Source organism: Arachis stenosperma, chromosome 9, assembly GCF_014773155.1.
Source record: "Arachis stenosperma cultivar V10309 chromosome 9, arast.V10309.gnm1.PFL2, whole genome shotgun sequence".
NCBI lineage: Eukaryota > Viridiplantae > Streptophyta > Magnoliopsida > Fabales > Fabaceae > Arachis > Arachis stenosperma.
In genome coordinates this window covers 134,030,896-134,175,074 of record NC_080385.1, presented here as the reverse complement: position 1 = coordinate 134,175,074, position 144,179 = coordinate 134,030,896, and the positions used below count along the sequence as shown (strand labels likewise).

Genomic DNA, 144,179 nt, shown 5'->3' with positions numbered 1-144,179 from the left:
ATGCTGAGAGCTCATCAATCTAATGAAAAGAAGAATACACAGAACAGTTAAAAAATGTCAAGAAAGAAAACAATCATCATGACAATCCAAAGAGGTAGTGAGTTTTGAGTTCGAGGACCTGGTTCTGGAGACCCTGAGCATCAACTAAGAGTGAAGAGAGGGAAGAGTGAGGCTCATGGATTGCATAACCGGAGAATTGCTCCATGGTTGATGTGATTGAAGGGTCTTTCACATGCTGTTGAGCTGAAATGGAAGAGAAGGGTGTGATGATGGTGCACAGAAGTAGCAGCAAGACAACAGTGACATCATTAGAGCGACTCAGTTGAAGGGCTGCCATGATTGTCCTCCGAGGTAGTATTATGGTATTATCAATCATCAATGATCAACCACTCCGAATTGATCAGTATCACAGTCATCAACTCACCGCTCTGAGAATGAGATAGAGGGCATTTGCACGTTAATCCGTCAGATTATCGAGTCATTAATTCATTGATTTAATCGTTAAATTACTAGTTGAATCAATTAATTCGTCTCACTTAAATAAAAATATAAAATAAACAATCAATAAATATTAAATTTTTATTAATAAAAAATAAATATCTTTTCTAATGTTTTATAATTTTTAATTAAATTTTAATTTCTAAAAATAACTAATTAATTTTTTCAGATTCAGCAATATTCAATTTATTGGTAATCAGAACAAGAATCAAAATACCAAAATACCATTACTAATTAATTTTTTGCAGAAAAAAAGAAACTATCATTACTGGTAATCAGAAATCAAAATAATAATCAAAATACTAATTAGAACAATAATCAACACCCCCAATAGAAGTTCCAATAATCAAAATCCCTAATCAGATAACAGAGGTCAGAGAATACAAGAAGACGACAGGAAAAGGGAGCAGAGCAGAGGTGGCGAGGCTAACAGAACAGAGGTGGTGACTTCTAGTGGCTAACTGATGGTGGCAGAGAAGTAAAAGACGACCGGGGGCAGTAGAGAAACGCCATCGCACTTCGCTGAGGATCGTCGTCAGTTGTCGCCGAGAAACAGTCGAACAGAGGAGCTTCTCTGCGGGCCAAGGTGACTCTGATGCTGGTGAGAGACAGAGAGAGGGCTGAGAGGGAAAGGGTGGTGCCGTCACCGGCTGTGTGCTGAGAAGAGAAGGCGGGGTTCAGGCTTCAGGGTGGTTTTGCCTCAGCCTTACTAGTTGCCTTCAATCTTCATTGTGTGTGCGTGAATACATGTCCTAATTTTGAGAAGTGTATGTTCACCGGATCGGGTCCGAGCCGGACCAACATGTTTCAAAATATTTCGGGTCCAGCACCTTGTAACCGGGTCGGGTTAGCAAGGAAAAAAGGGTTTTTTTTTTTGGGGGAGCGTCATAGTGATACAGTGATACTGCACCAATGTGAAGAGAAGTGGAGATTATTGAAACATAAAATGGAGGAAACAAAGAAGCACACATGCTTGAAGCTCTTGATTCCAGTTAACAGCACAGAAGGAGAACCCATCTTTGTCAAGGGAACTTGGTTCCCCACCCGCTTCGACCTTGCCATCACCGATGGCTTCAACGCCTGGTTCTGCAACGGTACCCTTCAAACCCTTCGTCTTTTCTCTCGTTTTCCGTTACCCATTTCTAATTTAATGCCAAAACCATAATCAAGTTCTGATCTTTTGAAGCTTCGGAGGAGGAGGTGAACCAGCGTGCTTCTCAGTGGGACCAACCAGTTTCGGAGTATGTGGAGTTGGCTGAACGATACTTAGGGTTTCAGCAACCTGGTTCCGTTTATGACTTTGCTGATGCTGGTGATGGCCATAAAAGGGTAAACTCTTGTGTTTTTATTGCTACTGTAGTGTGTTTTGGGTTAGTAGTTTACTCTGCGATTGAAATTTACGGAATGCATATTTGTGCTGAATTTGAAGGAAGAAACAGAACTTGTGAGAGTGAGACAGAGTATTCATTTATTGCTGGGTTGATACCTTGAAGATTTCAGTGTGTCTTGATTATTTGGTTGCTTAAGGTACTGCTATTACTGTTGTTTATGTAATTCTTATGAACATTGCAGTTGTCATGGACATTTGAGAAGGAAGGTATGACTCTTCAATGGAGATGGAAATGCAAGCAGTCTCCTAACTGTAAAAAAACTACTGCAGAAATCTTGGACTTTCTCATGGATGCAAATATAACACTTAGTGTAAGATTATTTCGCCCGACGAATTTCACTTGCCTCTTTATGTTTCTCTGTTTCTTTGTTCGTAATCGGCACCGTGTTGGAGATGTCATTCTTAAGAAAATTTGTTAGTTCCTGATAAACCAGAAGTTAATGACCTTGAAATTGTCCTATCATGGCATTCCTTTAATCTAAACCTTTCTCGTGTAGGTAGTGCTTTTCTGTCGAGTTAATTAGGTTTCTATCTAGTATCTACTCATGGACTTTATAAGTAGTAATTAGTATTAAAGATAAATACATGGGATGATTATTGGTAATGACTATGCAACGTTGTTCAGTTGGGTGAAATGGGAGATTAAAGGTCTCCATTATCAATTTATCATGTCTAATAAAACCTGTATTCTTTTTATATTATGACAAACGGAGTTAGTGAAGTGGTTAAGACCTTCATAGTATTGTTCCATCATTGTTTTATTTACTCATTCATTTATATTTTCTATTAATGGGTTGGCACAGGTAATTAGACTTGATAGTTTGACATTTATAAATATCTAAAAGTATTATAAATTGATAATCTCATCTAGAAATATATGGAATTTTCTGATGATTTTTCAAGTTCGGTGTATTCGGGTCCTGTATGTCTGTCAGGAACACAACACGAAATGAGTTGGCTAATTTGGGGTTAGAAGTGTTAACTCAACTATAAAAAGCAATTCTTATTAAGTATGGTTTGACATGTTTATATGCATCAATGCATTTACAGGAGGAAGTTATTCGGAAAAATGAATTGTATGAGAACATGAAAGTGGAAGCTGAAAAATGTTTAGCCCAAAGTGAGAAAGTCGCCAATGAGAAGGCTGAATTTGAAGCGCAAATCTATACGAAGGTAACTTCTTACCTCTTTGCATTTGTTTTATGGTAATCTCTGTGGTCTGTTGGAAGTTGTCTTTGATTGCATAGCATGATGAGCCCTGTTTCACTCAAGAACGACTGTTGATCATTGTAGTTAATTAATCGTACTTACAATCACAAAGATCTTGAATCTGCTTGTATTTATTTTAGTTTCTGGGGGTCTTAAATTCCAAGAAATCAAAATTGAGAGATCTTCGAGATCAGTTGTCAAAACAAGACACTGCTAAGAGATCTCCTCAAGTGGAAGAAGACACAGACAAAACCGAAAGTTTTGATGAAGAGAGCTTCGACAATAGCGATGAAGATCCACAGCAGGATGTTACTGCCTCCTCAAAGGATGTTTCAAAAAATAAGCCTTCTCGTCGAAAGAGAACTAGACTCACATGAATTAATATTATCTGCAAAATCGAGAGTATGTTTCCCAATTAGTTCTAGATCATCATGCATCCCTTTTAATCTGTGCCTCTTAATCCATATGGAACATTGTAAATCTTTTTGCTTTCTCTTGTGTACAGGTTTATGTATGCTGAAGTCCTTGCTAAATGCTTCAAGAGACTTGATTTTTTCCTGTAAAAAATTACAAGTTATTCTAAAATAGTTTAAGGGCTTACTTATTCTATATTCTAAAAACTGTTTGAAGAGAGACGGAAAGAAAAGGTTTGAGGAGGAAATTCGGTACCCAAAACCTTAACTCAAAAATACGCCCTATGCAACATTATCCTTTGTCTAATAGCATGATGCATGTTACTTAAGGAAGCTTTTGGTTAGTGGATGTGTCTACTCACGACATAGAGTATAACTCTATTGTTTGGTTAGTTAAGACAAGAAATAAGACACGAGTGGATTTGTGTACCACTTTAGAGTTGAGACAGAGACATAAGATGCGAGGCACAAATTATTTACTTTTACTCCTGTTATTTTTCAAAATTTCAAGTTTGTCTTCTCCCACAGTCCTCTTCCCACTTTCTCTTCTCCCTTTGCACTCTTTTTTCCTCCCTCCTTTCTCCTCTCTCTTTTTCGCCCTCTTCCCATGATGAAGGAAGCTCTCAGATCTGGTTTGTTGTCTCTACCGCTGGTCTCAGTCGCGCCACCATTGTTGCTGATCTGGCAATGCAACTGTGGGTGTTGGGTCTTGTTGCTATCGTTTCTTACTCCGACTATCACCTCTAGCTTCTCCTCAACTTCTTCTAGCTCATGATTGTGACTAATTTGCTTTGCCTTTGCCTCCACCTCCGTCGCTTTTCGGCTATGTCGTTTTTCTCCTCTGTCGCCTTCAACTTCTCCTTTCTCCGATCTGTGCTATGTTGTTGAGATTTGCTCCCCCATCTTGATTTCTCAATGTTGATGTACCCCCGTTATGTTCTCTTTTTTTTCTTGTTGAAAAATAAATGGTGATTGATTTCTGATCAACTGTAGATGATGATGAATTTATGGTGGTGGATGGTAGTGGTGGTGGATGATATATATATATATATATATATTCATTGATTTATGGGAAAGTTTATTGTAGGGGATAATATAGACACTACAATTTTGTTGTTTTATGTTCATTGTTTTACTAAGGACAATATGGAGAGTTCGATGTTGAAAAGTTAATTGGATGAAGAGTGAAAATTTTTATTAAATTTACAATTAGTATCATAGTATGTGCAATGTACATGATAATTTTTTTTCCTGAGGTTTTTTTACTAAAAAAAGGGTAATGTTTACTCTTCGCTATAGTATTGGGCGGACTATATATATACACACACTAATAATTTGTATAGTAAAATGGCAATTAGGTTCTTAAGTATTTTAATTTTAGATTAATTAATTTTTGAAAAAAATATCAGTTTAATTTTCTATGATAGTAAACGAGGGATATGTGATGTCTTTTTATCAATTTATCACATAAAATTTAACGATAGTAACATATTTATTCATAAAAGATTGTCATGTATATAATAATTTTTGAAGCAAAATTTTACCAATTTTAGTAATATTTGTTATAAATAAAGAGCAATTGGTAAAGGTTATATGAATATTTAAGATAATAAATATTTTACGGTCTAAAATTATATCATTTCTATATTTAGCAATGGAACATGTACTACTATAAATAATAAAATATGGGGTAAAGTATTAAATTGGTCCCTACGTTTGGGCATAATTCTGTTTTGGTCTTTAAAGTTTAAAGTGTCTTATTTGAATCCAAAAAAGTTTCATTTAACTTCAATTTAGTTCTACGGTGAGATCAAAATTAAATAATTAACGGAATATTCTACATTATAGCGGTATAAGAACAATGTCAATAATTTGGAGAACAAGTACAAGCTCTAGAGGCACAAAATCAACTGTAGATGCATCAATATATTTATTTATCATTCTTTTTATAATTTAAATGAAATATTTTCTATAGAATTAAGGAGAATAATAAATAAATGTATTGATGCATCTACGGTTGATTTTGTGCCTTTGGAACATGTACTTGTTCTCTAAATTATCGATCTTGTTCTTATACTACTATAATGTAGGACATTCTGTTAATTATTTAACTTTGACCTCACGGTGGGACTAAATTGAAGATAAATAATTTTTTTGTATTTAAATAAAACACTTTAAACTTTAAAGATCAAAACAAACGTAGGAGACCAATTTAATACTTTACCCTAAAATATATAAACAACTCTATTTGATATGTCTATTATTTATTGAGGCCTTGAGGCCTGCTACACGTACAAGCCTTTTTGGCTTACATGCTATACAAGTTGCTCCAAGTCTAAGAAAAAAACACGCGCTCCTTCAACAACACGTTCACTCTTCGTCTTCTTCCTCAATCAAAACGTAAACTATCAAGAAAAAAATACGTGTCCTTTCCACAACACGTTCACTCTTCCTCTTCTTCCTCAATCAAAACGCAAACCATCAAGATTCAAGGGGCATTCAAAACAAACTACTACGATTCTGCAGAAAAGTTCCAACTCATCGCGAAGAGTAGAAGAAATCAAGAAAAAAAGATACAAATTTCCATAAAAAATCACCAAAAAAAAGGAAGAAAGATTATTCAAGGTACTGTTTTACTGTTCTTCTAGGTTTTTCTTCTAGATTGTCTCTGCCATGTGCTTCATCCTTAACCAGCAAAACATTAAAAGATTTCAAGAAGAAATATACTGTCTCCCCCTGTTTTGTGTGTATTTCTTAAATCCTTTGGATGTATTTTTGTAATCCTTTGGGTGTATTTCTGTAACCGTTTGGGTGTATTTCTGTAATCCTTTCTGTAACTGTTTGGGTGTATTTCTGTTATTGTTTGGGTGTATTTCTGAAGTTCCATTATCTTCAAAACGATTTCAAAGCTTGATTTCAGAAACCATGAAAATCGAAAAAAACGAAGCAAAGAGAGAACACATGAAGGAGATCCAACAAATTTGGCAAGAAACTCGAAAAAGGAAACGAAATCTTTTGAAAAATAGAAGTTATATATTTGTGCGTTAATTAATTTGAATTAATTTAAAATTCTATTAAAAAGGCATGTAACAAACAACGTATTTTTTTTTGGTGACTAACAACGTATTTAATGGGTGGGTTTCGTTCAGACTTGTAAAACTTGTAAATTCAAATCACTTGTACGTAGAGATTAATCCTTATTTATTATCTTGAAGGACCTATTTAATATTTCTTCAATACGAAATCAAAATCTTTAAAGATCTTATTATTATTTTCCTCTACTTTGTATCTATATCTCCACGTCTCTTTCATAACGTATACATAAACCAAAGCTTCCTATAACTTTCTCGGTTGTCTCATGTTTGCAATAATACGACTTTACCGGGATGATTTTACGTACCGAACATGTATTAATGGAGATTTAGATTTGGATTGACTTATTCTTAAGAGAAGGATACGATATATTTATTTGACTTTATTATATGTATAAGCACAATTTAATAAAATAAATAAACTTACATGCATGTATATATAATAAAAATATAAAATATTGAGCAATGTTATATAATCAATAAAATTTGTTTTTTTATTAATATTTAGTCAATAAAATTATTTTTATATTAAATTTTAAAAATTAAATCTTAAATTTTTATAATATAAAAATAAAATATTGACTAATAAAACATGTTATTTCTCTAATATTTTTTTTAAAATATTAAAAAAAATTGAAATATTAGTTTATGGGTTAAATATAATTTTAGTCCTTATGGTTAAAATTATATTAAAATTTAAAGACAATTCTGTATACAAAAAAAGTTAAAAATTAAAAAAGTTTTTTACTAAAATCATATTTTTTTTAAACAAAAAAAGTTTAACACACTAAAATAGAGCAACAAACAAACAGACGCAGCAAAAACAAACCTAAACACAAAGATTATCAATCTCCTGTCATCTCCTGTAATATCATCAACAACCAACAGGATCGATACTAGTTCACTCTTTATAGTTCAAAAACGTTCTTCTTTGTATGATCTCAACACCTGCTTCTTTATTGTTGAAAATTCTGTCATTGCGTTCCAACCAGATGTTCCAAATCACTGCAAAGAATTTAGTCAGCCACATCTTCTGCTCCGATCCTCTTTTCTATTAGGCATGCCAGTCCAACTCTCAAACAGGCCTTTGATAGTTCCTAGTACAACCCAAACTCTATGAAAACACCTCAACCAAGCACACTACATCTGCTACGTAAATTCACATAAAAGAAATAAATGATAACAAATTTCATATTCTTTTTACACAGGACACATATATTGTCACTCTAATGAATAACGCCTAATCTACTCAACCTCTCTTTATTCACCCTACTGACTAGAACAAACCACCCAAAAAGTTCAACTCTCGGAGGTACCAACCCTTTTCAAATTGGACTTATGAAACTATAGCTCGTAATCTCTTTTGAAAGGGTCTCCGATTGCAACATCTGCACAAAAGAGTTAGTAGAAAAAACACCTTTATTATCAAATTTCTAAACAAGATTATCCTCTCTACCAGTTGATAGCTTCACTGGCCTTAACCTATCATGAAGTTGATGAACAAGTTCCAACTCCTATTGGAACAACTCTCTCCTCCAATGAAAATTTCAAATCCAGTCTAACCAATTCCAAATCCATAGTCCTCTATCACAGATCCTTGTTGGTTTGAAATAGATAAGAGCCTTGGAAACTTGCTTTCGAAGGATCACCTTGAACCCAATTATCTTTCCAAAATAGAATTTTTCTTCCATTTTCTACTTCCATCGCCAGCCCACTAATAATTTTATCTTTCACCTGTTGTTCTTTTATATTCAACTGATAGATGTCTTTTTACGTGTCACCTTTTACTAGTAAAGTCTGATTTGATAGCATTACATTAGGGTTTAAATTGTTACAAGAACAAACAATCTTCTTCCACAACAGATAATCCTCTTTTAAAAATTGTCACTACCACTTAAAGAGAAGCGTTGTATTATTCAACACTGCATCTTCAACTCCCTATTTTTCAACTTTTTTTTATGTTTGAACCACTTTCCACTTTATTAGAGATATACCATAGTTATCATTCTCTTTACACCACATAAATTTCTTCTATAATGTAGTCAACTTGTCAGCAATCACCTTCAACATCTTATACAAATTAAGATAATAGATCAATAACAACAAAATCGTACTTAACCTTTAGTTTAATTTAAACTATATTAGTTTTTAATTTGAACCGATGCGCAGCACAACAAATAAGGGGAAGTAGTTTCCACTTTGAATAATGAAGCTAAGTTCCACTCTATTGTACTTATCCATAATATTCAGTTGCCAAACTTGTACTAAGCCGTACCTGCATGCATACGCGTAAATCTTTGAATACAATGAGGCATCAAACAAGAACACCGATTGCGTAATATTGAAAACGTTGACAACATACTTATTGGTATACAAATCCGGATCCGACATGCGATCAAGATTATACGCATTCGATCCGCATGTATTATTAGATTCGATTTGATTCAATTTGTAGTTAAATAAGATATTGAATCGCAGATTTCACATTTGTAATTATGGATCCGTATATCCACAAAATAAATAAATAAATAAAAATATATACCTTTTCAATTTGTGTGTGCCTCTAGTTTTAGATTTTAGCTAATAAACTCTTCTGTTTCACTGGCAATTGAAACAATAATCTAATTAATTACTGGACACAATAGTAATAACAATTTATTTATTTATTTATTTGGGGTATAAGTATCAATATATAGTTTGTTATCGTTCTCTCTAGCTTATCACTACTAAGCGGTGTGGCAAGATTTGTTTAATTTGACAAGATTGGCTTGATTCGTTTATTTTTTTTTTTTATCAGATATATTTGATATCTGATTTGTCATTTGTGTTTGTAATTTGTAGATGGGATCGTATCTGAATATAAAAAATGTAAATACTTAATTTAATTTGAACTGATAATTTTAATTTGGATCAGATCGATATTTTGTCTATATTCAAATTGATTTCATTTGAATGTCTTATTTGATATATGTACATTACAGGTATGACAACTCCATTGGTAATACGTTTATCTTGAAACTATTCGTCCCAGGATCACATAGAAAAAAGTCAAGTCAATATACATTTTATTAAAATTAAAATATAAGAAAGAAAAACATATTGTTGAGCTCGCCAACTATAAATACCCCTGCTATAGATTGAAATTCATTCATGTCGAAAAATAATAGTTGCAATTAGCCAAAAAGAAAGAAACTATAAAGTCACACAAATCTAGCTTAGGGATTTAGAAGAGGCAAACATGAGTACTGGTTGCGAAGGTAAATAATATGTTTATATTAATTAATATGCATACTCTATAATAAGTCATGATTTTTTTGGTGTCTCTATAATAAGTCATGATTAATACATACTATATGTTTATATTGAATTGGATTGTGTGCAGGAAAGAGTTCATGGCCCGAATTGGTTGGATTTGAAGGAACAGTGGCAGAGGCAAGAATTGAGAGGGAAAATCCGTTGGTGAATGCTATAATTGTGCCTGAAGGAAGCATAGTAACCACTGATTATCGATGTGATAGGGTTTGGGTTTGGATCAACAAAGCTGGAATTGTTAAAAGGGTTCCAATTATTGGATAGAACACTCTGATCTTCTTTTCCTATATAATATATATAAAATAAGGAATTTAATTTCTTTCCAAATTCCAGTATGTATTGCATGTTGTTTCATATGGAAAATAAGTTAGAGATGAGGAAGGTCGTCAATAACCTCCTTTCTAAATTTTGATTGTTTTTATTTCAATAAAGATAAATGGTATCAAAATAATGTCATTAATTAAAAAGCCTTCTCTTATGAACTACTTTTAATTTGCAAGCATGTATTCATCATCAACTAGTGTTGATTTGAAAATAATAACGTTGACTTTCCATTCTTGTTCATGGTTTGTGCTAAGTACACACACACACACACGCACAAACATATATATAGGACTTTTTTGTTCTATGAATTTAATTAGTGGTGGAAATCCTCCCAGTAGGTTAATTTTCATTATATTGAGCATTTATTGCGGCTTTCATATTTTAATTAACCTTACAAAGAATGTTAGATGATCAATATTTTTTCTTATATTTGATTTGTATTTGAACTAATATATTTTTTAACTCAAAGTGTTGGTATCTACTATTTTTCGAATTACCATACTCTACTGGTATTATTTTTCTCATTTTATTAATTAACGATGATGTTATGATAGTGACTATTGCATATTAATTTTTTTATTTGCGCTTTGACTGCTACATATATATGCATGGAAGAAGACAAAAGATCTATTTTTCATTTTCTGGTTTTTTTTAAGCTGTCTTGTTCAATGTTTCCCTTTAATTTTCTTTTCTCTATCTATATGTTATAATTTGGTATGTCTAAAATGAGCACAACAATTATGTATTTATTCGATGCGCCACGTTTATATAAACCATTAGATTTAATTAGATAAAAATCAAAGGCTAATATGAAAGAAAAGCATTGATAGACTCTAGTAAATACAGAATATCTTAATACATAAATAAATATTTTAAATGACAATACTTTAATACCTAATACTTTAAATGGCAACAAAATTTTTTATTTTTAAATAATTAAATATAAAATATATAAATACAAAAATATTAGTATTTTTTATTCAATAAAATTAATTATTATACAATAAATTTTTATAATATTAAAAAATTATATTAAAATAAAATTTTAAACTGTAACATAAAAATATAAAATAATTAAAATTTTATTTTATATTACTTGACAAATAATTAGATTATTATTAAAAAATTTATTAATTAACTAATTTTGTTAAAGATATTATTATATAAAATAATTTTTCATCAAAATATTTTAAAAATATAATTTATTTAAATATTATATATAATACATGAAAATATTAATTTTTTATTTTTTTAATTTTTTTTAGAAAAATAAAATAAAAATAATATAATTCTAAATACATACCTATCACATTATATATTAAATTATATTAGTAAGATTTAAACTAATGAAATTTACATAATTAAAAATATAAAATATATAAATACAAAAAATAAATATTTTTTATTTATTAAAATTAACATTTAAAGTTTCATATATATAATATTTAAAATTATATATTTATAATAAGATATATATATATATATATATATATATATATATATATATATATATATATATGAAACATTAGTGTAAATGTCATAATATTTCCAAAATATTTTTATTTTTTTGTATTTATATGTTTTATATTTTTAATTACCTAAGTTTGATAAGTTTAGGTATTACTAATATAAGTAAATATGTAATATGATAGGCATGTTTTAAGAATTATATTATTTATTCTGTTTTTAAAGAAGATTAAAAAATAAAAAGTTAATATTTTCATATACTATATATAATATTTTAAATAAATTATATTTTTAAAATATTTTGATGAAAAATTATATTATATAATAATATCTTTAATAAAATTAGTTAGTTAATAAATTTTAAATATAATAATCTAATTATTTGTCAAGTAATATAAAATAAAATTTTAATTATTTTATATTTTTATATATTATAGTTTAAAATTTTATTTAATATAATTTTTTAATATCATAATAAAATTTTTTTACATAATAATTAATTTTATTGAATAAAAATACTTATATTTTTGTATTTATATATTTTATATTTAATTATTTATGAATAAAAGATTATGTTATCCATTAAAGTATTGTGTATTAAATTATTGTTATTTAAAGCATTTATTTATGTATTAGGATATTCTATATTTATTAGAGTTCATCAATACTTTTTTTTCATATTAGTATTTAATTTTTATCTAATCAAATTTAATGATCTATATAAATATAACGCATCCAATAAACACATAATTATTGTACTTATTTTAGGCATACCCTTTCTAATCTTTCTTGTTATGAGAATAATTTTTCTTTCAATTACAACTTCTATTCAACCTCGTTAATCTTTTATGTTTATCGTTGATCCTCTTTATAATGCTTTTTGTTTTACTTTACTTTCTCAATTAGAGTGATAAGAATGAACACATGATTTTTCCTTTGTCACAACCCACTACACACTCACTTTCTTTCTTTTTATTTGGGCCATGTTTTTGGTAAACATTTGGGATTTTAGTGTATGGATAACTCTCTCTCATATTTAATGACCCCCCCAAAAAAAAAAACACCTCTCTCGTATTTGAGCCTTATTTATTACTCGTTCAGCTCAAGGGTCTTTTCATCCTCACAAAATATAACGGAATTCCAACCAAATATTGTAGAAGAAAAAGTATATGAAATTAACTTCTAACCAGTTAAGAATTGAACAACTTAATTATTTATAATTATCTTAATTAATTTTATTCATTTATAATTCAAAATATTTGTTATTAATAGTTTTTAATGCCAAAATCAAATTTAAAGGGATATGTTGAGAACCTCCCGACAGAAATCACGGTAAAAGTCCACAACGCTTCCGAGTCTTCACTCTCTCTCCCTCTCCATGGTTGCGGTGCATCTGAGCTCTCATCCAAACAGTAAAGGCACCAACCTCCTCCATCCAAGACATACTCACGGCGCTCCCTTATCGGTTATCTTCGGTCCTTAAGGCTATTAGCGGTGCTGCGATTGATCGTGGTGCAAGTTCTTCCCGAAAACGGTGCAATAATTCACTCTTCTTCTCATCAATTGCCTCCATCCTCTCCATCGAATCATTCAACCCGTGGCTCCCTCGTCGCTTCTCCCCGGTTTGTGCCACCATTAGCCGTGATGTTCGTGAGCATGGTTCTCCCGCAAAGACCATCAAGCATAGCGTTTCCTGCACAAAGAAGCTGTCGTCACAGTTCAAAGCTTCCGGAAAAGAGTAACGTCCATGGAGTTCTCAACCCCGGAAGATGGATCGAATAGCACATTGATCAATTCAAACGAAGGGAATGAAGAATTGAGTGTGGGTGAAGTTGTTATTCAAGAGAGGTCTAAGGTATCTTGGATAGGCTGGTCCTGCATTGCATGAAATTTAATGACAATATGTTATGTGAATGTTTCTTATTCATGTTAATTAGATGTTTTTTACAATAAAGTATGCTTGACTCCCATATGTGTTTGTACTTTTTTTATGTTTTTTATTGGAGTGATTCATTATATAGTAAGGATCTCAAGTTGATAAAAGTTTTTTCCGGTGTCTTTAATTGAAGGTCGACGAAATTACCGACGTCATTGTGATGAGAAAGGATGAGTTGGACTTAAGACACGAGATTTGAATTATTCCCTATTGTTTGTCATCGCGTTATAGTTTGTGTTAATGGCTTAATGCTAGTTTTAATTCGTATTTGGTTTTGTGAATTGACACTACAGTTGTCGGATCATAGTGGGATCAGTGAAGAGAAAATTCCAGTCATAGAAATGTGTTTTGATTCATTGCCTCTGGCACAGGAATTTTATGCAAATTATGCAAAGAAAGTTGGATTCGTTACTAAAATAAGGAACACGAACTTCGACAAGATCCAGAAGAAATCAAAGATACACATTAGTCAGTCTATTCACTGCACGCGAGAAGGTTATCGGGAGTCTCGGGTAAAGGCAGCAACTCGGGCAAACTGAATTACAGCCATGAGATGCAGAGTGGTGGACGAAATTGTGATCACATGTTCTTTATACTTTGATGAGTTTACTCTTAGGGCACTGTTTATTTTCACAACTCCGTTCAACTAACCAGCAAGTGTACTGGGTCGTCCAAGTAATAAACCTTACGTGAGTAAGGGTCGAATCCACAGAGATTGTTGGTATGAAGCAAGCTATGGTCACCTTGCAAATCTCAGTTAGGGAGATTAAACATTATTTATGGGTTCGAGGATAGGAATAATAAAATAGAAAATAAATAATAAAAAGGATAGAAATACTTATGTAGATTCATTGGTGAGAATTTCAGATAAGTGTATGGAGGTGCTGTATGCCTCACGGACGTCTGCCTTCCCACTGCTTCTACTCAATCCTTCCTACTCCTTTCCATGGCAAGCTTTGTATAGGGGTTCACCATCAGCTGTGGCTACTTTCAATCCTCTCGGGGAAATATCCTATGCGGCTGTCACTCGCACAGCTAACCAGTCTGGAGGCATCACCCATGGTTGATGGCTACATCCCATCCTCGCAGTGAAAGCTAATGCTCACGCACTCTGTCACAGTACGGCCAATCACCGGTTGGTTCTCGCTCCTACTGGAATAGAATCCATTGATTCTTTTGCGTCTGTCACTAACGCCCAGCAGGTTACAGGTTTGAAGCACGTCACAGTCATTCATTACCGGAATCCTACTCGGAACACCACAGACAAGGTTGGACTTTCCGGATTCCCAGGATCCTACTCGGAACACCACAGACAAGGTTGGACTTTTCGGATCCTCATAAATGCCGCCATCTATCTAGCTTATACCACGAAGATTCTGTTGGGGTATCTCTTTAATCTAAGAGATACACATTCAAGCCTTGTTGCATGTAGAACGGAAGTGGTTGTCAATCACGCGCGTTCATAAGTGAGAATAATAATGAGGGTTATCTAACTCATCACATTCATCATGTTCTTGGGTACGAATGAATATCTTGGAATAAGAATAAGATAGAGACCGAATAAAAGAAGATAGAATTGCATTGATACTTGAGGTACAGCAGAGCTCCACACCCTTAATCTATGGTGTGCAGAAACTCCACCGTTGAAAATACATAAGCAAAGGGTTCAGGCATGGCCGAATGGCCAGCCCTCTCCATGATCAAGTGACCGAATGAATAATGAGTTTAAAGTGGTCAAAAGATGTCTAATACAATAGATAAATGTCCTATATATACTAGACTAGCTTCTAGGGTTTACATGAGTAAGTAATTGATGCATAAATTCACTTCCGGGGCCCACTTGGTGTGTGCTTGGGCTGAGCTTGATCAATCCACGAGCTAAGGCATTTCTTGGCGTTGAACTTTGAGTTATGACATGTTTTGGGCGTTCAACTCCGGATCATGACGTTTTTCTGGCGTTTAACTCCAGACAGCAGCATGAACTTGGCGTTTAACGCCAAGTTACGTCGTCATTCTTCGAATAAAGCATGGACTATTATATATTGCTGGAAAGCCCTGGATGTCTACTTTCCAATGCCGTTGAGAGCGCGCCATTTGGAGTTCTGTAGCTCCAGAAAATCCATTTCGAGTGCAGGGAGGTCAGAATCCAACAGCATCAGCAGTCCTTTTGTCAGCCTTTATCAGAGTTTTGCTCGAATCCCTCAATTTCAGTCAGAATTTACCTGAAATCACAGAAAAACACACAAACTCATAGTAAAGTCCAGAAATGTGAATTTAACATAAAAACTAATGAAAACATCCCTAAAAGTAGCTTAAACTTACTAAAAACTATGTAAAAACTATGCCAAAAAGCGTATAAATTATCCGCTCATCACAACACCAAACTTAAATTGTTGCTTGTCCCCAAGCAACTGAAAATCAAATAGGATAAAAAGAAGAGAATATACTATAAATTCCAGAATGTCAATGAATATTAATTTAATTAGATGAGCGGGACTTGTAGCTTTTTGCTTCTGAACAGGTTTGGCATCTCACTTTTTCCTTTGAAGTTCAGAATGATTGGCTTCTCTAGGAACTTAGAATTTTGGATAGTGTTATTGACTTTCCTAGTTAAGCATGTTGATTCTTGAACACAGCTACTTATGAGTCTTGGCTGTGGCCCTAAGCATTTTGTTTTCTAGTATTACCACCAGATACATAAATGCCACAGACGCATAACTGGGTGAACCTTTTCAGATTGTGACTTAGCTTTGCTAAAGTCTCCAGTTAGTGGTGTCCAGAGCTCTTAAGCACACTCTTTTGCTTTGGATCACGACTTTAACCATTCAGTCCCAAGCTTTTCACTTGGACCTTCATGACACAAGCACATGGTTAGGGACAGCTTGATTTAGCCGCTTAGGCCTGGATTTAATTTCCTTGGGCCCTCCTATCCATTAATGCTCAAAGCCTTGGATCCTTGCTTTTTGAAATTTTCGCCCCCCCCCCTTTTTTTTTCACTGCTTTTTCTTGCTTCAAGAATCAATTTCATGATGTTTTTTTTCAGATCATCAATAACATTTCTCTTTGTTCATCATTCTTTCAAGAGCCAACAATTTTAACATTCATAAACAACAATATCAAAAGACATATGCACTGTTCAAGCATTCATTCAGAAAATAAAAAGTATTGTCACCACATCAATATAATTAATTTAAATTCAAGAGCTATTTTCGAAATCTATGTACTTCTTGTTCTTTTGAATTAAAACATTTTTCTTTTAAGAGAGGTGAAGGACCAATGGATTTTATTCATAGCTTTAAGGCATGGTTACATACTAATGATCATGAAATAAAGACACAAAACATAGATAAACACAATAAATTAAAAACCGAAAACAGAAAGAAATAAAGAACAAGGAATGAATCCACCTCTAGTGGCGTCTTCTTCTTGAAGGACCAATGATGTTCTTCAACTCTTCTATGTCCCTTCCTTGCCTTTGTTGCTCCTCCCTCATTGCTCTTTGATCTTCTCTTATTTCTTGGAGAATGATGGAGTGCTCATGATGTTCCATCCTTAATTGTTCAACATTATGGCTCAAATCTTCTAAAGAGGTATTGAGTTGCTCCCAATAGTTGTTGGGAGGAAAGTGCATTCCTTGAGGCATTTGTTGATGATGAACTTCCTCATGTTCTTCTTGATGGCCGTGAGGAACTTCTCTTGATTGCTCCATCCTTTTCTTGGTGATGGGCTTGTCTTCTTCAATGGAGACATCTCCTTCTATGATAACTCCACTGAGTAACATAGATGGCATATAAGGTGGGGGAAGGCTAGCCGTGCCATGTATGAAGGCTTGTCAGCTATTTTGTAGAGTTCATTGGAGATGACTTCATGAACTTCCACCTCCTCTCCAATCATGATGCTATGAACCATGATGGCCCGATCCACAGTAACTTCAGATCGGTTGCTTGTAGGGATGATGGATCTTTGAATGAACTCCAACCATCCTCTAGCTACAGGCTTGAGGTCCAGTCTTCTTAGTTGGACTGGCTTGCCTTTGGAGTCTACTCTCCATTGGGCGCCTTCCACACATATGTCCATAAGGACTTGGTCCAACCTTTGGTTAAAGTTGACCCTTCTTGTGTAGGGGCGTTCATCACCTTGCATCATGGGTAAGTGAAACGCCAACCTCACATTTTCCGGACTAAAATCCAAGTATTTCCCCCTAACCATTGTGAGATAATTCTTTGGGCTTGGGTTCATACTTTGGTCATGGTTCCTAGTGATCCATGCATTGGCATAGAACTCTTGAACCATTAGAATTCCAACTTGTTGCATGGGGTTGGCTAAGACTTCCCAACCTCTTCTTTGAATTTCATGTCGGATCTCCGGATACTCATTTTTCTTGAGCTTGAAAGGGACCTCAGGGATCACTTTCTTCTTTGCCACAACATCATAGAAGTGGTCTTGATGGCTTTTGGAGATAAATCTCTCCTTCTCCCAAGACTCGAATGTGGAAGCTTTTGCTTTCCCTTTCCCTTTTCTTGAGGAAACTCCGGCCTTAGGTGCCATTGGTAATGGAAAAACAAAAAAAGCTTATGCTTTTACCACACCAAACTTAAAATTTTGCTCGTCCTCGAGCAAGAAAGAAAAGAAAAGTAGAAGGAGAAGAAGAGAATATGGAGGAGAGGGAGAGAGTAGGTTCGGCTATATGGGAGAAGAAGGTATTTGTGTTGTGTGAAAATGATGAAGAAGGGAAGGGTATTTATAGGGAGAGGGGAGGGTATAGGTTCGGCCAATTTGGGTGGGAATGGGTGGGAAAGTGAATTTGAATTTTATGGAGGTAGGTGGGGTTTATGGGGAAGAGGGGGTTGATGTGAATGGTGAATGGGGTAATTGGGAAGAGGAATTGAGGTGATTGATGAAGAAGATGTTGGGAAGTATGACATGGGGAAGAGTAATCACATTCACAAAAACTAGGATTAGAAGGTAAGGTGTGAATATGTTAGGTGGGGATCCTGTGGGGTCCACAGATCCTGAGGTGAGGATCCTGTGGGGTCCACAGATCCTGAGGTGAAAACAAATACCATTCCTTCACCATATAGGCATGTAACATGCCTCCATGCATCATCCTGGCGTTCAAACGCCCATTTGTGCATGTTCTGGGCGTTCAACGCCCATGTAATGCATGTTTCTGGCGTTCAGCGCCAGATTGTCCTCTTCGTGCACCATCCTGGTGTTTAACGCCAGGTTGTTGCTTGTATTGGGCGTTCAGCGCCAGAATGGTGCTCTGTTCTGGCGTTGAACGCCAGACAGATGCATCTTACTGGCGTTGAACGCCAGTCTGCGCTACCTCCAGGGTGAAAATTTTTTTCTTCTGTTTTTGACTCTGTTTTTAATTTTTTTTTGAATTTTTCGTGACTCCTCATGATCATGTACCTAATAAAACACAAAAATAACAAAGAAACAAAATAAAATAAAATTAGATAAATAAAATTGGGTTGCCTCCCAACAAGCGCTTCTTTAATGTCAATAGCTTGACAGTGGCTCTCATGGAGCCACAAGGTGATCAGGTCAACTTAAGTGTGGTATTCCCAACACCAACTTAGAGTTGGATATGGGGTTTGAACACCAAACTTAGAGTTTGGTTGTGGCTTCACAACACCAAACTTAGAGTTTGACTGTGTGGGCTCTTCTTGACTCTGAACTGAGAGAAGCTCTTCATGCTTACTCTCTTTTGTCACAGAGGGATGGCCATGTGCCTGAAACACAAGGTAGTCCCCATTCAATTGAAGGACTAACTCACTCTGTTGACATCTATCACAGCTCCTGCTGTGGCTAGGAAGGTCTTCCTAGGATGATGCATTCATCATCTTCCTTCCTAGTGTCTAGGATTATGAAATCAGTAGGGATGTAAAGGCCTTCAACCCTTACTAGCACGTCCTCCACTATTCCATAAGCTTGTCTTATGGACTTATCTGCCAATTGTAATGAGAACAAGGCAGGTTGTACCTCAATGATCCCCAGCTTCTCCATTACAGAGAGTGGCATAAGATTTATCCCTGACCCCAGATCACATAGAGCTTTTTCAAAGCTCATGGTGCCAATGATACAAGGTATTAGAAACTTGCCAGGATCTTGTTTCTTTTGAGGTAGAGTTTTCTGAATCCAAGTATCTAGTTCACTAATGAGCAAGGGAGGTTCACTTTCCCAAGTCTCATTACCAAACAGCTTGGCATTCAGCTTCATGATAGCTCCTAAGTATTGAGCAACTTGCTCTCCAGTCACATCTTCATTCTCTTCAGAGGATGAATATTCTTCAGAGCTCATGAATGGCAGAAGGAGATTTAAAGGAATCTCTATGGTCTCTAGATGAGCCTCAGATTCCTCAGGATCCTTAATAGGAAACTCCTTCTTGCTTGAGGACGTCCCAGGAGGTCTTCCTCACTAGATTTTCGTCCTCCTCCTCCCTTGTGCATTCGGCCACTTTGATTAAATCAATGGCCTTGCATTCTCCTTTTGGATTCTCTTCTGTATTGCTTGGGAGAACACTGGGAGGAGTTTCAATAACTTCTTACTCAGCTGCCCACTTGTGCCTCCAGATTTCTAATGGAGGATCTTGTTTCATTCATGAAACTGAAAGTGGCCTTTGACAGATCAGAGACTATATTGGCTAAATTAGAATTGTTTTGTTCAGAATTCTCTGTCTGTTGCTGAGAAGATGATGGATATGGCTTACTATTATTCAGCCTGTTGCGTCCACCATTGTTAAAAACCTTGTTGAGGTTTTTGTTGATCCTTCCATGAGAATTTGGATGATTTCTCCATGATGAGTTATAGGTGTTTCCATAAGGTTCACCTAAGTAATTAACCTCTGCCATGGCAGGGTTTCAGGATCATAAGCTTCTTCAGAAGCTACCTCTCTAGGACTGTTGGATGCATGTTGCAATCCATTCAGATTCTGAGAGATCATGTTGACCTGTTGAGTCAACATTTGTTCTGAGTCAATATGGCATTCAGAGCATCAATTTCAAGAACTCCTTTCTTCTGAGGTACCCCATTATTCACGGAATTCCTCTCAGGTGTACATAAACTGGTTGTTTGCAACCATGTCAATGATTCTTGAGCCTCTTCAGGCGTTTTCTTCAGGTGAATAGATCCACCTGCAGAATGGTCTAGTGACATTTTCGAAAACTCAGAGAGACCATAATAGAATATATCTAATATGGTCCATTCTGAAAACATGTCAGATGGACATCTCTTGGTCAGCTGCTTGTATCTTTCCCAAGCTTCATAGAGGGATTCACCATCTTTTTGTTTGAAGGTTTGAACATCCACTCTCAGCTTGCTCAGCTTTTGAGGAGGAAAGAATTTATCTAAGAATGCAGTGACAAGCTTATCCCATGAGTCCAGGCTATCTTTGGGTTGTGAATCCAACCATACTCTAGCTCTGTCTCTTACAGCAAAAGGGAAAAGCAAGAGTCTGTAGACTTCAGGATTAACTCCATTCGTCTTTACAGTGTCACAGATCTGCAAGAACTCAGTTAAAAACTGATAGGGATCTTCAGATGGAAGTCCATAAAACTTGCAGTTTTGTTGCATTAAAGCAACTAGTTGAGGCTTAAGCTCAAAGTTATTGGCTCCAATGGCAGGAATGGATATGCTTCTTCCATCAAACTTGGACGTTGGCTTAGTGAAGTCACCAAGCATTCTCCTTGCATTATTATTATTATTTTCAGCTGCCATTTCTTTCTCTTGTTCGAAAATTTCTAGAAGGTTTCTTCTGGATTGTTGCAATTTAGCTTCTCTTAGAGTCCTTTCAGATCTGTTTCAACAAGAGTGCAAGAAAAGAAAGAGGAATCCTCTATGTCACAGTATAGAGATTCCTTTATGTTAGTAGAAAAAGAAGGGGTAGAAGAATGGAGAAGAGGGTTCGGATTTTTGGATGAAGAGAGGTGGAGAGAAGTGTTAGTAATTAAATAATTAAATAGAAGAAGAGAAGAGGAGGGAGAATTCGAAAATAATTTTGAAAAGGAGTTAGTAATTTTCGAAAATTAAAGATAAATGTAATTAAAATTAAAATTTGAAACAATTAATTAATTAAAAAGAATTTTTGAAAAAGAGAGAGATATTTTCGAAAATAGAAGAGAGAGAAGTAGTTAGGTGGTTTTGAAAAAGATAAGTAACAAACAAAAAGTTAGTTAGTTGATTGAAAAAGATTTGAAATCAAATTTGAAAAAGATAAGAAGATAAGAAGTTAGATAAGATATTTTGAAATCAAATTTTGAAAAATATAAAATTTTGAAAAAGATAAGATAAAAAAGATAAGATTTTTAAGAAAAAGATATTTTGAAAAAGATTTAATTTTTAAAATGACTTAACTAACAAGAAACTACAAGATAAGATTCTAGAATTTAAAGATTGAACCTTTCTTAACAAGAAAGTAACAAACTTCAAATTTTTGAACCAATCACATTAATTATTAGCTAATTTCGAAAGAAAAATAAATTTGAAAATATTTGAAAAAGAAAATTTCGAAATTTATAAAAAGAAAAGATATTTTTGATTTTTAAATTTTAAAGAAAACACAAAAACAAAAATGAAAATTTGACAAGTCACAAATGATGGAGAATGGAAAAGATATGAATTTTAAAGAACACCAACATGAAAATTTGGATCAAGACACAAGATAACATGAATGTCAAGATGAACACCAACACTTGAAGATCATGATGAACATCAAGAACAAAAAAAATGCAAAGAAAACATTAGAAATCTTTAATGCATGGATTCTAACAAACAAAACTGCACATGAAAACAACAAACACCAAAAACATGAAATCATCAAGATCAAACAAGAAGACTTGTCAAGAACAACTTGAAGATCATGAAGAACCACTATGAATGCATGGGATTTTCGAAAATTGCAAGAAAATTTTTAAAAGCATGCAATTGACACCAAACTTAAAAATTAACACAAGACTCAAACAAGAAACACAAAATATTTTTTATTTTTATGATTTTCTAATTTTTTTGTATTTTTTTATTTTAAATATTTTTTTCGAAAATATTTTTGAAGAAAACGAAAAAAGAAAAGAAAAATTTTGAAAAAGATTTTTGAAAAGAAAATTACCTAATCTGAGCAACAAGATGAACCGTCAGTTGTCCATACTCGAACAATCCCCGGCAACGGCGCCAAAAACTTGGTGGACGAAATTGTGATCACATGTTCTTTATACTTTGATGAGTTTACTCTTAGGGCACTGTTTATTTTCACAACTCCGTTCAACTAACCAGCAAGTGTACTGGGTCGTCCAAGTAATAAACCTTACGTGAGTAAGGGTCGAATCCACAGAGATTGTTGGTATGAAGCAAGCTATGGTCACCTTGCAAATCTCAGTTAGGGAGATTAAACATTATTTATGGGTTCGAGGATAGGAATAATAAAATAGAAAATAAATAATAAAAAGGATAGAAATACTTATGTAGATTCATTGGTGAGAATTTCAGATAAGTGTATGGAGGTGCTGTATGCCTCACGGACGTCTGCCTTCCCACTGCTTCTACTCAATCCTTCCTACTCCTTTCCATGGCAAGCTTTGTATAGGGGTTCACACATCAGCTGTGGCTACTTCAATCCTCTCGGGGAAATATCCTATGCGGCTGTCACTCGCACAGCTAACCAGTCTGGAGGCATCACCCATGGTGATGGCTACATCCCATCCTCGCAGTGAAAGCTAATGCTCACGCACTCTGTCACAGTACGGCCAATCACCGGTTGGTTCTCGCTCCTACTGGAGACCATTGATTCTTTTGCGTCTGTCACTAACGCCCAGCAGGTTACAGGTTTGAAGCACGTCACAGTCATTCATTACCGGAACCTACTCGGAACACCACAGACAAGGTTGGACTTTCCGGATTCCCAGGATCCTACTCGGAACACCACAGACAAGGTTGGACTTTCCGGATCCTCATAAATGCCGCCATCTATCTAGCTTATACCACGAAGATTCTGTTGGGGAATCTAAGAGATACACATTCAAGCCTTGTTGCATGTAGAACGGAAGTGGTTGTCAATCACGCGCGTTCATAAGTGAGAATAATAATGAGGGTTATCTAACTCATCACATTCATCATGTTCTTGGGTACGAATGAATATCTTGGAATAAGAATAAGATAGAGACCGAATAAAAGAAGATAGAATTGCATTGATACTTGAGGTACAGCAGAGCTCCACACCCTTAATCTATGGTGTGCAGAAACTCCACCGTTGAAAATACATAAGCAAAGGGTTCAGGCATGGCCGAATGGCCAGCCCTCTCCATGATCAAGTGACCGAATGAATAATGAGTTTAAAGTGGTCAAAAGATGTCTAATACAATAGATAAATGTCCTATATATACTAGACTAGCTTCTAGGGTTTACATGAGTAAGTAATTGATGCATAAATTCACTTCCGGGGCCCACTTGGTGTGTGCTTGGGCTGAGCTTGATCAATCCACGAGCTAAGGCATTTCTTGGCGTTGAACTTTGAGTTATGACATGTTTTGGGCGTTCAACTCCGGATCATGACGTTTTTCTGGCGTTTAACTCCAGACAGCAGCATGAACTTGGCGTTTAACGCCAAGTTACGTCGTCATTCTTCGAATAAAGCATGGACTATTATATTGCTGGAAAGCCCTGGATGTCTACTTTCCAATGCCGTTGAGAGCGCGCCATTTGGAGTTCTGTAGCTCCAGAAAATCCATTTCGAGTGCAGGGAGGTCAGAATCCAACAGCATCAGCAGTCCTTTTGTCAGCCTTTATCAGAGTTTTGCTCGAATCCCTCAATTTCAGTCAGAATTTACCTGAAATCACAGAAAAACACACAAACTCATAGTAAAGTCCAGAAATGTGAATTTAACATAAAAACTAATGAAAACATCCCTAAAAGTAGCTTAAACTTACTAAAAACTATGTAAAAACTATGCCAAAAAGCGTATAAATTATCCGCTCATCACAGAGCAAGAACGTATGTCATGCTGGACGGGGAGAAGGAAAGTTGGATTGTATCTAGATTAGAATTGAGGCATTCCCACCCCTGTTTCGCTAAGAAAGCGGTCCCCTATCAAGGCGATGACTTGGTAACTGATATCTGGGTATTGCATCGAGTCTTATGGAGTTACTACCCCTACATTAGAGCATTCAGATATTGTAAGCCAGTTGTCCAGGTAGATGGGACTCACTTGTACAGAAAGTATAAGGGTTGTCTGTAAGTGGCAGTTTCAAAGGATGGTAACAACAATATCGTCCCAATTGCATTTGCTATTGTGGAGGGAGAGACTTCTGATGCGTGGCACTTTTTTCTTAGTAACCTGTGACAACATGTTGTGACTCGGGATGGTGTGGGATTGTTATCTGATCGACATGAATCCATCAATGCAGTTGTGTTGTGGCTCACAATAACGGAGCTTGGTCACCTCCTAGAGCTTTTCACATGTTTTGCATCAGGCATATAGAGTCGAATTTTCTGAGAAAATTCAAGGCATCGTACCTGCAAAAACTTATCATCCTTTTTTCTGTTTGTTTTTTGTTATTGTGTATGATACTCGAGGATGGTTCGCGAGTACGAAGTGCGTTACCAGCGTTTACAAGAACGGTGCGAGGCTTACACTAACTGGTTAAACCAAATTCTCCGCGAACAGTATGCATTGGCATTTGATGGTGGTTACGACGAACCTAGTGGAATGCATCAACTCAGTCTTGAAGGGTGCACGCAATCTCCCTATCACTGCACTTGTCAAAGCAACATTCTACGGACTTAACGAGTTGTTCACCAGAAAAAGAGCCAAGGCGGAGGCTCGGATTAATGCTGGCCATGTTTTTTCTGAGCTTGTGACCTCAAAATTGCATGCAAATCAACTTGCATTAGGAAACATCCAGGTTAATTGTTTCGACAGGAAGAATGAGGTATTTGAAATGCGTGAGATGCCAAGTGGACTGGAATATGCTGTCGACCTCCGTCGTCAACAATGCGACTGTGGTGAGTTCCAGGTGGACCGAATTCCTTGTCGACATGTGTTTGCATGTTGTGCAAATCAACGACTGGATTGGCAAGTGTATGTTCATGATGTTTATAAGATGGACCAAGTTTGAAGGGTTTACTGAGCTAGGTTTAGGCCACTGAGGAATCCTACTACATGGCCTGCTTACAACGGGCCTCGATTCGTACCGAATCTGTACCCGAGATGCGTTACCAAAGGTCGCCCAAGGATGACGCGCTTCTTGAACGAGATGGCCACGTGAATGTTACGTCGTCCTAGGTGATGTACGCAATGTGGGGCTGAGGAACATAGCCATAGTAGATGCCGTCAGTCAGTTGGTGCAAGTGCCGACAATAATCAGGAGTAGAATCATAAATTACATGGTTCTAAAAACCGAACCGGATTGGCTGGTTCAACCGGGTTAACCGGAAACCGGTCACCTAACTGGTTCGAGTAAGGCTAGAAACCACTTGGCAAAAAATCGATGGAAAAATCGGTCAAACCGGCATTAACCGGTGAACCGACAAAACCGTCTGATTTTTTAGCGGGTTTTTAGTTTGAAAATAAAGCCTCTGAACGACGTTGTTTTATCCTTAAAAAAATGAAAAAAAAGAAAGGCTAAACGAAGCTGAACCCTAATCACCCACCTTCGTACTCAGCAGCAACAGCAACTCATCTCTCCTTTCTTCGTAGTCGCATAGCCACCACCACCAATCGAGCAGCCCACCGCCATCGCCACCACATCCCGCAGCCATAGCAGCGACGGGTTTGACCACTGCAGCCACCACCGCATCCTTGTCATCACCGAGCTTGCCTCCTCTGTCGTCATCGTTACTCGCCGCCGGTAAGTAATACTCTGTTATTCCTCCTCACCGCCTTCTAATTTTCTATTCATGATTTTCTGATTTATTTGTTTGCTGGATTCATGATTTTGATTTATTTGTTATCTGTTCATGATTTATTTATTTGCTGGATTCATGATTTTGATTTTTGATTTTCTGAGGTTATTTGTTCATGATTTATTTGTTTGCTGGACTTCATGATTTTGGTTGCTGTTTTCATAGTTTTTGAGGTTATTTTGGATTTATGATTTTTTATTTTCTGAGGTTATTTATTTGCTCATGGTTTTCTGGTTGTTACGAATAATAATCACAAAGTAACCCACAGCCACAAGATAATGCTGTTCAAGATTCTCAAACTGGTTCTTCTAGAAGTAAATCTGATCCAGCTTGGCAATATTTTACAGTGAAGTATGACAAAAATAACAAGGCTTAATATACATGTATTTTCTGCTTGAATACTTACAATGGAGGGGGGATATATAGAATGAAATATCATCTTGCAAAAATTCCTGGACAAATTAAAGTTTGTAACAAAGTAACTGAAGATGTTGAACTTCAATTCAAAAGGCTTTTGGAGAAAAACAAAATAAATAAGGCAGAAAAAAGAAAATTTACAAGTGATTGTTATGATGTGGAAACACAAGCGGAAGAAGAGTGTGAAGCGCCTAATCCTGCATAACCTTTGGCTCCTGCAACAATTGGAGACAAAGGAAAAAGAAGAGCTATTGCTGCTACTCCAATTGGAAGTTATTTTAAGGGAAGGACTATGCCAGGCTCTCAACCAACTTTGAAAAGTGTCTTGGCCAGTAAACAAGTTGTACACAAGGTTAAGTTGGTGCTTGAAAAATGGATCATTGATGTACGTATTCTATTCAATGCAATTCAATCACCTTACTTTCAACCTGCCTTGGACGGCATTGGTGCAATTGGACCTGGTTTCAAGGGACAATCATATGATGAAATGAGAGTTTATTTGTTGGCCGATCTTAAGAAGGAGTGCTAGTTGCTTGTTGAAGGCTATAAGAGCTCATGGAAAAGCACTGGTTGTACACTGATGGCAGATGGCTGGACTGATCAAAGGCAAAGTATGTTAATTAATTTTCTAGTTTATTGTCCTGCTGGTATGTCATTTGTTAAGTCTGTTGATGCTTCTGATATGATAAAAACTGTCGATACCTTGTTTAAATTGTTTGCTGAGGTTATTGAGTGGGTTGGGTCTAGTAACATTGTGCATGTGGTTACTGATAATGTTGCGAATTATGTATCTGCTGGAAAACTCATTCATGAAAAGTATCCAAACATTTTTTAGTCTCCTTGTGCCGCTCACTGCATCAATCTTATTTTGAAAAACATAGCAAGTATTCCTCACATAGCTGACCTTGCCTCTCGTGCTTAAAAAGTGACTAGGTTTGTTTACAATCATATGATTTTCTTGTCATGGCTTAGAAAAATACCAAATTGGAAAGAAATTGTTCAACCAGGAGTTACACGTTTTGCTACTATTTTTATTACTTTGAAAAGTATATATGACCATAAAAAAGACTTGCAAACATTGATGGTGTAGAAATATTTCACTTCTCATAAATTATCCAAGAGTGTCAATGGGAAGATGGTTAGCTCAATTATCTTGAATAGTAAGTTTTGGGAGGATTGTGTTACTATTGTGATGATTATTGGTCCTCTTATTAAGTTATTGAGGTTTATTGATGCTGATGAGAAACCTTCTCTGGGATGAGGTTTATTGTATGAGGGCATGCAAAGAGCTAAAATTGCTATCAAGATAATGTTTAGAAATAGAAAAGTATCTTGAAAATGCGGTGGGATAAGCATTTAAAGCGTGACCTACATGCAACAGCATACTTTTTGAATCCAGGTTTCTTCTATAGTGAGGGGTTTGTTGAGAAGGCAAATATCTTGAGGTCTTTACTCGATTTATTTGATATTGAAACCCTTTGCGATGACTCAGTTGCCGCAATGCAAGAGATACAGTTGTATCGAGATCGAAAAGAAAGTTTTGGAAGGGAAAGTATTTTGAAAGCAATTAAGAGACTCGAACTTGGTAAGTTATTATATTTCTATGTTCAATTTACTTTGAAGGTTTTTTAAATATTAAATGAGAATTGGTGTTTGACTTTCGTATCCTGGTAGGTGAATGGTGGAGGCTACACGGTGGGAGTGCTTCTAATTTGCAAAAAATTGCGATTCGTCTTCTTCATCAAACACCTTCATCATCCGGATGTGAGAGGAACTGGAGCCTCTTTGAATAAATCCATTCAAAGAGGAGGAACCGATTAGAGCATCAAAGGCTAAGTGACATTGTTTATATGACTTATAATCTACGCCTTCAATCTAGATTGCATCACAAGAAGAAGAATTATGATCCAATTGACATTCAAAGTATTGACACAGTAGATTTTTGGGTAATGGTGGATGAAGATGATCCTGAATTTACTAATGGAGACATCGAAGGCATTGAAAATTTAATTTACACGGATAATGCTATGCCTTCATATCCTAAAGGTGATTGAAATAGCAAAACTTGTTTCATTTACTAAAGATATATGTTGTAAAGTTATAACTTTAATTTTTTTTCTTGGTTTTTTATTTTATTTTATTAGATGGAGGAGATGTGGAAGTTGATGTGGATTTACCTAATGTCGCTGATTCTTTAAATACAACTTTTTTTTGTGATACTTCTAAAGATGGTGGCTTTGGATTACCTATTTATGATGGAGATATTGGAACACTTAATGATGATTATGATTTTTGATGAGTTGCACTGACGAACGGATTTTCTATCGGTAATGAAATTCACAAATATAATCGCATTGTAAGTATAGTTTCTAAACCAACAAAGAATCATTTCGTGCAAAAGTTTTGGTTGTCATAAGTAACAAATCCAGTAAAATTTATAAACCGAAGTATTCAAACCTCGGGTCGTCTTCTCAAGGAACTGCAGGGAGGTGTTCTTATTATTGGTTATGGAAAAAGTATCTTTTTTTGGGGTTTTTAAATAGGTTGAACAAGAAAAGTATATTGTAAGAAATTAAATTAATAACTAATAAAGCTCTTGGCAAGGTATGAGAACTGGAAGTCCTATCCTAGTTATCCTTATCAATTGTGATGAGAATTGGCTTTTGCTCCCACTTGGTCAACCTCTAACTATGAATGTATGTTAAGTGGATAAATCAATTTGATTCCTCAAGTCCTAGTCAATTCCTAAGAAAAGACTAGAGTTAGGGGAATTCAAATCAATCAGTAAAGAATTCCAATTTTTAATCATCAGCTGAGTTTGATAACTCAAGTGTCACCAATTACTCAACCAAAGCTAAGAGTGTAAAAAGCTAAATTAAAATCATAAATATGAAATACCTCAAATTGCAATAAATAGAAAATCAAATTAAACATGAGAATTCATAAACCAAAGAGCAACATAAAGTAATCAACAAGGGAAAGTAAATAAACTAAAGTACTAGAAGAATTAAAAGTAGAAGAGAAAACTAAATAAGAAAAGCTAATCCTAAAATCCTAAAACCTAAGAGAGAAGAGAGAGCCTCTCTCTCTCTCTAGAAACTACATATAATCCTAAAATTGTGAATAATGAATGTTGTGTATGTTGTTAATTGAGTCTCTGCATGTTCTCTGGTTTTATTATGTGTTTCTGGGCCGAAAACTGAGTCAAAACGTGGCCCAAAATCGCCCCCAACATTTTCTGAATTTTCTGCAGATCGCGCATGTCACGCATACACATCGGTCACGCGTACGCGTCGTTTGACGATTTTCCTCTCCACGCGTGCGCGTCAGGCACGCGCATGTGTCATTTGCGCGAACTCCAATCCACGCATACGCGTCAAGCACGCGTATGCGTCGCTTTGATTTTGTCTAAATCACGCGCACGCGTCAGCTATGCGTGCGCGTCGCTGTTCTCTGGTTGTCTCATTTATTTCTTGTGTTCCTTCCTTTTTTGCAAGCTTCCTCTCCATTCTCTAAGTCATTCCTGCCCTATGAAGTCTGAAACACTTAACACACGTGATCACGGCATCGAATGGTATAAAGGAGAATTAAAATACACAATAAAAAGATCTCTAGGAAGTAGGTTTTTAACCATGGAACAATTTTGGGAAGGAATTGTAAATACATGCTAATTATATGAATACGTGGGTAAAGATTTGATAAAACCACTCAATTAAACACAATATAAATTATAAAATAATGGTTTATCAACCTCCCCACACTTAAACATTAGCATGTCCTCATGCTTAGCTTAAGGAGATAAAATAAATGAGTAGGGAAATGCAAGACTCATGAAATGCAACCTATCTATGTGAATGCAACTACATGCAAACTGTTTCTACCTACTTGGTTAAAAGTAAACAAATCCTTCAAGAACAAATATGAACTGGATTTCACTAATTCAAATCACAAAATAAAGTACAAATAACTTGCAAGAAGAAAATGGCTCATGAAAGCAGGGAACAAGGAATCGAGCATCGAACCCTCACTAGAAGTGTATAGACTCTAATCGCTCAGGTGTTTGAGGTTTGATTCTTTTAATTCTCTACTAATCTTGCTTTCTAAGGCTTGCTCTTCTTCTACCAATCAACAAAAGTTTAATGCACAAATAAACATATCAAGAGGTCTTTCAAGTGGACTAAAATCTGAATCCTTAATTAACTTAAATTTTTTCCACCTAACTTAAGACAATCCATGTAATTACAATGCAAGATCTAACTGCCCATTAACTATGTTTACCACACATTCATGCATCCCAAATTTAAGTACAACTCATATGCATACATTAAACAATGGAAATATAGAATCAAGCAAGACAAAGATCACAATTTTAGAGAGAACAACACACACCAAAAATAAAATATTGGTTGATAAAATGCAACCAATCAAATAGGCTTAAAATCTCACTGGTTTTGTGTGTTCGAGCTCTAAACCATGTTCCAGAATATTATTTCTTCAAACAAGTTCAATAAAAATTTTAATTCAAATTAGTGAAATGCTATAAAAAGTTTCTTGAAAAAGAAAATATTACTTCAACCAAGGAGTAAAATATGCACAAAATCAAACAAACATGCAAATGCAACAACTATTTTAATAAAAGAAAATTTAAACATTGGTGTTGAGACAGGAAGATACTAACCCACGGAGATCGGTATCGACCTCCCCACACTTAAAGATTGCACCGTCCTCGGTGCATGCCAAGATGGACAAGTGGACGGGTTGCTTCAACTGATACTTTTCTCCAAAGATTGTGCAGGTGAACTTGTCTGTCTTCCCATTTAGAGCTTCCTGTTTTCCTTTCTCGGTGGCCATCCTGAAAAAAGAGGAAAAAGAAGAAAAGTAACCCAACAATAAGGATAGGAAACAAATAAAATATGGTTGGGTTAATGCCAAATAATGAGAGTCTCAATTACATGGTGGCTACAACATGCAGTGAGAAAATAGTAGAAGCATACGGCATATCAATAGTGCAAGAATTGCAACAATGGAGAAGAGAGTGTGGGTAATGCAAGATAGTATAAGTGCATATCAATGCAAAAGGAATACCAGTATTATAAAAATTAGCATTGACTTATGAATAATAATACCCAATCAGAATAGAACAAGTCATGGAGCACCAGAATAATTTAAGAAAAGATGCAACAGTTGAATAAGAAAATTTTAACACCAATGAAAAAAGAAAGTAATAAATTTAGAAAAGAAAATAAAAATATGCACAAAATTAAAATGCAATGAATGAAAGTATGCAAATAAATTAAGTAAAATAGAAAGAGAGTGAAGAAGGATGAGAAGTTAAAAAGATAAAGAAGTAGAAAGTAAGAAAGGATAAGGAAGAAAGAAGGAATAAGAGAATTAAAAAGGGAGAAGAGAGAAATAGGATTGGGGAAAAGATAAGATATATGGCGCTGATGTAGTAAAACCGTGCGTCGCATGTGACGCGGACGCGTAGAGCACGCGTTCGCGTGATTTCCAAAATCTTCAAGTGACGCGGACGCGTCAGTCACGCATTCGCGTGATTGGCGATATTTTCAAGTGAGGCAGACGTGTGGGTCACGCCTTCGCGTGACTTGATTTGTGCTAGTGGCGCGAGAGCAGCCTCGCGTTCGCACAACTCTCTGTCTCCAACGCATATTGCCAAAATTCATGGTGACGCGTACACGTGGGTGACGCGCACGCGTGAATGGCCTTTCTTTTAAAATGACGCGGACGCGTGGGGCACGCGTTTGCATGGTAGGGCTTGTGCTTCTAGCATGGTTCCAGCCCCACTCCATCACAACTTGCTGCCATACACCTTTTTACGTCAATTTTTTTGGGGCACGCATTCGTGTGGGTGACGCAAACGCGTGGGAGGCCATTTTTCCACATGACATGGACGCGTCAGTGACACGGTCGCGTGGGCGTATTTGTGCCAAAGGCACGCCTCCAGCCACGCTTTTGCGTGACTTTCTGTAAAATTCTCTTCTCTTCCCAAGGCACATATGACGCGGACGCGTTGGCGACGCTGTCGCGTCACGTGCCATTTTTTTTAAATTTTTTTATGCAGAATGCAGATGCTAATGCAAACATTATGAATGACACTAATGAAAATAAAATAACATAAAACTAAGAACAAAAAGGAAAGAATATACCATGGTGGGTTGTCTCCCATCTAGCACTTTTAGTTATAGTCCTTAAGTTGGACATTTGGTGAGCTCCTTGTCATGGTTGCTTGTGCTTGAACTCATCCAGGAATCTCCACCAATGTTTGGAATTCCAGTAGCCTTCGGGATCCCAAACTAGGCGCAGAAAGCCTTCAAGCAAGTTAAAGCAAGTGACAAGGCCCCAAGAGTATTTATTGCTAGACTGAATTCCGGGGTCCCAAATCTTGCTTTTGCACCCGTCTTCTTGTTGAGCAATATTGTTCCATCCGGGTGGCAAGCAGTCTGAATTCTCACTGAAGCGGCCAAACAACATTCTAAACCCATTCAATTGAGCTCTACACCAACCTTTGTGTTTAAACTTTGAGCACACAATCATGTTGAACCTTGCTTGACAACTCCAACCACTAACCATCTTCTTCTTACTCTTAATGCCACAAAGAGCTTTAAGCTAACCATTTGTCTCAAGTAAAGCATATTCAAGTGAGCTAATTAAGCTTAGAGATGAGAGATTTACCCACTTGAATGAAGGAATGGACGGTGATGGCTTTGGAGGAGAGGTCTCCAACAACTTTGGCAAGGTGATTTCCAGCTCCATTCCCTTGAGCTCTTCTTTGATAACTTCCACCTCTTTGCAAGCTTCTTCAATATCAACCTCTTCCTCTTGGTAGATTTCTTCAAATTTAATCTCTTCTTCATTGTTCACCAAGGGCATGGGAGGTTGTGCTTCTTCTTCTTCCATCTCCATGTCAAGTCCAATGGGAGAGGATTTAAATGTAGATAAGAATTCATCAATGATTGAATCCATCTCTTGATCATCCCCTTCAAAGTCTTCAACCATGATATGCCTTAGAGGTTGTACACCCTCCTCAACATCAAATTCAAACTCCTTAGAAGGGGGCTCTGTGACTTGAGTTTCCTATGGAGGTTCCGCATCTCCTTAGTCTTCGACTACTTCTTCCTCTTCAACGATTACGAATTCCTCCAATTGTTCTAATACAAAGTCATGTTGCTCACTGTCCACCGGAGTTTCTAGCTTCTCCTTCATGCTGCGTTCTTCAGTAGATTCTCCACATGAAGCCATGGGGGTTCCTTGAGTGTCCGAACGTCGGGAAGCTAATTGATTTACTACCTCAGTTAAGGCAGTCGCGAATTCTAGTACATCCCTTTTCATCTTTGCTTGCCCTTAAAGAAGACCACGAAGGATGTCATCCATTGGAGATTAGGGTGGATATGAGGGTTCATTACTTGGGAGGAAGGGTTCATGATAAGAGGGTGGTTCCTCACTCTCCATCTTTTCCACTTGTTGCACCACACACTTCAGTTCCTTATTCTCAAATTGAAATTCTTTAGCCATGAGAGTTTTGGGTGCCATTCGGCTTACCGCTCGGTCCAATTGACGAAGGGTTGCTTGAAATTGATCCACTGTTTCTTTGAGACGACCCATTGACTCTTGTGCTGCTTGGATATCATAAGTAGGACTATAAAGCTCTTGGATTGATGGATATGGATGTGGTGTATATGGAGGTGGTGGTTCTTTGGAGTAATTAGGTTGGAATTGGGATGGATATATGTATGGCTCATATGACTCATAGGGTGGTTGATATGGTAGATAAGGGTTAGGATCATATGAGGGTGTTTGGTAGTAGTGGGCTTGTGAGTATGGTGGTTCAAAGTTATGTTGAGGAGGGGGTTCATAGGCATATGGTGGTGGTTGTTGATAATCAAAAGAGTGCTCACCATAGCCATTGCCTTGATATGCATCACAGAATAGTTGTTGATAGTCCATTGGAGGTGGTTGTTGCCAAGAGGGTTGATCAAATCCTTGTGGCTCCTCCCATCTTTGATTGTTCCATCCTTGATGCATGTTCTCCTTATAGCGTCCATTTCCTACAACAACATTGGAACCAAACTCATAGCGACAGGGGTGAGAATTCATAGTAGCTAATAAAAATTAAAAACAAAACAAATAAACAAGCAAAAGAAAAAAATATTTACAATAACAAATAATAAGGCACACGTTTGCAATTCCCCGGTAACGGCGCCATTTTGACGAACAGATTTTCTATCGATAATGAAATTCAAAAATATAATCGCATTGTAAGTATAGTTTCTAAACCAACAGAGAATCCTTTCGTGCAAAAGTTTTGGTTGTCACAAGTAACAAACCCAGTAAAATTTATAAACCAAAGTATTCAAACCTCGGGTCGTCTTCTCAAGGGATTGCAGGGAGGTGTTCTTATTATTGGTTATGGAAAAAGTATCCTTTTTGGGTTTTTTAAATAGGTTGAACAAGAAAAGTAAATTGCAAGAAATTAAATTAATAACTAATAAAGTTCTTGGCAAGGTATGAGAACTGGAAGTCCTATCCTAGTTATCCTTATCAATTGTGATGGGAATTGGCTTTTGCTCCCACTTGGTCAACCTCTAACTATGAAGGTATGTTAAGTGGATAAATCAATTTGATTCCTCAAATCCTAGTGAATTCCTAAGAAAATACTAGAGTTAGGGGAATTCAAATCAATCAGCAAAGAATTCAAATTTTCAATCATCAGCTGAGTTTGATAACTCAAGTGTCACCAATTACTCAACCAAAGCTAAGAGTGTAAAAAGCTAAATTAAAATCATAAATATGAAATACCTCAAATTGCAATAAATAGAAAATCAAATTAAACATGAGAATTCATAAACCAAATAGCAACATAAAGTAATCAACAAGGAAAAGTAAATAAACTAAAGTACTAGAAGAATTAAAAGTAGAAGAGAAAACTAAATAAGAAAAGCTCATCCTAAAATCCTAAAACCTAAGAGAGAGGAGAGAGCATCTCTCTCTCTCTAGAAACTATATCTAATCCAAAAATTGTGAATAATGAATGTTGTGTATGTTGTTAATTGAGTCTCTACATGTTCCCTGGTTTTATTCTGTGTTTCTGGGCCAAAAATTGGGTCAAAACATGGCCCGAAATCGCCCCCAGCATTTTCTGAATTTTCTGCAGATCGCGCATGTCACGCGTACGCGTCGATCACGCTGACGTTAGGATTTTTACCAGTTAAGAATTTTATAAAGTCGCGTTGTAGATATAGTTTCTGAACCAACAGAAATCCCTTCGTGCAAACGTTTTGGTTGTCACAAGTAACAAACCCCTAAATAAATTGATAACCAAAGTATTTAAACCTCGGGTCGTCTTCTCAAGGAATTGCAGGGAGGTATGTTCTTATTATTGGTTATGAAGATTGTAAATTGGGGTTTGAGAATGAGGAATGAATATGGCAAATAATTTAAATGGCAATTAAAATAAATAAATACTGTAAAGCAAATCTTTTGGCAAGGTGTGAGAAATTGGAAGTCCAGACTTAGTTATTCTTATCAATAATAATGAAAGTTGAATCTTAATTCCGCTTAGTTAACCTTTGCTAAAACAAAGGAAAATCAAGAGACTAATTAGTTTTACCTTCGAATCCTATTTATTTCCTAAGAAAAGGTTGGGATTATTGAAGTTCAGTTCAATTAGCAAAGATAACAGTTATCAATTATGTTGAGCTAAGATAACTCCTGAGTTACTGATTTCTTAACCAAGACCAAAAGGAAGGAAATTAAATCTACTGGAATAAGAATGTCTTCAGATTGGGAATAATCAATGACAATAATAAAGAAAGCAATATTAAACTGAAATACCTCAAATAACATTAATTCAAAAGAGTAATCTGTAACATAGAAGAATTCATAAACTAATTTGAGAAAGCAAGTAATGAAAAAGGAATATTGAACCTGGTAAAAAGATAATCCTTGAAGCAAATAAAATCCTGAATCTAAATCCTAATCCTAAAGAGAGAGAGGAGAGAACCTCTCTCAAAACTAGATCTAAATCATGGAAAATAACTAAAATGTGAGCTCTCCCTGAATGGATGCATTTCCCCACTTCATAACCTCTGGTCTATGCCTTCTGGACTTGGATTTGGACCAAAAAGGGCTTCAGAATTCGCCATGAGCGTTTTCTGCAATTTCTGGTGCGTGGCCTCTGTCACGCGTCCGCGTGGATCACGCGGTCGCGTCGATTGGAGTTTTCCTTATCGCGCGGTCGCGTCAGTCATGTGGCCGCGTCATAGGTGTTCTTCTTTAGGTGCGCGGTCGCGTCAGTCATGCTGCCGCGTCGCTGCTTCTTCGCGCTTTGCATGCGGCCGCGTCGACCATGTGGCCGCGTCGACCATGTGGTCGCGTCGCTGCCAGTTTCTTCAGAAATTCCGTTTTGTGCTTTTCCTTCCATTTTTGTATGTTTCCTTTCCATCCTTTAAGTCATTCCTGCCTTAGAAGATCTGAAACTACTCAACACACTAATCACGGCATCGAATGGAAATAAAGGTAATTAAAATAATTAATTTTAAAGCATAGGAAACATGTTTTTCACATACATCACATAATAAGGAAGGGAAAGTAAAACCATGCAATTAATATGAATAAGTGGGTGAAGGATTAAATAAATCACTCAAACTAAGCACAAAATATATCATAAAATATGGGTTTATCAACCTCCCCACACTTAAACAATAGCATGTCCTCATGCTAAATCCAAGGTAAATAGTAAGGTAAGGTTAAAGTGGTGGAAATTTATGCAATGCAATCTTATCCTAAATGAGTCATGCAACTCTAGTTTTATTCACTCATATATACATCTTACATGTAGTTAAATCAATTCACATTCTCAAGGAATCATATATACATAGCCAACCTTAGATAATGTTAAAGCACTTTTACACTTGAGATGGGAAGAAAAATATTTTATAGACTTGCAAGACAATTAATAAATTAAGCAGAGATATATGTTGATGAGCTATTGAACCCTCACTGGATTTTGTGTTTACTCTCTAATCACTCAGTCTTTATTGGGTTAATCACTCTACTCTTCTTTTTATCCTTACTTTCTATAACTTTGTTCCTTATCTAACCAATCAACAATTATAGAATACAGACATACAAAAATCATGAGGTCTTTTAGTAAGGTTGTAATGGGGCCAAGGTAAAGGTAAGGATATATGTATAAGGCCAAGTGAGCTAATTAAGTGAATCCTTGATTAGTCTAAGATCTCACCTAACATACATATTTTATAAAGCAAAGCTTCTTTACCTATTTTCCAATATTTCCCACTTTTTATGTTACATGCTCATGCATTAGTTTTAATTTTTGCTTCATGTGCACTTGCTTTAATTTGCATTTTTGGGAAATTCTTTTGTATCCCCTTTATTGAAAATAATTTTTTTTTAAAATGCACATGGTGATTAATTATTTTAATTTCACATGAGCATGCTTCCTAAAACATCTTTATTCTTTTCAACTTTTCTACCTTTGTTTCTGTTCCGAGGATTACCTGAAACGTGTAGCTCGGTCGTCTGGAGAGGCCCGAGGTGGGGGTTCAGGGACCCGAGCTTGATATGCAGAGTGGTTGGTGGTTGTACCTGCAATGACACTCCGATGCTTAAGTTAGCATGGGTCCAAGCAGATATGTGTAGATGGGGAATGAATGCCATACCTGGGTGCTCCAGTGTATTTATAGTAGTTTGGCCGTGATCTTCCCTGGATAAGATATTCTTATCTTATCTTATCTTTCGGGAGTTTTATCCCTATCTTTGTGGAACCGCCTTTGCTAGGCCTTTTCGGCCTTTAGGTTTGGGCTGCGTTCCTTTTGATGGGCCTTCCCTTGCTTTATTCGTCCGAGGTCCGACCTTTAGGCGTGAGCCTTAGAAGAGGTCGGACCTTTTATGAACTGACCGAGTTTGGAGGAGCCCGGTCAGGGTATGAACAGTGCCCCTGCCCGAGTTCGTCCTTTTTGGGAGGTCGAGCTCGGGCATAGTAGTTTTTCAAATTTCAAAAATGGCCGTTTCCTGCATTTATTGTATTTTACCGTTTTTCCTCGATTTCCGTTCGGGCCCTGTGAAGGCTTTATTTATTTGCCCCTTCTCCTCTTTCTCTGCGTTTTTGTTTCTCTTTATCCTTTTCGAGCACTGCTTCTTCTCTCTTTTTACTCTGCTTCCCCGAATCTCTCCGTGTGTCTTTCTGGGGTTTCTTCTGTGCCGTCGTTTCGTTCTTCTTGCTCCGGAGCTCGTTGTCTTCGTTTCTTTCCAGGTTTGTTCCCATGTTTCTCTTTTCTTGTGCACATATGCTTCTGTTTCTTTGTGTGGCTCTTGTTTGCTTCTTTTTCTTTATGCCTGGGTTGCCCCGAAAAGAGGCGTCGCCATTTGCTTTGTTGTTTGTATATGGGGGGGGGCTCTTTTTGTTCTCTGGTATCTTTAGTTCCGGGTTGCCTTTTCTTCGTGGGGTTTTGTTTCTTGCTTTGCTGAATGGGTTTTCGCTGTCTTCTTTATGTGATTTTTGCTTGCTGTTGCATTTCTTCTTTGTAGGTAAGAATTTTATGTCTCGAAAGGTTCTTCAAGCGATGTCGACTAAGATTCCACGTGGTCTTGGTTGGGTAGACCCTCTTCCTCTAAGAGTCCCTTCTGTGGTAGATTCTGAGTATTTAGCTAGGTTCCGTAGGCACTGTAGCATATGTGAAAATAGAGAGTCTGAGAGGGATTATGAACTAGTAGCCCCGGATTCCGAGGAGAGAGTGTGCTTCCCGCCCTTGGATAGTTCCGAGAAGCTCTTCTTTTATGCTTATGATTGTTTTTTCTCTAAGCTGAGTGTCCGACTTCCCTTTACCGATCTGGAGTCCGAGGTGTTATGGTCTTGTAACCTTGCCCCTACGCAGCTCCATCCAAATTCTTGGGCATTTTTAAAGCTGTTTCAACTTTTGTGTCAGTTTTTGGGCGTTGCTCCCTCTATTTCTCTTTTTTCTTATTTGTTTGTGTTGACGAAGCCGGGGTCGGGTGGAGGGAAGGTATCTTGGGTCTCTTTTAGGGCTAACCAGGGAAGGAAGTTTTGTACCCTGTATGATGAGTCCTTTCATGATTTTAAGAACTTTTATTTCAAGGTCCGGGCTACTGGAGACGTCCGACCTTTCTTTCTAGATGAGAGTGGGGAGCCTTCTTTTCCTCTTTGTTGGCAGGAGAATGTAGTGTCTACTAAGTATACCTTTGAGAGTCTAGATGAGGTGGAGCAGGCTTTTGTGGGTGTGGTAAGCAGTTTATGGGGTCGGGCACCTCACTTGGACACGAAGAAAATGTTGGGAGATCCAAGCCTTCTCCGTTCCGAGTTAGGTAGTTCCCGACCTCTCCGAGATTCATCTTTTTTAGTATTTTTGGCTTTGCTTGTTTTGGTGGAATTTCTGTTGTGGTAATCCTTTTTCTTTTATTTCTGCAGAGATGTCTTCTCAGGCGGATTCCATGAAGTACCTTCATCGGACGAAGAAGTCTGTGGCCGCTCGGAATATTGAGGCTGGGGGGGCTTCTGCCCGATCTTCTCCGGAGAAGACTACTGTGGGTGTCACTACTCGGTCAAAGACTATTCCGACTCCTCAGTTCCGAGCTGTAAATCAAGATCCTCTGACCTCTGGACCTGCTACCTCTTCTCCTCCTTCGTCCTCGGGTCCTCCTCCCAAGAAACAGAAGACCTCTCAAGAGCCTGCGGGTTTTAATGACAAGGATTTCGATGCTCTTGGTTGGGTTGAACAGCATATTCTCCCTCAGACTTTTATTTCTACTGATGATGTGTCTATGGAGCACCATTTTCAGTATATGGCGCGGAGCTGTGTCCGGATGGCTAGTCTTCATGCCGCTATTGCCCGGGAGTTCAAGAAATCCCCTATTGGTGCGACCAGTTCCCGACTTGAGAAAGCTCAGTCTGAGTTTGAGAGAATTAGTAAACTGAAGGCTGCTAGGATTGCTGAGCTGGAGGAGTCTTTGGAGAAGGAGAAAGCTAAAGCTACCGCGGCTGTGGCGGCGGCGAGTTCGTCCGAGGAGATGGCGAAGGCGGCGAAGGAGAATTATACTCGGGCACTTGCCGAGCTTGTGGAGACAAAGGAGAAGTTGCAATCTGCTCAGGATGATTTTTACGAGCTAGAAGGGCATGTGGCTAAGGGTATGGATGCTATGTATGAAAATTTGAAGGCTCAGGTCCGGGTTCTTGCTCCTGATCTGGATCTGAGTTTATTCAGTACGGATAACGTTGTTGTGGAGGGAAAGATTGTTCCTGCTCCCAACGAGGATGAGGTTCCGGTGTCCGACCCCAAAGTTCCGGTGTCCGACCCCAGAGTTCCGGTTGTGAACCCGACTTCACCTTTGGCCGGGGATGGATCTGGTGTGGAGGTTTTAAATCGAGATGACGGTGCCGTCGATGCTGTCCCGATTTCTATGTTTCTTCCGCAGCCTTCTGTTGATGTGGCGTCCGGAAAGGATCTTTGATTCTCTGCAATCCTTTTTATCTTTTGGTTTTTTGCCCGGCCTGTGGGCTCTTTTGTTTTTGGATGGTTTCTGTGAACGCTTTGGACACCCTTTTTGCTTTTAGTTACTTGTAGTAACTTTTTAGCTTATTATGCGGTGTTTTTGTTCGCGTTTTGACTTTTTGCTCCGCTTTTATGCTTTTTAGTTGTTTTTGGATAACAACCTTTTAGCTAGCGCTTTTTCCTTGAAAACTTTTGTTTTTTCCTTTTGATTTCATTTTTTCGCTTGTACTTTTTAGTTGTTTTCTGTATAGCAACTTTTTAGTAAGCGTTTTCGAAATCTTTGTTTTCGCCGTTTTAAGGCTTCCTTCTTGGGTCCGGGCTTTTTCTCGGACCTCGGGTTGGGCGGTCGAGTACACCCTTTGTTGGGTCCGACCTTGTCATTGGTCGGCCTTTTAAGTTATTTTTGTAATCTCTTTTTATTTGGCTTTTTGAGCCTTTTTCAGAGTTACTTTATAACTTTTCACATTAATTTGAACCTCGTCGCTTTTATCTTTGCCGACCTTGTGTGGTCTCTCGGCAATGATTTTTTGCGTTTTGTCGAGCATAAATTAATGCGCCTTGGCGGGGTACTTTTTCAGGATTTGTTTCATCACGAGGAAGAACAAAAGAAAATAGAAAAATTTGATTAGTATTAAAAAAGAAAGAATATTTACAGAGTGTTTACCCTTGACTAGGTCGGGTGCCTTACTTGACCGGGTGTCTCATTAAAAAACCCTTGTAGGGAAAAAGAGTACACCTCGGGTCAAATTTTTCTAGCTGTAGTACCGTCTTAGATTACAGGCGTGCCAGGCCCTGGGCAGCTCATTGCCTTCTAGGTCGGATATCTTGTAATAGCCTGTTCCTAAGACTTCTGTTACTTTGTAGGGTCCTTTCCAATTTGCAGCTAGCTTTCCTTCTCCCGACTTTTGTGTTCCGATGTCATTTCGGATTAGAATTAGGTCGTGAGTGGAGAAGCTTCGTTTTATTATTTTCTGATTGTATCTGAGGGCCGTTCGCCGTTTTAAGACTTCTTCTCGGATCCGGGCTCTTTCTCGGACCTCGGGGAGGAGGTCGAGTTCTTCCTTTTGTGCCTGCGGGTTACCTTCTTCGTTGTAGAAGATGACTCTGGGTGACCCTTCATCTATTTCGATAGGAATCATTGCCTCCATCCCGTAAGCTAGTCGGAATGGCGATTCTCCCGTTGTAGAGTGTGGAGTTGTCCGATATGCCCATAATACCTGGGGGAGCTCCTCGGCCCATGCTCCTTTGGCCTCTTGGAGTCTTCGTTTTAACCCGGCCAAGATGACTTTATTTGCGGCCTCTGCTTGTCCGTTGGCTTGTGGGTGCTCGACTGAGGTGAATTGCTGTTTGATTTTTAGTTCGGCCACCAAGTTCTGAAAACTTGTGTCCGTGAACTGTGTTCCATTGTCTGTTGTAATGGAGTAGGGGACTCCGAACCTTGTGACAATGTTTTTGTATAGGAATTTGCGGCTTTTCTGAGCCGTAATGGTGGCTAAGGGTTCAGCTTCGATCCACTTTGTGAAGTAGTCGACCCCTACTATGAGGTATTTGACTTGCCCCGGTCCTTGGGGGAACGGGCCGAGTAGGTCAAGTCCCCATTTTGCGAAGGGCCATGGTGCGGTGATGCTGATAAGGTCTTCGGGTGGTGCTTTGTGGAAATTGGCGTGTTTTTGGCAGGGGGGCATATTTTCACAAACTCCGTTGCGTCTCTTTGCAAAGTTGGCCAGTAGAACCCGGCTCGGACTACTTTTTTGGATAATGCCCGAGCTCCGAGGTGGTTCCCACACATGCCTCCGTGGACTTCTTCGAGGACGCTCTTTGTTTCTGAGGTCGGGACGCACCTAAGGAGGGGGTTTGCGAATCCTCTTCTGTATAATACGTCGTGAATTAGTGTATAATTCTGGGCGTCTTTCGTGAGTCTTTTAGCTTCTTTTCTTCCGGCGGGGAGAGTTCCCGACTTCAGGTAGCTGAGTATGGGGGTCATCCATCCTTGCTGTTGGTCGGATATATTTAGCGTTTCTTCCTCTCTTAGCACGGAGGGAGACTGTAAGGTTTCCTGGAGGAGACTTCTGTTGTTGCCTCCGGGCTTGGTGCTGGCAAGCTTTGAGAGGGCGTCTGCCCGGGCGTTTTGTTCCCGAGGTATGTGCTGGATCTGTATCTCTGGAAAGTGGCGTAATTGTGCCTGTGTTTGGTCCAGGTATTTTTTCATAGTTGGGTCTTTGGCCTGGTAGCTTCCATTTACTTGTGATGTGATGACCTGGGAGTCGCTGAAGATCGTGATTTTCTGGGCTCCGACCTCTTCGGCTAGCTTTAGACCTGCTAGTAGGGCCTCGTATTCGGCTTGGTTGTTCGAGGCCTGGAACTCGAATTTTAGGGATAGTTCTATCTGCGTTCCTTGGTCGCTTTCGAGTATAACCCCGGCTCCGCTTCCAGTTTTGTTTGAGGACCCGTCGACATACAGGTTCCATGAGAGTGGGGTTCCAGGGGTCTCAGTGTATTCTGCGATGAAGTCGGCTAGATACTGAGATTTTATGGCAGTCCGGGTTTCATAGTGGAGGTCGAACTCGGACAGTTCCACCGCCCATTGCAGTATTCGTCCTGCCAGGTCTGTTTTTTGGAGGATGTGTCTCATGGGTTGGTTTGTCCGGACTTTGATGGTGTGGGCTTGAAAGTAGGGACGGAGCCTCCGAGCTGTAAATACTAGGGCGTAGGCGAATTTTTCTATCTTCTGATAGTTTAATTCGGCCCCTTGTAGTGCCTTGCTTACAAAGTATATGGGGTGTTGTCCTTGGTCATTTTCTCGTATTAATGCTGAAGCGAATGCTCGATGTCCAACCGAGAGGTATAATACGAGTTCTTCTCCTTTTAAAGGTCGGGTTAGGATTGGTGGCTGCCCGAGGAATTCCTTGAATTCTTGAAAGGCTTTTTCGCACTCCGGGGTCCATGAGAAGGGTTTCCCTTTCTTTAGGAGTGAGTAGAGAGGTAGTGACTTTATTGCTGATCCTGCCAAGAATCTTGATAGGGCGGCTAGCCTTCCATTCAGTTGTTGTACTTCTTTGACACACGTCGGGCTCTTCATATTGAGTATCGCTTGGCATTTGTCCGGGTTCGCTTCGATGCCCCTTTGAGTCAGCATGAAGCCTAAGAACTTTCCGGCTTCTGCGGCGAAGGTGCACTTTGTCGGGTTAAGTCTCATGTTGTGTTTTCTGAGGGTGCCGAAGACGCTGGTGAGGTCGGTCAGCAAGTTTCTGTCTTCTTGTGTCTTTACCAGCATGTCGTCGACGTACACCTCTAGCTGTAGTCCGATGTGCTCTGAGAACACTTTGTTCATTAGCCTCTGGTAGGTTGCCCCTGCGTTCTTCAGCCCGAAGGGCATTACTACGTAGCAGTAATTTGCCCTTGGGGTTATGAACGAGGTCTTTTCTTGGTCGGGTCCGTACATCGGGATTTGATTGTATCCCGAGTATGCGTCCATGAAGGAGAGATATCTGTAGCCTGAGGCTGCGTCTACTAAGGCGTCGATGTTTGGTAGTGGATATGGGTCTTTGGGGCAGGCTTTGTTGAGGTCTGTGTAGTCGACGCACATCCTCCATTTTCCGTTGGGCTTTTTTACCAGGACCACGTTTGCGAGCCATAGGGGGTATTTTACTTCCTTAATGAACCCTGCATCTAGTAGTGCTTGTACTTGTTCTTCTATTGCTTGCATGCGCTCGGGTCCGAGCTTCCGGCGTCTTTGTTGGACAGGTCGGGATCCCTGGTAAACTGATAGCTTATGGCACATCAGGTCGGGGCTTATGCCTGGCATGTCGGAGGCTTTCCAGGCGAAGAGGTCGGAATTCTCCTTTAAGAGGGTTATGAGTTCCTCTTTTAGGCCCGTTTTGAGGTTCGCTCCTATATTTGTTATTTTTTCAGGTGTGTTCCCAATCTGGACTTTTTCGGTCTCTCCCTCTGGTTGTGGTCGAAGATCTTCTCGGGACTGCATTCGTCTGAGTTCTATCGTGTTGACCTCCTTCCCTTTTAGGCTCAGGCTTTCGTTGTAGCATCGCCGCGCTAGTTTTTGGTCGCCTTTTAGGGTAGCGATTCCTTTTGCGGTAGGGAACTTCATACAGAGGTGTGGGGTCGAGACTATAGCTGCCAGTCTGTTTAGGGTTGGTCGCCCAATGAGGGCATTGTATGCCGAAGTGACGTCGACTATAATGTAGTCGATGCTTAATGTTTTAGATTGCTCGCCTCTTCCAAAGGTAGTGTGTAGCGGGATGTATCCTAAGGGATGGATCGGGGTATCCCCTAGCCCAAATAGGTCGGTGGGATAGGCCTTTAGTTCTTTTTCTTCAAGTCCGAGCTTGTCGAATGCCGTTTTGAACAGGATATCTGCTGAGCTTCCCTGGTCAATCAGGGTTCGATGTAAGTTGGCGTTTGCTAGGATAATGGTGACTACCATTGGATCGTCGTGCCCGGGAATTATCCCTTGAGCATCTTCTCGGGTAAATGAGATAGTAGGTAACTCGGACAGGGGACTGTCTTCTCGGACATGATAGACTTCTTTGAGGTGTCTTTTTCGCGAGGATCTGGATGTTCCTCCGGCTGCAAAACCTCCATTTATCATGGGAACGTGTTTTTCAGGGGTTCGCGGGGTTTGTTCGGCCCGACCTTCGTTATCTCCCCGCCTTCTCTTCCTGGTCTCTTCTCCTTTCTCTGCTATGTATCTGTCGAGTTTTCCTTCTCTGGCCAGCTTTTCTATAACATTTTTTAGGTCGTAGCAGTCGTTAGTAGAATGACCATAGAGCTTGTGATATTCACAGTATTCGGACCGATCTCTTCCCGCTCTCTTGTGTTTTAGCGGTCGGGGCGGTGGGATCTTTTCAGTGTGGCATACTTCTCTGTAGACGTCTACCAGGGAGACTCGGAGGGGGGTGTAGTTGTGGTACTTCCGTGGCTTGTCCGAGTTGGGGTCTTCTTTCTTCTTCTGTTCCCGATCCCGATCTCGGAGTGAGTAGGTTGATTCTTTCCTAGAAGAGTCTCTTAGCTGGGAGGTTTCCTCCATGTTGATGTATTTTTCTGCTCGCTCCTGCACCTCGTATAGGGAGGTCGGGTATCGTTTGGATAGGGATTGGCTAAACAGTCCCTCTTTTAGGCCGTTTGTTAGTCCCATGATGGCTGCTTCAGTGGGCAAGTGTTGTATGTCCAGGCAGGCTTTGTTGAATCGCTCCATGTATTCTCGGAGAGTTTCTTGGTTGCCTTGTTTGATCCCGAGTAGACTGGGGGCATGTTTTGTCTTGTCCTTTTGAATAGAGAACCTTGTTAGGAATTTTTTGGTTAGGTCTTCGAAGATGGTGATTGATCTTGGTGGCAGGTTGTCGAACCACTTCATGGCTGACTTGGTGAGAGTGGTGGGGAAGGCTTTGCACCGAATCGCGTCGGAGGCGTCGACTAGGTACATTCTGCTTCTGAAGTTGCTGAGGTGGTGACTTAGATCGGTGGTGCCGTCGTAGAGATCCATATCGGGTGGTTTGAAGTTTCGCGGTACCTTTTCCTTCATGATCTCTTGCGTGAAGGGATCATTGTTGCCTTCGGGGGTGGTGCCGCGTTCTGTCCGGTCTTTCAGGTTGGCTTCTATTTTCCGCAGTTTTTCTTCTAATTCTCTGTGCTTTCGAGTCTCCCTTCTCAGATCTTGTTCAGTTTCTTTCTGTTTCTTTATGTCCTCTTCGAGTTGTTTTAGTCGGTTTTGTTGTGCCCGGACTGCTTCTAGAATTTCCGAGCTCTTCTCTTTTTCGGAATTTTGTGGATCTTTGTTTGGGAGTGATGTCTTTGGGCGATTCTGTTTGTTTCCTCCTGGAGTGCGTGGTGATAGAGGGCTGTCCGGTCGTTCTCCGGTGTCAATTTCGTCCTCCTGTTCAGATGCAGCGCGGTCATTATTGTGAGAGTCGTCCGCCATGGTAGAGGGATGACTTCCAGGTCCCCGGCAACGGCGCCAATGTTCCGAGGGTTACCTGAAACGTGTAGCTCGGTCGTCTGGAGAGGCCCGAGGTGGGGGTTCAGGGACCCGAGCTTGATATGCAGAGTGGTTGGTGGTTGTACCTGCAATGACACTCCGATGCTTAAGTTAGCATGGGTCCAAGCAGATATGTGTAGATGGGGAATGAATGCCATACCTGGGTGCTCCAGTGTATTTATAGTAGTTTGGCCGTGATCTTCCCTGGATAAGATATTCTTATCTTATCTTATCTTTCGGGAGTTTTATCCCTATCTTTGTGGAACCGCCTTTGCTAGGCCTTTTCGGCCTTTAGGTTTGGGCTGCGTTCCTTTTGATGGGCCTTCCCTTGCTTTATTCGTCCGAGGTCCGACCTTTAGGCGTGAGCCTTAGAAGAGGTCGGACCTTTTATGAATTGACCGAGTTTGGAGGAGCCCGATCAGGGTATGAACAGTTTCTATCATCCATGTTCCCATAAAGTTTTTCCTATACTTAAATATTACACAAAATCTATCTTAAGCTAACCAGGGATTCAACTTGGGATTTTTATTTTGTTTTTCTGCTTAAGGCTAGTAATGTGGTTATAAAACAGAAGGGATTAAAAGGCTCAAGGGGGCTAACAAGGGTGATGTAAAAGGTAGGTTAATTTGGGAATAGTAAGCTAAAATCAAACAATGACCTCAATCACTTTCTTGATATGTATCTATATTCTATAACTGGACATATAGATTTAAAACAAAGTAAAGAAACACCAGAATAAAAAGGAAGGATGAAACACACAGGAATAAAATATTATGATTTAAATGCAACCATACAATTAAGCTCAAAACTCACAGGCTGTATGTTCTCAAGCTCATAAATCATACATCATTCATATATGTCATGCAGGTTTAGTTAAAATTTCTCATTATTCTCATAAAAAAATTGTTTTGGATGGCCTTTAAGCTTTTAATGTTTCTCCTTGATGAAATATTGTTAACTAACTAACATGTAATGCTATATATACAAGGTGTGTGGATTGTTTATGTTGAGGTCTCTAGCTTACTCCTTTCTTTATTTTCAATCAAGTCAACTATCATATACTAAAAAGGGTAAACTATACTAATTAATTCACTTAAAATATAACTAGTAAACTAATGTGCAAATCAAGCTAAAATATCCAAAATAGTATACATATAGCTCAAAGTGCAAAATGCAAAAAGTACAATAAAAAGCAAAAAGAGAAAAATATGCAAAAATACAGAAAATGAACAAAATAAGAGAGAGTTTGTAGTGGTTCACCAAAATAAAGATATGCCAGAGATGGAAACCTCCCCACACTTAAATAATAGCATCGTCCTTGATGCTCACTCAAGTTGGGTGTGAAGGGGTGTCATCATTGGGAGGCTGGGTAGCTGGAGTTTCTGTGGTGGTGGTCTGAAGATCTGGCTGCTGTAAAGGAGGGGCTGTCTGAATAGGGATCTCAGGGTCTGCAGCCTGGATCTGATGTGGGACCTCCTGCTGTGGTGTAGTCTGCTCTGAGCCTGCCTGCGCAGCCTGTGTGGGTGCCGGCTCCTCATGATCGAATGCCTCTGCCTCAGATGTATCAGAAGGGGTGTCAGGCTCGGAGGGGATGTCGTCGCCAGACCGGATCATCAACTTGAGGTGCTCATAGTGTCGCAGCATCCAAGTGGGCGAACAGTCGATGCACCAAATGGTAAATAGGCTCATGAGTAGCTGGAGGAGCAGTGGGCGGGGTAGGTGCGGCAGTGGAAGAAGAGGGGGCAGCTGAAGGTGTGGCTGTCTCATCTGAAGGAGTAAGGAAATCAGGTCTGTAGCCCAAGGCCAGAAAGTTCCTGCTGTGAGGAATAATCTTCCTGCACTCTGCAGCAGGTGGCCTCTTATTAGCATCCTCCCACGGTACGTCAGCTCGACGTCTGAGGTGGGTAATCAAATACGGAAAGGGGAGAGTGCCTCGGATGTGGACCCTGGCCATGTAGGACCGGATAAAATGTGGCACGTACAGGTCCTTACCCTCCATCACACACCAAAGGAGGGTGATCATAGCGGCCGGTATCGCTGTCTCATGGGTACTCGGCATAACATAGTTGCTCAAGATCTGATGCCATAGCCGAGCCTCTTCATTTAAGTAAATCCGCTTGATTCCCTTAGGCATGGTGGTGTCCTGACCCATTTCCCATGGAACAGTCAGGTCAAGGGCGATCTTTGCCTTGACAGCATCCCAATCAAACATCATGAAACACATGTCCTCCTCAGCCTGTTTGTACCCATCAGGCTGATCGGATTTATGCGGAAGCTGCAAAATATCCTCAATGGCCTCTTCAGTGACCAGTATCTGTTTTCCTCTGAGATGCAAAGCATCCAGGGAAGTCTTGAAGTAATTGCAGTAAAACTCTCTAACCCAGGAAGCATTTACCTCAGTCAAGTTTCGCTCTAAGAAGAACCAGCCTCTCTGTTTGATCTGATCAGAGGTATACTGCTGTAGTTCTTCTGGGGTTTTCAAGGTTCGCTCCAGGTACAGATTTTTGGAGGTAGCGAACTTAGGAAACTTCAACTCACAGTACCGGTTTACAAACTTAATGGAATCATTGGCAGGGAGGAGTTGGTCAACCTTCTCCTGCGCGGTAAAATGCTTGTCCCGCCAGGAGTCATCATGCAGAAGTTCCATGAGAGACATAGAGGATTCACCTCTTTTCTGTTTGCCAGTAGTTGCCTTTCCTTTTCCCTTTCTTTAGGTGTCAGACATCCTGAAAGACAGAAATCAAGGATATAATGGGAATAGGAAAACAGGTAGGCACATAATAAAATAAGCACATAGTGGTAAAGGGGCAATAAAAGAATGAAAATTGAGTTAAGTAATGTGCATTAAAGATTGTATAGGAGTTGAAATCCGAGAAAAGATATGCACAATCCATAATGTAATAGAAGGCATGTTAATTAGGAAAAATTATCAGTATGCCATGATTAGTGTTCATACCCTGACCGGGCTCCTCCAAACTCGGTCAGTTCATAAAAGGTCCGACCTCTTCTAAGGCTCACGCCTAAAGGTCGGACCTCGGACGAATAAAGCAAGGGAAGGCCCATCAAAAGGAACGCAGCCCAAACCTAAAGGCCGAAAAGGCCTAGCAAAGGCGGTTCCACAAAGATAGGGATAAAACTCCCGAAAGATAAGATAAGATAAGAATATCTTATCCAGGGAAGATCACGGCCAAACTACTATAAATACACTGGAGCACCCAGGTATGGCATTCATTCCCCATCTACACATATCTGCTTGGACCCATGCTAACTTAAGCATCGGAGTGTCATTGCAGGTACAACCACCAACCACTCTGCATATCAAGCTCGGGTCCCTGAACCCCCACCTCGGGCCTCTCCAGACGACCGAGCTACACGTTTCAGGTAACCCTCGGAACAATTAGAAAGTTAAAAGAAAGTGAAAAAACAGAAGAGATGTTTTAAAAGGTTAGTTTGGTTAGAATTGAAAAAGAGTTTACGAAGTTAAAATTAGTGAGTTAGTAAAAAATGGGTTGAGGTAAGTGGCATAAGGATAAGTTTCTAGGTAACAAGCATTCATAATTAGAAGCTACAGGTAACTCATAATCAAACAAGGAAAACAGGGGATGTTGATTCAGATAGATATAGAAATAACAAAAATTGGAATCAAACATCAAAAATGCAATTTAGGAACCAGGAGATCAAAGAGAATAAGAATGCGTTCCCTGGCATTCATGAATTGGTTTAGGGGAATCTAAAGAAAGCACAGTTGAAAATACAAAAACCAAGACAAGAATAGAAACATTTTACAGAAATTTGGGCAGCATTCCGGCTAAAAGTGGATTATCCCGGAAAATAAACAGCAACAAAACAGTTCATATGAATGAAAATTAAAACATAGCTACAATCACATATAAGGAGTATGAACATGAAAAATGCAATGTAAAAGGCAGCATGAAACAAGGAAGTACAGCATATGAACAATAGCAACATCATAGAATCATTAGAAATGCAAAAATCATAAAGCAAGAAACACGAACAGCGCAATTATCAGGCCTAAATCCACTAACCACATCCTAGGCTACCTAACAACCTAGAATTCACTATAGCATGCATATCTAACTAGCCTAAATATGAACATAAACAGAAAAATATGAAGTAACTACAAATGGATAGAAGGGTGACGTTTTGCGGAACCTGGAAGGCTAATAAATGAGATTGAGGCAGAGAGGTTGTTGGGGAATGGTGGTGGTGGCGTCTGGCGCGGCGGTCATGCGGCCGCGTCGCTGCTTCTTCGCGCTTTGCATGCGGCCGCGTCGTCCGTGCGGTCGCGTCGCTGCCAGTTTCTTCAGAAACTCCGTTTTGTGCTTTTCCTTCCATTTTTGTATGTTTCCTTTCCATCCTTTAAGTCATTCCTGCCTTAGAAGATCTGAAACTACTCAACACACTAATCACGGTATCGAATGGAAATAAAGGTAATTAAAATAATTAATTTTAAAGCATAGGAAACATGTTTTTCACATACATCACATAATAAGGAAGGGAAAGTAAAACCATGCAATTAATATGAATAAGTGGGTGAAGGATTGAATAAATCACTCAAACTAAGCACAAAATATATCATAAAATATGAGTTTATCACACGCGTACGCGTCGTTTAACGATTTTCCTCTCCACGCGTGCGCGTCAGGCATGTGCTCGCGTTGTTTGCGCGAACTCCAATCCACGTTGTGATTTTGTCCAAATTGTGCGCACGCGTCAGCCATGCGTGCGCGTCGCTATTCGCTGGTTGTCTTCTTTATTTCTTGTGCTCCTTTCTTTTTTGCAAGCTTCCTCTCTATTTTCTAAGCCATTCCTGCCCTATGAAGCCTGAAACACTTAACACACAGATCACGACATCGAATGGTATAAAGGAGAATCAAAATACATAATAAAAAGATCTCTAGGAAGTAGGTTTTCAACCATGGAACAATTTTGGAAAGGAATTGTAAATACATGCTAATCATATGAATAAGTGGGTAAAGACTTGATAAAACCACTCAATTAAACACAATATAAATCATAAAATAATAGTTTATCATGCTCCTTTGATTAGTTGAAAACTTGCTAGTAATTGTTTCTTTTGAACGTAGAACATTATGGGTTTGTCATTATGCGCATTTTTTTGTTTAGTTATAAACTTTGATGTTTGAAGTTGTTTGTGAACCTCTAATATTAAGTTATGGATAATTTATTATGTGAAATTTTAAATTTTATTAAGTTAGAAATTATTGAATTTATATATTTAAAATTATTTTAGGTTTTTTAATAATTTTATTTAATATTTAATTAAACCGGTTGAACCTCGGTCGAACCAGTAAACCACTAAACCAATAACCTCACCGGTTCATTGACCGGTCCGGTTCTCGCAACCTTGATAAATTATGATATTTGAAAAATTGTAACTTATATCAAACTACTCTATGACATATGCGACTTTAGATATTGTCTAAACATTTTACGATATTTGAAACATTATAACTTGTCCAAATACTCCATGACATGCATAGTAATGATACATAGAATAGTTAATTGATATATAGAAAAGTTAACTGATACATAGAAAATGTTAACTACACAATAACTACTTTTTCATTTCCCACTTTACATCTTTCACAAGAATCTTGCATTTCTTGGCGGCCTTTTTGAACACAGACGGAGTGAATTGATTAGCGCTATGACATGACAGATCAACCCTAAGATTGTAGCCTTTACCTGTTGATGAGCGGATAATTTATACGCTTTTTGGCATTGTTTTTAGGTAGTTTTTAGTAAGTTCAAGCTACTTTTAGGGATGTTTTCATTAGTTTTTATGTTAAATTCACATTTCTGGACTTTACTATGAGTTTGTGTGTTTTTCTGTGATTTCAGGTAAATTCTGGCTGAAATTGAGGGATTTGAGCAAAACTCTGAAAGAGGCTGACAAAAGGACTGCTGATGCTGTTGGAATCTGACCTCCCTGCACTCAAAATGGATTTTCCGGAGCTACAGAACTCCAATTGGCGCGCTCTCAATGGCGCTGGAAAGTAGACATCCAGGGCTTTCCAGCAATATATAATAGTCCATACTTTATTCGGAAATTGACGACGTAACTTGGCGTTGAACGCCAAGTTCATGCTGCTGTCTGGAGTTAAACGCCAGAAAAACGTCATGATCCGGAGTTGAACGCCCAAAACACGTCATAACTCGGAGTTCAACTCCAAGAGAAGCCTCAGCTCGTGGATTGAACAAGCTCAGCCCAAACATACACCAAGTGGGCCCCGGAAGTGGATTTATGCATCAATTACTTACTCATGTAAACCCTAGGAGCTAGTTTATTATAAATAGAACATTTAACTAAATGTATTTGACATCTTTTGACCACTTTAAGTCTCTATTCATTCGATCACTTGATCATGGAGAGGGCTGGCCATTCAGCCATGCCTGAACCTTATGCTTATGTATTTTCAACGGTGGAGTTTCTGCACACCATAGATTAAGGGTGTGGAGCTCTGCTGTACCTCAAGTATCAATGCAATTCTATCTTTTTTTATTCGGTCTCTATCTTATTCTTATTCCAAGATATTCATTCGTACCCAAGAACATGATGAATGTAATGAGTTAGATAACCCTCATTATTATTCTCACTTATGAACGCACGTGATTGACAACCACTTTCGTTCTACATGCAACCGAGCTTGAATGTGTATCTCTTAGATTCCCCAACAGAATCTTCGTGGTATAAGCTAGATAGATGGCGGCATTTATGAGGATCCGGAAAGTCCAACCTTGTCTGTGGTGTTCCGAGTAGGATCCTGGGAATCCGGAAAGTCTCACCTTGTCTGTGGTATTCCGAGTAGGATTCCGGTAATGAATGACTGTGACGTGCTTCAAACTTGTAACCTGCTGGGCGTTAGTGACAGACGCAAAAGAATCAAGGGATTCTATTCCAGTAGGAGCGGGAACCAACCGGTGATTGGCCGTACTGTGACAGAGTGCGTGAGCATTAGCTTTCACTGCGAGGATGGGATGTAGCCATCAACCATGGGTGATGCCTCCAGACTGGTTAGCTGTGCGAGTGACAGCCGCATAGGATATTTCCCCGAGAGGATGAAAGTAGCCACAGCTGATGGTGAACCCCTATACAAAGCTTGCCATGGAAAGGAGTAAGAAGGATTGAGTAGAAGCAGTGGGAGAGCAGGCGTCCTTGAGCCATACAGCATCTGCATATACTTAACTGATACCTCTACTAATGAATCTGCATAAGTATTTCTATCCTTTTTATTATTTAGTTTATTATTTATTTATTATTCCAATAATCACAATTACCCTTTAATCTCCCTAACTGAGATTTACAAGGTGACCATAGCTTGCTTCATACCAACAATCTCTGTGGATTCGACCCTTACTCACGTAAGGTATTACTTGGACGACCCAGTACACTTGCTGGTTAGTTGAACGGAGTTGTGAATTCAACCAGTGCCATAATTAGAACATTGATCACAAATGATACAAGAATTTTGATCACAATTTCGTCCACCAAGTTTTTGGCGCCGTTGCCGGGGATTGTTTGAGTATGGACAACTGACGGTTCATCTTGTTGCTCAGATTAGGTAATTTTTATTTTATTAAAAAAAAATTTCGAAAATCTTTTCAAAATCTTCTCCCTATTTTCGAAAATTATTCAAAAAATTTTTTAATATGCATTCTAGAGTTTCATAAAGCATGTTGAAGCCTGGCTGGCTGTAAAAGCCATGTCTAAATTCTTTTGGACCGAGGTTTCACTCATCCTTATAGAAGAGCTTCTTTGTCTTTCTCAGCAAATTGGCTACTGTATAGGATGTTTCAGTTAAAGCTTGGCTGGCCATTGGCCATGTCTAGTGTTTTGGACTGGAGCTTTCACAAAAGCTTGGCTGGCTATTAAGCCATGTCTAATTCCTGGACCGAAGCTTTAGACTAACATTGCATGATTCCTGGAATTCATATTAAAAATTTTGAATTTCTTATTTTATTTTCTCTATAATTTTTTCGAAAAATCAAATAAAATACAAAAAAAGAAAAATCATAAAAATCAAAAATATTTTGTGTTTCTTGTTTGAGTCTTTTGTCAAGTCATAAGTTTGGTGTCAATTGCATGTTCATCTTTTTCTTGCATAAAAATTTCGAAAAATTCATGCATTCATAGCATTCATCATGATCTTCAAGTTGTTCTTGATGAACTTTCTTGTTTGATCTTCATATTTTCTTGTTTTGTGTTGTATGGTATTTTTCATATGCATTCTTGCATTCATAGAGTCTAAACATGAAAAATTTCTAAGTTTGGTGTCTTGCATGTTTTCTTTTCTTGAAAATTTTTCAAAAATATGTTCTTGATGCTCATCATGATCTTCAAAGTGTTCTTGGTGTTCATCTTGACATTCATAGTGTTCTTGCATGCATCATGTGTTTTGATCCAAAATTTTTCATGCATTGAGTATTTTTAGTGTTTTTCTCCCTCATCAAAAAAAAAAATCAAAAATAAAAAAATATATCTTATCTTTTTAAATCTTATCTTTTTAAAATCTTTTTCAAAAATAATATCTTTTCCATTTTTTATCATTTTCGAAAATTTCAAAAAATCTTTTTCAAAATATTTTCAAAATCTTTTTCTTATCTTTACATCATATTTTCGAAAATTGCATCAAAAATTAATGTTTTGATTCAAAAATTTCAAGTTTGTTACTTTCTTGTTAAGAAAGATTCAAATTTTAAGTTCTAGAATCATATCTTGTGATTTCTTGTGAGTCAAGTCATTAATTGTGACTTTAAAATTCAAATCTTTTTCAAAACTAATTTCAATCTTATCTTTTCAAAACCATATCTTTTTAAATCATATCTTTTTTCATATCTTTTATATCATATCTTTTTCAAAATTTTATCTTTTTCAAAAAAAAAAAAAGATTTGATTTTAAAATATCTTTTCTAACTTCTTATCTTTTCAAAATTAATTTTAATATCTTTTTCAACTAACTAATTAACTTTTTGTTTGTTTCTTATCTTTTTCAAAACCACCTAACTACTTTTCCCTCTCTAATTTTCGAAAATACCTCCCTCTTTTTCAAAAATTCTTTTTAATTAATTAATTGTTTTAAATTTTAATTTTAATTTTCAAAAATCACTAACCCATTTTTCAAAATTATTTTCAAATTTCTCTCCACCTCATCTCTTTCTATTTCTTTTATTTTCTTCACCCCTCTTCATCTCCAATCACTGTTTCTATCCTCACCATTGTGATTGGATTCTCCACTTTTATTCCTTTCTTCTTCTACTAACAATAAGGAACCTCTTTACTGTGACATAGAGGATTCCTCTTTCTTTTCTTGTTCTCTTCTTCCCTATATGAGCAGGAGCAAGGACAAGAACATTCTTATTGGAACAGATCCTGAACCTGAAAGGACTCTGAAGAGGAAGTCAAGAGAAACTAAAAATCAACAATTCAGAGAAACCTCAAAAAAAAAAAAGGGAAAGACAAAAAGCTTCCACCTCCAAGTCATGGGAGATGGAAAGACTAATATAAGCCATCATAGCTCAGTGGTAGAACATGTGGCTGCAAATCAAGAGATTCCTGAGATACCTCAGGGAATAAGTTGTCCTCCACACAAATATTGGAAACAACTAAGGGGAGGAACACCAAAATTACTAGGAATCATTCAAAAGAAGCAAGGAAGAGACATATAGGAGCTCAAAAAAAGCACCATTGGATCTTCAAGAAGGCGCCACCCTCACTCAGGTGGACTCATTCCTTGTTCTAAATTTTTTTTTTCTATTTTTCGTTTTTTTTATATATGTTTATCTATTACATGATCATTAGTATGTAGTAACTATGCCTTAAAGATTATGAATAATTCCATGAATCATTCACCTCTCTTAAAAGAAAAATGTTTTAATTCAAAAGAACAAGAAGTACATAAATTTCGAAAATAGCTCTTGAATTTAGTTTAATTATATTGATGTGGTGACAATACTTTTTGTTTTCTGAATGAATGCTTGAACAGTGCATATGTCTTTTGATCTTGTTGTTTATGAATGTTAAAATTGTTGGCTCTTGAAAGAATGATGAACAAAGAGAAATGTTATTGAGGATCTGAAAAATCATGAAATTGATTCTTGAAGCAAGAAAAAGCAGTGAAAAAGAAAGCTTGCGAAAAAAAAATTTTGAAAAAAAAATGGCGAAAAAAAAAGAGAAAAAAAAAAAGAAGGAGCAGTAGAAAAAGCCAATAGCCCTTAAAACCAAAAGGCAAGGGTAAAAAGGATCCAAAGCAAAAGAGTGTGCTTAAGAGCTCTGGACACCACTAACTGGGGACTCTAGCAAAGCTGAGTCACAATCTGAAAAGGTTCACCCAGTTATGTGTCTGTGGCATTTATGTATCCGGTGGTAATACTGGAAAACAAAATGCTTAGGGCCACGGCCAAAACTCAAAAGTAGCTATGTTCAAGAATCAACATGCTTAACTAAGAAAGTCAATAACACTATCCAAAATTCTAAGTTCCTAGAGAAGCCAATCATTCTAAACTTCAAAGGAAAAAGTGAGATGCCAAAACTGTTCAGAAGCAAAAAGCTACAAGTCCCGCTCATCTAATTATAATTAATATTCATTGCTATTTCTGAATTTATAGTATATTCTCTTCTTTTTATCCTATTTTATTTTCAGTTGCTTGGGGACAAGCAACAATTTAAGTTTGGTGTTGTGATGAGCGGATAATTTATACGCTTTTTGGCATTGTTTTTAGGTAGTTTTTAGGAAGTTCAAGCTACTTTTAGGGATGTTTTCATTAGTTTTTATGTTAAATTCACATTTCTGGACTTTACTATGAGTTTGTGTGTTTTTCTGTGATTTTAGGTAAATTCTGGCTGAAATTGAGGGATTTGAGCAAAACTCTGAAAGAGGCTGACAAAAGGACTGCTGATGCTGTTGGAATCTGACCTCCCTGCACTCAAAATGGATTTTCCGGAGCTACAGAACTCCAATTGGCGCGCTCTCAACAGCGTTGGAAAGTAGACATCCAGGGCTTTCCAGCAATATATAATAGTCCATACTTTATTTGGAAATTGACGACGTAACTTGGCGTTGAACGCCAAGTTCATGCTGCTGTCTGGAGTTAAACGCCAGAAAAATGTCATGATCCGGAGTTGAACGCCCAAAACACGTCATAACTCGGAGTTCAACTCCAAGAGAAGCCTCAGCTCGTGGATTGAACAAGCTCAGCCCAAACATACACCAAGTGGGCCCCGGAAGTGGATTTATGCATCAATTACTTACTCATGTAAACCCTAGGAGCTAGTTTATTATAAATAGAACATTTAACTAATGTATTTGACATCTTTTGACCACTTTAAGTCTCTATTCATTCGGTCACTTGATCATGGAGAGGGCTGGCCATTCGGCCATGCCTGAACCTTATGCTTATGTATTTTCAACGGTGGAGTTTCTGCACACCATAGATTAAGGGTGTGGAGCTCTGCTGTACCTCAAGTATCAATGCAATTCTATCTTTTTTTATTCGGTCTCTATCTTATTCTTATTCCAAGATATTCATTCGTACCCAAGAACATGATGAATGTAATGAGTTAGATAACCCTCATTATTATTCTCACTTATGAACGCACGTGATTGACAACCACTTTCGTTCTACATGCAACCGAGCTTGAATGTGTATCTCTTAGATTCCCCAACAGAATCTTCGTGGTATAAGCTAGATAGATGGCGGCATTTATGAGGATCCGGAAAGTCCAACCTTGTCTGTGGTGTTCCGAGTAGGATCCTGGGAATCCGGAAAGTCTCACCTTGTCTGTGGTATTTCGAGTAGGATTCCGGTAATGAATGACTGTGACGTGCTTCAAACTTGTAACCTGCTGGGCGTTAGTGACAGACGCAAAAGAATCAAGGGATTCTATTCCAGTAGGAGCGGGAACCAACCGGTGATTGGCCGTACTGTGACAGAGTGCGTGAGCATTAGCTTTTACTGCGAGGATGGGATGTAGCCATCAACCATGGGTGATGCCTCCAGACTGGTTAGCTGTGCGAGTGACAGCCGCATAGGATATTTCCCCGAGAGGATGAAAGTAGCCACAGCTGATGGTGAACCCCTATACAAAGCTTGCCATGGAAAGGAGTAAGAAGGATTGAGTAGAAGCAGTGGGAGAGCAGGCGTCCTTGAGCCATACAGCATCTGCATATACTTAACTGATACCTCTACTAATGAATCTGCATAAGTATTTCTATCCTTTTTATTATTTAGTTTATTATTTATTTATTATTCCAATAATCACAATTACCCTTTAATCTCCCTAACTGAGATTTACAAGGTGACCATAGCTTGCTTCATACCAACAATCTCTGTGGATTCGACCCTTACTCACATAAGGTATTACTTGGACGACCCAGTACACTTGCTGGTTAGTTGAACGGAGTTGTGAATTCAACCAGTGCCATAATTAGAACATTGATCACAAATGATACAAGAATTTTGATCACAATTTCGTCCACCACCTGTCTCATCTGGAGTACATACCTCACTTGTATACAGTTTAATTAAACAGACCATCCTAACATCAATATAATAAAAATAATTGACCAAACAAGTATATAATATTATCAAACCAACAGAGATACCATATATGAATATAATATAATCATATGACCAATAGGTAAAGCAATAATAGGACCTGCATCATCACCATCATCAGAAGCATCATTATGGAATTCTTCATCCTCGTCCATGTCCTCATCTTCATCCTCCTCATCATCTTGTTCATCTACTAGATACTCATCAGTCTCTTACTCAAGTGTCTTAGAATTTTCTTCAATTAGACCCATTGAAACACGGTTAGGGTTTTAACTATTAAGAATTCCTCGACCACCATCACTCCTACTAGAGTCACCAGATACCAACTCTCCAGAAGCACCCGAGGAAGTGCGGCATGGATGCCTCGCGTCCAAGGAATACCTACCTGCGATGAAATCAGGCTGATGGCCATATTGTGCTTGGCCTGCATTTTCAGCTATGAACCCAAGCAACTGACTAAAAGAAGCTCCATCTCCTGAGTCAAACTGTGGCATACTTCAATACTGCTGATGTATTGGGTATGATAGGGTAAACTGTGTTTAAGGTACATATTGGCTTGAGGACTAAGGTTGTTCTTGTGGAGGTGGAGATGGCGGTGATTGTAAATCTTGCTCTTGATTATCATCATCCATAACCTGATTACCCTCATCATTCTCTTGAACCATAAGATCCGACAAGTTCAAGTGGTTGCCATATTTTATACGGTATCAGTACATGTAAATATCTAAGGGATGCTGTGGAGGCATGGGAAGCTCAATAAGAACGTGACGATACCTGTTTGTCCACTGCATCACCCAAAATAAATGAGTCGTGGCTGTGGACCAGTTAAGATTCTTAGGACCAGTTAGGACTTCTCTGTGTGTCTTGTCTAGATTATGCTCTTTATGAGGAATTCCTTGAACAAAACCGAACTGTCGCCTAAACCTATTGGTTGCATGCCACTCAATGCATTCAAAAGACACCAATAGCACTGTCGCACTCCACACAACCGAGTGCATGTAGATGTCTGCAGGAATTATGTCCAGATCAACGCAATCAACAACATAAGCAACCCCCACAAACTGGAGAAACTATATATGACTAAACCCTAATTCCTGGCAAACTATATATGACTAAACCCTAATTCCTTAGACCTTTTTAGTCTCTTCTAAAATTCATCAACCGCCAATTCTTTGGTCAATTAATTTCAATTAGAGGTGAAGTTCAATTCTAGTTATATGCCACAGAAATTCTAATTACCCAAATATAAGAGGATTATATGTCACGTGTCCCGTTAAATCCAGATAATTAAAAATTTACGAGAATATATTTTCAAGCTGTTGTTCAAGTAAAGAGCTTTTCCAAGTTATACAAGAACTCAATTAGAAAGAGAGTCATACTTCCGTTCCACCCAATTTCATAAAATAAAGAACGAAAACAATTCTTAAAATATAAATCAGTACATAAATTAAAATAGAAAAAATAAGGAACAGAATCAATCCATACAATAGACAGAGCTCTTAATCTTAACAGTGGAGGTTTAGTTGCTCATGGTTCAGAGAGAAAACTAGGATTCAGGTAAATTGTAAATTGTGGAATGAGGTAAAAGAGAAAAGAGATCCCCAAAGGGCTGATTCTTTTCCCTTTTATATCTAATCCTAATTAATGTAAAATATATTTCCTGAAACTAAATAATATCTTTTTCTATTTTTAAATAAAATAAAGTTTAAATCAGAGGAGATTGCGTGCTTGCTTCTTGGAGAGTTGGGGACCACTTGATTCCTTAATAATCCACGCCTAACTTGAGAAATCTCAAGTTAGGCGCAGCCTTGGCCGAATTGATGGAGAAGAAGTATGGACTCTTATATATCATTGGAAAGCTCTGAAAGTTATCTTTCCAACGCCACTAGAATAACATCAATTGGACTTCTGTAGCTTGAGTTATTCAGGTTTGAGTGCAGAGAGGTCATGATTGACAGCATCATTCGCCTTCTTCTCTTTTTCTGCAGAAATTCCATCAAATCCATTCGAATACTACCTAAAATAAATAGAATTGTACACGACTCAAAGTAGCATTCATATTGGCTAAAAGATAATTAATTCTTGATTAAACTCAACAAATTAAATGCAAATTCACTTGGAAAAGGTAGGAAAGATATTCACGCATCACCTGTAACCTGGGAAGGCATTCGATTTATTAAGTATACAGCTGTAGAAAAGGCTTCATCCCAAAAATAGAGATGGAGAGAAGCTGTTGCTAGGAGAGCAAGCCCATTCTCCACAACATGGCGATGCTTTCTTTCAGCAATCTCGTTCTATTGTGGGGCATGTGGGCAGGTAGTTCTATGAACAATCCCTTCATGAGCTAAATATTCTTGAAAGGCTCGTGACATATACTCAGTACCATTGTCAGTTTGGAAAGCCTTAATGGTATAACCCAATTGATTTTCCATCCAAGATTTATATTGCTTAAACACTGAAAAAACTTGTGACTTATTTGTGAGAAGAAAAATACTAGTATGGCGTGAAAAGACATCAATAAATGATACATAATACCGAAAACTATGCAAAGAAATGATGGGAGCTGGTCCCATACATCCGACACAATTAGAGATAGAGGAGTATAATAAGCATGCATAGATGGAGTATATGGAAGTTTATGCGATTTGGCCATGCAACAAGAGGAGCATACAGAATCTGAATTAAAAATTTTATTCACTGGAAAATTGCACTTATTTATAATTTTTTGTACAATAGAGATGGTGGGATGTCCAAAACGTTTATGGTAAACATCCAATAAAACACACTTTGCAAACAAGATTGAAGGTGATTTATAAAAGGATTGCACAGCTCTAGGTATGGAAACTTTCTCAAATTTACACATTCCTCTCTCACCCTTGCCTTTGAGAAGGACTTTCTTGGTAGCCTGAGATTTTACCAAGCAATAATCAGGCCAAAATGAGAAGTAAACATTGTTATCTCGTGCAAATCGTGATACACTTAGAAGGTTCTGAGTTATTGAAGGAACAAGTAAAAGATCATACAATTTATATCGTTTAAAAGAAGAGCAGCATTGTAAGCATGAATTTTCTACTCGATTAATTCTCATACCTGACCCATTACCTGTGTAGACCTGTTTTTGGCCTTGATATTCATACGATTGGTGATGATTCTCTGGATCTGAGGTGCAGTGATGGGTGGCTCCTGTGTCAGCATACCATGATTGATCAGCAATAGCATATGGTGTGGCTAGCATAGCTTTAGGATTTTGGAAAGAAGTTGCTGGTGGTAATGCTGTGTGCATTGAAGAATTGGGAGTATGATTTTGAGCATGAGAGTAATTTTGATCCAAGCGAAAGTAGCAATAACTAGCTATATGTCCCATTTTACCACAGATTTGGCATTGGGCGTGATTGTTGGTTCCCCAAGAACCTCTGCCACCATGAGAATTCCTGCCAACATGACCTCTTCTTCCAAAAGGAGCTCTTCCAAAGTTATTGTATGTTCCGTGAGCTGGATTAGAATATGAATTTGTTGGAGAAGTACGATGTTGGTGAGATGTTGATTCTTGAGTAGTAGTAGTTTGTGACAGGTGAACTTGAACCATAGATGATTCAGGTTTCTTGAGTCTATCAATTATTTCTTCTTGTGCCATCAATAATGCCTCAAGATCTGGGATAGAGTATGGAGGATCTTTGGCAGTGATCATTGTGATAAATGGATGGTATTCTTCGCTGAGGCCATCGAGGATGATATTGGTATATTCTTCATCAGATAGTGGTGAGCCGATCGTAGCCAATGAGTCTGAGAGCTTTTTATGTTGAGGCTTGTTTCTTGACTGATCGTAGTTGTAGTTGCAATTGTCGAGCATGAGCTTTATTTTGGGAAGCAAAAAATGTATGAATTCTGCTCCATATCTCATGAGCAAAGTAACACCCGATTATTCTATGTTTTAACGAGTCGTCCATTGAAACAAATAGTTAAGAGTTGACATTATTGTAATCATCTATTCTCCATGTTTTGTATTTCTTGGATTCTTTTTTATTGGCTTTATCTGCAGGATTATCATAACGTGGAGGAATTTTACCTTGATCCAAGTGATCTTTAAGTTTCTACCCGCAGATTGAAAGGGTTACAAAATGTCTCCAGGTCAAAAAGTTGGTTTCACTCAATTTCTCAGCCAGTGGAATGTTGAATGGTTTATCCTTGGAATTTGATGAAGTAGAAGCTATTGGTGTTGATTTAGCAGCATCATCATCATTGGTTTGAATATTTTCAAGTTGAGCCATGGATCTTGTGTGCTCTTGATACCATAAAGGAATATAAATGTGAGCAGAGAGAGCAGAAAGAAGAGAAGAAAATGAAAACTGATATGAGTGTCTTGAATGATTATTGAAAATGTATATTGTTTTTTTACACTGAGATTGCCAAATATATATCCTACACTTGTATATAAGACTTTTCATAACAGATTTTGATAATTAATTTTTACATGTGACATTCTAATAATTTCACATGATGAGATGAATTTTAAATTTATTCTGATATTAATATATATTAAAAGCAAAATAAATAATAATGTGTATTTATTTACCTAATTAATATAGATATAAATATATATATAAACATAAATAATTTTTGGTATATATTCTAATAACGTTTAGGTTGAAAGATAAGTTTGTCTCGCTCTAAGACTATATATGATATGTCTCGCTCAAAGGAATTTTTTTAGGAGGCTTATCATTGTTTTAGATATATTGACAAAGTAGAAATGACCTACATTTAAAAAATTTTTAAAATGAAACTTCATTCATCCTTATTCTTATGTATGAATATAAAGCCTAAGTCATGAGTTTATTATTATATAATATTATGTACACCGTATTTAAATTTTTAAATGAAACTTCAATAATCCTTATGTACACCGTTCTTTTATTTTTTTTTTCTCCCTTGACAATAAACTTGAAGCCCATCAGTAATGCCACAAATTAAACGGTCATACTTATAATAATCTATCTAATGTCAATAATATCTTATCACTGCTGTACAGAAATCAATTTTTGTCTGCGCGTGTTGCACCTAACACCACACGTGTTTTTTTCTCCATTATGACATCTCATTTCAGCAGCTGTTGAAATTTGCACCATAGAACTATCCATTAAATTCTTATACTTTAAAAATTTTGTAAGCATAAAATATCATAAAAATCACTTGAGAATTAAAATGTTAAAATGCATTCTTAAAAAACTAATTATTGTAATTTTATAAAATATCGAGAATCAAAATTTCAAAATGCACGTCTGTTAAAATACTAGCATGGAATAACACTCAATTCAAGTTCATCAACATAATAAAACAGGTCATTTTTCTTTGGAAAAATTGTATTAGTACAAAAAAAATGAACATATACAATTGATATGGATCCAGTGTTCAATTACACAGCTTTGTTTTGCGTCAAATATAAATTGTGGGCACTACAGTGTAGCAGTAAAACACTTGCTTCTAAGTTCTAATAGTGTGTGTAATTCGTACATCTCAGATTGTACAAGAGAGCAAAGCACTTGTGATTTTTTGCTTCTTTCCTTTTAACTTTGGAGCTACCCTTTTATATTTCATCATCTTTTTTAAAGAATAAAGTGTGTAGTTTATTTCAATGAATTCTTCATACAATAACAACATTTTCCTTTTTTGACTGAATATCTATTGTATAACATGTATATAATATGTCCGATCCAACACAGCAAATAAACTCTGATCTTTACTCATTAAGTAATTACAAGATAGTAACATAACTACTCTCTGCTCAGATTTTTATCCATCTATAAGTTACTACCTATACTCGTCAGCAAGGGAAGGATACTTAACCTAATCTCATCTAATTTCATCTCACATGATCCTTAACCTAATATCTCTTACAATCCATAATTGACTTTATCGTCAAAGTATCTAGAACTAGAAATACGCCTTACACTATTCAAGACTACAAACTTGGAACTAAAAAAGTAACGACAAATTCCATTTTAGTTAATATATATTTGATTATAAAAGATTCCAGTATATTATCATGATCCCATTCCCATGCATACGTGTTATTAGCTTAGCATCCTCATTCATATACATATAATAAAGGCAATAATAATTATTACTTGAACTTAATTAATTATCAAAATGGATGGTGTTTTCATCAAGATCAGAAAAGGTTCATCATGATTGCTCTATTGTGTATTGTTTCTACCATGGTGCATGGCCAAGGTACCCGTGTAGGGTTCTATGCTACTACATGTCCAAAAGCCGAGTCTATTGTCAAGTCCACGGTTTAATCCCATCTTAACTCCGACCCTACTCTAGCTGCTGCCTTACTCAGAATGCACTTCCATGATTGCTTTCTCCAAGGTTGTGACGCTTCTGTCCTCGTTACTGGCTCTGCCACCGAGAGAACAGCATTTGCAAACCTCGGACTTAGAGGATTCGAGGTCATTGACGACAGAAAGACACAACTCGAGGCTGCATGTCCCGGCGATGTGTCTTGCGCCGATATTGTTGCCCTTGCTGCTCGCGACTCCGTCATCCTGGGATATATACACAACAATAATAAAATTTTGAGTAAATTCCTTTTCCAGCCTCTGCCCTTTTTGAAAATTGACAAGCCGTCTTCTAACGTTTAAAAAATGACAAATCGGCCCCTGTCTATTTCTTCTGTTAGACGCATCGACCCTTCTGTGGCTCCCTCGCTTGAAACTCGATGAAAAATGCTGATTTGTAACGGTGAACAGATGACTTGGCATGGACACATCAGCTGAATTTATTAGGACGATACAGCCCCTCGTCGTTTGAAGAAAGTGAGAGACGCGCGTTTTGGAGACCTTCTCTCCCTTCTCCCCTTACATGTAGCTTCATAGGGAAATGACCCTCACTTAGCACACAAAATTACACCCTAACCCTAAGAAAGTGAAATGTTTCCCTCCAACTCAAGCTTACTAGGACTTCCAGCGAGGAAGTGGCGAAGGCAATGTTGACGGAGCCGTTGACAGCGCTACTAAGGTTAGTGTCGTTTAGTCCATTCATTACCTTGTGAGTTGGTTGTATTTTATAAAATTAGTTTTTTGTAATCTTGTTTTGCTACCTTTATTCACCGTCTTTGGTTATGATTGGTGTGGATGATTGTAGTAGTTAGTTAATCCAAAGTGTTGCACATTTTATTCTAGAAGATGTCATATGAAATTGTCCCTATTTTTCATTATGGGGTTGGTTCGAAAGAAATTTTGATGGAGTGTTGCACTACTTTGATGGAAAAGTTGAGGTATTTCCTCCATTAGATATAGATTATGTTAACTTCAAAGACTTGGTGAAAATGTTTAAGGGTTTAGGGTATACTAGCTACAAAGAGATTTATTGGTATGATGGTACTGCCCCTGACTTGGAGTCTGGATTGCATGTTCTTAAAGAGGATAAGGAGATTAACCAAATATGTGATAAAAAGATGGAGGATGTGAAGTCTGATTTTCTTGTGATCTATTTTGAGCACTGATGAGCGGATAATTTATACGCTTTTTGGCATTGTTTTTAGGTAGTTTTTAGTATGATCTAGTTACTTTTAGGGATGTTTTCATTAATTTTTATGATAAATTTACGTTTCTGGACTTTACTATGAGTTTGTGTGTTTTTCTGTGATTTCAGGTATTTTCTAGCTGAAATTGAGGGACTTGAGGAAAACTCTGATAGGAGGCTGACAAAGGACTGCTGATGCTGTTGGAATCTGACCTCCCTGCACTTAAAATGGATTTTCTGGAGCTACAAAACTCCAAATGGCGCGCTCTCAAAGGCGTTGGAAAGTAGACATCCAGAGCTTTCCAGCAATACCATACTTTATTCGTAATTAGATGACGTACACTGGTGCTCAACGCCAGTTCCATACTGCATTCTAGAGTCAAACGCCAGAAACACGTCACGAACCAGAGTTGAACGCCCAAAACACGTTACAACTTGGCGTTCAACTCCAAGAGAAGTCTCAGCTCGTGGATAGATCAAGCTCAGCCCAAGCATACACCAAGTGGGCCCCGAAAGTGAATTTATGCATCAATTACTTACTTCTGTAAACCCTAGTACCTAGTTTAGTATAAATAGAATTTTTTACTAGTTTATTAGATGTCTTGGACTATCTAGTTCTTTTGACTATTCGGTCTTTCATGGGGGCTGGCCATTCGACCATGCCTGGACCTTCATCACTTATGTATTTTCAACGGTGGAGTTTCTACACACCATAGATTAAGGGTGTGGAGCTCTGCTGTACATCAAGTTTCAATGCAATTACTACTATTTTCTATTCAATTCCGCTTGTTCTTATTCTAAGATATTCGTTGCACTTCAACATGATGAATGTGATGATCCGTGACACTCATCATCATTCTCACCTATGAACGCGTGACTGACAACCACTTCCGTTCTACCTTAAACCGGGCGCATATCTCTTGGATTTCTTAATCAGAATCTTTGTGGTATAAGCTAGAATTGATGGCGGCATTCATGGGAATCCAGAAAGTCTAACCTTGTCTGTGGTATTCCGAGTAGGATTCCGGAATTGAATGACTGTGATGAGCTTCAAACTCGCGATTGCTGGACGTGATGACAAACGTAAAAGAATCAAGGGATTCTATTCCAACATGATCGAGAACCGACAGATGATTACCCGTGCTGTGACAGAGCATTTGGACCATTTTCACTAAGAGGATGGGATGTAGCCATTGACAACGGTGATGCCCTACATACAGCTTGCCATAGAAAGGAGTGACAAAAATTGGATAAAAGCAATAGGAAAGCAGAGATTCGAAAAGAACACAGCACCTCCAAACACTTATCTGAAATTTCCATCATTGAATTACATGAGTAACTCTATCTTTATTTTCTGTTTAAATTTATTATTATTATTCGAAAATCCAATAATCTCTTAATATAGTTGAATCCGCCTGACTGGGATTTACAAGATGACCATAGCTTGCTTCATACCAATAATCTCTGTGGGATCGACCCTTACTCACGTAAGGTATTACTTGGACGACCCAGTATACTTGCTGGTTAGTTGTGCGGAGTTGTGACAAAGTGTGATTTATGTTTGAGAGCACCAAGTCTTTGGAGCCATTGTTGATGATCACAATTTCATCCACCAAGCACAATGTTAGCAAGATGAATTATGTTGCTGAAGACAGAACAGATGATGAAGTTGTCAAAGTTGATTCTTCTTCTTCTTCTTCTGACGATGGATATGAGACCACGGAAGATGAGTCCTACAAACCCCCTCCACCTGGATTCGAATCCAGTAGTAGCAGTAGTGGTGAAGAAGATAAAGCCAAGAAGAACCGTGTGAGAAAGAGTAAAAAAGGTGGGCTGAGTTCTGAACATAAGTCTGTTAAGAAGAAGAGTGTTGGAAAGCCAGATACTCCTAAAAAGAAGCGTAATGTGCCCTATGTTAGAATTGATGACAAGGACTTGTCTCTTAGGACCAAGAAGAAGAAGGCAAAAAGATATGTTGGAAGAGTTAGGAAACATATCTTGTCACAAGAAGGAGCTGGTAATGTACCAAGGAATGGGCTTAATACTGAATAAGGTAATGGGTCAGGTGTGGTGGATCCAACTCCAGAGGTAAGAGATAGGCCCATTCCAGAGCCTGTTAATGAAGAGGGACTCAGACATTGACAAGCCCTATTAATATGAATCTGAGGCATTTAACTCTCCCATTTCTAGCGAAGAGGATGAAAATAGACCAAGATATCCTGATTTTAATGAGAAAACTGAGTATGGTGAGATTGAATTCTAGATAGGACAGCAATTTATGACAATGGAGCAGTTTAAGCAAGCATTGAAAGACTATTTCGTGTTTGAGGATAAGGAACTGCAATATTTGAAGAATGAGTCTAAGAGACTTAGAGCTAAATGTGCTGAGGAGGATTGTCCCTGACTTGGGCTCTGTTTCTATAACAGCCAGAGTCTTTGCTATCAGATTAAGACACTTTATGGAGAGCACAATTATATAAGAAATCTGAGTAGTAATATGGCAACAAGAGCTTGAGTCACAAGCAAACTGGTCAAGAGGATGCTAACCCAACAACTTATGACACCAAAGGAGGCATTGAAGCATATGAAGCATGATTATAATGTCCATGTAAACTACAAGATGATTACTCGAGCTTTGAAGGCTGTTAGAGAGAAAACAGTTGGAAAGGAGCGAGAACAATATGGCAATCTTCATGACTATATGAATGAAATTCATAGAAGCAATCTGGGTTCTATTGGAATGATTGATGTAATCCCACAACCAGAAGGGTATCCACTCTTTAATAGGCTATACATATCTCTTGACGCATGTAAGAAGGGATTTAAGGCGGGTTGTCGGCCGCTGATTGGGTTGGACGGTTGTTTCCTAAAAGAATACTTTGGTGGACATCTACTATCTGCTAGTGCACAGAATGCAAAAAACCATTTTTTTTTGTTATAGCCTTTATTGTAGTTGAGTCTGAGAACACTGACTCTTGGAGATGGTTTTTGAACATATTACAAGATGATCTTGGACAAGTCATTAAGCATGGATGGAACTTCATGTCGGATCAACAAAAGGTATAAAGTTACTGATCTTTCAACTGTTTCATTATGTTATACTGGCTGGTTTTATCTAAATTTGTACTGTTTCTATATTTTTAAAGGGGCTAGCTAATGCATTACATGAAGTTATGCCGCAAGCGCACCATAGAAATTATGTGCTCCACATACGGAAGAATTTCATCAAGAACTTTAAAGACAAGCATACTAAGGGGTTGGTGTGGAAGGCTGCTAAGAGCACAACGATGAAGGACTTTAGAAATTCAATGGAGCTTTTCAAGAAGGTGAACAAAGAAGCCTATGAGTATCTAAACAAGTTCGATCTAGCTGCATAGAGCAAGGCATATTTTAATCACGGCCCTAAAGTGGACAACATAATGAATAACATGTGCGAAGCATGGAATGCAAAAATTGTCGAGTACAGGTCTAAACCAATTTTAAGTATGTGTGAAGAGTTTAGATGCTATATTATGTGAAAGATGGCAGGGCATAAACACAGATTAGGCAAGTGCACTGGGAAGCTGGCTCCAATTCAACAGTTAAGGTTGGATGAGTATGTTATACCAGAGAGCAATAAATGGACTGCAAAATGGGTTGGGGATAATGCTAGAGTGTTGTTTAAAGTGCAAAGACACCAAACTAGGGTTGCTGTCAACTTGTAGAGACAAACTTGTTCCTGCAATGTCTGAAAATTAACAGGTAACCCCTAAACTTTATCCTTTAGTTTATTGTGTGTGGAGTGTGATACAATATGACATGTTGTTCACTTGATAACTGGCAAGGCTACCTTGCAAACATGATGTTGCTACCATAGCAAGACTGAGGAGACAAAATCTAAGGTCAGAGGACTTTGCACATAAATGGCTCACAATGGATGCCATTAGAGGCACTTAGGAGTTCTGTGAGGAAAGTAACAGGCTCTAACCTAAGGCACCAAACATTAAGAGACCCCTTGGGAGACCTACTAAGAAGAGGAGTGTTGATGTGGTGGCAGAGGCTCAGATGAAAGAACAAGGACACAAAGTGAAGAAGACCTTCCAGGTGACATGTAGCAAATGTGGATAGAAGGACCACTATCATACGACATGTAAAGGTGCACTAACAAACCCTAACTAGCAACCAAAGAGAAAGAAGCCGAAGCAACAACCAAATGGAGAGCAATCAAACCCTACAAATCTAACCCCAGAACAGATAATGTTGTAACTTTGGCAACTCAATCTTTATATGCCTAAATTTTGTGCCTAATTGTATCTAAATGGGTCCTGTAATTTTTTTTTTGTGTTGCGTAGAATTTGGACAGAGTTGAACCAAATGTAAGCAACAATGTGGCTGTGACATCCCTAGACCCAGTGGTACCCCTTTTTGCTGTTTTGTATTTAGTTTTTTTTTTTTTTTTTTGGTTGGGTAGAAAACTGATATGGACTAAAGTAACACTGAAACACACTTCTTTTTTAATTGTACTTATCAGGCTACGGCAAAAAGCCAGAAGAAAAAACTTTCCAAGGTTGGGACCACACCCACACTACTCGAAGAACCAAGAGTGGAGATCCCACTATCACAGTCTGCACCACTACAACCAGAGGTCTTTTTTATTTGTCAAACAACCATTATATTGTAACTAAATTTCAGCCCACTATTCCAATTATAAATACGTTTTTTAGTTTTTTTATTAGGAAATTGATGCTAATACTGGACCTCAAGTGCCAAACAACCCAAATCCTCCCAACCATGGAGCACAATCCGGAGCCAAACAAACAATCCTTAGAAGTAGCAGCACAACATCACCAACTCAGGAACAATAATACACTACTGCTGAAACTGGTTTAAGAACTGCACCAACTTTCAAATTTGTTTCCACACCAGGCTTGAAAAATCCTTCTGGATCCAAGAGGAGATATTGCTTAAGGCCACCAAGGATGAAATGATCAACTCAAACCCATGGTTACTGAAACATAGGATTTGGTATGTTGTTTTTTTTTTTTGTTGTTATGGATCTTCAATGTATCAAAGGGTGAGACCTGTTGTTTAATGACTTGAAATATGTAACAGAGTTCTAGTTATCTTAATTTTAGGTTTGGACATTTAGCTCAATAAAAAAAATTTTTGTTTCCAACTGATACATCACCAGACTAAACTATACCTATGTGCATAGCATTATGAATGAAATTTCTATGCTTTTGGATATATATATCACACTATCCAGGATTTCATAGATCTATAACTCTTACACAAAATTAGGTTATCATTAATGCAACAAAATCACAATCCATCCATATAGAACATAGTAACTACATATTCAATATCCAATATCCAACTTTCCATACATTAACCTTAACCATACATCACATATTGCAACAAAATACAATCTATGTCCTAGACTACAACATATTTTACTGCTACTACTACAATTAACATGGCTAGCATGACATAGACTATGAAAGCAATACTCCATTTTTTATTTTCCTTCAATTGCCAAATCAACTTTGTGCTCTAATTGCTCAAATCTGTTCTCTAGCGTCATCATTCTTTCATCTACACCAATGTCTTCTTCATGTGCAAAATTACAAGAAATTAGCTCAGCCACATAAAATAGTTGTAGTGAGATCGTTCTGTCTGCAATTGCAGTTATCATGAAGATAATTTGTTCTAGCACAAAAGCAAGTTGAATCCGATAATCAAGCATGGAGGAACACTTACACGATAGCGGCAATAACCGAGAAAGATCATGTCTGGGTTCTTGGCAGTTGTAGATCTTTGCATGATTGCATAACTTCCACATTTGTATTCAGGGTGTTGAAACTTCACCTTCTTCCCTCCACTAGCATTACTCGAACACATCCTACCATTCATCCAGCGACGACAAGTCTGAGAGGTTGAGGATTGCTCTACTCACTCATGGTTGCTACTTGAGTTAGGGTTCGAAAAAAGAAGAGAAGGGGGAGAAGGTCTTCAAAACACGCGTCTCTCACTTCCTTCAAACAATGACGTTTTGATGACTAGGTAGGGGCTGTATCATCCTAACAAATTCAGCTTATGTGTCCATGCCAAGTCACCTGCTCACCGTTATAAGTCAGCATTTTCTGTCGAGTTTCAAGCGAGGGAGCTACAAAAAGGTCGATGTGTCTAACAGAAGAAATAGACAGGGACCGATTCGTCATTTTTTAAACGTTAGGGGGCGGTTTGTCTATTTTCAAAAAGGATAGGGGTCGGAAAAGGTATTTACTCTAAAATTTTAAAGCAAAGGTGAAAACTTACGTATAGTTAATTTTAAGTGAAGTTAATAGTTGAGAGTTATTAGATGATAATTTAATCAAACCTGTAAAATTATCTAACAATTCTAACTATCAACTTTACATAAAGACATTTGCACGTGAGTTTTTATCTATTTAAAACGAACAAATAACAATATTGACAATAATTTTGTTTGTAGAGCGGTGGATTGAGTTGGCAAGTGCCTCCAGAACGTAAAGATGGTCGTGTGTCACAAGCTTCGGATGTTAACAACTTGCCTGCACCTACGGACTCTATTGATGTTCAAAAACAGAAGTTTGCAGCAAAGGGCCTCAACACACAAGACCTCATTATCCTTGTTGGTAATCATACTAAGATTCTATTATATTTGTTAGAGATATAATTATATATATAATTTTTTTTATTAGTTTAAATTTTTGAACCTTTGAAAGAAATCATTTTGTGGGATATATAGTATTTGTTACAGATTAATTTTTATTGATTTAAAAAAAATTAATATTAAACAAATAAAAATTTTTATGCAAATTTAACGCAAATTTAAAAAACATGTTTGTACAAAAAGTTTGATATGGTTAACTGAAAAAGTTTGATGAGTATGTCGACAGGAGGAGATACGATAGGTACCGCAGCATGCCAATTCTTGAGCAACAGATTGTACAACTTCATCGGAAATGGCCTTGATCCTTCCATTGACCCTTCATTTGTTCCGCAACTACAAGCACAGTGGCGGTAGCAACCGTGTTCCCTTAGATACCGAAAGCCAACTGAAATTTGATACTTCTTACTAGGCTAATTTGAGGAATGGACGTGGAATTCTTGAGTCAGATGAGGACTATGGAATGATGCTTCCACAAAGATACTTAGGCCTAAGAGGGATGCTTGGCTTGTCTTTCAGCCTTGAGTTTGGAAATTCTATGGTTAAGATGGGCAACATTGGAATCAAGACTGGTGCTGATGGTGAAATTCGCAAGATTTGTTCTGCTTTTAACTAACTACTTCAATCAAATAAATGTGTAGCTTAATAGTATATGTGTTTTCATTTGCAAATCATCAAAAGTGTATGTATAATATCTTTTTTTTTAAAGAAAAAAAAAAAGAGAAAGTTTTCGCTGGTCATTGATGATCAAATATTTCTCGTGTGAAATGTTACAGCCAAATGTAATTGATGAATTGAGTGAATAATGGATGCTTTTTATTTGCTTATTTTCAGGTACTCTTATGTATCTTTTTCCTTGTAGATTTGTTTAGAGTATTATTATTACACATTATTATTTTATTGTATATATGCTATGTTTTAATTTGCACATGTAAATGATTAGAAAAATTATATGACGAGATGAATCTACATACTGAACCAAATGATATGAATATTTACTATTAAATATTAAGTATTAAGTTAATAACTAACGCCTAACATTTCATTTTCAAAATATTTATTCTTTTTGGTTTTTTGTTCGTCGGTAGCTCTGATGGTTCATGGATATATATCATGGATTGTTCCGGGGATAAACGTAAATGGTTCAATTATTTTAAATAATTTTAAGTAATTTATATATATATAAACTTGAGCATCGAAAATGACTTAACAATATAGTTTATAGTATATTTTACTTTGTCTCATTTAAATTAGGCTGATAAAAAAAATCTAAATTTATTTTATTTAATTTTTATTAATTATATTGATAATTAATAATGATAAATAAGATAAATTTAAATTATTTTGACTGATTTTTTTGTCTTTTAAATATTATTAAATTTAAAACAATTTAGTAGGAACTAAAAAGTGATTTCACAATAATAAAAATATTTAATAATTAAATAAAATTAGTAAAAAATAATTTAAATTTATTTTATTTAATATTTATTGTTATTAGAATTAATATATACTAAATGAATAAGTTTATGTTTTTTTTATCATTCTAATATTACATATAATAGTTATCTAATGCCTTGCAGGTTACTGCTAGTCCTTTAATCAATTTATTGATGAGTTTATGAATTGCTGATGTAGATCAGAATTTTGATCTGCAATGGTTCAATAGGCCTAATTCCCGGCCAGTTTTTAATATATAGAAGTTACGCGTAAATAATAATGATAGAGGAATGTTAAGGCCAATAACTTTTGTAATTTATAATTATTAAATAATTATTAATGATATTTTTAATGGTGTGAGATTTTATTATTATTTTTTTTTGTTAATTATATTCGGACTAAAATTTAATAAAATTGTTGGTTCTTAAACTTTCTATAATGATATAAGTCTTTTCAAATGAAAACGAACAAAAATCTACAGGTAGGCGTAGGTATTTAATATAATCAAAGCATCATAACTTAGAAAATCTACCAAATAATCATCATCATGCGAGTAGTTTAGCATTATTGAGTCTTTTTCCTTTGTCACTTGTTTTGTATACAGTAATAAGTTTAATGGGAAGTGATAACAATAACAGATAATAAATAGTGACGACAACGACCCACCATTATTCCCCAAATTCATAAAACTTCTAAAACTTGAATTTGAATTTCACTTCGTCCTTATAGTATATATGAAGTGGACATCGCTAGAGCAAGGTTAATATATATGTATGGTAGTATAATGTGGTTAAAAAATTTAGATATGGAAGTAAGATGAGTGTTATATTTTAACATGATAATTTTTTGTATTTTTTAAAATGATGAGAGATACACAAATAGAATTTTTTTATTTGTGTTTAAAAAATTAAAAAAAGTTGGAGTACACAAATCAGACGATTCGATTTTGTATCTTTTAAAAATTGTACCGTCTGTAAATTAAATCATTCCACATTTTAGAAAAATACTATGTTAGATCATAATTTAAAAAAACACTATTGTTAATCTAATATTAAAAGTAAAAATGTGAAATAATGTTTGAGAGATAATAAAAAATTAGTACAAATAATTTAAAATTATTTATTTAATATTTATTAATTATCGTTAGTATAATTATATAATTTTAGATATAATAAATATGAATTTGGATTTTCTAAAGTTTGAATTTCATTTTAGAGAGTAAAGTATGATCTCTCACCATTTATTTTATATGTGAGACCAAAAATAAATATGAGAGAAAAACTATTTAAGGTAAAAGATTACACTTTATTTTCCTACAAATTTAAAATTTAGAAGATCTAAATTCAATAAATATATATTATGTGTGCTGACGAAAGCAACTAGCTAATAACTATAAATGGCAGCATTCACGTCGTTGCTCTCTCTCTCTGACGCCCCCCAATTTTCTCGCATCATCATTTTCCTTTGTCCCTCCTTTTACGAATCTCACGCTCCGGTCAGTGATTCCTCTTCTCTTAGATCTATCTCCTCCTCCTCCTCTCAATTCACTCTTCATTTCGCGTTATGACATTTTTCTCTATCTCGTTCTTCATTTTTCCCTTTCGGTATTTCGTTTCTATGAATTTTGTGGATTTAGCTGTACTTTGAAGATTTCCTCTTCAATTTTGCATCTTACTTACCTGAGTTAGTGAGTTTAGATATTTAATCTTGCTTTCTGAATTTGATTACCTTAAACATACACTTGTGTGCTGCGTAGAATTTATCCATTTCGGGAATTGTGCAATGCATGTAGTGTGTTTCGTTTTGTTTTGTTTTGGTCATCTTCTTTTGGCAATTATTTTGACATTAAAAAGCGTACTGTAGAAATATTAATATATTGAGCAATAATGAGTGCTGCAAAAATAAGGGATCAAGGATTTGTACGTCTTTCCATAAATTTCTGTGATCCTCATTTATGTCATAATTTTTATATTTTGTATATAAATGACTCAAGTAATGTATATGAAAATTTTGTGTGAGTTCCCTCTATTGGTAGTGATTGTGATTTGGTCTGGCATCCTTTTTGTGTATAGAAATTGAAAAATGCTTTCACTAGAAGGAAAATATGGATGGCTGCTTTATTTAACCATGGACTTTGTTGCTCAATTCACTCCTGGACTCCATCTTTTACAGTTAATCTTGTGTTGCGAGCAGCAAAATGGTTGGAAGTGGCCATTTGGGCGCCCATGGAACAGTTGAACCATTGCCCGAAGATTTTGATGCGTCAGCTGTGATCAAAGAACCTGTGCCACCCACAATTGCAGAAAGTGAGAACGTGAAAAGAGCTATAGTACTGGGAAAAAATGTTCACACACTGTGTCTAGAAGTTACAGAACCTGATGCAGATGATGAAATTACTGGGGAAAGGGATGCTTACATGGCAAGTGTATTGTCCAAATATAAAAAATCATTGACTGAAAGGACAAAACATCATTTAGGTTTGAAAGCATTTGCTCTTTTAATCTTACTGCTTTCTTGCTTGCATTTTCTTTGTTGCATTTAGCACAAAGAAAATGCTTCATGATAGGATATCTTGTTGCTTTTGTTTGTTCCAACTTCCAACTAGTATTTCTGTAATTCTGCTCATTTCTATGCAACGTTCGGCCCTGTGATTTCTGACTTGACATACAAGAAAGTTTGTTAACTTGATGGTAATACCAACCAAGCATCAGCACCCACACAATACTTGGCACCAACTTATACTACATGTTTAGCCTCACCTGCTTTCCTGTTATCCTCTGTTTGCCTAGTATTCCAGCTGCTGAGTTTTTATTGATACGTTTCTATAATTATCCAGGTGGTTTCATTTGAACGCAACAAATATAATGTAACATTTTTTAATTTTTTCTTCAAAAAAATAAAGTGTGTAAAAATCATAATTGAGATTTGATAGTGTCAGTGCATACAAACTTGTTTGTTGTCCAACCCACAATGTGCGTTTTAGCTATCCTTCATTTGTAGTTGAGATTGTTTTATGTTTAATATTTTGGCGAAGAATGAGATGCATTTGAGGCTGCTGTGCCTATGTGAGGAAGTAGATGAAGCATTCAGTCACGTATAACAGAAGAAGTCTTCATGTCTATTACATGAAGAGTGCTTTTTTTAGTAGTTAGAGGAAAACGAAAAATGTTTATGATCTATTACAGTTCATTAATGCATCTATATTATTCTGGCTTCCATTTTGTGCAAAAATTACCTAAGATGTGTAGCTTTTCAAGGCCTATATTCATTCTTTTAACCTATGGAGTTTTTAGGCTATCTCATATAGTCATATACTCGTATGTAATTTGTGAACAATCTATGCCAGGTTACCCTTATAATTTGGATTTCGACTACGGTGCACTCTCTCAACTTCAACACTTCTCCATAAACAACCTGGGAGATCCATTCATTGAAAGCAATTATGGAGTCCACTCCCGGCAGTTTGAAGTTGGTGTTTTGGACTGGTTTGCCCGGTTATGGGAAATAGAAAAAGATGAGTACTGGGGCTACATGACAAACTGTGGTACTGAGGGTAATCTCCATGGCATCCTAGTTGGGTTAGTTTTAGTTTGACTTTGTTCAACATATTGCAAATTTGGAAAGAACACGATTATATTGTTAAATATGACATTTACAGGAGAGAGGTCCTTCCGGATGGGATTTTGTACGCCTCACAAGAATCACATTATTCTGTATTTAAAGCTGCACGTATGTACAGAATGGATTGTATGAAGATTGTAACTCTTCATACTGGAGAGATTGATTGTAATGATTTCAAGGCCAAGCTGCTTCTTCACAAAGATAAGCCAGCTATTGTAAATGTGAACATAGGCAAGTTTCTTTATCTCTATTGCCCCTCCTCTCCTGCCTTTGTTTTTTACTTTGCTGATGTTGACTCATATAGACGGAACTTTGCAGGTACAACTGTCAAAGGAGCAGTGGATGATCTTGATCTGGTGATAAAGACACTTGAAGATACTGGATTTTCACGTGACAAATTCTACATCCATTGTGATGGGGCCTTGTTTGGTCTCATGATGCCTTTTGTGAAACTTGTAAGTTTCTCTTGTTCACGGTACCAGAAATCTTTAAACTTCAGACATGTGCTGTTGAAGTCATATTTGCTATCCCTCTGTTATCTAATTGGAACTCCTATGTATTATTCTACTTTTGTTGTAATTCGTTGTTTTCCATGTCAGCAAATAGCATTTTGGTTCTTGCACATAACCTTGTTTATGTTATTATAGCTCATTGTTGTTTGTCTTGCATTTAGCAATTTACAAGTTTAATTGCTTGCCAAAACAAGATTTGAGACCAATTCCTTTAGTGATGTAAATCTTGCCATCTTATTTTTGAGTTTGTTTTATATAAGCAATGATGTTGATTATTCTATATTCTGCAATATCAGGCACCAAAAGTTTCTTTTAAGAAGCCCATTGGCAGTGTTAGTGTTTCTGGCCACAAATTTGTGGGGTGCCCAATGCCTTGTGGTGTTCAGATAACAAGATTGGAGCATATCAATGTTCTTTCCAATAATGTAGAATACCTTGCTTCTAGGGATGCCACAATCATGGGTAGCCGGAATGGCCATGCTCCCATATTCCTTTGGTATACCCTTAACCGGAAAGGATACAGAGGTTTCCAGAAAGAAGTGCAGAAATGCTTGAGGAATGCACACTACTTCAAGGACCGCCTTAGGGAGGCCGGAGTTGGTGCAATGCTTAATGAGCTGAGCAGCACAGTTGTGTTTGAGAGGCCACATGATGAGGAGTTTGTACGGAAGTGGCAGTTGGCATGCCAGGGAAACATAGCACATGTGGTGGTGATGCCAAACGTCACTAAGGGCAAGCTTGATGATTTCCTGAACGAGCTTGTGGAGAAGCGTGCTCAATGGTTTAAAGATGGCAAGTTTCAACAATATTGCATAGCCTCAGAAGTGGGTGAAACCTGTTGTCTTTGCCCTTTGCATAAGAGCAAGTAAAAGTTGTAACAGGTTCCCTATCTTAGGTTCAAGGTTTTAGTTGGTTTATGGTGGGGCATATATATATCCATGTTTTATCGAGATTTTGTTGCACTTGATAACCTATCGGTTTTCCTTATTATTGACATTTTTATTTGCACTTGATAGCAACTAGTTCTTAGAGAATTTTAGATTTGTCTTTTTATCAACATTCATTCAGAAAACTTATTCTTTAGCTATCTTATATATTAAATATTTAGCAGAAATAAAACAAACTATTGATGGTGGATTAAATTATCATACTTTAAAAATTTTGTAAGCATATATTATAAAAGTCACTTGAGAATTAAAATGTTAAAATGCATTCTTAAGAAACTAATTATTGTAATTTATAGAACATCATTTGAGAATCAAAATTTCAAAATGCGCATCTGTTAAAATACTAGCATGGAATAACACTCAATTCAAGTTCATCAACATAATAAAACAGGTCATTTTTCTTTGGAAAAATCGTGTTAGTACAAAAGAAAAATGAAGATATACAACTGACATGGATCCAGACATCCAGTGTTCATCAATTACACAGCCTTGTTTTGCGTCAAATCTATATTGTGGACACTACAGTGTAGCAGTAAAAAACTTGCTTCCAAATTCTAATTGTGTGTGTAATTCGTAAATCTCAAATCTAAGGCATTATTGCTAACTTCTCTTAGGGACACTCCAGCTCAATGTTTCTTCTTTAAGTTTTCGTGTGAACAGATTCAGGTTCAGGGTATACGAAGCTATTTAACATACGCATTATGACGAACTCCTTTCACATACATGATAGGGGAATAAAGAGTTTAAGTTCCAACATAGAATTTAAATTTTAAAATATGAAATGAAATACTATACATAAAGAAGAGAGATTGAGAACATATGATGATCAAAGAGAAAAGAAATTAGTAGACGCATTCTAATATAATTATAATGAACGCGATTATTGTTATATATGTTTATCCGATAATCATTTTCTTACAATAAGAGTTTTTATCTTATTATCTAGGTTAGACACTACCGTGGTAAATATAAAAAGAAAACAGGGCTTATATATTCCATATCCAATAATAATAGTGATAATATAAATTAAACATCCCCAGTTAAACCAAGATAAATACATAAATAAAGATCCCCTGTATTATATAGCATGCATGCGCAGCCCAAAAGTAATGTCTATTTGCTACCTGCTTCTTATTGCTGAGGATTCCTAATTTGCTTCATTATTAGAAGCTTTATTACTAAGGACAGATTTTGGTAGAAGCTAAGGGGTTGGATCACCATTTTAATGTTTACTTGAATAATGCCACCAGCTATATTACTATTACAAACGTTTTGAATGAAAGATAGATTGATCAAACTTAACAATGAGTTACATTTTAGAATTTATTAATCATATATGATGAGTAGTCTTTTAATTTATTTTTAAAAGACTAAAGTTACAGCTACACATATACTACTCGAATTGTGACAATATCTAAGATATAGAATAAAATTTATTGATAATAACACCTTAACCTTATGAGTAAAACTAAGTTGATGCTAAAAATCTTGATCATGTGATTCAAATAATTATTTATTTATTGACTGAAATTAGTCACAACAACATGCAATAAAAAAATAGTGTCAGTAATAGTAACTTAAATTTTAATAGTACTAATGTACTTCTAATAATTTAAGATTCGAAGAATTTTATGACATATAGAAACTAAAGAACCACATGCTGCTGTAGCAATAAAATTTTGCATGATAATTTAATCCACCATTTCTTGCGAATTTCACAGTCAGAACCGGTCTTAATAGCATTGCTGCTCATCTTAACCATGGAGTTGGCAAAATCCACATAGAAAGGAGGAGGCGCAGCCAAGTATCTCCGAACGAAGCCGTTGGTTGAAGGGTCAGTCCAAAGAAGCTGATCGGAACGAAGGATTCCATGGCCCCTGAGGAGATTGAACAAGTATGATGTGTCGAATCTGAATTGGCTTCCAGTGTCCACTACCCACCTACATGCATGTTGATGTTTATATATAATAATCACAGTAAAAGATAAGTTTAATTTTATCGAACTAACTGAAAAAATCTAAAGTAATTTACATAATCATATTTTGGTGAAAACTCAGGTATAGTCAACTTTACGTAAAGCTGATAATCGAAAACCGTTAAATAAAAATTTAGTCAAATCATTTAAATCATTTAACGACTAACTTCACGTGAAGTTGACTATACCTAAATTTTCACCTCATATTTATCTTTGTTGCTATGAGAATATATAATTAAATATTAAAAAAAACAATTTTTTATAATTTAAAATTTTTAATTAGTTGTTAACAATTTAGATAATTAATTTAATCAATCTCTAATTATTTAAATAATTAAGCAGCGGTGATCTACTAATATATCAAGGAATTAAAAACTATTTATATTAATTTAAATAGTTAAAAATGAAATAGAAATTTTCTCTTGGAGCCGAGGCCATCAATGAGAATTGAAGCAACTTAGCTGCCAGATTAGGGTTTGACCTAATATGGGACTCAACGGTTAATCTAACTATGAACTCAGCTTCAGGACATGATGTCAGAAAGAACCCTACACTCACTGTCTTAGCAACACATAGAGGCATAGAGCAATCAGAAGAAACACAAACCCTGAGTCGGAAGCTTTTGTTCCATAAATAATTACAACTCTCCATTTTATAAGGAATTGGCTACACTTTAAAAGTGTGCCGATAGAGAAAGATAAGGCTACGCTTTTAAACGTACCTAGAAATAAACCTATTGCCACGCTTTAAAAGCGTGGCTATATCCTTATCAAATTAAAAAAAATTGGTATATGCTTTTACATGCACTCTAATACACTCCAAAAACAATAAAAAAACATTGACAAAAATATGTGAATGTCATTTAAGAAAATTAATCAATAAAAATTAGTATTACATTAATATTCAAATAATCTGGCAAGTATTACAACACTTCACAAATAATCTACAAGTATGATCATATGAATATCGAAAAAACAGACAGTAAACAGCCACTTGTCTATGCAGGCAAGGTGAAACATGTGATGACAATGGGGCAAGCTTCTAATTGACTCTCCCAGCTAAAAGTCCTGCATATACAAATACAGAATTGTAACTTGTTTAAGTATCAAAATACACAAGGTTATAATAGTACTTTTGTTTCAAAATTTTAATGTCACTTTGTCCAAATTGACTAGATATTCTAACAATGAATGAGTAGTAACCTTGATATCAAAATATACATAATCTAAATAAATGGTTAATATATTAACAAGGAAAACTACAATTAACACACCTGGAGGCAAACTGAACAAGACGCTCTTTCACCAGAAGCATCAACATTGTTGTCACTAGTAATTTTGATTATTGGAATTTTTTCACCAAATTTCAAGATAAACATTTTGAACCACCAGTGTCAAAGATGTTTTAAACTTCATCAAAACCGGTTTCGACAGCACCCATCTGAGATTAAGATAAGAAGAAAGAGTACGAGGTCTCGGCAAAGACAAGTGAATACACAAACAAAATTTCCCAATTCATCAATGTAATAGTAACTAATCCCTTGAACTTTTTTATGCAATGCAAATTAAATTACCTAACTTTGAATTGCACTCAACATTGCTGGACCTATCCTCTCACGAACAAGTCTCTCACTCACGAAGCTAGCAATAACATCAATCTGCATAACACAACCAACTATTAGGCTAACACAACATTCCAAAGAAAATGATAAAATAAAAATAAAAATTTAGGCCTGTTTAGTAATTGTCGACAAAAATAGATAGATACTTGAAGACACCAAATCTATTTGGAAAAGAAGACACATAAGAAAAATAGGTAAACTTCTTGTAATGCAGAAAAAATTCGTCCAATTTAATGTCTAGTGTCCACCAAAAACTGAGACCGATATTTCTTTCTTGTCATGTCTTGGTGTCTTTATATTTTTGTACCAAGACACTTACCAAAGACGAACACAGACACAGCCTCACAAAACAGAAACTATGCAATCATGTAGGCACATGATAAAGCTTCCATAGCACAAAAAAGTCACATTTTGAACAAGGCACATGAATGAAAGCTGAGTTTGCTCACTCATCCAGGTACAAGAGACGCCTAATTCCAGACTCATCAGATTGCCAAAGAATAAGAGAGGATTCAAAGACTTCAATGGAGAAAACAAATAAAAGAGTACAATAAGTCAAGTTACTTTACCTATGGCTCTCAATACCATTGAATGAATGCTTGTAGCAACCACACCGTCCTCGAAGCTGTGACTTGGTCCAGCTACAAATCTTAACACCAGTATACAAACCAATAATTTTATACCTGTGCAAATTGGCAGTGAACATCAATAAACCAATATGGATCCATTCTAGTTTGCTTGCTTCCCTAATAGGCACTGGCTTGCGTTTTGAATGACCATCCTCTTAGAATACTTGTTTTGGAAGGTTTATGTGCTACAAAAGCAACCAACAGTCTCAAATGCATGATGTATCACAACATCAACAAACCAAATTAGCCACAGAGCTCTTTACAGTCCTCATTACTAATTTACCTACTTTGCGGAGACTTTTCCTTTCTATAAAAAAATGTAATTAAATTACCATTCATGGATAGTGTGTGTTTTTATTTTACACATGCATATAATCTATATGAAATGGAATAGAATATGATGAATTGAAGGAAATAGAGTAAGATGATACAATTATTTGTATGGAGAAATAAGTCTCATTATGTGATCTGTCAAATCATGAAAATATACTCGTGAACTAACAAAACAAAAACAGATAATTATTTTTAAAAAATTTACTTTTTGAAATAAAGTACCTAGTGTGTGCAGAAGGCAAGTGATTCGGACTTCCATATGCCTTGTGTATCAGAAACTTCTAGGAGCCAGAAATTCCTTGAAGGGCGCTAAAACTCTCTAATATCATTGGTTGCTTATTATATATTAATAGTTATCAAGGTTCTTATAACTTAAAAGATTTAGAATTTAATTCTTATTCAATTAAAATTTAAAAAAAGAAAGAAAGAAAAGAGAACCCAAGAAAATGTTGCCATTTGTGTCAACTTTGGCAAATCAGATAGGAGAGGGAACTTATAGCGAAGAAAACATGTTGGAATCCCTCATGTATATATAACACTAGTTTTGTTAAAAAAACCAGTTAGTAACATATGAATCAAGGACACAAATCCAATAGTAAAATAGGAATACTTGTAAATAAAATTTTCTCATTTCTATGAATGATGACTGCATTAGTGCATTACATACTAACAGATGTAGTAGTGATTGCATTTAACTGAGTTGCTATGGCTAACATAGAGATCAGACCCTGCATAGTAAATAGTACTTACTCTACAAAGCAAAATACAAATAAGGATAAGGTATTCTTTGCAATTTGCAAACCAGCAAACTGCAGTACTAGTATACAGAGTCCTCAATATTCAAAGAGGCAAATGCACTCAAGTGAAGGTAAATTTTAATACAATTGGATGTAGTGTTGATAAAGCAAACTAAAAAGAAAGTGTATGTGTTTGAATAACTAAAATTTTGTTGCAGTCTCAAACTAAAAGAAGTGAGAACTCATAGCTTAGAGCAGAAAATGAGAAGCTTAGAGCAGATAACATGAGGTTGGATCCTCATTCATCGAACTCTACCCTTCTTTTAGTTCGAGGTTGTAACTTAAATATGCCTGAAAAAAAATCTGCACACTGTAAGAATGCTAGAACAAACACAATTGACATGATATTAAAAATTAAATCCAATACGGGTAAAACTTTTTCGAAAAGGAAAGAAATGAAATATTAGAAAGATATGATCCTTCTTGGTGGTACATGCAGAAGTAGTAGTAACCCTAATTAGTAGTTATTAACCAAAATCAAACCTAATTTGACTTGTTAATTACACTAGTTAGGCAAGGAGAAAGAATAAAAAAACAAAACAGAAACCGAAAATGAAGAGGTAGCATTAGCGTGGAGCAGTGTTGATGATCATGATCATCATAATCAGATTAAACAAAAAAAAGTTCTGAAAACTGCACACATCTGAGCTGCAAAAGATAGTGATCTGTGATAATAAGACTGAAATCAGATTAAATGGGTGTATTCTATTATTTTCTAATCACTAATTTTGGCTTTATGGTTAGATAGTGAGTGTAACCCAAAAAATAAAGTAGTTAACTAGTGAAAAGGTTTCAATAAAAATGAGCAGCCACATGCTCATTCAAATAATAAAAATCAGTCGGCATGAGAGAAATAACAGGCCACAACAACAGCAAAAGAACAGAATTAGTAAACCCGACTTCATACGTAGCAGAATTTCAATTCTCACATAGCAATATAACAAAAAAATTTCTTAGGTAACATTTCTAAACAATAAAACTTTAAAAAGAAAATACTTCAAACACCAGAAAACTATCAACATATTTAACTTACTTTTTTTTTTCAAAAATCATAAAAAGATGTATAGTTACATTACTGCTGCTCACATCTTACCAAGCATGCTTCCATTTGAACTTGGTATTATCCAAATATCACATTAAGTTAACACACAATTCCACAGAGCTTAAAAAAATAGAAAAGAAAAATAAAGACAATGGTTTTTACAAATTTCCTGATTCCATATATAAAAGAAAATAAAAACAGAAAGAGAACAATCTAAAAGCTACTTGTTAGCTAATTTCACACAAGAATTCTGAATTCCCATGATACTAAAAACCTTCACCATTCGCCAACTTCCCAAAACAGTAATGGCAGAGTTTAAAAAGAGCTAAGTTTTCATTATTTATATCAGCTACATGATTTTGATTAGCATCAAATTTGTTTAACCCCATCATTTCCAACACAGCAAACCCAATAGCATTAATAAAGAAAATGGCAGTGCCTAATTTAAGAAAGAAGGTAGAAACACTGAAGGATGATGTCAAATTTTGCTTTGATAACTTACGAACACAAGCACTTAAGAAAAGCATCATGAAAGGTAATACCAACAAATAATATCAGGAAACTGTACATTCATATAATAATAAAGAAAAAGCATAATAATTTTGAAACTTAAGAAAATCACATACCACTATTATTACTAGTCTACTACTATCTGCTACCACATCAAAGGACATTCTTCACTAATGATTTCGAAACTTCTTTGCTATTTTTCACATTCTTTTGGCTGTTCATATGAAAGACAAAGAGCATTCTCATTTTAGAGGGAAAAATTGATGGCCAATGGAGGAAACTGCTAACTTGGTTAATTATAAAGCTGCCCTATATTTCTTTTAGATTAAAATAAAAAAATTATAATTAACGACAAAAGCAAGCAACAATGGTGACATAATTCCTTCAAGTAACTGACATTATCCTAAAAATCAAACCAGAAAAGACGAACTTACTCCCAAAAGTAAGCACATATTTCGAGTCGTCGAGGAGATCTCTCAATTTGCTTTCGCTTGAATTATCTCGGCTAGAAACCCCATGAGAGCCGCATTGACCTAAACTTGTTAATGAAACATCATTTGAAGCTGTAACAAAAATGAAGATGGTAGTTAATTCAAATACAATTAAACCTATAAGTCCCTACATTATATATAATTTACTTTGACAAGTGATTTATGAAAGATAAATTAAAAAAAAAATTATTAAAATAGTATAAAATAGTATAAAAAGGAATAAATGATAGCTATTTTGCTATTTTCTAATATTGCACATTAGTGATAAGGACCAATTTTGCTAAAAAATAGTTGAGAGATAATTTGGTTTTGATGTATGGACAATTTATAAGCATGCTCACCTTATAGCCCTTATACCATTTTCCTATATGGAGTTTGACATTATGTAATACAACACCCTACAAAAAAACCACTCTTTGGGCTTGAAGCACAGGTAATGTGTATCAAGAATGAGAGCGGCATGGATCAAATTCCTCATAGGCAAAGGCTATACCTTAGATATTCTTTCTTCCAGTCAGGGCACTGCTGCATTTTGGTCCAGAGATCAATCACAGGGACTCCACATTCTGCAGCCACAGCAGTGCATGCTCTAGCATACTCGCCAGCAGGTTCGTTTGTTCTCTCAGGAAGACCCTGTGGGTTGTCTGTATATGGATATCTGCAAAAGATGTTTTGCAAATCGTCAACTTTAAATCTCTGTCAATATCTCCAAAATTCTATAGGTGAATAGAAGGAAAGAGGGTAAAAAAAACCATACTGAAGACGTGCAACTTCGTCGATTGGAGGAGGCGTTATGATTAGAACAATTGCTTTTGGCCATAGGTTCTGATGAAATTCAAAGAAAGATTTCATGACATCTAGATAGTAAGCAACGGTGAGAACGAAAGCAAAAAAATCGAATTCAGAGAAAACACAACATGAAATGGAATCTCCTCCATTATAAGGCTCATGTTACATGTACTCCTTTCATGTTTTCCTATATTGAAAGCAGTTCCAAAGTTAAATTGATGTGCTCAGATGGTGATTGAGCCTGTAATTTATTATTGGTTTCATGCCAAGAGCAAATAATGACTTACAAAAAGGTTTTCTTAAAATCAGAACCCAACACTGAAAACATGATAGATATATTGGTTATGCTATATGTTACATCCCAGCTAGTCCAAAAAACAAGAAGGTTAATATGAATGCATCAAATGTTATTCATAAGTACGAACTAGCACAAACTGAAAAGCATACGAGGTTGCGTTGATGCGCGAGGGTTGGGTGCGAGGGTTGAGAAACAGCATACGCAAAAAAACCACAAGATACAAAACAGTAGCACAGCCAAAGCTAATCAATAATCAATTCAATAAAAAGTTAAAAGCAGAAAACATTCAATAATCATCCAATTTTCTTGATTGATTTCTAAATGGAGCATTTAAAAAAATGAAGATGGAGCACAACTGAGCACTAACCTTCGAGCAGCACGGCGAGCAGAACTGCGAGAGAGGGGCAAGCAGCACGACGAGCAGAACGGTGAGAGGGACGACAAGCAAAACAGCAAGAGGAATGGCAAGCTGGCTAACACAACGACGAACCTGGTTGCGATCTTGAGCGCGAAGGGTGGCGACGGTGAGATAGATGGCGGCGTGATGGAGGTTAGGGTTTTCTCAACCTTTCAAGGAAAAGCCATTCAAAACCCTTTCAAAGCAGCGTCGAGCAAGACAAAGACTACTAACGGTGACGGTGACGGCGACGGCAAGCTCGAGGAAGACCACTGTAATGAACTGCGAATGAACGACGGTGGACCTTAAACGCAATGAACGGCAATTTTCTCAATGCGGCGGTGGGGGGGGATGGGAGACCACTAGTCCACTAGGTAAAAAATTAGAGGAAGGGCAGTGATATAGATGACGATGAAGGCAATGAAGGCTGGGTGCGATGAAGATGAACGACGGAGGCAGATTCGAAAGTGAAGATGAAGATGACGGCGCGGCTTCACTTTTAGGTTAAAAGTGAATTACCTAAAAGTGAATTTGGTAACAATGTAAAATTAGTGTGTTGTTGTTACACTTTTAGGATTAAAATTGAAAACTTTGAAAAAAAAAAAAGTAAAGTGTGGAAAAAATTAGGTGGGAAACTAAATTTTAGGGGAGAAAATTTTATCGGTATATTTTTGTAGGGTGTCAAAATAAACACAGAATAACCACGCTTTTGAAGCGTGTCGGTTTCTCTTGAAAAATGTGGTAAAAAAATGTGGCCAAATTTTAAATAAGTGGTCGCCTTTGTAAAAGCGTGCCGATTTTTTTCTATTGACACGCTTTTCAAGCGTAGTAACAAAAAGGCGTGGCCCAATTTCAAATAAGTGGCTACCCTCGTAAAAGTGTGCCGATTTTTCTCTATAGCCACCCTTTTCAAGCGTGGCAAAAAAAGCGTAGCCAAATCACAAATCAGTGGCTACCCTCGCAAAAGCGTGACCATTGACCACTTTTGGGTACACTTTAAAAGCGTGGAAAAAAATGTGCCGACAGGCCTTTTTTCTTGTAGTGCGTTGATCTAATTATGAACTCAGCTTCAAGACATGATGTCAGGTAGAACCCTACACTCATGCCTTGCGCGTGCACTGACTTAGTAACACATAGAGGCAAAAAGCAATCAGAAGAAACACAAATGCGAGACGGAAGCTTTTGTTCCATAAATAATTACAACTCTCCATTTTATAATGAATTAATTATATATTATTACGCCAATTGAAATGCAAGTTTTAGTTTGTAGAATAATACAATATGCATGTCAAGTGTTCAAGTCTTTTGAGTAAGTGCCCTGATTTCTAGGGTTTGTTTGCATACTCTGCTCTGCTGGCATTTTTTTCAGGAGTATTCTTAATTGTGACAGATGAAGAAACAATCATTTTGTTCAATGATAAGGACATAAAGGATGGGATAAAAAATGCTGAAGGAGTCTTGTAGGCAGGCTGTTTTCAGATCAGAAAATTAGTCCAAGGATTATTGAGGCAACTTTATATGCGATCTGGAGCCAACCGATAGGTTTCAAAGTCATGGATCATGGGGGGAACTTGTTCCAATTGTTTTTCGACAATGAAACAGACTTGACCAAGATTGAAAGAGGTGCACCTTGGCTTTTCAAAAATTACATTTTGAATCTACAAAGTTGGAATGAGGACTTGAAGATTAAAGATGAGGAGTTTGCAATGGTTCTAACATGGTTTCAGCTATGGGGATTACCAGAACAATGCAAAATAAGAAACCTAGGCAGCAAAATAGGAGAAACACTTGAGAGCGTGTTAAAGACGGATCTGTTTTCAATAAGGGGTAAGGAGGACCGATTGCTGAAGACGAAAGTGATGCTGGACATCACAAAACCACTAAGAAGATCCATTAAAATTTCAGGCAATAATTAGAAAGTAATGGAGGTGAACGTGAAATACGAATGTATCGTTAACTTTTGTTATTATTGTGGTTTTATTGGTCATGAAGTGAGAAATTGCCAGCAGAATTTAGAGGATACGGCGGTTGGACAGTCAAAGGAGGAATAATGGGGTTTGTGGCTGAGAGCTGAACAAGTGGTGAGAAAAATAGAAAATCCATAAGGAGGACAAGAGGAAGTGGGAGAGAGTGACCCAGGGCTGGAAAGAAGAAAACAGAACAAGGTGAGGGAGGAGAATTTGATAGAACCTGCAAATTCTAACAGTTTATTCACCTTCGAAGCAACAAGCAAAAGTGAGGAGGGTAATGGAGGTAGCAAGCTAAAGTTGAAACAATTATCCCGAAGGAAACCAACCCTCAAATCAGTCTCAGGATCCAAGAAGAGCAATATGGGGTTGCAAGACATGACGAATAGGAAGAGACAGTGTCAAGAAGTGGATATATCAACAAGCATGGGAGAAGGTGCCACCCAACATATGGCACCCAAGGAGGGATGAAGATGCTGATGTGGAACTGTCGGAGTTTGGAGAACCCCCTGATAGTTCACAACATCTAAGGGATCATAATATCCCATTCCCTCGAAGCATTGTTCTATGTAAAACAAAAAACAATGCTTTGACAATGGAGAGGGTTGTTAGGAGGGTAGGTTTTACAAATTATTTCACGGTGGATCCGGTGGGTCAGGCATGAGGCATGGCAGTCGCATGGAAGGAAGGCATTAATTTGCAAGTTATTGAGCAAGAAGGTTTCTTTATTCACTTCAAGTGTCACCATGTGGAATCTAATCAACAATGAGAGGCGATTGGGGTTTATTTAACCACAGATGAAACAAGAAGAAGAGAACAATTCGAAAGAATACTGCAAATAGTTCAGATTGGGGACGAAAGATGATTGTGATAAGGGACTTTAATGCAATCAGATTCCATCACGAAAAGGAAGGTGGTCAAAACAAGGTAGAATCCTAAATTCACTCTTCCTTTTGCGTTTCGACAGTTTTCTTTGTCTCCTTCTTCATTTTCCCTTTCGGTATTTTGTTTTTATGAATTTTGTGGATTTAGCTGTACTTTGAAGATTTTCTCTTCAAATTTGCATCGTACTTGCCTGAGATAGTGAGTTTAGATATTTAAATCTTGCTTTAACTTCTTTGCTTGTTTTAAATTGTATGTTATTCTTGAGCATTGAATGAGTCTTAAATGAACTTTCAAATTGACCACAAACTTAAAATTCTTTCAAAGGTAAAGCCTCATTTGCATGCTCTCAGTAGGTTGAGGATTTCCTTTTACTATGTGACTAAGTTGATTCATTTTCTCTATACTTAAATTACCTTGAGTCATATAAGGCATAAAGTTTTCAATTCTTGTTTCAATCTTGTGACTTTCATGCCTCATTGGAATTTGGTGTTTGAATGTTCCTTGGTTAACTTGTTTTTCTATATTTTTAACTTGCCAACACCAAATTGCTTTAACTTATGCCAATTACTTGTGATTGATATATACTTGATTATGTGTTCTACACATACATTTGCATTACTTGTTTTGGCATTTTGAACTTTTAAGAAGTGAATAGAGACTTGCTTGTTTTGAAACTTTGAAAACTTTTTTGGAATTAAGGGACTTTTGACTATGCACCTAACTTTTGACATTTCTTTCATTTCTTTAACTAACTTTTTCTTTCTTTTCACATAACTTTTAACCTTTGTTCTCTTTTTCAACTAACTTTTTTTTTCACCTAACTTTTAACTTCTCTTTTCTTTTTTGACTAACCATTTTCTTTCACTTACATAACTTTTAACTTTCTTTTTACTTTTCAACTAACATTAACTTTTAACTTTTAACTTTTCAACTAACATTTACCATTAACTTTTTTTGACTTATATAATGCTCCTTTCTTCTCTTTGACATTGATAAACAAGCAAGTTAGTTTTCTTAAATTTCTGAATTTGATTGGAAGCTGTTTATGTTGCATTTAATTTGATTCTCATGCGTGCTTCCATTCAACTTTCCATTTTCTGTTCACTTCATTTATATATTGTTTGGTGATTCAGTTTCTGCTTTTTATTTGTTTAAGATACTTCCCTGTTGTGTGCCTTTAGACTGTATTCGTATCCCCATTCCCTTTCTTGTTTTTCAGATGGTTGACAGAAAGGGAAAGGGTAAGGCCATGAGCTCCGGAAAAAGAAAGCGGACTTCTCAGTCCGTTGATACCTCTGATGTTGAGTTCTATGCAACACGTATCATTGGGAGTGACAGAGAGGCTCAGAATACACCTCCCACTGATAAACATAAGTTCAGCAATTTGTATTTAAAGTGGAAGTTTGAAAAGTTCCTAAAAAGGAACTTGCACATTGAGAGGGAACTCCATATCCCGAATGAGCTGAGCTAGTATACTGATGATAGTATTGCTTAGTGGGGTTGGAGGTTCCAAGGTCGGGAGCTTCCGATGGTGAACGCATCATGGGTCAAGGAATTTTACGCGAACTACTACAATGGGGCCCTTGATGCAGTTCACTTGAGAGGCCAGCAGATTCTGGTCACTGAAGAGGTGATTGAGCATGCCCTCCACTTTCAGCCTGGACCGAGTGGAAAAGATGCATTTAAGGAGGCTGAAAGTGAAAGGAATATGAAGACTTTTGATCGGGACAGAGTCTTAGCTTTGATTGCTGAGCCTAGGAGTCAGTGGATATATGGTTTTGATAAGACTACTCCCTAGGAGATTCATGTCCGTTCTTTGACATATGAGGCTCGTATTTGGCAGTAGTTGTTGTCTAACTACGTGATGCCGAGCACCCATGAGAGCAAGGTTACTGCGGATATGGCGGTCATGGTCTGGTGTGTCTTGGAGGGTAGAGAGCTGTACCTCCCACGGTACATCAGATGATCTATGGGGCGGGCTCACTTTGTTGGCAACCTAGCCTTCCCGTGTTTGATTACTCAGCTAGCCACGGAGGCTGGGGTTCTTTGGATGGCCACTAATAAGAGACCGACAGTTGCCGGCCACAAAAAGATCATTCCACATGGCGACTGGCCGGGACTTGAGCTACTGCTTGGGCGATGCGCCAAACAACAGTCAGCACCATCTATTGAGGCAAGACCTTTTGCCTCAGCTCCTCCAGCTGTAGCACCTTCTGAGGAGCATCACTGGCATTCTTGCAGCCCCTCTACTATCTCATCCACCGATTATCTAATGACATAGCATGTTCGGAGCGCCGCTCCAAACGTCGCTATGAGCACTTGAGGAGGATGATCCTCTCCGGCGGCGTTGACATCCCACCTGAGCCAGACACACCACCCAAGAATTCTGGGGAGGAGGAGGCCCAGCGTGACGAGCTGGAGCAGGCATGGGACGGTGGAGGCGACAACAGTGACGACTCTTTCCACTTCGGATGATCTGGAACACCGAGGACGGTTTTACATTTTAACTGTAGGGAGGTTGTCCATCTTCAGCAAGTATATTTTGGGTGAAATTTTATTTTCGAACACTTGTAGTTTAGTTTTTTATTTTTATGCTTTTTAGTTGCTTTGTATATATTTTATCCTTTTGAAACCTTTTTACTTAGTTTGTTTCTCTTTATTTAGCTTATTGTACTTTTTAATTTTGCTTGTATATAACCTAGTATTATATGGTAGTAATGCATGTTTTTTTAGATTTCTTTTTTAGCTTTTAGTCATGATTGTGATTTAGATGATGTGATGATTGCACCTAAGTTTGATTTCCTATATACTTGCTATTTTGGTTTGATTGAAATTAGGAATTTAACTTAGGATTTTTGACATTTTCCATCCAATCACATTATATACATATCTATATAATAAATGTTAGTCAATTAATGAAATTTCCAAGAAGCTTACTCTTTATATAAGGCTTTGAAATTCAAATTGATTTGAGTTTAAAGTTTTCCTTTGAAACTTGCATGATTTGTACATTGTGAGATATGATTTTCTTGAGTTAAAGAACATACACCTTGTGAGCTTTTGAGCCTTATTGTGTGGTTACATCATTTGACCACTTATTTCATTCTTGTGTGTTTTTTTTTTCTCTATGATTGCAATCTTTGGTTTGTTTAATTCTATATATCCATTATTTAATGTATGATTATGCAAGTATGTGATTGACGCCATACTTCATTACAGCTCACTTTACCCAAATAGCGTACCATTTCATTTACCTTTGTTTGCCACTTTGACCTTTTTAGTCCCCTTTTTGTTCTTTATTTTGCCACATCATTAACCTTAGGCGAAAAACAATGAATGTCCCTTATTTGAATATTTGAATAGCTTAAGTTAGTGAAAGTGTGTTATGTTTAAGTAAGGAGAAAATGTGAAACTTTGGTTAACAAAAATGTATTTTATGCTTATTGAGAAATATTGGGAATTTGGGTACATGCTCATGTAATATCATAGAAACCATATGCATTGATGTTTTGGTATGTAAAAAAAAAAAAAGAAAAATAGAAAATGAAACCATATGCCTTGATGTTTTGCCATATATATATATATATATATATATATATATATATATATATATATATAAAAGAAAAATAGAAAATGAAACCATATGCCTTGATGTTTTGCCATATATATATATATATATATATATATATATATATATATATATATATATATATATATATCCTTACCTTTACCCTTAGTCCCATTACAACCTTGGAAAGACATCATGATATTTGCATATGTGCATTAAATATTTGTTGATTGGTTAGATGAAGAACAAACTTTAGAAAGCATGACTAGGAAAGAATTGAGTGAATTGACCCTAAACACTTGAGTAATTAGAGTGCATATACACATCCGGTGAGGGTTCAATTACTCAATTCCATATTTCCACCTATGATCATTGCTTATCTCGCAAGTTTGGTTAAATTATTTTATATGACTCAATTCAATTATGAATAGGATTTGGTTATGATTGCCTTAGCCCTTGATTGTGTATAGATGCTTTCATGAAAATTGATTTATGTGGACTATTAAATACATATAGATAGTTAGATAGTATCAATTAGGATAGTTATATGCATATAGATAGATTGCACATAGATAGTACATTGAAAATAATTGTTGATTCCTCTTCTTATCTTCCTTTGGTATAGCATGAGGACATGCTATTGTTTAAGTGAGGAGATGTGATGAATCCACATTTCATGATATTTATTTACTCTATTTAGGTGGAATTCATCAATATTTCTTGTATATATCCATTGAAATAGCATAGTTTCATGATTTCTTCCTAAAATGTGCTTGAAAGTGAAAACATGCTATTTAGGCCTTTTAACTGCTAAATTTTATTCACTTTAATCCTGTTTGGTGCCTTGATGTATTTGTTAGGTGATTTCAGGTTTCCAAGGCAAGTATGGGTTGGAGAAGTGAGAAAAGAGCATGCAAAAGAGAAGAAACCATGAAGAAATAAAGTTTGGAAGTTTTGACAACCATGCGTACGCACAGTGATGCGTGCGTACGCACAATTGTGACCACATGTCTGTGTGTTTTTGTGTTTTTCGTTCTTTTCACACGTGCATATTTTTCGCTCGTTTCCCACGTGTGTTTTTTGCTCATTTTGCACACATGTGTATCTTTTTTTATTTTTATTATTTTTTTTCAGTTTTTTGCTCTTTTTGCATGTGTGCGTGTTTTTCGCTCATTTCGTACGTGTGTGTTTTTCGCTCATTTCGCATGTGGGTGTGTATTTTTCGCTCATTTTGGACGTGTGTGTCTTTTATAAATTTATTTACTTATTTTTGTGTTTTTTGCTCGTTTCACAGGTGTTTTTCGCACTTGTGCATGTTTTTCGCTGGTTTCGCACGTGTGGATGTGTGTTTTTTGCTCGTTTTGCACGTGTGTGTGTTTTTGCTTGTTTCCCACATGTGTTTTTTTTTGTTTTTCACTCGTTCGTACGTGTGCGTATTTTTTGCTTGTTTTCCACATGTTTGTTTTTTTTGTGTTTTTCGCTCGTTTCGCACGTGTGTGTGTTTTTTGCTCGTTTCGCACGTGTGTGTGTGTGTTTTTTTTTGTGTTTTTCGCTCGTTCGCACATATGCATGCTTTTTGCTCGTTTTGCACATGTCTGTGTGTGTGTGTTTTTCGCAAGTTTTGCACCCGTGCGTGTTTTTCGCTCGTTTTGTACGTGTGTGTTTTTTTTTGTTTTTCGCTCGTTTTGCACGTGTGCATGTTTTTCACTCGTTTCGCACATGTGTTGTTTTTCGCTCGGTCGCACGTGTGTGTGTGTGTGTGTGTGTGTTCTTCGCTCGTTTCGCATGTATGTATGTGTGTGTGTGTTTTTATTTATTTATTTATTTATTTATGTGTTTTTCGCTCGTTTTGCCACGTGTGCGTGTTTTCCGCACGTGTGTGTAGTGTTTTTTATTTTTTATTCTTTTATTGTGTTTTTCGCTCGTTTCGCACATCTGCGTATTTTTCACTCGTTTCGCACGTGTGTGTGTTTTTTCCTTGTTTAGCATTTATGCGTGTCTTTATTGTGTTTTTCGCTCTTTTTGCACGTATGCGTATTTTTCCCTCTTTTCGCACATGTGCGTGTTTTTCGCGCGTGTGTGTTTTTTTGTATTTTTCGCTCGTTTCGCACGTGTCTGTATTTTTTTTGTTTTTTGCTCGTTTCGCACGTGTGTGTTTTTCGCTCATTTTGCACGCGAGTAAGTGTGTTTTTCATTTTTGTGTTTTTCGCTCTTTCCGCACGAGTGCGTGTTTTTCGCTCGTTTTGCATGGGTGTGTGCTTTTTGCTCGTTTCGCAAGCGCGTGTGTGGTTTTTTGTGTTTTTCGCTCATTTCGCACATGTGTGTGAGTGTGTTTTTTTTTGCTTTTCACTCATTTTGTACGTGTGCGTGTTTTTCGCTCCTGTCACATGTATGTGTGTTTTTTGCTCGTTTTGCACGTGTGTGTGGTTTTTTTTGTGTTTTTCGCTCGTTTCGCACGTGTGCGTGTTTTTTGCTCGTTTCGTACGTGTGTGTGTTTTTTTAGTTTTTTTATTCTTTTATTGTGTTTTCGCTCGTTTCTCACATGTGCGTATTTTTCGCTCGTTTCAGACGTGTGTGTTTTTCACTCGTTTCGCATGTGTGTTTTTTTGTGTTTTTCGCTCGTGTGCGTGTTTTACGCTCGTTTCGCACGTGTGTGTTTTTTTCTCATTTCGCACGTGTGTGTTTTTTTATTTTTTGTGTTTTTCGCTTGTTTCGCATGTGTATGTATTTTTTGCTCGTTTCGCACATGTGTGTTTTATTTTTTTTATTTTTGTGTTTTTTGCTCCTTTCACAGGATTGCGTGTTTTACTCAGCTATCACTTTTCTCCTTCACTTCTTCTTCGCACATCTAAAGCCTCCATGGCTCCATCCCTCTACCTATAACCTTCTTGTTCTTCTTCTGTCACGCTACCTTACCTCCCCCTTTTTGCCACTATATCGCGCTCACTGCTAGCCTTATCTCCTCCCTGTAGCACGTGATTCGCCGACATCGATGCATCACCTCCTCCTTACTGCGTTGTCGTTTGCCTAGCTTCACTGTTGCTCTCTGCACTTGCTACTCGCGATTTGCCACAACCTGTCATGTATCGTCGGCATCACCTAACTCACTCGTTCCTTGCTACTTCGCTTGCCGGCATTACCAGAAGCTCCTCCGTGACCAGAGGCTCCACGCCTATTAAGCTCCTCCATTTTCTCTGGATTTATCTCTTGGATGGTACAAGGTGAAACAATCTATCCTTTATCTTATGAGGAGTCTAATATATTTAATATATTTGTAAGATACCATATAGTGAAAACATGAATCAATCATATTTGTAAGAGTATTACTATTAGATACTTCAGAGATTTGGTACTAAATTAGTAAATTATGATGAAAACTGTAATATAAGACATATAAATTGACAAATTTCAATACTTTTTACACTACTTATGCTTGGCAGCTTATAATTAAAATATACTAATAAGAAGATGGTAAACATACTTGTATTCCTATAATTATCTAAGTACTAGCATACATATATCCTTACTCAAGGCATTATTATTGAAACTTTAGCCACGTACCAATAAGATGGAAATGGTATTTTTAAAGTTCATGTCAAGTGTATTTTTTAGTAACTAAATTCCTAATCTGATCTTTAAGTAACTTGATAATTCTCTTTAAATGAAAATTGTACAAAAATCAAACATAGAAATTTTAATGATTTATTAAGCTTGAACGCTTTTCGAAAAATAAAACCACAAAGATAAAATTGTTAGCAGGAAATTTCATCACAGAATAGTAACAATCCATAATGAAGTCACCTTTTTAAAGTTAGGATGATCCATGAGACTATTTCATTTTTGACTACGTAACATCCACTATCAATAGCCATATTAACAAATGTCTTGTGCTTGATCTCCAAATAGTTCTGTTTATAATAAAGTTGAGATTTGCTATCATAGAACAAAAATCAGAAAGATAACAAAGATAATAATGAGATATAATAAAATAACAAAGACCAAACAACAAATTAAAAGTAAACACCTAGAAACTAAGTCTAATTATTAATTATAAAAGTATATTGATGCAAAATACTCTTGATTGAAAGCATTAAATGTTTTAGAGTAAAGAAGTATTATTATCTCTATGTAATAAATGTAATTTGTGTACATTTCATATCACTCACTGCACTGACTTCTACTATTTTGTGAATGATTAATCCAACAGAAACGAGCAAAAAATATGCACATGTGCGAAACGAGTGAAAAACACAATAAAAAATAAAAAAACACACACGTGCGAAATGAGTGAAAACAACACATGTGCGAAACGAGCAAAAAACATGCACACGTTTGAATCGAGCGAAAAACACACACACATACGTGAGAAACGAACGAAAAACACTCACGCGTGCGAAACCAGCGAAAAATACACACACGTGCAAAACGAAAAAAACACACACACGTGCAAAACGAGCGAAAAACACAAAAAAATAAAAAAATACACACACGTGCTAAACGAGCGAAAAATACAAAAAATAAATAAATAACACACACACATGCGAAACAAGCGAAAAACACGCAAAACGTGCGAAACGAGCGAAAAACACGCACACGTGTGAAAAGAGCAAAAAACACAAAAAAACACAACACACATGTGCAAAACAAGCAAAAAACACGAATACGTGCGAAAAGAGCGAAAAACACAAAAAAAAGACACACACACGTGCAAAACGATCGATAAACACACACACGTGCGAAAACAAGCGAAAAATACGCACATGTGCAAAACGAGCAAAAACACAATAAAAGAATAAAAAATAAAAAAAAACACACACACGTGCGAAACGAGCGAAAAACACGCACACGTGTGAAACGAGCAAAATTTCCTATTCGAGAAGAGACGAAACAAAATTGTCCCTTAAATTCATACTTGACAGACACTTCAACAACCTAGTTCACCTTTCTAGTCAGAAGTAAAAAGGCAAAAGAAGTACAATATGCAGGCCTTAAATTTAACCTCCTTCTCTAGGCCATTCTGAAACCTTCAATATGTATCCTTCCTATAGTCCTTGATTATTCCCAAACAAGAGCATTTGATAGCACACTGACAGTTTGGAATAGGTCAAAAATTCTCCAGTTACTCCTAAACCGCCATCAATTTCATAAAATAAAAGGTGACACTGAGATCTCCTTGCTTCATAGAGAAGGGTTCTTCATCTAATTCTATAATTCGATACTTATCTCCTTGATAAAACCTCTTCTTCAAATCTCACCACAAATTAGATGCAACACTAATTCACATAACACTTTAAGCAATTTCAGCATTCAATGACACATTCAACCAAAAAAGCACAAATGTATTACACCTATCCCATGCATTAAAGTTAGGATCCCCTTGCTTTAGTTAGGTAGCGAACCATCAATAAAACTGATATTGTTTTTTTCATTTAATAGCTCTCCACATTGATCTATACCATGAATCATAATTGTGATGATCTAACAAACTAGCAATTAGAGGAGTACCTGGACTCTCTGTTGGATGAAGGTAGAACTCACTCGAAGGATCCATATTCGATTCACATGAATCTTTGATGCAGAGGCTTGAATCACGTTGATTTGAGCTATTAATTGAGCCAATGTTTGAATATATAATCCTCCAACTATTGCATTAAAACTCTCTCTACTTGGATCAGCCATCGCTTTCTGCAAGAATCAAAGATTACATCGATTCGTTGAGCGAGAAATTAAAACCCTAGCGAATGAAACTCGATCTCAGATATACACTACACTATGACTTTACCTTTATGCTTACCGCACTATGATAAAAACCTATGTTCCAAAGCCATTTGGTGAGCTTAGCAATAAATCAAGTAAAAGATGATGAAGAACGTAACAGAGAGGATGAGAGAAAGAAAGAAGAGAAAAAGAGCTTTCTGGAATAGTGGTGGCTCAATTGAACAAACTACAATTACGACAGGTTATTAAGCCTATATACAATACTTGTCTAACCAATTATCTACTACCAACTAAGCTAATATGCCTAACTAACATAGCATATAAATAATACAATTTCTCTAACTTAGCAAATGAATACTATCAACACCCATCCCATGAATACTCGTATAATACCTATTATTATGAAATTACACAAATATTCCATATATATATATATTATTTAACAAATCTCTAATTCCTTTAACCTTAAACGGCCTCCCTTTCACACATATTCTGATAGTCTGCTTCACCTACTCCAACAGCCGCTCAACTGCTGCCACTTTCATCAATCACTCTCCCAGACTTACCGGCAAGGTGTGAGCTCCTCTTCTTCCTGTTCCTCATTCCTCCAGTGTTTTTCCACTTCGAGTTCCCATGTCGTCACTGGGCATCGCATTGTCACCGTAATAAAAGCCTTTTCACCGCCAGATCGTCGTTGGCACTACATTATCATCGGTGCCATTCTGCTACCCTGCTTAGATTTTAGGTGTAGCAATGGTATTGGCATATGATTGAGGATACATATTGAAATATAAATACACGTTGAAAATATGTAAAACAACATATACACAAATACATAGTGGCCATTATTAGGCAATCCAGTAATTGATTTTTTATGCATATAATATTTTCGTTATAAAAAGGTCTAGGTAGCTAACTTCCCTTATTACCAACATTTTAACAAACCAACCAACTTTATAACAATAAGAAACATCCAAAATTATTGAAAAGGAATATCCAAAACTTAACAAGAAGAAACATTTAAAATCATTGAAAAAGAACATTTGGATTTGCAAAAAGCTATGACTGGAGGTGAGAACAGCGTATTCGACAGTGAGCGATAGCAGCGTTGTTCTGGTGATTAACCATGACTCTAGGTGAGGACAAAAATAAACATCCAAAATCATTGAAAAAGAACATAAAAAACCTAACAAAAGGAAACATCCAAAATCATTGAAAAATAATATCCATATCTGAGAGAAAAGCGTATTCGATGGTAAGAGGGTGTTTCTTGCGCTACGACAGCAACATTGTTCTGTTGATGATGAACAACGACACAAGCGAGGAGCGACGATGGTTGCCATTCGGACCTGCGCTGACTGCGGCTAGAGGCAGAACACCGTCGTCGTAGACGCGTTATGGATGGTGAGGAATGGACGATGGCTACAGTAGCAGTGTTGGTCCAGTGCAACATTGTGAGCAGTCGAAAGCTCTGAGCATGCGTGATGGCAACGCTAGACGGAGGGTTCTACCATGGGATAACTGCCGGGCAAGGAAGGGAGAGTGAAAGTGAGTGAAGATGGGTTAGCTTGGGGTGATTTTAGATATATATATTTTTTTGCATGTTTGCAATCCAATTACCTAGTTAGTTGAAATTGGCTGCTATTCTAGTTGATTATCTAGCATGATTGTTTTGTTATATATACTAGTTCACACTTTTTAACCAAGTAATTAACTATCGGAATAATCAAAGTTGTTATAGTAGAATAATCAAATTTGCAAGAGTTAGATCAATAATCAAATTTGTTTACGGTAATGAAAGACGCCACGTATGTATTTCTATGCACGATGGTTAATTGGTGTTTGATTTTATATATATATATATATATATATATATATATATATATATATCATAATTATACATAAATATATATTAATTAATTTGCTAGCTGTAATTTACACATGGCACATTTTCTTATTTGTCTCTTATCACTCATTTTTGGTCTCTCACCTAATTTATCTCACGAGCTACAAAATTGATTTGCTCTTTTTCACAAAATTATTATTCATCTCACTAATTTTACTAAATATTAATCATAAAATAATAATTTTAATATTTAATTCATAGATTATTTTGATGCCTAATAAGAATGAAACAAGTGACCCAATAAACACCATATATGGGACGCTAGTGCTAATAAGGAATATTTGATTAGAGATCATGAGGAGTGTAATAAGGATCGGATCATGATCAACTAATTAAGTAGTGCCATCAATCTTATATTCATGGAAAATCAAATCAAAATAGCAGTAACTTACACACAACTGAAAATGAAAGGCAATATGCAAAGAGTTGATAGGACAGTCATCACTCCAAATATTACATATAGTAATCCATATGAGGCAAAAACATCAATCCTATTCAGAAAAAAATTACTAGCTTGCATCATATGTAGCTATCGAACAATTTATACAAGATGTACAATAAATGATTTCCGATTCCAATTGGGGCAAGAAAAGCAATTGAAGCTATAACAAACAAACAAGCTTGAGATAGTCACCAAAAAAAAAAAAAAAACTTGAGATAATTATGGTTGTACTTTGTGCCTTATTAGCCAATGGGGTTCATTAGATAAAGGTAGCTTTAAAGTTAGAGAATTAATGTGGGGACCTTCTTCAAAGAAATATTACTAATCACATCTTCTAACTTCTATAGGGCTTTTTTGGAAGTATATGAGACTAGCGAGTAGCGAGAACGGAGCTAATAACTAACAAGGTATAAAGGTTTTCAATTATTTTCAGAAATTAAAAGAGTAGTGACGGACTGACGGGTAAGTAAAAATCAGCCAATTTTTTTTTAAAGTTATTTTGTTTATCTTAAATTTTATATTTTAAATTATAAAATTTTAATTTTAAATTATATATTTAAATATTGAAATTGACTAGTATTAATTAAAAATTATTTTTTATAATTTTTTTTATAAAAAATTAAAATGGCTGACAATTTAATTTTTAATCTATCACAAATTAAAACTCTATTTAATAATTTATTATTGGTCAATAAATTATTATATGCACAAAATAAAATTCGAATTCAAACACTGTTTAAACAAAAAGATAAATTAACCGCTCAATTAATCTAAGTTGATCTTTCAAAAGTCTTTTTAATTTTTTTTAAATAAAGTTTTGAAACCTAACACAAGTAGGTCAAAATCTAAGTACTTTAAGTTATGTTTAAATTGCGACTCTAAGACAAAAATATGAAAATAGAGATCAGAAAATTGTAAATAAATATTTATTATATGGAAATAAATAAAGAAAAGAATTATGTTTTCTGATAGAAAAGGTTTGTATACCTATTTTTTTAATCTCCACAATCAAATAAGTTCTTGCTTCTATCTATACTATAATTTTTTAGTAATGCAAATAGAAAGAAAAAAGTTTCATTGGGGATGAGATTTACTCCCCTAACAGGACCCGAGATTCTATCCTCTTTAATTATGGAATTGTTTCGTTTGATTTTTGTAAATTTTTTTTTATATATAAGTGTATGTTGAATCAAATTTGTATTAAATATCTTAATTCAAAAAATAGATATGACTTTTCTGAAAATAAAATTTGACTTGAGATTTACTAAAAGTATCGAAAGTATTAAGTATCTAAAGAAGTAAAATCAATAATAGGAATATGAATTGCAAAAAATAATGTAATCGTAACATTTTTAACAAAAGACACTGAATAAAATAGAAGTAAGAAATTAAACTTATAAGAAAAGAAATAAAGAAAAAGATAAATTGACTAAAGTCCAGAAATGTGAATTTTGCATAAAAATTAATAAAAATATTTTTAAAAGTAGCTAGATTCTACTAAAATTACCTAAAAACAATGCCAAAAAGCGTATAAATTATCCGCTCATCACAACACCAAACTTAAATTGTTGCTTGTCCCCAAGCAACTGATGAAAATCAAATAGGATAAAAAGAAGAGAATATACTATAAATCTCAAAATATCAATGAATATTAGTTCTAATTATATGAGCGGGACTTGTAGCTTTTTGCTTCTGAACAGTTTTGGCATCTCACTTTATCCTTTGAAGTTTAGAATGATTGGCATCTATAGGAACTCAGAGTTCAGATAGTGTTATTGATTCTCCTAGTTAAGTATGTTGATTCTTGAACACAACTACTTTTATGAGTCTTGGCTGTGGCCCTAAGCACTTTGTTTTCTAGTATTACCACCGGATACATAAATGCCACAGACACATAACTGGGTGAACCTTTTCAGATTGTGACTCAGTTTTGCTAAAGTCCCCAGCTAGAGGTGTCCAGAGCTCTTAAGCACACTCTTTTTGCTTTGGATCACGACTTTAACCACTCAGTCTCAAGCTTTTCACTTGGACCTGCATGCCACAAGCACATGGTTAGGGACAGCTTGATTTAGCCGCTTAGGCCTGGATTTTATTTCCTTGGGCCCTCCTATCCATTGATGCTCAAAGCCTTGGATCCTTTTTACCCTTGCCATTGGTTTTAAGGGCTATTGGCTTTTTCTGCTTGTTTTTTCTTTTTCTTTTATTTTTTTTATTTTCGCCACTTTTTTTTTTGCAAGCTTTGTTCTTCACTGCTTTTTCTTGCTTCAAGAATCAATTTTATGATTTTTCAGATCATCAATAACATTTCTCTTGTTCATCATTCTTTCAAGAGCCAACAATTTTAACATTCATAAACAACAAGATAAAAAAATTTGCACTGTTCAAGCATTCATTCAGAAAGCAAAAAGTATTGTCACTACATCAATATAATTAAACTAACTTCAAGGATGAATTCGAAACTCATGTACTTCTTGTTCTTTTGTATTAAAAACATTTTTCATTTAAGAAATGTGAAGGATTCATGGAATTATTCATGGCCTTAAGACATAGTTACTAAATACTAATGATCATATAATAAAGACACAAACATAGACAAATATGAAGTTTAAAAAAAATGAAAAACAGAGAGATAAGAACAAGGAAGTTAAGGAATGAGTCCACCTTAGTATGGGTGGCGTCTTCCTCTTGAATAACCAATGGTGCTTTTGAGCGCCTCTATGTTTCTTCCTTGCCTTTGTTGTTTGATCCCTAGTGATTTTGGTGCTCATATCCTTAGTTGCTCACAATAATTGTGTGGAGAAAAATGTATCCCTTGAGGCATCTCAGGGATTTCTTGATGAGGGAATTCCTCATGCTCTTGTTGAGGTCCATGAGTGGGCTCTCTTGATGTGCAGTCAAATGCTCTACTACTGAGCTATGGACCCTTGAGATGAATCTCTCCATCTCCCATGACTCGGAGGTGGAAGCTTTTGTCTTCCCTTTTCTCTTTCTAGAGGTTTCTCCGGCCTTTGGTGCCATAAATGGTTATGAAAAAATAAAAAAAGCTATGCTTTTACCACACCAAACTTAGAATGTTGCTCGCCTTCGAGCAAAAGAAGAAAGAAGAGAAGAAGAAGAAGAAAATATGGAGGAGGGGGAGAGATGTGTATTCGGCCAAGGGGGAGAAGAGAGGGTTGTGTTGTGTGAGAATGAAGAAGGATGGAGGGGTTTATATAGTGAAGGGAGAGGGGTTTGGTTCGGCCATTTAGGGTGGGTTTGGGTGGGAAAGAGATTTTGAATTTGAAGGTAGGTGGGGTTTATGGGAAAGAGTGGATGGATGTGAGTGGTGAAGAGGTGATGGGGAAGAGAGATTGAGGTGATTGGTGAAGGGTGTTTGGGGAAGAGTGTTATTGGATTGTGTGAAGAAGAGAGAAGGTGAGTTGAGGTAGGTGGGGATCCTATGGGATCCACAGATCCTGAGGTGATCTTGTGGGGTCCACAGATCCTGAAGTGTCAAGGATTTATCATCCCTGCACCAATTAGGCATGTAAAACGCCCTTTGCATGCAATCCTGGCATTTAACGCCAGATTGATGCTTGTTTCTAGTGTTAAACACCAGCTCTATGCTTGTTTTGGGCGTTCAATGCCAGTTGCAGCATGTTTCTGGCGTTGAACGCCAGTTCCATGCTTGTTTCTGGCGTTTAACGCCAGCTCCCCTCAGGGTGTAATCCTGGCATTTGAACGCCAGACTGTTGCTTGTTTCCGGCGTTCAATGCCAGATTCATGCTCTGTTCTGGCGTTCAACGCCAGCCAGATGCTCCTTACTGGCGTTTAAATGCCAGTAAGCTCCTCCTTTAGGGTGTGCTTTTTCTTCTGCTGGGAACAAGTTGATAGGAGCTCTTTCTTTTTTTTCGCCCCATGTCGCCATACGGGGGCGAAAAAAAAGAACGAAAGAGAGGGATGGGGTTTTTTCTCAACCATCTATTTTTTCAATTGTCTGTTAAATCTTTTATTTTGAATATCGACTAATCACTTAATATTTCTGGGTTTTTTGTTTTTTGCGCGATTTCGAACCGACTGATGTTAAAGAATCAGCGGATGAGTTGTGGTTAGGGGTGAAATGCCACTCGAACCCAGAGCTAGCTGGTTCTCCCCGAAATGCGTTGAGGCACAGCACTCTTTCTCGAAATATGGACAAATGGGAGTTTAACTCCTAAAGAAGCGCTTTATGAAGCCTCCCGTAATTTGATTGACCTATTTATTCCTTTTTTACATGCGGGAGCAGAAAACTTGAAATTAGAAAAAAATCAACTGTAGGAATTGGGTTCAAGCTTTCCCTAGCCCCTTCTCATCAATGGACTCCTGACGTATACGAAGGAGTGCGGTTCGTTCGATAAATTCCTACCTCTTTATCTATTTCTGAGATGTTTGGATTTAAACGCCAGTAAGCTCCTCCTCCAGGGTGTGCTTTTTCTTCTGCTATTTTTTATTCTGTTTTTAATTTTTGCATTTGTTTTGTTACTCCACATGATCATGAACCTAATAAAACATAAAAGAACAATAAAAATATAAATAAATAAAAATTGGGTTGCCTCCCAATAAGCGCTTCTTTAATGTCAATAGCTTGACAGTAAGCTCTCATGGAGCTTCACAGGTGATCAGGTCAATGTTGTAGACTCCCAACACCAAATTTAGAGTTTGGATGTGGGGGTTTCTCAACACCAAACTTAGAGTTTGGTACACCAAACTTAGATTTTGGGTGTGGCCTCCCAACACCAAACTTAGAGTTTGATTGTGGGGGCTCTGTTTGACTCTGTATTGAGAGAAGCTTTTCATGCTTCCTCTCCATGGTTGCAGAGGAAGATCCTTGAGCTTTAAATACCAGGTAGTCCCCATTCAATTAAAGGACTAGCTCTCCTCTGTCAACATCAATCACAGCTCCTGCTGTGGCTAGGAAGGGTCTTACAAGGATGATGCATTCATCCTCCTCCTTCCTAGTGTCTAAGATTATGAAAGGGAAGGAAAGTTTCTAAATGGGGCAACAAACAAGTCATCCGCACAACCTTTTGAAGGAGCTCATCAATTGTAGCAACCCGTCCACCTAGCTCTCCTTTGCGTGCACCGAGGACGGTGCAAACTTTTAAGTGTGGGGAGGTCGTTCGACCGTTCGGCGATTTTGGGTGACAAACTTCTAATCCCAACACTTTTGCATTTCATTTTAGGTTTTTAGGATTCTTATTGCATATATATACACAATAAGCTTAGTCAAAATAATGAAAATTTTCAAGATTTCTATCTATAGGGCACCTTAATTGATTTGAGTGAAAACTTTTCATAGAACTTATATATATATATATATATATATATATATATATATATATATATATATATATATCGTGGATCATATTTTTTAGCTAAAAACACAAGCAAGTGAGATTTGAGCCTAATGGTGTGGTTACATCCTATAACCACTTATTTTCCTTCTTGTGTGCATTATTCTCTTTCTATGAATGTAATCTTTGATTTGTTTGATTCTTTATGTACATTATTTTGTGTATACATGCATTTATATGATTGAGGCCATCATTTTATTAGCTCACTTATCCAAATAGCCAACCCTTTTATATTCCTTTGTTAGCAAATTTGAGCCTACGCTTAACCCACTTTGTTCTTAATTTAGCACATTACAAGCCTTAAAGCGAAAAACAATAAATGTCCTTAATTTGGATCTTTGATTGGCTTAGGCTAGTGTGTGTGAGTATCATTCAAGTGTGGGAACCTTGGGATATTGGGGGAATAAAAGGGTAATTTTGTATTGTTATTGAAAATATTGGGAATTGGGTACATACTCATGTATTGATCAAATGTAAAACCTTATGCATTGATGTTCTTGTATATAGAAAGAAAAAAAAAAGAAAAATGAGAAAAAGAAAAGAAAAAGAAAAAAAAAACAATATGAAAAAAAAAATAGAAAAAAAGAAAGAAAAAAGAAGAAAAAAAAGAAAGGAATAAAAAGGGGACAAAATGCCCCAAATCAAAGTATAGCTCAATAAAATCAATGCATAAGTGTTGTGCAATGAAAAGAAAATGCATGAGTATGTGAAAAAGTGAGGAATGGGTAGTTAGATTAGTACTTAATTATATAGGATGTCATAGGTTAGGTGGAAAGTTTAAGCTTATCAAAGATTCAAATTTCAAACTCACTTAACCAAATATGCATCCTACCTTGACCCTAGCCCCATTACAACCTAAAGAAAAGACCTCATGATACTTGTATGCATGCATAAAATATATGTCGATTGTTAGAAGAAAAACAAATCTTAGAAAGCATGATTAGGAGAGAATTGAGTGAATCAACCCTAAACACTTGAGCGAATAGAGTGCAAATACATCCGGTGAGGGTTTGATGCTCAATTACATGTTTCCACCAATGATCATCTCCTTTCATGCAAGTTTGTAAAAATATTTAATAGCTCAATTCAATTGTGGTTTGGCATGGTTGTTAATACCTTTTGCCCTTGTGCTTATATATGCTTCTTGGGAATTAATTTATTTTGACCAGGCAATTGCATTCATGTAGATAGTTGCATATAGGTAGATTGCATTTAGTAATTTTCATTGAATAAATGTTGATCCCTTTGCTTTCTCTTGGCTTAAGCATGAGGACATGCTTGGTTTAAGTGTGGGGAGGTTGACAAACCCCAATTTGACGGTTTATCTTGTATTGATTTTAGGGGATTTTATAACCTTTTTACCCACATTATTCAATGAAATAGCATGGTTTTGTATATTCTCCTTTAATTGTGCTTAAGAGTGAAAACATGCTTTTTAGGTCTTAAAAATAGCTAAATTTAATTCTCCTTGATTCCATTAGATGCCTTGATATGTTTGCTAAGTGATTTCAGATTTAGAAGGCAAAGATTGGATCAAGGGAATGAAGAAAAAAGCATGAAAAGGTGGAGAACTCATGAAGAAATGAAAGAACCGGAAAGCTGTCAAGCCGACCTCTTCGCACTTAAATGACCATAACTTAAGCTACAGAGGTCCAAATGATGCGGTTCCAGTTGGGTTAGAAAGCTAACATCCGGGGCTTCGAAACGATATAAGATTTGCCATAGTTTCTACACGTATGGTGGCGCGCAAGCGCATAGTACGTGCATGCGCCGTTGCTGCCACCTGGTTCACTTAAAGCAAAACGTGGCCAGCGATTTTAGAAGTCTTGTGGGCCCAATCCAACTCATTTCTGATGCTATTTAAGCAAGGATTGAAGGGGAAAAGAAGAGACTTTTCATACTTTAGAAGTTAGTTACCATTAGTTTAGTTTAGTAGTTAGAGTTAGTTTCTAGAGAGAGAAGCTCTCACTTCTCTCTAGAATTAGGATTAGGTTTAGTTCTTAGATCTAGATTTTAGATTCATCTTTTTCTACTTCTATCCTCTTAATTTCTAGTTGTTACATTCATCTTCCTCTATTCTTTTGTTGTAATTTTCTTTATGTTGTTCTTGCATTTTGTTGTAGATCTACTTTTGTTCCTTCCTTTCTCTTTCAATTCAATTCAAGGTAAATCATAATAATTGTGTTCCTTTTGCTTTGTTAGTTGTTAATTCCTTTCAATAATTGTTGTTAGATTTCATTCTTGTTGTCAATTTACTATGCTTTTCTTTTGTGCCTTCCAAGTGTTTGATGAAATGCTTGGTTGGATTTTAGTGTAGCTTTTGTTCCTCTTGGCCTAGGTAGAGTAATTAGTGACTCTTGAGTTATCTAATTCCTTTGTTGATTGATAATTGGAGAGATTGCTAATTGGTTTGAATGCCTCTAAAGCTAGTATTTTCTTTAGGAGTTGATTAGGACTTGAGGAATCAAATTGATTCATCCACTTGACTTTCCTCCATGGTTAGAGGTTAACTAAGTGGGAGCAATGAACAATTCTCATCACAATTGAGGAGGATAACTAGGATAGGACTTCTAGTTCTCATATCTTGCCAAGAGCTTTGTTAGTTGTTAGTTTATTTCTTTTGCCATTTATATTTCTTGTCTAAAATCTCAAAAAAACCCCAAAACAACTCAAACCAATAACAAGACACCTTATTGTAATTCCTAGGGAGAACGACCCGAGGGTTTGAATACTTCGGTTTATAAATTTTAGGGGTTTGTACTAGTGACAAACAACTTTTTGTATGAAAGGATTATTGATCAGTTTAGAAACTATACTTGCAACGAGAATTCATTTGTGAAATTCTATACCATCAAAAATCCATTCGTCACTGGCCCACTTGTGCCTCCAAATTTCTGATGGATGACCTTGTTTCACTCATGAAACTTAAAGTGGCCTTAGACAGATCAGAGACTATGTTTGCTAGGCTAGAGGAGCTCTGCTCAGACTGCTCTGTCTGCTGCTGAGAAGATGATGGAAAAGGCTTGTTATTGCTTAGCATGTTTCTTCCACCATTATTAAAGCCTTGTTGGGGCTTTTGTTGATCCTTCCATGAGAAATTTGGATGATTTCTCCATGAGGAGTTATAGGTGTTTCCATAGGGTTCACCCATGTAATTCACCTCTGCCATTGCAGGGTTCTCAGGATCATAAGCTTCTTCTTTAGAAAATGCCTTTTTAGTACTGTTGGATGCATTTTGCCATCCATTCAGACTCTGAGAAATCATGTTGACTTACTGAGTCAACATTTTGTTCTGAGCCAATATGGCATTCAGAACATCAATCTCAAGAACTTCCTTCCTCTGAGGCATCCCATTATTCACAGGATTCCTTTTAAAAGTGTACATGAACTGGTTATTTGCAACCATGTCAATGAGTTCTTGAGCTTCTGCAGGCATTTTCTTTAGGTGAATGGATCCACCTACAGAATGGTCCAGTGACATTTTGAAAAACTTAGATAGACCATAATAGAATATATCCAAAATGGTCCACTCTGAAAGCATGTCAGAAGGACACCTTTTGGTCATCTGCTTGTATCTTTCCCAAGCTTCATAGAGGGATTCACCATCTTTTTATTTGAAGGTCTGAACATCCATTCTAAGCTTGCTCAGCTTTTGAGGAGGAAAGAACTTAGCCAAGAAGGCCATGACCAGCTTATCCCAAGAGTCCAGGCTATCTTTAGGTTGAGAGTCCAACCATGTTCTAGCCTTGTCTCTTACAGTAAAAGGAAAAAGCATGAGCCTGTAGACTTCAGGATCTACTCCATTAGTCTTAACAGTCTCACAAATCTGCAAGAATTCAGTTAAAAACTGATAGAAATCTTCTGATGAAAGTCCATGGAACTTGCAGTTCTGTTGTATTAGAGCAACTAGTTGAGGTTTCAGCTCAAAATTGTTTACTCCAATGGCAAGGATTGAGATGCTTCTTTCATCAAATTTGGAAGTAGGTGTAGTATAGTCACCAAGCATCCTCTTTGCATTATTATTTTCGGCTGCCATCTCCTCTTCCTTTTCAAAAATTTCTGTAAGGTTGTCTCTGGATTGTTGTAATTTAGTTTCTCTTAGTTTCCTCTTCAGAGTCCTTTCAGGTTCAGGATCTGCTTCAACAAGAGTATTCTTGTCCTTGCTCTTGCTCATATGAAAAAAAAGGGAATAGAAAATAATAATAGGGATCCTCTTTACCACAGTAGAGAGATTCCTTTATGTTAGTAGAAGAAGAAGAGAATAGAAGAAGGAAAAGAGGAAAATTCGAACTCAGAGAGGAAGAGAGGGTTCGAATTTTAAGATGAAGAGAAGAGTGTTAGTAATTAAATAAATAAATAGAAGAAGATGAGAGAGGGAATTTCAAAAATAAATTTTGAAAAAGAGTTAGTGATTTTTGAAAATAAAGAGAAGAAATAAAATTAAAATTAAAATTTGAAACAATTAGTTAATTAAAAGAATTTTGAAAAAGAGGGAGGTAATTTTTGAAAATTAGAGAGAGGAAAGTAGTTAGGTGGTTTTGAAAAAGATAAGAAACAAACAAAAAGTCAATTAGTTAGTTGAAAAAGATTTAAAAATCAATTTTGAAAAGACAAGAAGTTAGAAAAGATTTTTTTGAAATCAAGTTTTTGAAAAAGATATGATTTGAACAATATATTTTAAAAAGATATGATTGAAAAAGATATTTTGAAAAATATTTGATTTTTAAAATTAAAATTGATTACTTGACTTACAAGAAACTAAAAGATATGACTCTAGAATTTAAAGATTGAACCTTTCTTAACAAGAAAGTAACAAACTTCAAATTTTTGAATCAATCACATTAATTGTTAGTAAAGTTTTCGAAATTTTGAAATAAAGATAAGAAAAAGATTTTGAAAATAAATTTTAAAAAATTTTCGAAAATCATAAAAGAAAAAGTGAAAATGATTTGATTTTTGAAAAAGATTTTGAAATGATAGGATTTTTAAAATTGAAAATTTGACTTGACTTATAAGAAATAGCTAAGTTTTAAAAATTTTTTGACTAAGTCAACTCAAATTTTCGAAATTTATGAGAAAAATAAGGAAAATATATTTTTTGATTTTTTGAATTTTTAATGATAAGAGGGAAAAACATAAATATGACCCAAAAACATGAAAATTTTGGATCAAAACACATGATGCATGCAAGAACACTATGAATGTCAATGATGAACACCAAGAACACTTTGAAGATCAAGATGAACATCAAGACTTATTTTTGAAATATTTTCAAGAAAAGAAAAACATGCAAGATACCAAACTTAGAAATCTTCAATGCTTAGACACTATGAATGCAAAAATGCATATGAAAAATAACAAAAGACACAAAACAAGAAAATATAAAGATCAAACAAGAAGACTTGTCAAGAACAACTTGAAGATCATGAAGAACACATGCATGAATTTTCGAAAAAATGCATAAATTTTAAAAACATGCAATTGACATCAAACTTAAAAATTGGCACTAGACTTAAACAAGAAACACAATTTTTTTTATTTTATGATTTTATTAAATTTTTTTTTGTATTTTTTCGAAAATAATTTTTGGAAAAATGCAAACAAAGAAATTTTTTTAAATATTTTTGAATACTTTTTTGAAAAGAAAATTACCTAATATGAGCAACAAGATGAACCGTTAGTTGTCCAAACTCGAACAATCCCCGGCAACGGCGCCAAAAACTAGGTGCACGAAATTGTGATCATCAACAATGGCGCCAATGACTTGGTAGCGCTCTCAAGCATGAATCACACTTTGTCACAACTTCGCACAACTAACCAGCAAGTGCACTGGGTCGTCCAAGTAATACCTTACGTGAGTAAGGGTCGATCCCACGGAGATTGTTGGTATGAAGCAAGCTATGGTCATCTTGTAAATCTCAGTTAGGCGGATTCAAACGGTATAATGGTTTTTGAATATAAAGATAAATAAAGCATAAAATAGAGATAGAGATACTTATGTAAATCATTGGTAGAAATTTCAGATAAGTGTATGGAGATGCTGTGTTCCTTTTGAATCTCTGCTTTCCTGCTACTTTCATCCAATCCTTCTTACTCCTTTCCATGGCAAGCTGTATGTAGGGCATCACCGTTGTCAATGGCTACATCCCATCCTCTCAGTGAAAATGGTCCAAATACTTTTGTCACAGCACGGCTAATCATCTGTCGATTCTCGATCATGTCGGAATAGAATCCATTGATTCTTTTGCGTCTGTCACTACACCCAACAATCACAAGTTTGAAGCTCGTCACAGTCATTCAATCCTTGAATCCTACTCGGAATACCACAGACAAGGTTTAGACTTTCTGGATTCTCAAGAATGGCCGCCAAAGGGTTCTAGCTTATACCACGAAGATTCTGATCAAGGAATCCAAGAGATATGCGCTCGGTCTAAGGTAGAATGGAAGTGGTTGTAAAGCACGCGTTCATAAGGACGGATGATGATGAGTGTCATGGATCATCACATCCATCAGGTTGAAGGGCAGCGAATATCTTAGAATGAGAATATGCATGAATTGAATAGAAAATAGTAGTACTTTGCATTAAAACTCGAGGTACAGCAGAGCTCCACACCTTAATCTATGGTGTGTAGAAACTCCACCGTTGAAAATACATAAGTGATGGTCCAGGCATGGCTGAATGGCCAGCCCCCAAAATGTGATATGAATTCAAAAAATAGGAAAAAGGACCCCTTGTACAATAGTAAAAAGTTCTATTTATACTAAACTAGCTACTAGGGTTTACAGAAATAAGTCTAAGTGCAGAGATCCACTTCCGGGGCCCACTTTGGTGTGTGCTTGGGCTGAGTTTGATCTTTACATGTGCAGAGGCCTCTCTTGGAGTTAAACGCCAAGTTGTAACGTGTTTTTGGCGTTTAACTCTGGTTTGTGACGTATTTCTGGCGTTTTACTCCAGAATGCAGCATGGAACTGGTGTTGAACACCAGTTTGCGTCATCTAACCTCGAACAAAGTATAGACCATTATATATTTCTGGAAAGCCCTGGATGTCTAATTTTCAACGCCGTTGAGAGCGCGCTATTTGGAGTTCTGTAGCTCCAGAAAATTTATTTTGAGTGCAGGAAGGTCAGAATCCAACAGCATCAGCAGTCCTTTTTCAGCCTAAATTAGATTTTTGCTCAGGTCCCTCAATTTCAGCCAGAAAATACCTAAAATCACAGAAAAACACATAAACTCATAGTAAAGTCCAGAAATATGAATTTTGCATAAAAACTAATAAAAACATCCCTAAAAGTAGCTAGATCCTACTAAAACTACCTAAAAACAATGCCAAAAAGCGTATAAATTATCCGCTCATCATGAATGTACAAAATACACCCAAATGAATGCACAAAATACACCCAATTGAATGCATAAAATACACCCAAATGAATACACAAAATACGCCCAACTGAATAAACAAAATACACCCAAGTATGTTACTTACTTTTTGGCTTTCGGGTGGGTTGTTTCCTTGTTGGATCCTCTGAGTCTTCTTAACTCTCAGACTCAGAGGTAGAATGGTCACTTTTAGTGGTTTCAGTCTTAGATGATGATGTTGAACTTGCCTTCCTTTTTTGTTTTTTTGGTTTCTTCTTTTTTTTCTTTTTTCTTTATTTCTTTCATTTTTTTCCTTTGTTTCGGCCATCTTTACAATCCCCTGAAACATTAGAAATTTTAGTTAGCAGCATTCAGGTAAATAAAATACACCCAAGATATTTTGTTTACTTACCATATGTTCCTCTATTTCTGCCCTCGTTCTTTCGACTAACTGCTCCCTAGTCCAGTTGGCAATCCAGAGTTTTGGAGGTCTTTCTGCCCTCTTGTTGTCTTTATTTTTTGATAGATAAAAGTAAACTATCATCAGGGAAAACATGCAGCCGTCAATTGCCTTTTTCTTTTTCAGATTGTAATCTGTTATGCCCTTGATGATAAAATTCAAAACATGTGCTCCCCAATTCCGCTCTATTATTGTGTCCATCTTGAAAATTGGTGCCAGTTGCATATGTGAGATTTTGTTTATTGTCGTTGGTAACAGGAACGCCATCTGTATATAGAGGATGAAAATCCTCTTGAACATGAGGCGATCCTATTCATTATCAACGCCAATAGCCATCATCTCATCTGTCAGATTTTTTAGAGTCTTACCCTGGAATCTTCTAAAAATTTGTTTGTCATCTTCAGAAAGATCCTTATAATTGACTTTCTGAGGAAATAGATCTTCTACAAAAAAGAAAACAACATAGTATGAAAATCGGTTCAAATACGCCCAAGAATCAATTGAAATACATCTGAATATGGCTCATATATACCTATGTTTGTAGTGAGTTACCTGATGCGTTGATGCCAAGTGTAGCCCGTATTGTTTTTTTGTCTTACTTTAAATAAACCGTAGCCAGTTTCGAGTCTGTTTTCCCCTAATTTAAAGGAGTTAGCCAACTCCCTTAATATTTGGTGATGCACCCTTAGCGGCGGGATGTGCATCAGGCCACCAAATCCTAAATCCCTAACAATTGTTTTCTTCTCCTCGCTCATATTTCTGAATTTCTCACTTAACAAATGGGTTGCACACTTAAGGTCTTTGGTTTGCTGTAAACAAAGCAAAATTATAGTCAGATATATTTCTATTATATAAAACTGATTTCATCTAAGACATATATTTGTTCTTACATTTTTTCCAGCTTGGTTTCTGTCTGCCATTTTTTCTAAAATGAAAAATACACCCATAGATATCAATAAGATACACCCATAGATATGAGTCAGATACACCCATAGATATGAGTCAGATACACCCATAGATATCAGTCAGATATCACTCAAACATGCATTAATTTACAAGGTCAAGCAATATACACCCATGGACAAGCAAATATTAGAACAGTTGCAACTGTTGACTATATTATAGTATATCAGTTCATAAATATACACCCAACAAATTATGCCATATGCACCAACAAATTACTCCATATACACCCACCAAATTACGCAATATATTCCCAAAAATCAGTTACGAGAAGAACTAAAACAACAAAAACAGTAACACCTAGAACAACTAAGAATAATAGTATAACCTAGAACTAAGAAGAACAGTAAAACCTAGAACAAGTAGAACATTAAAAAAGTAAAATGAGACCTAGAACAAAAAGAACAGTAAAACCTAGAAGAACGTAGAAGAACAGTAAAACTTAGTTCTTTGATTTCGAAATGTGGAAAATATACAAGATGAGTAAAATAGTAACGTACCTTAAGTAATATATCTTCGTTTTTTCTGGAGATTGTTGATGGAGAGTTCTATCTTGTGTTGATGGAGAGTTCTAATCTTCGCAAAGAGTTCTATCTCTGCTGTTTGCAACGTTGCTCGAAAATGGACAGTTTGTGTTTTCTTCGAAGGGTTTGGAGAAGTGGAAGAGTGCGCCATTAAGGAGCACTTTTTGTGAAGCGCAACCGTTGAGTGGCACGCGTGTATTTTACGCTCCATTTAAAGTGAATGACTGCGCGTGTGAATAAGTATGGGCTGGAAACTTGTAAAATTTGTAGGACTTTTTTGCTTGTATGTGTAGCAGACTCGTTTTTCTTTATCATGGTCATCAAACCTCTATCTCAAATTTTTTATTTACCATGTGCCACCGAAAAACCCACATGTTATTAGCAAAATTCGACTTGAACCGTTCTTCGATTCACATCATGCACGGTGAACATCAATGTTTTAGTCCTTGCCGTCGAAGATTATAAAGTGTCGAATTTTTCCACTAATAAAAATATATCATTTTTACTCAACATTTGATTTTATTAATCTTTTTTAATTATATATTTTACTTTTTTTAATTATTTTTTGATAATTAATTAATATGAAGAAAGATTCATAATTTTAAAATCAGATTGAACTGATCAATTTAACTAGATTAACAGAAAGCTAATCACCTAACCTATCAACTAGTTTAGACAAGAAACCTATTAAAAAAGTTGTTAATAAAGATCTATGAAAAAATTTAGTGTAATAGTTAAACTAGTTTGGTTTTTATTTGAAAAATAAAAAGCTAATTAAAAATTACTTTTTTAACAATTATATTTTAATATGCATAAAAATATATTATTTTATTATATTTGATTTAATTTCAATTACTTTTTAACTTTTTGAATCCTTATTAACTTTGCCAATTTAATTACCAATTCAGAGTTCAGTTCATAATCAATTGAACAAGGAGATTTTCCTCATATATATTTAAGGCAGTATATTAAAGAGTAATCTATATATGTACATAAAAATAAATGAATATTGAATTAGTATATGTTTAGATTAAAGTTTGTAAAACAAGATTTATATCAAATTGATTTTTTAAATTTGATTTTGATGAAAAATAAGTTAATATTGATATGATTTATGTTTGATAATTTTTATATGAAAATAAATTATAATAAAATGAATGTTATTTGAATTATATTATTTAAAGTTATGTTTAGATAAAATTACTAAAAAAATATGAATTTATATTATTCAAAATCACATTTTTTTTCAACATTTTGTTAGTTATATTTTTTTTAAAATAACTTAAATTTATGTGTTGGAATTTAATATTTTTTTTAGTCAAAATTTTTCAGTACTCTTTTTGAATACTCTTTTTTTTATTTAATTTGGTCTTTTTAATAAGATTAATAATTTATATTATAAAAAATTAACAACGATAAACAAAGTATATTTTAATTCAAGAATTCAATATAAAAGCTATACAAAATCAAACAAAAAATAACAAAGGAAAGTTTCATAAAAAAAATTTTTGATAATAGTAATAATGATTAAAAATTTTACATAAATAATGAGTACTAAAAATTCTATAAAAGAAATAACAATATACATTACATAAGAAGGAAGGCCAAAGTTGAAAAAAAAAATAAATTTATTTAATTATAACTTCATAAAAGCTACAATTTGTTGTTTTAAGTAAACAGAAATTGAAGTATAGAATTACATTTGTGTTTTAAAAGAAAAAAAAAAACAAACAAAATATTGAGACTTTCTAGAGAATTAAACTTGTATCTGTGACCTAAATGCTAAATAACCAAACACATTAAACGTGTATCTGTAACCCAAATGATAAATAACCACACACACCCCTAGTTGTGGTGCGCTTAATTAATTAATTATTACTTCTAAATATTGTCTTGAGAAGATTTTTTTTTAAGTTAAAAGTGGGACTTAAATTCGCAATTTTTAAATAAATATAAAGAGATTATATTATTTGAATTATATCTTAGCTGTTAAAAAGCATTATTACTACTAATAAACTACTAATGATTCATAAAACCTCTCAACTTTGTTGGCTATAAAAATTATATATTATTCCATATTCAAGCTAAGCTTAATTAATTTGCAAATTAAAGTTGATAATATTAACATGATTGGATTATTCATAGTCTCATTGGAAGTAATAACAATTTCTTGGAAAATGGGCGTAATGGGTGTTGAAAATCAATTCCATAATCTGCAAAGAGCCAAAAGAATAGAATTAAAGGAAAATAAAATGGGCAAATTAAAGCAAGGTGTGTTTGGCAGTTATGTTATTGTCAGTGACACATTCCATTTGCCCAATTATGATTGTTGTTCTCATTGGAATTGAATAGTAACTCTACATCATTAAACTTGAAAGAAACTGATTAAGAAACTACGAGGAAGCTAATAAGGTACTATTGTCATTTCGTACAATCTAGAAAATTAATTAAATATATAAATTCATATGTATGTGCCGCCTTCAAATCCAATTTGATCATGAACCAGCTAATAAAACCCTTCACAGTTACATACAAAGAGACATTTGGTTTTGATTTGTATAGATTTCTTTCTCTTCAAGATAACCAATAGTTTTATACGGTCGAAAAATTATTCTCTTTCATTTGATTATATAGGATATGTACATTGATCATATATAAAAAATATTTAAAAAATTATCAAAAATTATTATTTTTTATTTTATTTATTATATTCTATAATAAATATATAAATATTAAATAAAATAAATTTAAATTATTTTAATGAATTATTTATATATATCTTAATTAGTTGGATTATATTGGAGTTATTGAGTTTAAACTTTGAATGAAGTAAGACGGAGTCATTTAGTGACTTAATTGATGAGTTTAGTCATTACATTATATGATGAGATGTATACGTAAGCATGGAATCGAAAATAGGTTAAACCCTAAGTACTAGCTTCTACACTATCGATGGATGATGCTAATAATAAGTTCACAATCACATGTCTCTTCCTTTTGAAGTAGGGCTAGAAAGCTCACGCAACTTGAATTCAAGTATATTACTAGCTAGCATTAACCTAAATATATATATCAAGAATCAACAATTGTTTTCAAATAGGGAATATGAAAATGACATTTATATAGGGATACTTCAACGCGTTTTTCTGTTTTCATGTTCACACTCGTTATATAATGTATAAAATAATATCATATACCCTCCAACCCATTTTTCATCACTTGAGTGTATATATATATTGGGGGAATTTAGAATTGCGCCGCAAAAAATGTGATCATGCAAAACTAATTAATTAAAATTAAAGGGTAAAATGCTCACACTTTTTTAATTAATCTTTTTATCCACATACACCATTTATTATTTGTTTATAAGTGCTAATAATAAAACCAAAGTTTACTTGTAGTTCAATATCATTTGGAGACATGACTTAGTTTTTACAAGTGTTAAAAATAAATAACTACTCTTATTTAGTTTTGAGATTATTTTAAAAATTAAATTGTTAGCTATAGTCCCATTAAATTCTATTATGATCCTTCCATTGCTATGTTTGAAAATTAGTTTCAACTTTGAAGGGCATCATGTATGAATAGACCAAAATGATGTACATGCCAAAGAAGGAAAAAGTAAATCAAAGTACTATCTCACTTCTGTTTTTCCAAAATAGAAAAGCGCACACATAAAATTAAAGCAAGTTAGTTGATAACTATTACACAAAGAATAAAAGAATGAAAACAATCAAAACGTATTCTTAACATTGTGCTTGGTTACAATTCTAAGTAAACGAGAATCAGTCACATTGACGCGGCAAGAAAATTGAAGAAAAACTACCCCATCATGAAAAAAACATAAGCACAGCAAAAACGCTTGTAAATAATTAATTTGAACAACTATATGTTTTATGAACTCTATATAACAAGCTCAAAATAATTATAATAGTATATTTTATTTTTTTTATAATTATCATGTATATAGTTGTGAAAAATAATTATATATGAAATACAAATTATACACACACATTAAATATTAAAAATATTTGAAAATGTGAAGTGATTAATATTTTTTATATTTAAATTTAAAAAAAAATTGTCGGCACTAATAAAGTATATCCCAAGACAAATCAGAAGCCATAAAAGTGATTAAATAAAAAATAGGGTGAAGGTGTAATTTAAAGAAACCCAAGATAAAGAGCCGGCCAAATGAAAATCTCATGAGAAAACGCCAAAAAAAATGCACACCCTCTTTTAATATAATAATCATATTAGTGTAACTAAAATTAATTAGTAATATAAAATACATTAAATTATAAAACATATATATAACTATATAAAACATATTATATATTTATTTATAAATATATAATAACTCATTTTAATAGTTGATTTTTATGTATAAATATTATTTTTTGTTAATATTAATATATAAAACCAGAGATTAACAGAGAGAAAAACCACTAACGCCACATAGACTCATCCAGTCCTTTTCTTCTTGTCTCTAATTGAAACATCTCTTACGTTACATTGTCCGTTTCCTGAATATATATATAAAACCCTTTTCCATCTTCAATTCTCGATCAAGAACTTACTAAGTATATATCATCACAAATTAAACGATAACCATGAATTCATCAGAAGTTGAAGAAGAAGAAGAAGCACAAGATCATCATGGAACCAAAAAGTCTTATGATTGCACATTCTGCAAGAGAGGCTTCACAAATGCTCAAGCTTTAGGGGGTCACATGAATATTCATAGAAGAGATAGGGCCAAGAACAAGCCTCATCTTCTTCATCACTCACCAAATTCCTCAAACAATAATCATCAAGAGGGAGAATTCATGTCCCTAAAATTCTCATCATCATCAACCCATGCTTTCGATTCTCAAAGGACCTATGACAACATGTATTTTCATCCACCTCCACCACCACCACCTAACGATTATCAAGTTAGGAACCATCAGCAACATGAACCACCATTTCAATTAGATCAATTTCATCATCAGCCTATGATGAATCTCAAGAATCAAGAGCTTCAAGGTGCCAATTTGAGTCTACAAATTTGCCCTACTAGTGATGATCAACATGTTATTAGAAGAAGAATTCACCAGCAAGATAGTGATGAAGTGGACTTGGAACTCAGACTCGGCCACCATCATCCATAATTCTCAATCACAACTCAAACCTAATAATCAAGGTATGTATATCTTAACATTTCTTTTCTTCTTTTTTTTTTTTCTTTTCATCATGTCATTATATTATGTATGTGAAGAGCACATATATATAAATCTTAATTTCACAATAGTACCCCTAAGCACATATTAAATTCTTGATTAATTACACTATTTATGGACATTAAATTTTGGGCCAACTTTATATTCTCCTAATTAAGGCATGTATGAATATATGCAGAAGATTTGGATGGCATATTGTAAATGAAGCCCAGAATGGTGAACTGATCAATGAAGTATATCAGAACTAATTAACTATGAGGTACATAATAAATTGTATTATTATTATTATTATTATTATTATTATTATTATTATTATTATTATTATTATTATTATTTAAGAATTAGTAGCAGATAGAAGGCTGGGTTATGTTAATGCCTAACCTTTATTTTCATTGTATCAGCAGAAGATATTAACCTAGCTAGGTTTTCTTCTTTCATTTGGCTTGCAATTAGCATATATATATGGATGGATGTTTTAGATTCTTATTATCAATGTGTACAACAGTACTATATTAAATTAAAGATCTTCTATGACTAGTAGAACTTTATGATTAATCCTTTTGCTTACGCATTTTAGGTTTTAACTTGACTTTAAATTACCTATAATTTTATTTCTTGGTTTTGTTCATTTTATGCACCCAATTATGATTGATTCACATTGTTTTATCTTTCAAAAGATTGTTTCTGATTTAAAGCACAGTTAAGATCAGATACTATTGTCTCATATACTCTCATGTCAAATTCTATAACCAAGTATATACATGAATCAGATGACAGACAGAAAACACATGCTATATCACTGTCATTGGCTCTAGACCTGCATTTATCACCATACAAATGAAACGGCTCAAGAATATTGATTTGAAAATTAAATATAATATATAGTAATGGAAATATTTCAAATGTATCATACTCTCGGCTACTCTAACGATTTTAGTTATTAATCTCAATTATGAATATATTTTATAATTAAAATCAATGATTAAATTTAATTTTATGATTGAGATTAATAATTAAAAATACTAAAACATCTAAAATTATAGTATATTTAAAATATTTTCTAGTTAAAACTAAAGATAGAATGTCATATATAACCCCCTCACACACACACACACACATATATATATATATATATATAATTAAAGAAGTGAAAGGTCATTTAAATGCTACTTCATGCTAGTTCCATGAAAAAAATATTTGTAACACTACTAAAAACATTATTTTTAGTATTTATTTATTTTATTTTTAACGACAATAAAAATAACTACTAATATATTTATCAGTATTTAAATATTAGTTGTCTTATAATTTATTACTAAAAAATTTTAATAATATTATATAATTATTAATAAAAATTTTATTAATGGTCAAAAAAATATATAATTACTATTATAATATATATATAATAATAATAATAATAATAAATATATAATTATTATAAAAACATAAATTCAGCATGTTATTGTCACTAAAAATTTACTAACAAAAATCATTTATGATACATATGGTGCTTATAGATCATATATGATACATTGTTGCCATTCTTTAAATTTAGGTTGTCCACTAGGCTACTAAATGAAAAAGAAAGAAAAAATTATCATGAGAAAAAAGTAGAACAGGGAAGAAAGAGCTAGGATGGGGAATCGGATAAGGGTTAAAATGATGAATACAATCCGGTAAAAATAAAAACGAGATCAGAATCACATGGGCCATTATGGCTTAGCTTGTTACTCAAATTTTTTCCGGTAAAATAACATGGACAACTTGCTTAAAAGATATAGAAACAAAAAAAAAATAAGTTAAAATGGTAATACTTATGACATGATTTTGATACTATTCACGGCTAATAATAAGGATAGAGAACTTCAATAATTGTGTACATCATTTTTATTTTATGGCTACGTTTGGTGTATGAAGGTAGAAAGAAGAGAAAAAATAATTAAGTATGTGTTGTTTCTTTTATAACTAAGATAAAACAAGAAATTCTATCCAATAAATTATAAAAATTTACCGTTACCCTCAGCTTGTCTTCTCAAGTCTCGTCACTTATTTACTCTCTGAATTAAACCTTGTTTCTTTTAATGATTTGCGTCTACAATGGTACGGATGATGAACATCAAAATGCTCTTGTTATTATATAGTCTGAATTGAACTCCAGGATTTGGCCACGATTCAAACGAGGATTTAACAACTTTTGCCAAAACAACTTTGATTTTTTTTTTTGAAAATTAAGGAGAGAAAATTTCAGGCGATTAGTTAACGGTTTACTTCATTAATTATTTTTCAGAATTTAATTTTAAAATACTGTCAATATAAAATAATTTTATACGTACATCCAATTACATAAAGTCATATTAGTAAAAATAACTACTTTAAGTTTATATTAACTGTCTGAATGGTCATAAAAAAGAACCGATATAATCTGTTATATTGTCAGTGCATCAAAATTAAACTCAACTACACGTATATTTATACATAAATATATTATTAGTGGCCAATTTTAATAAGTAATTTTAGTGTACCAATATTATTTTTGAATATTCCAATATGTTAAAATTTTTCTCAGTGAATTTCTATTGATTGTCAAATATGTCTTTGGCATTAAATGTATATAAGTTATAAAGTGATTAAGTAATCTACTTTATGTTTTAGATGTTATTATGCATGATTAGACTTGATCAATATACATAATAATAATAATAATAATAATAATAATAATAATAATAATAATAATAATAAGATAAGATTATAGTATAACATGCTTAATTGTAATTATTTGAGTTTTTGATCAATATACATATATATTATAAGAAAAAGATTCACGTTTTTACTTAATTTTTTTTAATTATTATTGAATACTTCTGGAAAATTAAACATAAGATATGTTCTTAAATACTAAACTCTTATATAAATATTATCCTTCAACCATTTAGTTTTACTGTAATTATAAACTCCAGAGATATCATATATAATTATCTCTTTTGATTATGTTCCAATTTATTAGTATTAGATCTGGAATGTCTGTCACAATAGTCCAGCTGTGATATATCACTAATACAAAACTAGGACTTCTTTTCTGCTATGATTTTTAATAACCATTTGAACATATATATAACAAACATGCATACGTGCATGTATATGTCATGTGGACTGTTAGTTAGTTGTTAGAATCAAAAGGCATTACTGAAATTGAATGTTGTTTGCAAGATTTCCGCGAGTCTCAATCTCTAAAGCTTTGTTATTACTTAGATGGTTCTCATTTAAGTTAACTGCAAGTAGTTAGAGTTAGTTACTATAATAGTTGGAAGTTGGAATAGTTTTTCTGTTAAAACAAAAGTTACTTGAATTGAATGTAGCTGCATATATATACGAGGTTCACTTGGGTTGCATCCAACATGTTCCAGTAGAAAACGTTTTCTAAGCGCATACATCAATTATGTGCATTGTGAGGTTGAAGGTGATTGTCTCGTCCTTAAGAGCAGCAACAGCAACAACAACTTTCTGGTGAGGCAGGGGCAGAAAGGGAACATCATAGTATCAAGGAAGCAGAGCATCAGCAACACAGCAAAGCTAGGACAACAATGACCAAATTCCTGAAAGATTCATGCACTAAATAAAATAATTTTAAAAGTTGAAAAATGATATTGGTAGAGTATAATTAGAATCAAGTTTGATAGATTGGTGAAAAATAAAATACACATATAAATACAGCACATTTGTGTTTATTCGGATTGGTATCTTTTATATTTGATTCTTATAATTTTTTTATTTTTTAAATAACACATTATATTTTTTCATTAAAGAAAATTAGTCTTTTTTTTTTCATTTTTGATACGGAAAAACAAAGAAAAAAAATTATAAGAATCAAATATAAAAGATACTAATCCTAATACACATAAATATTGTGTTAGAATATAGTTAAAATTAATTAGATCAATTAATAAATATTTAAATATACTAAATAATACTAATTGATCTATTTACTAATTGATTCTAATTATATTTTAATAGATATAAAACTTTCAAAAGATAGTATTATTTTGATAAAACAACAAAATAATGTATATTTACGAAAGGGAGGAAGAATATTGGGTAAAGCGGATGCAAATGGGAGGCAGAACAGTCACCAAAAAAATTGGGAGGCAGAATATTGGATAAACAAATGAGAGTGGCTGATTGGCTCAAGAAAAAAAAAATGGGCTAAGCACCACTAAAGATGATGGTGAAGAGAAACAAATTAGTCTCTGCTCAGTTCAAATAACCAACTCCACCTTAATGTAACGGCTAAGCATTTTTTGTTTCGAGTTGACCGTTGCAAACTTGCAATGATGGAAGAGCCACCTTGTCTCACAAAAAATAGAATTAGAGACTAAAGTGGTTTTTTTTATCAAAAATATTATTTGTATATTAAAATTAGTTATTAAAATTAATCAATAATATATTTGTAGTTTAATTTATTTTTAACATATATTTATATTTTAATATATATTTTATACTAATAACTAATTTTAGTGACTGATTTAAATGTACACATAACATAATTAATTTTTTATATAAAAAATCGCATTGATTTTTTTTTTTTTTTGGACTTGGGCCACGGCCAAGCATTGATTTTCTTGAAAATGGACAAAGATGGAGATGGGTCTTATTTCAAAATTTATCTGTATACACAAATATTATATAAAAAACCTTAAGATTCTAATTCTAAGCCAGACCTAGTACGAAATATTAGAAAGGATTAAAAGAAAAAAAATATGGAGTTAGACTTTTTTATTCCCAAAGATCATAATGGCCCAGTCATATGTTTGTTTTCCTTCATACTAAGCATAAATCTGGAAAGCCCATTTATGGAGAACAGAAACAGATGTGGTAATAAACTAATTGCATCTAAACGAAAAAAAAATAAGACTAATTGCATAAGACCAAAAAGGAAAAAGTTGATTACTTCGATACGATTGTTAATTTATATGCATCGGTAAATTATAAAAGATTGACAAATAAAAACTTATTATATGAATTATATTATCTCTATCTACATTTATTTTTTATTTATTTTTTTAAAAATATTATGTTAGTATATATATATATATATATATATATATATATATCGAAATACTCTCATAAATAATTATAAAAAAATAAATATATTCTTATAATTATTTTTGTTAAATGACTAAATAATCCATTTTATTTCTGTAATAAAATACCCCTCTTCAATAACTAAAATTAAAATCAAATCAATCTAATAATTACAAAAAAATAAAATAAAATCAAGTAACCAAAAAAAATCCTAATTTAAAGATATTTGTGTTTGTTCTTATTCTTTTGCGCATCATCTCCAAAATTGATAAACAAATTCTAACTCAGTCAGAACCATTCCTCTTCTGCCTCTCCCTACTTGCTTGTTGCTTCTCTAATCCTGTTTCCACTGTGTGCTTTCCTGCCTCGCGTTTTCGTGTTGTCGCCCCTCCCCTGTATGGTCTCGCCTTCGTTGCCCTGCGTCACACCGTTATGCTGTTATCGCCCTGCCTCGCACCATTGTGCTATCGCCGTCCTGCCTTGTAAAACCCGGTAGATTAATAAATAATTAACTAATAAATTAATTATGAGCCAAAAATATTTAGAATACATATTAAAACACTAATTTTAAATATTTTAGCGCAAAATTAGGCCAACATACTAAAACAGTTGAACCAGACCCGTTTTAGGCCCAAGACCCAACACATATATATATATATATATATATATATATATATATATAACTCAACTTAGCCACTCCTCCCTCTCATAAAACCAATTCACGCTGGGATTGAGGGAGAAGAGCCAAGAACCCTAGCTTCCCTTCCAACACAGTCTTCCATCAACCATATCTCTCAATCTGAAATTTCGGTTGCTGCATCGTTTGCAATCGCGCAATCGTCTTGTCAGGCTCTTCAAATCTATCCGGAACTTCAATCACTGTATCGTTTGTGGTTTGGGAGAAAATCGGCCAAAATATGATTTTAATTTTCTGTAGTTAATCTATAACGTTACACGAAAACTTAGACCAGTTACCATAGGATATGCTTGAATGCTATGAATTGTGGATATAGTGGATTAAATATGTATAAATGTATTATTGATATTGATTGATGAAGTTGGTGAAATAGTGTGTGAAAATGGTTTGAAGGAATTGATGAATTCATGTTTTAGAATGATTGACAATTGGATAAAGAGTGTGTAATAATGAGTAAGAGCAATTGGTATTGATTTAGTTATGGTTGGTTTGGTTTTAGATTGAAAATTTTGAAAACTAGAGGAGTTAGCATAATTTGGTAAAAATAGAATTTTAACCAATTTTGGTGGCCCATAACTTGGTCCTTGGAGTTTGGAATTAAGTGAACTTTGTTTCAAGTTGAAGATAGTTGTGAGAGCTTTAAAACGGTATAAAGATGAAGGAAATTGAAGTTTTGTAGAGAAAGTTATGAATGTCGGAAGTTAAGTATAAAAAACTGAACTCTATAATATTGCAGAAAACCATAAATTCTAGTTTGTGTGCCTACGCATACTACGTGAGCACGCATGGTCCAAAGCATGTATTAAGACTCTGCGTACATATGAGGGGGTGTGCGTATATAAAATATAAAGTAATAAATAATAATAAATTAGCACTAATTTATTGATTATGGATATCATGTATATAAAATATAAATATTATAGGTATAAAAATATGGATGTTAAATTAGAGAATTTAACAACTTCTGTTATACAACTTATATTTTACATATAAACTATTGTAAAATAAAAAAAGAATAAAATATAAACAAAATTAAGAAATAAAATTTTAAAAATAATTATTAACTCATCATATTAAAATCAATAAATAAGAATACATATGAATAGTAAATAAAAAATATTAAAATCATAATTCTTTGGTGTATATGTAAGATAATTTGAAATATATAACAAGACACATAGTTTAAAATTTAGTAATATTAATTGTAAAAATTTGTTAATCATGGATATTATATATATGAAATTATGAATGTTATGAGTATGAAAATATGGATGTTATTAATATGAAATTTTGGATATTATGTGTACCTTACCTAACTATGGATGTTATGAGTAAATTTTGAAAAATATGAAACAAATTTTTAAATTATCAATCGAAGATAGTGATTTAAAAAATTATATGTTGATTTAAATGTATAATATCTTCAAAAAAAATTAAAACATTTTGAATCATGATTTATTAGTGCATACGTGAAATAATTTGAAATATATAATAAAATATAATTTGAAATTACATAATATTAATTATAAAAATATATTAATTATAAAAATTATGTATATGAATATATAAATGTTATATAATAAATAAAAAATGTGCTTTTATTATTATAATATCAATTAAATGTCATAAATATAAATTATATATATTCATTTAATAAAAATATAAATTGATAAGGTATGTGCTTATAATATACTATTTAATATATGCAATTAATGTTTTTATATACAATAAATATTGCAGTAAAAAATATAGGCGCGTGAAAGGATAATAATTAAATTTTACTCATCTTATTAAATTAAGTTAATAATAGAAGGTTTTGACTGATTTTGGTTTCCTAAGTTTGGTTATCAAACTTTTTCTATTTTTAGGCTTATGATAGTACAAGAATGTAATATACATTGGATTTGATTTTAAAGCCCCACAATTTGATGATGCACAATGTCAATTACTTTACTATCAGGAATCACAATAAGTATAGATAAAAAGATGGGTTAAGTACTTTTTTTCGTCCTTAACGTTTTGAGTGAAATTCAAAATCGTCCCAAACTTTTTTTTGTTATTAAAATCATCCTCAATCACTAAAAGATTTTTATTTATTTGTGGCAATTTTTTTTTTATTTGTGGAGGTTTATAACCCCCACCAAATAGTTTGTGGAGGTTTCTAAAATCTCCAAATTTTGAGGTGCCACAAGGTCTTTTGTGGAGGTTTTTAAAAACCTCCACAATCTATTTAGTAGGGGTTTTATGTGTGTGTTTAGTGGGGGTTTTATATTAAATTTTTGTGACAATTTTAAATCACTTTTATGACAGTTTAAAACCCCCACAAATTGACTTTTTAATTTAACATAAATTATATTTTGTGATATTTTCAAACCTCCACAAATCTTATAGTTATTTATTTATTTTTAATTTCAAATCATTCATTAATTTCATTTCATTTACATATTCTCAAATTAAAAATTTATTTTTTAATATCAAAATTTAAAAACTAAATATTTTATAAAACTAAATTATGAAAATATATATTCCAAAAAAAGGGTGAGTTTAATTTGTAAAATAAAAATAAAGAAATGAAAGAGAATAATTAGAAGCTAAATAAAATATCATGCATTGATGGATTGAATTCACATACATGTATATATTTTACACATTATATACATCAGCAATCATATACTAACAATTATATACAAAATTATCAATTTAATTTATCATCATGGAATTATATATTGGTAGTGAGTAATGCAATAGTCACAGATATACAAATCTGATTGGTGCATTGTCCTCTGCTCCTAGTACATTTCCAGCATTTAATGGAACTACCTCTTCAAACCTGTGGTGGTAGCAGAGATATAACCAACTATGGTTCAATAAAAGACAGTTATTTGATTATAAAGCATTGGAATCTTGAGAAAGTGGTTACCCCAAAATGTAAACATCTGTTGGTTCTTGAGTAGAAAGCCATTCATCAATCCCAAAATCTTCACTTGGAGTTCTTCCAGCAACATTCCAAGTTCCAATTGTTACCCTGCAGAAAAAAATGAACCATCCTCAAGATACATATTTCATTGATTACTGAACTTGAATGTTAATTATGCAATGCATGATGATCATTACCACATACCTCACTTCCTTAAAATTTATATACTGAGTACGAAGTGTTTCTGATTTTTCTCTTCTGTGTCTTGTCTTGTTTCCCTTGCAAGCTGTATCTGAATCACAAATATCAAATCAAAGATTAGGATTAATTTCTATGCAAATCATGACAAGATGCTATCAATTTTTGTAACCAGTAAGAGAATTATTGCCTAATGATAATTGACTTTGGAATATGCATTGGTTCTCTTAAGTTCTAGGTGGATTATCTTGGAGCATTCGAGTTCTTGAATTCTTAACAGAACCTGAAACAAGAAAAGGAATCAATCACTTTAGATATTAAATAACTAACAGCATGTAATTCATAAAGGTGAACTCACTTTAGCATGTAATTCATAAGCCACATCATCATTTCTATCTTTAGATATTAAATAATTAACAGCATAAAAAACTAGCCTCTCATACAAGGTAGCTTGTCCCTGTCACAACTCACAACTGAACTCTTATTATGTATGAAAAATTAAAATTTGGAGTAAGCAATGCTAGTAAGAGACTTCACTGAGGAATAGAAGCTCTCCCTTGCATTGAATCAAAACCCATCATGTCACATCATCATGATGAGTGCAAACAAGAGATTATAATATAAATTAAAATTTTGGTGGTTACAAAATTATGTACTATGATCATGGTCAGTAATATAATATTATTTTACATATTTTCCAACAGAATAATCAAACTGTTTTATAGTAACAAAATCAAACTTTTACAAGAATATATACCAAATATGTATATCATATATTATGGCCGATTAGTTCAAACTTTTAGTATTCACAAGGCCATGTAAATTGGTCGATGAAAATTATATTTATGAAAAAAAGTTAATACTATATTTTACAAATTATGAGCATCTAAAGCAAGCATTATATTCACATTCTGTTTAAAGTTTAAACAGTAAAAAAATACAGTAAGTTTGGTCACCAATTTATACCCAATTCTCTTGAAAGAAAGATGTTGTCGATGTATTGGAGTAGTGCAGGGGAAGCCGTCACATAAGCTTGCATTAGCACTCTTCCTGAAAATTCTGCAGCATGCAAAAGACATTAAGAAAATAGAGAATATCTATTTCTTAAATTATTATTATTATTATTATTATTATTATTATTATTATTATTATTATTATTATTATTATTTGGGTCTGGAGAAAGGGAAATATAAACATAAATAAAACATATAAAAAGTTAACTTGATGCCATACTTACTATCCTGATTGAGTTTCCTAAACAATTGCTGCTATCACGGATCTACAATCTTGTTCGTAGAAAGTGGAAACCAATTTCCATAACCCATCATCAATTTTTTTTATAAAGAAAATAATATGTGTGTATTTATGTATATAAAGAAAATGTAATGCTTGCCTTATGAAAAAATGTGTGTATTTATGTATATAAAGAAAATGTAATGCTTGCCTTATATAAAAAAAATGAAGATCCAAATAAATACAAAACATAATTCATTCAAAAAATAAAATAAAATTTACAATATAACAAACCAATCAGAGCAATATAATGACATAGCAAAAGAAGCAGTAGCTAATGAGTTAATATTAAGAGATTTATCTCCCCAGCATTACAACATGAATATAATAGAATTTCATGAATATAGATGATATGGACTATGGAGGACATAATGATTTAGCCATCTTCCGACACAAACTTGGTGGACCAGGCACCAAATTTGCTTTAAAGATGATAAAGCATGCTATTCTACAATCACCACATCAAACCAGAGAAATCCGAGAAAGCAGCCACAAATTTGCAAGTCATGCTAAATGAAGCATAAATCATTTTAACTTTTTAATATCAAGCAAATCTAGCAAAGTTTAAGCTGGAATTCATACTCCCCTTTAACTTGTTACATTCTTTGGAGCATGAAACCTCAAAATTTGATTTCTCAATAAGACTGAAAGCTCAATTGTCAAAAAATTCATACAAATAAAAGATCCTAGTTCAGTTCATGGAAACCTTTACAAAATAGGAACAAATCTTCACCTCAATGACTCGGAATGACATAAGAATTAGTTCCATAAGATTTGATAGCTTCAATCGAAGCTTCCAAAGTCTTTCACTCACTCGCCTTACAGATCTATTCAGCCAGTGCCACCGAGTCCGCCCCCAAACCCCTCTGAGTGCTTCAAGCCGCTGGAGCAAAAGCAGAACCAGCGGCTGCAGCACCCGCCGTGGAAAACGACACAGAAATGGAAGATGTAAAACATTACTATCTCGAGAGGCGAGAGCTCCACAAATTGAGAAGCTCCACAATCACCTTGTCCTCATAACTCCACCGGCGACGCTTTGATGGAGGAGACATGGCGGCAATGGCGGTGAGGAGATGAACGGCAATGGCTGAAATCGATATTTTAGGGTTCAGACTCTTTCGTTCTCTCTCTCTCAGAACTCTTCTGATTTTTTTTGTGTGGTCAGTTAATATTTGTTTGGGTTGGGCTTTTAATAATTAATTCTTGGGAGTTTTTGTTATATTATTTAAAATTGTCACAAATAAAATATACTATGAAGGTTTTAATAACTCCCACTAAAAAACTTTCACAAACAAATAAAAATTTTGTAGTGAATGTTACAAAACATTATAAAATCATCCTTTTGTCCATAATAATTTTTGAAATGACATAAAAACCTTTTCCTAATATCACTACCCAGTACCCATACTACCCCACTGATTACGACCACTCCTTTCCACCTAAAACAGAAAAACCAAAATGAAACCAAAATGAAGAAAATGAACAAAAGAGGGAGAAGAAAGAAAAGGAAAGGAAGAAGAGGGAGGTGACGACAAGGAAAAGGATGGCCGCCACCGTTGCGTTGTGGCTGTAGGACTTGTCGCGTTGGACTTGTCATTCTTCATCTCTCTCTCTCTACTGGGGCTTGTCGCACCGCTGTTGCTGGTGTTCTCCATCGCTGTCGTCGCCGGGGTTCAGCTGCTCTGTCACTGCTAGGCCAACCCTCTACTGCTCCCCTCATATTCTCTATGCATCCTCGGGCTTTCTCTTCACCGTCGTGGGGCTTGAGCTCTAGTTCCTCTCCCGTCACGCTATGTTCTGCCGCCGCCATCGTTAGAGTTTTAACCACTCTGTCGTCGCTGGGCAAGGGTTTCATTGCTCCTCCATCATTGCTGTACACCTTCTCTGTCTCTACTGTCGCTGGCAAGGGTTTCGTTCTTCCTTTTTTATGTTTTTTTAATTTTTGAATAACATAAACATCATTTCTTTCTTTCTAATTTTTTTTAATTTCTGTTGTTGCTGATTTTGGATTTGAAATTGCAGTTGATGATTGCTGAATTATTTTTTTAATTTAAAATTTCTGTTAAATTTATTTTGTTGATGATTGCGGTTGATGATTTTGGTTAAATTGCTTAATTATTGTGGTTGATGATTGCTGTTAAATTGTTGCACAAAAAAAGGGTTTAGGTGGAAAGAAATGGGTTGGGGGTAGTGGATAGGTGGTAGTGATTTAGGATGATGAACTGGTAATAGAGAAAAAGGTGTGATGGTTATGATGCCAATGATGATGGTTATGGTGGCAGTGGTGGTGGCCATAAGGAAAGGGAGAAAGAGATGCATAGCAATGGTGATGATGATGCAGAGGTTAGTGGCGAGGGTAGGGAGGTTTTTCAATTTTTGTTTTAAGGGTAAAATTGTCTAAAAAATATTGTTTATGGACAAAAGGATGATTTTATAATGTTTTGTAACGTTGAGGATGATTTTAATAACAAAAAAAAGGTCGGGGACAATTTTAATTTTCACCCAAGACGTTAAGGACGAAAAAAAGTATTTAACCCTAAAAAGATTCAGTTAAAGATTAAAAATCTATAATAGTCATGTAGTCATGTCCAGGTTGTGTTTAAAGTTGTTAGTTTGATCTCTTTTACTTAAAATTTTGTTATGCACTATACTTTATATAGACCCTTCTGTCGATAATATATAAATGATTTTACAAAATTAAAAGTTTGAATTCTTATTTATACAGGCTACAATAGATGTCCTTAGAGAGATTCTTATTTTGTTAATTTTCTGTTTGATCATTCTATTATTTAAAATTATTGGTTGTGAAATTAAAGAACTTATCATCTTGATTAATTTTAGGTTAATTATTATTGTACATATAAGTTGTTTTAAAATTATAACGTAAATAAAATTAAAAATTATATTATTAGCATAATTTAATTTTTTCTGAGGTAGAAGAAAATAGATTTTCTCAATATATACAATCAGCATGATTCTACATCTGATAGAAATAGAATATAAGTTAAGATACTAATAAAATTCAATGTAATATATACTAGTAAAATTCTTTTATAATATTAAAGACTCTGCTATGTAATTCAATAATATGAAAAACAAAGTCTTCTCTCACTACTCACTTTTCTTTTATTTATGTTGATTGCTTATTTTTATTACATAATACGTATACATAAAAGCCTTGTTCATGTCTCTAATATTATTGGATAATTGTTTCTTCTTATCTCAAAGAATAGGTTGTGGACGTGCTTAAAATCTCCTCCATCTTAATTCTTAAAGATATTTGTTCTTTGGACCTATTGCATTTTTGTAGATCAAGTTTAAATGTTGTATAAATTTGCTCGACTTTTGCTTTCATATCTAGTTGCCCCTTGTTCTCCAAGTATGTTACAACACAGTAGAATACTTCATCTAAAATTACAATCTCTGTAGTCTATATTTCATACAATACTTTGATAATATCATCTGTCCTTGAAGCTTTGCAACGATCCTTAATATACAGTGCATATAATCTCCAATTGCGCTTGATGCCTTGGCACTCCATACTCTTGAATAACTATTATACTTCGAATATACGGTTTTGAGAAACATGACCTGCAACCACAGTTGGTATTACCACTATATCGGGCATAATCCTTTTAGGTTTTCTTTATTTATGATAACATGTTTCTAATATTTTTGTTGTTAGCTAGTTAGTTTGCTAAATAGAAAGAAGAAAATCTTCAATTAGCAATTGATACTATAAGTTACATAAAAAGAATTAACAAATAGATATAAACACTAACCTCATAACCACAAAACGATACATAAAATGAGATCATGATAGAAAGGAATACAAATTATTGATGTCACCGAATAGATAGATAAGGATCTACTAATATAACTTTTATTTTAATATAATCATAAGACATCCTTTGAACTAAAGTAAAACCACACAATAGTACCAAGTACCTAATCCACTATTTTCTCACGATTTTTAGGCATACATGATCATAATCTAAAATTTGTACTCAACGTAGTGCATTACACATGTAACACCTTACGATACAGAACCTTACGCTCGAGTCATAAAGTAGAGGTGGCGAAGTATTATAACCTCTAAAAATAAAATATGTACATAATAATAGTTGAAAGGAATTTTATAACGAGGAGCCTTTGAAGGAAAGTTTAAAACAAAGGGCGCAACGCTCATGTAAATGGAAAACTTGCGTACGAAGAAAGATACAAAATCTTTAAGCTCTAGGCTCAACCTGCAAAGCCAAGGTTGGTCGGAGAATATTTACATAAAATATACATAACACAGATATCCCAAAACAAATAAAACAACAACCTGTTTCTCTACATCGAGCTTTAAGAGGGACAAAATAAAGTTAAACATACAGAGGAGAATCTAAATATAGAATAATAAACATAAGCTCAAAATACAGAGTCCCAAGATATAACACTTTTCTTGCAGAATGAACTTTAGACGCTTATCGAGGTGCCTCTCGACCTGCATTTGAAAAAAACAACATATATATGGTGTGAGAACCAAAGGTTCTCAAAATGGTAACAGTGCCCACGTAAATAACATATAATATCTCGGGAAAGCCGAAGGCGATCCTAGAACTTCCGAGTTTTGACGCTCAAATTATAAAACCTAAAGAATTAAAACGGAAACCGTAAGTAGGGGTGGTTCTCTAAGGTTCTTAAACTTAACCAAACTCTAACTAAAGCTCTCGACTATTCCCCTTCCTCCACAATCCTCCAAAACACCAGTAGAATCACATAGACAAATAATACATACAAGAAAATCACAATTAGAATGCAGTTACAGCAGATAGAGCATATAGCAATTAAACATGGATAATCAATTAGGCAAACCTAAGCAAAATATATTCAAACCAAATAAACAAATGCATATGATGTATGCCTGCCCTATAGCTGATGATATCATCTGTCGCTTAGATAGCCAACCCAACACATCCTGGTAGCTAACCATGGACAGAAACACCTATCGCAGAGCAAATGGGACTGAGCCACAATCCTCTTGCTACTACCCGCTCAATCTAGAGCAAATGAAATAACCATGACTGCTGCTACTACCCAGGCAGGTGTTTATAAGCTCAACCTGGAGCAAGTGAAATAATCCACTACTGCTGCTACTACCTATGCGTCACAATCACTAACCTGGAGCAAGCGGAACAAACCATAATCCTTGCTACTGTCCAAGTATCTCATTCAAGAATTCATTCAATCTCAAGTCAATCATTAATTATAATTCATAATAATTTCATCATCAATCATCCTCATTCATCATACTCATTCGAAATTCTATAATTAACTCAACTTTTCATAATTTTTCTTTCTCATCTCATACCCGGAACAAGTGGACAATGCCACTGCCTACTATCCAGGGGTCACATATCACATTCACTCACAAACCATACTTTTTGCACTTCCTCGGTCACAATTTATTACTCCAAACTTTTTTTCTCTTGTTAAGTTAACTCATTCTCTAAACTTACCCCTCTCCCTATGATTAGAACTATGTTTCAGGGTCTTAGAGAGTAAAAATAGAGGTTTAGATGTTCAAAATCACATTTAAAACACAAAACTCAATTTTTTTAAAAACATGGCCCTGCATACGCGGAAGTGAAACTTTTCCCAACTCGTGTACGCGATATACTCTCGCATACGCGAGCACGTCTGGCCGAACCAAACGGCCGCGTCACGTGTACCCTCTTATTCGCAAGCCTCCCAAAAATGCAAAAAAGCTGTTAAGTGTTGCAGAATTGCCTTTCGCACACTAAACTTCTGATGCGCATAACTTTTTCGTTAAAAATTATTTTTCATCTGTTCTTCAAATAGCGTAGACTTCACGGACCAAATTTTCATATAAAATAAGTTTGGAAAGGTTTGGGAGTCCGTAAGCCGATTTATGGCTCGTCGAATTTCTGTCAAAAAATCAGTTTTCTCAATAATACCCAAACCTCTATCTTTACAAATTCTTAACTCAATACCAACATTCAAAACTCCTAAACAGCACTAAAATTTACCAAACCATCATCTCAACTTCCACATTCATTCCATTATACATTATCACTTTCATATATACAAATTTAATACCCAACCACCACACATAATCATTTTTCATCATAATTCAATATTATCATCAGTCATCACACATTCTCATTAACTTCATCATTCAACACACTCATCATCAATCATTCATCATAGTATCCAACCACCCAACAAAACAATTCTAATAACGAGTCACTAATCATCAGTTTTCCACATCATACTATTTATCCTATGGTCTTCTAGCCTAAGTTTTCACGTCACATTATAATTTAATTACGAGAAATCAAAATCATACTTTGGCCGATTCCTCGTTAAACCTGAAACATCACAATTTTTCACTGTTCCATAAAACCCAAGCTTCCAAAATGTGCACCAAATAGAGGATTCAGCTACCACCGCCCAAATTCCAGCTTTTTGACACCTCCAATTCCATCAACAAGCCTCAAATAACCCACAACTCAATCTAATACCAATAAACATCACTAACTAAATATAGATTTCATTATATCACAGATTTCATGAGGATTTGGGAGTCCTTACCTTTCTCAAGCATCAATCAAGCAAAACCCAATAATTTCCTTAAGTTAGTTCAAGCCGATAACATCAAAGAATAAAAAATCTCAAAATTAGTGTCAAAATTCTTCTTTTAATTAGTTCTATCTCATTAAACTATAAAATTAAGTTTTCTAATTTCTTAAATTAATAATTAATTTTTTGACTAATTAGTTACTAATTTTGTGGGTTTCACAACACACATCCAATATATGCAAATTTTTAATAAAAAATCTGGCAGAAAAAATTATCTATTTCTTGTTGTCACAACAGAAGATATCCACTCAAATTCCTAAATAATCTTTCATCATAAGCACACCCTCGTGAGAAAAAATCAAATATTTTTTTATGAATGAAAAATAAGTAAATGCTTCAAAATAAGATCAGTACTAAACCCTAATTCATTTAACTAATTCCATCCAAAATTAAAGCCATCATTTCAACTTCCAATGATAAAAATGATAACATAATTCAATGTAGTTAGCACACACAAGATTCAAATATGCATTGCAATTTAGCAAGCACTTAGTATCCTTATAATCAAGAACAGAAGCAGAAATCTAAAAGTAGAACCGAAGCTATATGCAAGACTCAACCATAGGTAATATACCATTCTAATTTGAACAGGATTAACTAAGTACAAAAGTTATAAGAATCTCATCAATGTGAAAGCTTTATTGTCGTATCCCTATCACCCCATATTCATTGATTTTCACAAACTAAAAATTCAAATTTTGTGTTTACAGAGAAACTAATATCCTTTAGGTCGTGAATCAATAACAAAAAAGCTAATATATCTTAGACCATGTGATGACACAATACAGGGTAGTGATAACAAAATGGCATGACGTAGGGCGGTGATAATACAATGTCGCGACACAGGCGACAACACGACGACGCGAGGCGAGGGAGCATGCAGTGGAGACAAGGTTAGGGAAGCAACATGCGATCAGGGAGAGGGCAAACGAGAATTGATTTTGAATGGATTAGGATTTGTTTATCAATTTTGGGGCTAATGCTGAAACAATAAGAGCAAACACAGATATTTTTAAATTAGGATTATTTTTTGGTTAATTATTTTTTTTTCTTTTTTAAAATTGTTAAAGTGATTTGATTTAATTTTAGTTGTTATTGAAGAAGGATATTTTTATTATAGAAATAAAAAATAATATTTAATCATTTAACAAAAATAATTATAAGGATATATTTGTCTTTTTAAAATCATTTATGAGAGTATTTTTGTATATATAGTAATATAATATTTTTTTAAAAATAAATAAAAAATAAATACTAATAGAGATAAATATAATTCACATAACAAAAATTTTTATTTTGCCAACTTGTATATCATATATATCAATACGTACAAATTAACAATCGTACTAAAACAATTAACAAAAAAAAAACACTTATAGAAGGTATCATTTAGAGATCTCATTATTATCTATACCAAAAACAAAAGCAATCTCATTATTATTATGTTTTCATTAATATCCCACCAATAAAAATTAGACATGTATCTATTTAAATTTTCATTCCATCCCCTTTATATAATGATTTTCCTTTCTTCATCAGTAACAATTACTTATTTAGTATATAGCCAAATGGAATAATCTTGAGATTGATGTTATCTATTTTCATACTTAACTACAAAATTTAATGATAAATTAAGAAAAATAATAGATAAATTGTTGCTTTTGTACAAATCAATTGGAAAATTATTATTTATATATTAAATATTTTTAACATCCATATGAAAATATAGTTATCATAAATTAATTTATATTTAAATTATTTTGTAATTAATAAAATAAAAAATAATTATTTAGATTTTAAAAATTATTAATATCAAAATCGTGTTTATTATAAAAAAGTGTAGACATAATATAATTATTCTTGAAATTGTATGATAGACTTTTTAAATGATAATATTTTAATATCTTTTTTAGTCAAGTTAAAGGTGAGGATCGAATCTTAGACTTCTTAATGAAGAGGGAGATATATATCATGTGAATTATGGTTCATTGTCACAATTTTAAACACACTCCAACGCTATCTATCAGTACTTGAACTTACTCAATTTTTTGAGTTAAGACTAAGTCAGTCTAATCTTCAGTATTTAACAAGAAAGCTAAGAACATAAGAGAAAGGAAGCTTTGGTAAAAAGAACACGATATTACTCAAGTGTTTGTTACAAATGACTCACACCTCCAAACTCTAATTCTCACCCCTTATTTATAGTCATCCACCTCCTCATTACTACAACAAAATAGCATTTTGGCGACATTTTTTTTTAATGCTTGATGACGGTTTTAACGGTCACTAAATGATTTTGCCACGGTTAAAGAAAGCGTCGCAGGTTTGAGCGTCGCCAGCTGACATAGTGACGGTTTTGGACCACCGTTGGTAAGGAGTGTCGCTAAATTGTTTGTGACAGTTTTTAAAGTATAAAATCGTCACTAATTTGTAACTCTTGTATTTCGTGACGTTTTGAAACTGTCATTAAATTACTAAATTCTGTGCAACTTTTTCTTATATTATATGACTATTTGAAACCGTCACTAAGTTACTAGTTCTTATGACAGTTTTTAGACATATTTAGTGACTATTTAAACTGTCATAATATTTTTAGTGATATTTTTTCGATTTAAAACAGTCACTAAGTTACTTATTCCTGTGACAGTTTTTTCTGTATTTAATGACTGTTTTAATCTGTCATAATCTCTCCAACATGAAAGCTTTCTTTTATTAAATATTGCAAAAGATATTTCTATTATAAATAATAATTTATATGTGTCTACCAACAAAATAATAAATGACATTATATTTAAACTCAATTCCATAAATTTTACAAAAATAGCAACAATGTATTTCAAAAGTTGAATTTGACAAGTTTTACATAGTCATAATCATAAAATGTAAATTCAAAAACTCAAAAAGAATTGGAGAAAAAACTCATAACCAATGTCCAATTGGAATCAATTAGCTTCTTCTAGTTCATATACTATGATGGAACAGAATAATAGTCCTCCTTCCATCAAAGAAAGCCGATAAAAATAGCTGGTCAGTACAGTTTCCATCAAAAACATCTACAAGCTAATCTAGTACCATTAAACTAATGATCATGAGAGGTCATGGTGCTTCTATGAAAGAGACAACAAAATGGTTCTTCAAATATGCGAACTTGAATATGAAAGGTCAAACAAGTTTGGTATCTTGATAGAAATGGAAAACTACGTCCTTCTTCAGGTGCGATTGCATGGACTCATCCCTGCACTGCAACCTCAGCCTGAGTTGGAAAAAAA

General features: G+C 35.1%; 5 protein-coding genes, 3 long non-coding RNA genes, 1 other non-coding gene and 1 pseudogene across 13 annotated transcripts in view; 6 read left to right on the top strand and 4 right to left on the bottom strand.

The window, feature by feature from the left end:
- The window catches only part of LOC130948224 (ureidoglycolate hydrolase), a 5,687-nt gene extending 4,444 nt beyond the window's left edge, over window positions 1-1,243 (bottom strand). Inside the window, exons 1-2 of the mRNA XM_057876936.1 lie at window positions 119-1,243; window positions 1-19 (exon numbers count right to left, since the gene is read on the bottom strand). The exon at window positions 1-19 is cut by the window's left edge and continues 67 nt beyond it. Of these exons, the coding sequence (XP_057732919.1) occupies window positions 1-19; window positions 119-376 (277 nt within the window). The 5' untranslated portion in view covers window positions 377-1,243. The remainder of the gene's footprint in view (window positions 20-118) is intronic.
- Window positions 1,244-1,363: 120 nt separating this feature from the next.
- LOC130948225 (DNA repair protein XRCC4) lies at window positions 1,364-4,675 on the top strand. The gene is made up of 6 exons (XM_057876937.1): window positions 1,364-1,592; window positions 1,685-1,827; window positions 2,071-2,199; window positions 2,939-3,061; window positions 3,238-3,499; window positions 3,603-4,675. The coding sequence occupies exons 1-5, from the start codon at window positions 1,445-1,447 to the stop codon at window positions 3,472-3,474; spliced, it is 780 nt and encodes a 259-aa protein (XP_057732920.1). The 5' UTR covers window positions 1,364-1,444; the 3' UTR covers window positions 3,475-3,499; window positions 3,603-4,675.
- A 4,989-nt stretch (window positions 4,676-9,664) lies between these two features.
- LOC130951473 (glu S.griseus protease inhibitor-like) lies at window positions 9,665-10,392 on the top strand. The gene is made up of 2 exons (XM_057880127.1): window positions 9,665-9,859; window positions 9,985-10,392. Exons 1-2 carry the CDS (start codon window positions 9,841-9,843, stop codon window positions 10,176-10,178), a joined length of 213 nt encoding a protein of 70 aa, XP_057736110.1. The 5' UTR covers window positions 9,665-9,840; the 3' UTR covers window positions 10,179-10,392.
- A 53,872-nt stretch (window positions 10,393-64,264) lies between these two features.
- LOC130949948 (cationic peroxidase 2-like) lies at window positions 64,265-74,910 on the top strand (annotated as a pseudogene).
- A 2,224-nt stretch (window positions 74,911-77,134) lies between these two features.
- Window positions 77,135-80,877, top strand: LOC130951514 (serine decarboxylase 1-like). The gene is made up of 6 exons (XM_057880183.1): window positions 77,135-77,226; window positions 77,904-78,208; window positions 79,078-79,309; window positions 79,390-79,583; window positions 79,671-79,807; window positions 80,161-80,877. The coding sequence occupies exons 2-6, from the start codon at window positions 77,929-77,931 to the stop codon at window positions 80,731-80,733; spliced, it is 1,416 nt and encodes a 471-aa protein (XP_057736166.1). The 5' UTR covers window positions 77,135-77,226; window positions 77,904-77,928; the 3' UTR covers window positions 80,734-80,877.
- Window positions 80,878-83,625: 2,748 nt separating this feature from the next.
- On the bottom strand, window positions 83,626-90,193 carry LOC130951560 (uncharacterized). Of its 5 annotated transcripts, XR_009074020.1 has the most exons (8): window positions 89,664-90,192; window positions 88,967-89,034; window positions 88,703-88,867; window positions 88,153-88,281; window positions 85,592-86,457; window positions 84,977-85,221; window positions 84,060-84,443; window positions 83,626-83,853 (listed from the first exon to the last, which is right to left on the bottom strand). It is a non-coding gene; the product is annotated as an uncharacterized LOC130951560 (long non-coding RNA). The 5 variants fall into 5 exon arrangements; XR_009074018.1 differs by having other exon boundaries at window positions 84,977-86,457; window positions 89,664-90,193; XR_009074019.1 differs by lacking the exon at window positions 85,592-86,457 and having other exon boundaries at window positions 89,664-90,178.
- A 22,893-nt stretch (window positions 90,194-113,086) lies between these two features.
- On the top strand, window positions 113,087-113,194 carry LOC130952785 (small nucleolar RNA R71). The gene has a single exon (XR_009074961.1). It is a non-coding gene; the product is annotated as a small nucleolar RNA R71 (small nucleolar RNA).
- A 10,275-nt stretch (window positions 113,195-123,469) lies between these two features.
- LOC130949947 (transcriptional regulator TAC1-like) lies at window positions 123,470-124,009 on the top strand. Its single transcript, XM_057878538.1, has one exon. It carries the CDS (start codon window positions 123,470-123,472, stop codon window positions 124,007-124,009), a length of 540 nt encoding a protein of 179 aa, XP_057734521.1.
- An 8,429-nt stretch (window positions 124,010-132,438) lies between these two features.
- LOC130948063 (uncharacterized) lies at window positions 132,439-133,068 on the bottom strand. The gene is made up of 3 exons (XR_009072918.1): window positions 132,976-133,068; window positions 132,775-132,879; window positions 132,439-132,684 (listed from the first exon to the last, which is right to left on the bottom strand). It is a non-coding gene; the product is annotated as an uncharacterized LOC130948063 (long non-coding RNA).
- Window positions 133,069-133,159: 91 nt separating this feature from the next.
- Window positions 133,160-135,438, bottom strand: LOC130948064 (uncharacterized). The gene is made up of 3 exons (XR_009072919.1): window positions 134,996-135,438; window positions 133,936-134,028; window positions 133,160-133,252 (listed from the first exon to the last, which is right to left on the bottom strand). It is a non-coding gene; the product is annotated as an uncharacterized LOC130948064 (long non-coding RNA).
- Window positions 135,439-144,179: the final 8,741 nt, after the last annotated feature.

Bases quoted from the DNA above. Each gene is read 5' to 3' on its own strand.
- LOC130948225 (XM_057876937.1), top strand. From the start codon at position 1,445: ATGGAGGAAACAAAGAAGCACACATGCTTGAAGCTCTTGATTCCAGTT. The intron at 1,828-2,070 runs GTAAACTCTTGT...TGAACATTGCAG, and splicing joins CTGGTGATGGCCATAAAAGG to TTGTCATGGACATTTGAGAA. The intron at 2,200-2,938 runs GTAAGATTATTT...ATGCATTTACAG, and splicing joins ATGCAAATATAACACTTAGT to GAGGAAGTTATTCGGAAAAA.
- LOC130951514 (XM_057880183.1), top strand. From the start codon at position 77,929: ATGGTTGGAAGTGGCCATTTGGGCGCCCATGGAACAGTTGAACCATTG. The intron at 78,209-79,077 runs GTTTGAAAGCAT...AATCTATGCCAG, and splicing joins AAGGACAAAACATCATTTAG to GTTACCCTTATAATTTGGAT. The intron at 79,808-80,160 runs GTAAGTTTCTCT...CTGCAATATCAG, and splicing joins TGATGCCTTTTGTGAAACTT to GCACCAAAAGTTTCTTTTAA.
- LOC130949947 (XM_057878538.1), top strand. From the start codon at position 123,470: ATGAATTCATCAGAAGTTGAAGAAGAAGAAGAAGCACAAGATCATCAT.